Below are 121,896 nucleotides of genomic sequence, written 5' to 3'. Positions count from 1 at the left end.
GTCGCAAAAACTAAAACATATAAAACTTGGTTTACATTATCATGTTATATCTTATATCTATATACACATTAATAATGCAAATGTTAAATAGTATACACGTGTCATACGAAAAGTGTGAAATGAAAAGTATGTAATACCCCATACAGCACAAAATATTCGGAGAATATTCTAACAACATGATTTCCATATATTCGAAAAGAATATTCATAAACAGTTCCACGAATGTTCTAAATGTTATTGGTATGTTATTTGGTAAGTACTCCGAATATTCTAATGATATTTCAATGAATATTCTTATAATATTTCCCACAATATTCCTAGAATATCCTATACACTCTAAAAATGGCTTCATCGTAAGTGTTTGAATTATACACATTTAAGCAGAAATAATGTTTGACTTATCAAACGCGAGTGGAAAAACGTTTGAGTTTCAAACACTTTTGTATCAAACATTGCTATATATATATTAAAATTGTTTTGCTAAAATCAAACATGAGTCAAATTAAACAGATATATACCCTAACAGCACATGATATCATACGAATATTCTATACTCATACTATATGTACTGTGATCATACGGGATATACAGAATATACTGAGAATATTTGTATAACATCTTTGTGGTACGTTATTTAGCGTATATCCTCAGGATATGCTCAGTATATATTGAATCGACGAATATATATTGAAACCAAGTTTCAAAGACTGAAATGTACTGCAGAACATATTCGGAATATAGAAATTGAACTCTAGTGGCCACGTCTTAGAACATATACTAGTATATGTTCTAAGGGCCACGTACACCATACTGGATACGTAATTTTCGGTGTTATGTGATGACAGGCCTCTTGCCTCTTGACGACGTATGGGTCCTCGCTTGCGGACATGAATTTAATCCAAGGTAATCTTTAATGCTTTTCGTATATTAATTATAAAAATCAAGAAATACATTTCCTGAAGATATTTATGTATGTATATCTCATCATATTTCTTGTACATATTTCATAACTAACAAGAAAATTGTGTTTATAAAGTTGAGGTTATGTTGTCCTGATAGGGTTAATCAGTAAACGTGATTATGCTCTGTACACGGAAGCACTTCTATATCACCGATGTCGCCTAGTTTCCTAGAGCAGAGAGAGACCAGTTTATATTATATAAAAATAAATGTGATGCAATTGCCGGTAGGGTCAAAATAACCTCAACTTTATAAACACAATTTTCTTGTTAGTTCTTCTTTCTTGTTTCGTCTACCGACGATTGCATGTTCTTGTATTGTACATGTAACTTTAATAAGTGGACATAATTGAATATTGTTTTTCTTCTTATAGATTTATAAAGAGATATTTTGCGACGCATTCACAAATCAAGAGAATTTTAGTCTACGTAAGGATTGGTTAAGCGAAGCACTGTTTCTCAATTCAGGTAATTATTTTTTTCACGTAGAAGTAGAAATTAGTTATTGCATTTCTATAATATTATAAAAATTATAAAATACATTTTGTAAAGATTTCTTGCATATATTTTTCATAATATTTTGTGTACACATTTCGTAGTTAATAAGAAAATAGTTTGCAAATAATTGGAGATTACCTTTTTTCAATAAGTTAAAAATGATTAGTTAATGCCAGAACAGTAATAATAATAAAAAGCACTCTTTTGAAACAACTCAACTGGCAAGATTTTATATGAGTCAATGACAAGACGTTTCAATTATGTTTATGGTCCTTATCAAGTGCCAAAAATTTGTCAAAATTAAGTATGAAGTTAATTTCTAAAATAAGAAGAAAAAATGTCAACAAAACAAATCGAACATTAAAAAACAGGATAGTGATCATTCTGTGGTCAGCAAACATATACATTTTACAAAATACTTATGCATATAAAATTTTTATACTAATATTCAAAGTAATTGTATTTTACAACATTTGAGAGGACAACATTTTTCGACGTTATACTATCCCATATATATATATATATATATATATATATATATATATATATATTGTTACGTCCGGGCTGGCCACTCGGTGTAATACGAATCGGTCAGCTGCTGCCGATCAGCTGAGCGTCGATGGGTCGGCGTCGTGAATAGAAGACGCGAGTATCCACGCGACGCGGTCGCTAGGAAGAATAATAAACAGGAAAGAATGGAGAGTTGAAGTTCAGCTGCGATCCCAGCTGGACGTACCGCGAGCCGAATACAATTATTATTACGAATTCTCTGTCTAATACTAATAGAATAAAGCTTCTTGTCTTTTTTATAACGCGAGTGTTATTCTGCCGTGCGTGCGCGTAAAAGTGCGAGTGTGTGTATCGAGCGGAATACATCGCCCGGACGCAACAATATATATTATGCAAAATGTTTATAACAACTTTTTATACTAATTTTCAGATCAAACAACTGCGTCGTGTTACATGCAAAGATTTAAAGTCTTCATGTATACAATTAATGAGGAACATATTTTCGAACGTTGTGGCAGTTCAGTACAGCTGGTATGGAGCAAAGAAAAAAGGAAATTTTTTACAACTACAAATTTGTAAAGTAATTATGTGTAAGTAGAAGAAATTCAAATGTAATATTGTTTTCTTTTATTTCTAATTCTTTTATTTAATTAAGGAACAAGAAAGTATAGTAATCTGTGTTTGAGATTTTTAAATATTCCTTTTTATATACAGTGAAACTCACACAAATATACAAATGTTTCTTAATCTCTCTAAATTAAAAACTTTATATTAAAATGTATTAATACATTAGTAATAAATAAATTTAATTATTATGAAATTTTATTAACTTAAAATCAAATTAAACATTTGCCTTAAAAGTTGTTAATAAGTCTTGTTTGGAGATGTGCTGATCGCCCAGCGCTGAGCGCGAGATTTCGGGCTCTCGAGATTCTGAGTAATCTCGAGCGGGAGTGGACAGGAAAGCGAGAAAGAAAGCGAAAGCAAGGAATCACTCAGTTTCTTGGAAATAGCGTATATTTAGCTAGAGAAACTGGGTCACGGCCGAGAGCTGACGCAGTGTTGGTGTTTACGTCGCGTAATCGTGGCCTTCAAATTCTCTGCACTTGGACAGGCGGAAATCTTGCCGCGGAGTATCTCTGACTAGAGTCAGGCGGAAATCTTGACGCGGATCGCGTCGGTATGCTCTCGAACCGTTCGTTATTAACAATAAAAAAAATTGATTGTTGCGCACGTAAGCGATAGAAACGCCCGATGAGAAATCGAAGCGACTTGAGGACTCGCACGCGGAAACGGCTCAACGGCACTTGCGGTCGACCGAACGCGAGAACGAGCGTCTGAATTCAAACGATGATTTTCGGAGCGATTCTAAAGCACGACTTGACGACTTGACGACTTGACGACTGATCAGATTCTGACTCTATTCTCCCAATAATCGATCAAAATAGCCGCTGTTTGTCTCCGACGCGGACCGAACAAAGACATTCAAACGTCTCTCGATCGGCGAGATTTTCCATATATGGAATAGCGGAGACGTTTTCTAAACGATCTCGTCGAGAGGCGATGAAAATATTTGCTCGTTTCCGTGACAAACATGTTATCCGCGACTCGCTCTCACGAATTTCGATCGAGTGAAATCTTTCTCCGAAATATAATTCGATCAAATAAAATTTACGAAATTATTTTGTCGAGTCTCAACCAAGTCTAGTAATAAACTGTTATTATTATAATTACTAATAAATTATTAATAAATTTTAAGACAAACTTTCTAATCTCATTTAGAAGCATTAGAAAATGCTTATATATTTGCTTTTTACTGTATAATATACATTACTGTATATATTATGCAGTAAAAATCAAATATGCAAACATTTCTTATTTATAGTGTGTGATAAAAAGAAATGTTTAACAATCTCAATCGCATACACACACATTAGTATACCTTATTAATAAATAAATTTATTTATGGAAAAGTAAATAATTTCGAAAAATCTATTATTTTTTTAGGTGTAATCAGAAAACTACATCCAAATACGACAGATGAAAACATATCGGCTCCAATAAAAATATGGCTGGTGCATGCCAAAGAACGTATGGGGAGAGAAAAGGAGCAAAATAGCACAGCAGAGCTGGAATGAATGTTGTGTGAAAATATATATTTTGTTTTTTTGTTCTTGTTATTACGTTATGTTATTGTTATTATGTTGTTTTTCAAACGGTTTATGTAAAGAACTATATAGACTGGTCTACAGTTACTGTAGACCTATTACAACATGTTAGAGTATTATTACGTGCATGTACGTATAACATATATATTTAATGTTCATCTAAGAAATTTATATTTTTTATATATTTTATGCCTTTTTTCATGTAAAACACATACTTGTACGCATTTTAATATATTTTATGTTGTGTCAGGCATCTTTTTGCAATAACAAAACTATAATTCTAGAAGTTTATAAGAAAGTAATAATAAAAATATTTATTGTAAACATAAATAAAAATAGAGTACAAATTCATTTAACCTCAATATAACCTAATCTAATACGTATGCATGATATATCGGTGACATACTGGAAATATACCATTAACGTTCTACAGATATTCTTAGTATATATCATAGGATCTTCTCAGTATATACTAGGAACTAAAATAGTCGGACATTAGAGCATTCTTAGTACGTACTCAGTACATCATAGTACGTATCTCGAATGTTCTGAGAATATACGCAATATACTTTTGCGATATTCTACGAACATTCTCAGTATCTACATGTGCTGTTAGGGTACGTTCGATTTTTAAACGGGAACAAAATAAAACACAATTTGTGTTTGATTATTAGAAAGTCAAACAGATTTATATTAGATTTCAAACACTTTCTAATTACACACTTATGAAACAAACACTTACAAACTTAAGCACTGAATTCTTACAAAATTTCAACAAACCAGATGGAGCTCGCGGCGCAGTTTCTCGCGAGCAAGAGTTGCCTAACAAGGTATTTATTAAATCGCGATACACTGGGAATATCTGATAATCTGATAGTCGGACTAAGATGCAGTAATCTCTCGCTCTAGGAACCAATTCATCCACTACGCGCCAACAAATTCGTTAGACTTAAAACATATAAACATTTGATTTGCAGGAAATTTCAATTAAGTAGAAAATCAAACACCTTACGCGTGTAATATAATTAAACACCAACCACAAACCCAACACTTATAAATGTTTGAAATGTCAAACATTAATAAACATCTTGAAAACGGCGACAACGAAAGTGTTTGAAATTTCAAATACTTATTATTTAGAGTGTATATATAGAAACAGTCCATAAACATACGCAAATGTTCATAGAATATGCTACAGAATATTTATAGAACATTCAGAGAATGTGAGTTTTTGTCTACTTCAAATGTTCCATGGAAGGTGCACAGAAACTCTGAAGCATTATATGAGAATATTCTAAACATTCTCCGATATTATTCTATGAATGATCATAGAACGATCTTGTGCTGTATGGGACATGTATATGTATATATATCTATATAAATAATAGTAAGTTATTCTTACACATTTTTTATTATATGATGTATAATATACACATAATATAATATAATATAATATAATATTACATATTTTTGTGTATACATGCAAAATATATATGTCGCACAATATATAATTTATTGTACAGTTAACAACATATTGCACACATATCAGAAAACGCATACAATAGTACTTGTCCCAGACTATGAGAGAAACCAAAATCTTCTAAAATATGCGTAAGTTTGTAGATGAATATTATCGTTATCACATTATCGTCGACTTTTTACGAATAAAAGTGCATGAAGGACTAATGGCTAGAAAAAGTAAAACATTATATTTATAGCTGAAGGAATTACAATAACAATAGTTATATGACATTGAACATATTAAGAATTATCAGCATTCCTAATTATATATTTATGAAAATAAATAAATATAAATAAACATGTGTATAGTATATGACAAGACTATAGTTATGTATATAATAAGATTTTAGATTATGTATGGCTGTTGTTGCAGTAGTAGTTGTCTGGGAAACGCGCAGGATGAGAGACTTAGACTGTTTCTTTGTCTTATATGAAATTGAACTTTATTCCGTGAACAGAGAGTACAATATGCAAACGCTCGGAGCTCGTCGGAACAACTGACCGACCGGAGACGAGACGCGCGACCAAAAGAAATTTAGGAACACAATAATCCCTAAAAAACCTTTTTAAAAAAACCGTTTTTAGACCTAAATTTTAAAAACTTGGCGTATATATCTTTTCTTTTTTTTTAAATATATACGCCAAGTACATAAAAACTCCCAACTTGTCAAAACTCAAAACTAAATATGAAATCAATAATTAACTAGCCAAGTATCTAGAAGCAGTTTGAGTATTTTACCCAAACGTTTTCCATGCATACTCTCTTATCGCATAACGACATTGAAGTACTTGGCGTGCCCGAATCACATTAAAACGTCCTGTCCTACCTATAAGAGACACAAAATCATTTGCGAGTCATTATTGAAAATCATGAAGATACAAGATACAATACAAATCAAGATATTGTACAAATTTACAAGAATACATGACCACTGCGATCCGGGCACACCAAGTACTTCAATGTCGTCATGCGATAAGAAAGTACGCATGGAAAACGTTTGGGTAAAATACTCAAACTGCTTCTAGATACTTGGCTAGTTAATTATTGATTTCATATTTAGTTTTAAGTTTTGACAAGTTGGGAGTTTTTATGTACTTGGTATATATTTTTTCTTTTTTTAAAAAGGTTTTTTTAGGGATCTCACTCTTTTTTGTAAATTTTTAAAATTTGACTATATTTTAGTTTTACATTCTTTTGAACATATAATTAGTATAACATAATTTCTTTTTATATTTTATTATCAATTATTTTGCATGCTAACACGTACATCGTTCCGATGCAATTTGTAATAAGTTTTATAAGAATAATCTTTTGATTTTTATATAATGTAAATTATTTTAATATATTTTATACTTTTTTCTGTTTTGCTAACAAAATTTCTCTATGTGATTTACAATATTTTTTATTATAACTTTAACAATATAACTTTACATTCACATAAATCATTTTTACGAGTTTTATAATTTTATGCAATGAACGTGGTAGCGCTCGACGTTATGCAATGAAATTCGTGGTATTGGTGCAGTCAATCCCTTTCTCACTAACTAATATGACGTTGCACCACGTCGATGACGGCGACAACAACGACGACGACGTTTCACCACATCGACGATGACGACAACGACGACGACGACGATAATGTTGCTTACAATTACTTGCAATTTATGTCTTTATCGTGAAATAAAACATTTCCTATGTATCACGTTTTTTAATCATTTTTAATAATTTTTTAAATAATTTTTTAATAATTTTTTAAATAGTATTTGCGATTTATATTTTTATAGTAAAATAAAACATTTCCCATGTATTATTAAAATCATTTTTAATTCATAATAAATTAAATCATGCATGTGTGAACAGCAGCTTGAGGGACAAAATCGCTTTGCATGTGTATGTGCGACATACGTACGTGAGTCTGAACCAGAATACGGAAAACGGAACGTCACGATTCTAACGTACGATTATAATATCTCAGGATTGACTGCACCAATCTTATTCGAACTGGTCGCGATCGAAAGCTCGCATTCACATTTTATTATACAAGTGCCGTTAGATTTTTGATTACGGCCTTAATTCCTGAGATATTTTAATCATAAGTTGATATGACCTGTCAAATGGCATGAATTCCAGATAAGCTACTTGGTAGCGCGCGACGTTTATGCAATGAAATTGGTAACACTCGATATTATACAGTGACTCTCAATGTTCGAAACCTTATTTTTGATTATGTACTTGGCGTCGCGACGCTACCGCGTCGCTTGATAGGACTAAATGGTCGATTTAACGCGAGATGTCCTATACTGTACTCTTCTTGAAAATGTACTTGGCGAAGCGCGAAAACCAAAACTAACTACTCTAAAGGTGCCATTACATGATAGCGTCGAGCGTCGAGCGTCGAGCGTCGAGCGTCGAGCGTCTGCGCAGAAAACACGTTCTGAATCCTTTGCGCAGGATTCAGAACGTGCAGATTTTAGCTTCTTAACGCTGAAGTTTTGCATTTGTTTCTCGTCTTTGTGTGCATTCCTGAAGCATCTTCTTCTAACCTTTCTTGTTAGACAAAATGGTAAGTAATATATGAATCCAAATTATAAAAATATTATGTTCTAATATATAATACTATGCAAAATTTATATATATAGTATAATTTCATGTATACATTTGTTTTTATAGTACATTTAATGTAAATTTTATTACTAATAGTATATATATTGGAACATAACCAAACATTGACGAAGTATCATTGGCGTTCAGGAGACAAAGCAAATCAATGAACGCTCAGTGATTCTTTAATATAAGGTTTGTTCTTTATTGCTGAACTGCTGCACTAGTTCAGAGTTTATCCTTTTCCTTTCAATGTGTAGTAAAAAAGATAAACTCTGAACTAGTACAGCAGTTCAGCAATAAAGAACAGACCTATAATTGGTTCTTTCCTTCAGATCTTCACTGGATCCAAGTACAGAAACCAATAATATTAACTACTGAGCGCTCACTGATCTGTTCTGTTTCCAGAACGCAACCATTTTGTGACGCGACAGATAAGTGATGCGAGTAATTTATTGTCGCGTGCAGTCGCACTCGCGTTGATTACAAGGAGAAGACTCGTGCGCTCGTCAGTAGAAGCAACAAGGATGAGTAGTACGAAAGGGAAGCAGATAGAGACAGAAAACAAGAAGGAGAAAGAGAAACAATAATAATAAGATTGACTCGGTCGACAACAGTGGACTTAACACTATCACGTTTGGCTCTCGTGTCAAGAGCGACGATGGCGTCGAAACTAAGGCAGAAGAGTGTGCCGAACAATTTTAATGACACCGTATGCAACGATGTGTCTTTTACACGCCGTGAAGCGAGAACGCTTCTCGCGACCGCGTTGTGTCTTCTTCACGCGTGGTTTCGTGGCTTCAATTGGAAATAAAAGAAGCTTGCTACGTTTTCTTTATTTATTTTTCTTTTTTCGTTGGTACATTTGTCGCGAACAATGGACAAACGATAGACAATGGTGAATCGGAAGCAACACAGGCGAATGACGGCGAACGTAAATTTAGCGCGTCGAGATGGGAATACAACTCGTACTTTAGCCACATCTATTTACGTTAAAAACGTGCTACATTTCGTAAAATGCAGCTAAATTTATGTTCCTTCCTGTTTGAAGAGGGTCGCGAAGGGATCCCCAGTTTTACGGTAAGGATGAACGCCTTATGACACGAGAAATGCGATCGTATCGAGAATGATGTGCATGAGAGACAAGTGTTATTTGTTGCTTTTCTTTCTCTCTTCTTTAATCTTACACACAGTTGCACCAACGTTTGCTTGACTTTATGCTTAGCTTAACTCTCTCTCCTTTTCTTTCTAAGGACCACATTAGAAAAAGACGAAGAGAGAGTTAAGCTAAGATTAAAGTTAAGCAACTGTTGGCCTTAATATCATGATGCAAAAATCAGAATGCAAAAATAATTTGTATTACATTCTTTTGCAATGATTTTTTTGTAATTCTGTTTATAGGAATCAAACATGATTTGTGCAGTCTGCATGTCAGATGTTGAAGAAACGCAAATTTTTAATCATGTATGTGTGCAAAACTGGCATAGTGTAACCATTAAACCTGATTCAAGGACTTTTCATCCTACTAATCGTAATAATTACGAATTAAATTACAGAATAAAAATAATTTTTCATAGTTATATATTTTTTTTACAGAAACTAATAATAATATTAATATTTTTGTGCAATATTCCAGAAAAAGGAGAATATTTGGCGAGAATAATTTTAAATGGCACAGAACAACTTCTGTTAGTAAAAGATGTGTCTGATATCGCATCATCTTCTAAACAAGAAGTACGAATACAACAATTGGAAGTTAACAACAGTGAAGTTGTTGCTGAGTCAAGATCATTCAGTGATAAATGTAATTTGGAAAATGTTTCTCCAAACTCAACATCTAATTCGACAAAAGTGGATAGTGCTGCGTTAGAAGAAGTATTAATCGAGGAAGTTAGAAAAAGACCTCCTATATATGATTACACATTGCCTTTATCCGTTCGTGGCATGGCAAAAGATTGCAGATTTGTGGAAGGAAGTTTCTGAAGCTCTTGATGGTAACATTATTTTATACAAGTTTATCTAACATGAAAGTGTTAATGTCACATAAAATAGTTTAACAAATGTACAGGTCTTACGAGTCCTGAAGAGGCTAAACGAAGATGGAAGACGCTGAAAGATACTTTCTGTAAAGCCATTGCTGAAGAAAAGAAACCCAGTGGATCAGCTAGATCCTCTTCAAAAAAGCTGTGGAAGCATTATGAATTAATGTCATTTTTACGTTCTGTATCAACAAATAGAAAGTATGTATCAATTTTCCAACGTAGTTTTAAATATAAATTATAAAGCTTTAACTGACTAAGCATAATTTTAACAGTTCCATATCTAACATTACAACAAATTAATGCAACAGTAATTTCATGGAAGACTATTCCGACAATAGTTTATTGTTAGACACTTCTGACGACAACAGAAAAGAACATACTGGTAATGAATAAATTAATATTATTATATAAATTATGGCTTATAATATTATTTTATAAATTAATATTATAATTTTATATTATAATTATAAATTTATTTCAGTTATTATATAAATTTGATAATATTAATATTTAAACAATTTGTTTTCAGATAAATCTCTTGCTACACGTCGGAATAAAGGCAATGACGACAGTGTTGCCAGTAGTAGGACTCTAACAGTAGACGGTAGTATTGGTGGGGATGGAGTGGGGATGGTTTCGTGCGCGCCGCGATTTCAGGTAACGTCGGACAGTAGAAGAAGACAAGCATATCACTGTCTGTCTCACTCGCTCGCCTGCTCGCTCGCTCGCGAAGATCGCAACGACGAATTGGCATTATTGGCGATGCGCGGTACAAATCTGAATACAAACGTAATCTGTAATTCATCTCTTCATTGCTATATATATATATATATATGTATATATAAAAGCTACCTTCTGTTTGTTCATAACTATATAAGAGGAATATATTTGCAGTACGAAAACAATATATTGTGAAAATATACTGAATATATTTTTATGAGAAACAAGTTGGTGTTGCTGCGTGAAACAATAAACGTTATAATAAAAAACATTAAGCGCACGCGTGCATACACACGCAGACACTCCTGTAATATCTAATATTTATATCCTTATTAAACTATTTTCTGACAATATGACCAATTTATTATTACCTTTATGCATATCATGAGTATTAGTCATTACTATGACATTCATTCTTATTATAAGCTATATTCCTCACAACTGTATGATTATTGTACTATTTCTCTGTAATAGTTTATTGTATATTAACATATTTATATGAAAATTAACTTATATGTTTTTGTAATATATTTCTCCGTGTTATATTTACAGATGTACTTATTATTTTCTTATACTTCTCACGTATCCATAAGGAAACAAATGAAATGAATTCATATAATATTTGATAACACTTAAAATTATGATATATGGATATACGCATGCGTGCGTCCGTGCGTGTTTACATATGTGTGTGCCACACGGGAGATATTTGTTTTTCGGGATATATCGTGACTTTCAGACTTCTATCTTTTCTGTCTTTCGCTCGTGTTAGTGAGCTGAGTTTATTACTCTTCCCTGGCATTTCTATAGCAAGGTAAATAAATCAATATTTGCGCGTTTTAGTTTAGTATTATTTATTCATTTCTCTCTCTCTCTCTCTCTCTTTGCTTTTAATTGTTTATTTCTGTACTTCTTTCTTTTTATTTCATAGATTTCTTTCACTATGGAATCATATGCACAGTCTTGCAAAAAGTCTAAGTACCATTTCATGGAACATTGGCTTAGCGATAATCGATACAAAGATTAGATACGTAAAGTATCCAGTAATGAAAATCTATATCATTGCACAGTGTGTAATAAAAATTTTACGTGCAGTACAACACATGTTTCCAGACATGCTAATTCTGCGGGTCATCGAAATAGTTTGAAAAAACATACATTATGTTGTGATGATGATGATGATGACATTAATCCACGAAAGAAAAAATCAAAGGAAAGACAATTTAGAAATGAATGGCTAGATATAAGTAAGTTTAAATTATGGTTACGTGCAGTTCCAGATAACAAAAGTATATGTTCTTGTACAATTTGTAATAAACATTTCACTGCTCATTTGTCGTGTATTTATCGGCACGCAAAATCTCAAAGTCATTTAGATATATGTAAGACAAAAGGTATTCAAGCGAGCGAATTGAAAGACGATGTTAATACGCAAGACGATGAATTTCTTTTTTCATTTGATGGGCGTAAAAAATCAGCGGAAATAAGATTTGCTGCTTTCATTGTAGAGAAAAATGTACCCCATCATATTGCAAAAGAAATTCTGAACTTGTTTCAAGAAATAGGATAAGATCCTAATCCTAATGTGTTACAAACTATGCGAATGGGTCGCACTAAATGTAGGAATATAATTTCCAACATTTTATGTCCGGTTGAGACTGAACAAGTCGTTCATAAACTGCAAAGAACAAAATTCTCGGTGTTTATTGATGAAACATCTGACATTTGCAATACAAAATGGATGACATCTTTCGTTCGATATGTCGATCCCGAGACACTAAATATTCGTGCTCAATTAGTAAAATTGATAACTATTGACACGAAAGATTCCAGTGCTACAAAATTATTTAATGCATTTTGGAATGAACTATGGACATTTCAAATTCCGTTTAGAAATATTATTGCGTTATCGTGTGATAATGCGTCCCGTAATGATTGGAAAACATTTATCGTTCCAAAGACAATTAAATGAAATGTGCAAACATTTGCAAATATTTCCATGTCATTCCGCCGCATTAGCTGCACATGCTGCATGTATTAAGATACCATCATATTGCGAAGAATTTCTGAAACGAATATCTTCTTATATTAATACGAGCCCAAAACGCACTGCAATCTTTCAAGAATTTTCTGAGTGTTTTCTACACAATTCTCATAAAATTTTTAAATTAGCTGATACGCGATGGTTATCTTGTTATATGTGCATTAAAAGAGTTCTTGAATCATGGTATACAATAGAACATTATTTAGAAAAAATGGTTCGTAGTGATAAAACGGAAACCGGAAGAACTCTTTTATTCATGATGCATAATATAGAAATGAAAGCTTTGTTTTTCCTAAAATACATTAAAAAATTTTTTAACGAGTTTAATGTATTCTTCCAAGCTGTAGAAACGAGAATCCATATGTTACACATGAAATTGGCGAACTTTCTCCTGCAAATATGTCAAAATTTTATTAAACAAGAATATTTAAAAGATATTGCGACAAATATCAATTTTGCACAAAAAGAAATCCACAAAGATACAAATGATATTGTTGTCGGAGAATAATGTGAAGAATACCTTATTAACCCAGTCAGCCAAACCTGCGAAGAACAGACATTGGCAAAATCTGTTCGACAAAATGTGTGAGCAGAGAGGACACAGATTGGGTACAAAATCCACCCAGTAAGCACACTGTCAGCAGTATGCCGACAGATTGGCAGCATATCTGAAGCAGAATAATGCAACAGATCCGGTACCATCTGTGTCCGCATTAAGATTGTGTTCTGCCAGCAGATCCTGCTAACATGATCTGACAGCAGATTGGCGACAGAAACCAAGCAGAGCCTGCCGACATAATCTGGCGGCAGATTGGCGGCAGAAATAGAGCAGGATCTGCGCAGTGTAGTTGGCAGCAGATTGGCGACAGAAACCGAACAGAGCCTGCCGACATAACCTGGCGCCAGGTTGGCGGCAGAAACCGAACAGGATCTGCAGCTTTTGACACTATTCAAATTTACACGGCTAGGAATATGCATTTTCACTCCGCACCGCTATGTGGTGAACATGTTGAGTTCTTACTCGACGTTAAGATTTAGCCTGACAGTTATATAAGTTAATATACGCGTCTTGACATAATAATATTAATTTTTCTAAGAATTTTTGCACTTGCAGCACAGAGGTTCTCATGGACAACGTCCACACACGCCGCAAGCAATCTGAAGGCATTAAATTTGCCCATTTAATCAAATTAAGTATTGATTAAAAAAACAGATTACTTTACAATAGTGGACCAATATAAGAAATTAATTCATACCCCACATAAAAAATTAGATTTATATTGTTAACCAATATTGCTCCAATAAATTTGTACTACTACGGCACTTTCTCGCAGAGCCTGCTCGATTTCTGCTCCCAATCTGCTGCCAACTACACTGCGCAGATCCTGCTCTATTTCTGCCGCCAATCTGCCGCCAGATTATGTCGGCAGGCTCTGCTTGGTTTCTGTCGCCAATCTGCTGTCAGATCATGTTAGCAGGATCTGCTGGCAGAACACAATCTTAATGCGGACACAGATGGTACCGGATCTGTTGCATTATTCTGATTGAATCTGCTGCCAATCTGTCGACATACTGCTGACAGTTTGCTTACTGGGAGTGTAGTACTAGAAGTAGACACAATTACGAGCATTCGACAAAACTGTTTACAATTTTACCAAACTGCTGCAGAGGAAATACGAAAACGATTGCCAATTATGAATATTTTCTTGGAAAGGTTACAAGTTTTTGCACCATCTGCAGCGTTATTTGACAATAATAGAGAAACATTATTCCATCATGTTATTTTTGTTGCAAAAAAGCTTGGTGACTTCGATGAAGAATGCTTAAAAAAAGAGTGGCTTTCATTATCAACAGATTTTACTGCAAAAGAAAAAGAGAGTTTGTCACAATTAAATTTTGACAACATGTGGAAACACATCTTGCAGCGTCAATTATCTAATAACAGTTATAAGTATCCTAATTTGAGAAATCTTTTAAGTGCTGTTCGATCACTACCTAACTCTAATGCTGATGCGGAGAGAGTATTTTCGATTTTGACCGATTTAAAATAAAAAAAAACGGAACAAACTTTCTTCCACAACTGTCAATGCAACTTGTGTAAAAAAATCAGCATTAAAGACCAGAGGTGAAACAGCTGCGAACATGGAAATAAACCAGCAGCATGTAGCTCGCATGTTGACTGCAAACTTATACACTAGTTCTACAAAAAAACGTGGCTTAACTGTATATAATAAAGGCGAAATTACTGATATAGATTAATATGATATAGAAGTCGGAGAGACAAATACAAAATATAGTGTATGCTCATTCCATTACTCTTTTTTTAATAATTCTTTATCGAAGACATTCCATAAAGGACGCTATGTCTATTAAACATCACGCAATACAACTGAAGGGAATTGCGCAAATAAAATTGACATATTATATAATGCTTTCAAGGTAACCTGATACGATGCGGAGAAGCAAATTTCAATTATTTGTAAAAGCGCTCCAAATATTAGTAACAATAAGTATTCAAACTGTATTTCATATCATCTATTTTGTAAAGAAAACTGGTACTTCGATCTTTTTATTGTAATAGATGCATGTAACTACTATAATGGACTATTCTTTCCTATAGTTTTCCCGCAGTTGGCGTTACTTTTAGATATCACAACTGCTGTTGTTTTTATTATGTGCAGATACTGAATTAAAATATTTTATACTTTACAAAACCAACAGATGCGCGTGTATTTCTCTTTGCAACAAATGCGAAAATAACGAATAATTATAACGATATGGATACATATAAAGGATTTCTAAGTTAAAGAAAAAAACACCCAATTTCCTTATAATTACTTATATTAAAGTGGGCAGAAAAGTTTTATGCAACTCGATTGTATTATATTAATACACACACACACACACACACACACACACACACACACACACACACACACACACACACACACACATATACAGTGCTGGCAAAAAGTTCCGAAACGGTTAAAAATCTTGGAAAATAATGATTTAGTGGAAAAATGTTTCAAACAAAAAGTATAAGGCTTAAAAAATCTATTAGATGATATATATTTGACCTTGGTATGACCTTGTAAAGCCCGGTGCACGCGCGCGCGCGCACACACACACACTCATACACGCACACATACGCACAAAAGAGGTGTAAATCCGACCGTGCAACCTCCACGCGGTACACCTTGGGTAATTCTAATGCCGGCGGTACTGTGTAACCTTCAAGCCTTATAAGTCAAAAAGTACGTAAGAGAAAAAACATTTATTATAGCGTTTCGAAAAGCTCTCGAGCTAAGCTACAAGAATATGTAATAAAAAATAGGGGTTTCCATTTAAGATTTTTATGTTGACCATGACCGGGCTTTATAAGGTCATACCAAGGTCAAATATATATCATCTAATAGATTTTTTAAGCCCTATACTTTTTGTTTGAAACATTTTTCCACTAAATCATTATTTTCCAAGAGTTTTAACCGTTTCGGAACTTTTTGCCAGCACTATATATACAGGGTGTCTGAGACCACCCGTACATGCCGAATATTTTGATAACTGAGCGTGACAGATAAAAATGTTTTAATCAAAAGTTGTAGGGCTTTAACAATTACATGAAATGGTGATACATATTTGACCTTGACAGCAGTTATGCAGGAAGTCTCAAGGTCAACTTTAAAATCTTAAATGGAAACTCCCATTTTTTATTAAATCATCTTCTTCTACCAATTAATTGGAACAACTTTTGTCTGAAACATGTTTTCTGAAAATGCTTCCATTGACCTTGACATGTATTTGAAATAAAAACTACATTTTGAAATAAAAAAGTCTCGCTCTTAACATAATCCAGAACTAACGACGAGGACGTGGCGAGTTTCTAGTTCCATGTTTTTTCTTAATTTAAAAAATTGTAATGTTTTTAAAATGTTTTCAGTGGTACGGCCAAAAAAACGGAAAAATAATTAATAAACATAGTGATACCAAATACTATGTTACACAAACCAATTATGAATACGTAAAAGCATTTAAAAAAAACTGAAATAGCTGTCCCAAATACGGGACATTATGCACCAACGGGTTAACAACGTTTCTGAGTGAGTGAGTATGTTTGTTCAAGCAAAGTGTTCAAAGTGAGCACCGTTTTCTGCGATGCACATATCTACTCTGCGTTGGAAGGAATTAGTTGCTCGAAGAATCTCATCAGCACCTAAAGATCGAATTGCTTCACTTATCCTAAGGATCATATTGTCCCTTATAGTCGGACGTTCATGGTACACCAAATCTTTTATCCTTCCCCAAAAATAATAATCTAAAACGGTGAGGTCCGGTGATCGGGGCGGATAATTGATGGGACCATATTTGCCTATCCATTTGTTGGGAAACATAGCGTTTAGTATTGTACGAACAACTCTCGATGTATGCGACGGGCATCCATCTTGTTGAAACCACATGTCCAAGCGCAATTGCAGAGGAAAATTTTCTAGTAAGATGGGAAGATCTGTCTCTATCAAAGCTGAATATCTATCAGCGTTTAGATTTTCTTCAAAGAAAATAGGACCTACGATCTGACTTCCAATAATGCCACACCAAACATTAACTTTCCACACATGTTGATGATCTATTTCTCTCAACCAGTGAGGATTAACTTGTGACCAATAACGACAGTTCCAAGTATTATTAGATCCGTTACTTTTAAATGTACATTCGTCAGAAAATAAAATTTTAAGGTGAAAATCAGGTGGTTGCTGTCTTATCCAATTGCAAAATGCAAGTCTCTGTTGAAAATCATCATACTTCAACGCTTGGTGAACAGACATTCTGTAAGGGTGAAACTTGTTTGCTCTCATAATGCGCCAAATAATGTCACGACTAACGCCAGAATCTCTTTCTCGACGTCTCAAGGAATCATGAGGGTTCAACTCTACCAATGCAAGAATTTCCGCCGTTTTTTCATCCCTAATTGGACGGTGGATCTGTCTACTTTTGTTATGTTCAGGCTGAATGACACCTTTAGTTCTGATTCTCTTAGCCAAACGTGAAAAAACGTTCCGCGAGTGAGGAGTCCGATCAGGATAACGCTCTCGCCATAATCTTTCAGCTCCACTGAACGTACCTCGACACTCACCCAAAATTAACAGCATATCATATGCTTCTTCATTCGAATAGGACATGGTTAGATAGATCTTTACGAAATCTTTGCTAGAAACTTTTCGAATAATAATTACCGAACCGTTCATCAATTTCAAGAGTTTTTATATCATTTTATAGCACGCTTTGACGAAAGCAATCCTCCTATTTATGTGCTTAAAAGGACGATACTCGGCGATAAGACAGGAAGTGCTTACTTGAGTTGTAAACAAAACGGCTCGCTGGCGACGACTTGTTTACCCCAACGCAGCGACAGTATTGTATGTACTTTTCCGAAATAGCTTTCCGCCGAGTTTACGAACACATAAATAGGAGGATTGCTTTCGTCAAAGCGTGCTATAAAATGATATAAAAACTCTTGAAATTGATGAACGGTTCGGTAATTATTATTCGAAAAGTTTCTAGCAAAGATTTCGTAAAGATCTATCTAACCATGTCCTATTCGAATGAAGAAGCATATGATATGCTGTTAATTTTGGGTGAGTGTCGAGGTACGTTCAGTGGAGCTGAAAGATTATGGCGAGAGCGTTATCCTGATCGGACTCCTCACTCGCGGAACGTTTTTTCACGTTTGGCTAAGAGAATCAGAACTAAAGGTGTCATTCAGCCTGAACATAACAAAAGTAGACAGATCCACCGTCCAATTAGGGATGAAAAAACGGCGGAAATTCTTGCATTGGTAGAGTTGAACCCTCATGATTCCTTGAGACGTCGAGAAAGAGATTCTGGCGTTAGTCGTGACATTATTTGGCGCATTATGAGAGCAAACAAGTTTCACCCTTACAGAATGTCTGTTCACCAAGCGTTGAAGTATGATGATTTTCAACAGAGACTTGCATTTTGCAATTGGATAAGACAGCAACCACCTGATTTTCACCTTAAAATTTTATTTTCTGACGAATGTACATTTAAAAGTAACGGATCTAATAATACTTGGAACTGTCGTTATTGGTCACAAGTTAATCCTCACTGGTTGAGAGAAATAGATCATCAACATGTGTGGAAAGTTAATGTTTGGTGTGGCATTATTGGAAGTCAGATCGTAGGTCCTATTTTCTTTGAAGAAAATCTAAACGCTGATAGATATTCAGCTTTGATAGAGACAGATCTTCCCATCTTACTAGAAAATTTTCCTCTGCAATTGCGCTTGGACATGTGGTTTCAACAAGATGGATGCCCGTCGCATACATCGAGAGTTGTTCGTACAATACTAAACGCTATGTTTCCCAACAAATGGATAGGCAAATATGGTCCCATCAATTATCCGCCCCGATCACCGGACCTCACCGTTTTAGATTATTATTTTTGGGGAAGGATAAAAGATTTGGTGTACCATGAACGTCCGACTATAAGGGACAATATGATCCTTAGGATAAGTGAAGCAATTCGATCTTTAGGTGCTGATGAGATTCTTCGAGCAACTAATTCCTTCCAACGCAGAGTAGATATGTGCATCGCAGAAAACGGTGCTCACTTTGAACACTTTGCTTGAACAAACATACTCACTCACTCAGAAACGTTGTTAACCCGTTGGTGCATAATGTCCCGTATTTGGGACAGCTATTTCAGTTTTTTTTAAATGCTTTTACGTATTCATAATTGGTTTGTGTAACATAGTATTTGGTATCACTATGTTTATTAATTATTTTTCCGTTTTTTTGGCCGTACCACTGAAAACATTTTAAAAACATTACAATTTTTTAAATTAAGAAAAAACATGGAACTAGAAACTCGCCACGTCCTCGTCGTTAGTTCTGGATTATGTTAAGAGCGAGACTTTTTTATTTCAAAATGTAGTTTTTATTTCAAATACATGTCAAGGTCAATGGAAGCATTTTCAGAAAACATGTTTCAGACAAAAGTTGTTCCAATTAATTGGTAGAAGAAGATGATTTAATAAAAAATGGGAGTTTCCATTTAAGATTTTAAAGTTGACCTTGAGACTTCCTGCATAACTGCTGTCAAGGTCAAATATGTATCACCATTTCATGTAATTGTTAAAGCCCTACAACTTTTGATTAAAACATTTTTATCTGTCACGCTCAGTTATCAAAATATTCGGCATGTACGGGTGGTCTCAGACACCCTGTATATATAGCAATGAAGAGATGAATTACAGATTACGTTTGTATTCAGATTTGTACCGCGCATCGCCAATAATGCCAATTCGTCGTTGCGATCTTCGCGAGCGAGTGAGACAGACAGTGATATGCTTGTCTTCTTCTACTGTCCGACGTTACCTGAAATCGCGGCGCGCACGAAACTATCCCCACTCCATCCCCACCAATACTACCGTCTACTGTTAGAGTCCCACTACTGGCAACACTGAATGACGATGTAATTGTTACAATGAATCGTATTGCTGATGCACTGCATCGTGATACAGAGGCGCCTGTGATAAATTTGCCAAAGGCACAAGAAATTAATGCATTAGATGGCATGTTTTTATATATAAAGGAAAGATTGTTGACACTTAGTCAACACAAACAGAATACACTATTATTAAAATTTCTGGAAGATATTACAAAAGCAGAAGAAGAAAACACAAATAATTTTGTGCTCAATATTGACATTGTGCAATGTTTTGTACAATAACTGAAATTGGACCTGAAATTTTTTCCACTTTATTTCAAAATTAAAAATATAAAAACATGCTATCAAATGAAAAAATTTTATGTTACACCTGTGATACTTATAAAGTGTATTTTATTATTTTTAAAAAATTCTAGCAATATTGTTTTACATTTCACACACACACACACATATATATATATATATATATATAATTTTGCATCAAATTGAAATATGTAGAATTATTGAAAAATGTTTTGAAAATTAATAAATGTTATTTGATTGAGACCCACACAACACACTTTATCTAAGAGATATCCCATAGATATCATTTTGGGATATCGCAATAGCCATAAGATATCCCAAGATGATCTCAGTTATCCGTGGGATGTACAAAATATATGCACAAGTGTCCGCCTAAAATCTGCCTAGGGGATATCCTACAGATATCGCAGACGACATCCAGAGGATGTCCGAGTGATGTTATGAGATATCGCATACAGCACAAAAGTCCGAGAGACATCGAAGGGATGTCTAAAGGACATTTTATATCCTGTGGACATCCTTCGAACTTTTGTTTTGCTGTATGAGATGTAGCATTCAATATCGTATGTATAGATATTCCACATAGCACAGAGAGTTCAAAAAGAATTCATTTGTATGTCACAAATGCTAAGTTCATTTTCAGAAGCAAAAAAAATAGAAAAAATGTTATGGAGCGTAAAAGAATTCTTTTTGCATCTGAAAATTAACTCACAATTTGTGACAAACAAGTGAATTTTTTTAACTCTCTGTGCTATCTGGGATATCTATATATCTACGATATTGAATGCTACATAATAATACATTTCTGACATTTCATAAAATAAAGAAGGGGATGATGATATATGAAAGAAGTTTACATTGCAGAATAAATGTTTATTTATATAATCAGTCTTTCAATGTAAAAATCGGCTGTAGAAGTATATATTAATCTTATATAATAGTAACAAATCTCTTTAAAAAAACATAAAGTTTACAATAACATAACTTTTCATTTATAAAAAAAAACTTTATAAACTTTATGAACGTAACTCTTAACAGTACCTCTTAAAATTATCTCAAGTTTCTAAGTATTAAAAGTAAATACAAAATTCTTGTAAGTTCTTACAGCACAAAGAAAAAGCTTTAAACACATACCTCCGATATGACACGAAACATAAACATAATACGAAAAGTAATAAAAGTAATATTGTTTATGGTCTTGCTGCTTCCTCATTGTCATTGTTCGAATGTCCCAGATAGCAAACGTGCGGCTCACATCCCTCTCACCGCGTGATATTCACATCGTGAGCGCAAAAACGCATCATTCTCGCACTCACGCTGTGATGATCACACGTATGCATGCGTAAAAGATCACGTGTGCAATCACACCATGCCGCAAATATGCGACCAATGTGTGCACACAGCGTGACACGGTATATATATATATATCTACGTGCGAGAGTACAATTAGGCCGCAGTTCTACAGTACGTCGTAACCGTAAGTCGTAAGAGAATCGACCAATCACGGTCGATTATTCTTCGATCGTATTACGATTACGACGTATTGTGGCTTTATAGACATTGCCATTTTTGGATGCGGCGTAATGTTTCGTATGTCCCGCCATTACTCGCGCTGTTGACAGTGTTCAGTTTAGTGCATCAGTGTTGACCGCAGAGCCGCAGACCAGCTTCGCTCATCCAAAACTGAATTTAATCTAAGGTATAATCTTTCATTTTCATTTATATCATACAAAACGCAAAGCAACATAGCAGAATATATTTCAGTTAATCTAATAGATATTAAGTACTGAGCGATCATAGAGAAAACGGCATGCACAAATTATAAGGTTATGTTGACCGCGAATTTTGTTCTATACTCATACTCAGCAAATTTACACATATTTTATTAATAATAATCTTGAAATTTGCGTATTTCCACTAAGCCAGGATGCATGAGAAAGGATCATGTTCAAAATCGAAATGCAAAAAGTTTTGCGAAGTACAAAACAAAGGTTCCGCAACAGCTTGACAAAAACGAGTAAGTCAGATCGTGACACCGATGGTGACGATGTAGAACTCATGGAGGAAATGCAGCCATTGCAATTACTAGACAACGAGTTCGAAAATGAAGACGTCGAGGACATGATGGATGACTCGAATGACTCCGATGACTAGCAAGGAAAATAATTTTACTGATTTATTCTTTCTATTAACCATACAGTATTAATTTGCGTTTGATATAATAATTTCCCAGCAAACATTTTCTGCAATTACAAATGTGGCAACAAATTATGTTTGCCGGAAGGTCGCAAATGGAAAACATACTTTGTAAACATACTTTATTGCAATTCTGTTAGCACACTTCCGTCAATATGCAACATTTTCACCGTTCTATTGTCAGATCTGCTCTAATGTTGTCGTCAATTTGACTGTGGAATATGTTCGTCAGATTTGGTTCACAGTGGAGACCAACTGAGGACACAGTAGGCTCTGGCTTTGGCATTATAGTTCCGCTGACATTTGTTTCTCATTTGGCAACATCCCACAACCAAAATGTTTGCTGGGTTATATTCTAGAATTAATGCAAGTTATGTTTTGTGTTTGATAACATTTATATTCTAGAATTTATGCAAGCTTTATATTTGCGTTTAATATAATAATATATATTCTATAGAATATATATTATTCTATAGAATATATATTATTCCCCCATAGAAATATAATTTTACTGATTTATCTCTTTCTTTTAACCATACAGTATTAATTTGCGCTTGATATAATAATTTATATTCCAGAATTAATGCAAGTTATGTGACAAGATAAAAACGTGCAATATAAAAAACGTACATGTGTCACCGTTTCGCAATTTTATAGTATATTCTTTATTTTTCTATCGCTGTGCATGTTTTCTTGTCGAATATTATATGTATTTCATTAACATTATAATTATACAACTATACATGTTTAAAAATGTTATAATTGCAATAAAAATGTTGTATAAAACATTCCATTTTCTTTTATTTCACAAGGTGGGGAATACTAATAATATATTTTTATACAATCTGAAAATGTATTTACACAACGTGTGAGCGATATGCGTGCACGCATGCGCAATCATGCGTGCGAGCCATATGAGCCTTAATTGAGGACGCATCTGTCTGCTGCTATGAGCTCACTGTGCGTGCATTTTGTTATCTGGGTTTTTTTGGTAAACCCTGATCGTTTTTTTCAGTCTCATAATCGCATTGATAATAAGTGCCGCTCTAACTCTTTTTCGACACGTTTTCTGTTTTCTTTCTTCATCAATAATTTTCTGACATTGCATAAGTCATGCTTGATATTTATATTCACTGAACAGTATGTCACAAATCACTGTACTCACATTACTCAATAAAAAGCACTCTTTAATTACCGAAAAAAACTATTTGTTTCGTACTATTGAAGATGCACTTATTACACATCAAGTAAATAAAACGCTGACTTGATACCAAATTGATACTCAAACAAACGTTGCCGCTCGCATTTGACGCTATTTCTCCTTCCACTGATGGAGTCGGTCACGTGACTCACTTTGACGCTAAAACTTAGAGACCCTAAAAGTAAGAGACTGGCCAAGGTTCTAGTTGGATAGAAAATGGCAGAAAATGGTATTATATATAGCTACTCGCTACTGTCAGTTATCGCAAAAATACTTTATTTTTTGTAAACAAAAGTACCTTCCATTTTTTTATTAAAATGAATATTCTTTTTAAAAACTATTTGCCTTATGTTAAAAACGTAAGTTATGATATTGTTAATTTTTTCATGAACAAAATGGAAGATATTGAATGTGAGACTTTAACAAATTGTCACAACTTATCCACGAAAATCAAACTGCGTTTTATTAAATTTAAGTTGCGCAAATGTCAATCAGTACGATCAAATAAACCTGTTTTTGCTAGTAAAATTATGGCCATGCATACTATTGTTAAATAAAGAAACTTTAAACTTACATTTCGTAATTTATTTATTCATATAATGGAGTGAACATTGCATGTTTATACATACTTCACAAGCATTTTTATAATTATTTCATAACAATTGAATGTATTTTAACTCTTATTTTTCATATTTCTATTTTTCAATAGTATTCAAAACTATCATTACGTTTACACGAGCGATACTTCTGTAGTAAGCTTATATTTGCTCGTCATTGATTGGCTCCGCCATTATTATTCCGCCATTATGTATCCAGCCAATCAGAAATTGAAAACCTTGGCCAGTCTCTTACTTCTAGGGTCTCTACTAAAACTGAGCGTCGAGCGTCAGCATGAAATAGCACCTTTAGGGTTGGTAAGTGTTCGCAAAGCACTTAAACGGGGAGAGTGTTAAGGTGCCCTTACATAGGAGCATCGAGCGTCGAGCGTCAAAGCGTCAAATGATGTGCGCATGCGTTTGCGTACATCATTTGACGCAAGCGATTTGACTCTGAAATTTCAAAAACTACAACTTCAGGTCTAACTTTAGTTGTACAAAACATGCCAAATGTCAATAAATACTTCTTATAATGAGTGGTTATTACAATGCGTTACTATTATTGACAAAGAATTCGAAAAACAAAAAAAAAGAAATTAATAGCAGGTATCGCAATAATTGCAACTGTAATGAAGTTAAAAAAAAGGAAAAAAGAAATCTTCAAGAATTTGGATATCTGAAATGTTAAAAAAAAGGCAGCAATATGGATTTTACTATGCTATACTTCCTAGTGTCCGACTAGAAGATCTTCGGTTCCAAAATTACACAAGGATGACAATGATACAATTTGAAGAGTTATTATCGATAGTAGGAGCAGATTTAAAAAAGCAATATGTGCGTGAACCAATTGACGAAGAGCAACGTTTGATATTAACTATAAGGTACAAAAATATTTGATTTTAAATGACATATAATAAATGAAATTTGACTTTACACACCAAAGTGATTGTTACATTTCTTTTAATGCTTACAGATATCTTGCTTCAGGAGATAGTATGACATCTCTATCATATCAATTTAGTATCTTTGAGTAGCATTGTAAATATCATACGCGAAACATGTTTAACAATATGGAACCGTTTATGTCCTATAGTACTTCCGAAATGTGACATGGAAGATTGGAAAGAAATTGCAAATGACTTTGAAAACAAATGGAACTTCCCTCACTGCATAGGTGCTATAGATGGGAAACATGTTGTCATTCAAGTAATTTTCAAATTAAAAATCTATATAGTAATTCAATCTGACCTAATGTAAGCTATTTGACTTAATTTCTTTTCAGTGCCCTAACAACGCAGGATCTGAGTATTATAATTATAAAAATAGTCACAGTATTATTTTACTTGTAGTGTGTGATGCTAATTATATAATACGTGCTGTTGACATTGGTGCTCCTGGAAGGCAGGGTGATGCAGGTGTTTTTAAAAATAGCATGATAGGCCAGTTATTTGACAGAAAGGAATTCAATCTTCCATTGCCTGAACCATTATATGAAAATGGTCCAATCTTGCCCTATGTAATGGTAGGAGATGAAGCGTTTCCGACCGTCGTGTCCGAAGGTGATTGTTGGGCACCAAACTTTTTAATTCGTAACGTCGGGCAAAATCAGAAAGAAGTATTGATGCTCGATTTCCAACTCGCGCGTTGCGTTAGTCCCGTCTGTGATCTGTCGTTCCTGCTTTATTCTTGCACCCTCAAGTCATTCCGTGATCAGTATTTTGATAATATACTGAAGCTCTACCACTCCGAATTGAGCGACGCTATTAAATTACTCGGATCTGATCCGGAGAGACTTTATCCGTTGGATTTGTTCATGAAAGAGGTAAAACACTCACTTTCTCTGAAAAATTCCTTTTCAATAAAAACAAAGACAGACAATACGCCAGCATTAATATCAATTGCAGGTAAAGGATCACTTCATTTTTGGACTAGTATTTCCGTTAACCGATTACATGATGCAGCCATATACAGCCAAAAGCGGAATGACATTAGAAAAACGTATTTATAATTATCGTTTATCTCGAGTACGAAGAACGGTCGAGAATGTTTTTGGCATTATGGCTAGTCAATGGCGACTTTTAAGACGACCAATTTTAGCAAAAGTTACAACTGCAACAAAAATGGTTCAAGCAATCGTTTGCCTTCACAATTGGTTGAGAAAACATGAACAAGAAACTTATGTAACACAGGAGCTTGCAGATTGGCCTTTAGCAGACGGAAACATTCGAGATGGATCTTGGAGGAAAACTCTGAACGATAATTGTGCTTTCACAAACATTAAACCTACTCAACCAAGAGCGTACTCATTACGTGCAGCTAATATTCGTGAGGAATTCTGCATGTATTTTAATGAAGAGGGAGAAGTTGGTTGGCAAAATATTCAAATTTATAAGTGAACATTGTTACAGACGGACAAATATTGTGTGTATATGTATATTGTAGGCACGTGGTTGGTTCGCTCGGAGAAGAGAAGGAGGCAGTGAATATAATAATTTATTTTTTATTATTATATTCAGGATAAATAATTGATACAGTTGTCGTGACGTCTTCGCGTCTTGGTGAAAATTGTTGTAACGGCGGGCTGGGCCGTATCTTCGACGAGAGCTGAGCTGAAGTTGTCAGGAGCGTTGGCTGCTGCTGACTGACGTCGCTCGTCGTCGTGATGTCTCCTTTTATAGGAGGCAACGCCGGTGGCGGCGCTGATGTCGTGGAAGTTTAGTGGCCGCCTAAGCGGCTTGGAGAGGCGGTGGTGTAGCCTCTGTTGGACGGGTGTTAGTCCTGGCGGCGTTCCCTATAGGAGATGTAGGGCTCCGTAAGTGTGACGAGGATGGGACCCCACTTGTCCCGCGGTGGTGATGGAGACTCGTCACTGGAAGCGGCTACCCAGGAGATGTTTGTCTGGGTAGCGATGTTCTCTTTTCCGGTCGGTGATGGCCGGATTCCGGGTGATGGCGTTTCTGATCTCCTTGCTCGAGGACTCGTGAGGCGGCGAACTCTGATGTCCCACACGGCCAGGGTGTCTATGGGGCCGTGTCCGTCGTGATGGTGACAAACGGATCTCGCGTAACGCCCACGGTAAGAGGTCCTCACAGACCCTTGGCGGCGGCTCGTCCTCTGGAGTCGTGGAGTAACCACCGTGTGTCCCGGCTACCGGGGATACCGGTGTTGGCACTGGTGTTGGTGATGCCCTCGCTGTTGACGCCGGCGGTGTTCTTACTGTTCGCACCGGAGAGGTCTTCGCTGTTGGCGCCGGTGATGCCAAACCCTGTCGTCGCTGCAGAGGTAGCTGGGCTGCAGGAATTTGGACCGATGTGATGGCCCGGATGATCGCTTTTCGGCGACGAGGTGCGGCTACGACTGATGGCTCCGGTGGTGTAGTTGATACCGCTGCAATACTTCGTCCAAGCTACTGGTTGTCGGCAGGAATGGGTACTGCTACTACCGGTTGACTTAGCCTGCGGTGTACTATCGGCCTTTGTGGTCGTGTTGTGGTCGTGTTGGCTTACGTTCCGTTACCTGCTTGTGGCAGCGTTTCGACTCGTGCTCGTGGTGGAGAGCGAGTCGAAGAAGATGCTCGAGGTCTTGCCGCGCGGTCTTATATACCGCACCGACCGATTCTTGCGGGCGAGTAAGCGAGCTGGCGCTGCGACGCCTAGCGGCGCTCGCGGAACTACGCCGCGTGAGCGGTCTCGCGCTGCACGCCGGCTAGCGTGTATGTAGCGGCGGCTGCCGCTCTGCAGGCGCCCAGCCGCTACATATATATATATATGTATATATACATATAACTTATAACTAATATATCTATATAACTAATCTATCTAATTCTAATAATATCCATATAACTATGTCTATAACACTCCCCACACAGCACACTTTATCCTGAGGATATCCCAAATTGTCGCAGATTTACTAATATAATCCCAGAGATATCCAAGTAAGTAGCATCTAGGATATCCCAAAAGGATATCCTTACGATATCCTACTGAAATCTTCGTATCGCGTGATATCGACAGGATATCTGCAGGACATCCGCATGTCAGGATATCATCACGCACAAAAGTCTGAAGGACGTCGTAGGGATGTTCACAGGATATAAAATGTCCTTTAGACATTCCTTCGATGTCTCTCGGATATCATTTTGCAATGAATTATATATTATACATAAGAAAGTTGAGAATGTCATAGATATCAAATAAACGCGTAGCGCGAGACCGCACCGTGAATTTACGCAAGTCGGCGAGCTGCGAGTACCTGAAATTATCAGATCTCAATAACGGGTGAATTGATCAAGTTCTAAGTAGGCTCAATCGATAGCTTGGGTATGATTTGCATAAGAAAAATGATCTTATTTTTTCGCTATGTGCCCTACGAGCGGAGATATTACGATTCAAAGTCCAAAGAAACGTCGTCGTCAACGTCGATTGTTGTACAGTTGCACTTTCTGCCGCGAGAGAGCGCTAGCGATATATCTAGACCTTTGTAGGTTATGGTTATAGATCGAGTGAGCGAACAAGGGATTGACAGTCAGCGAGAGAGTAATCGAGTACAGGAGTGTCACTTTTCCAAGTGACTTCAGTAGTGTAATAAAAAAGAATGAATAAAAAAAAGCTTTTGTTCTAATCATTAAAGCAGAGAATATACGCGTGCCCGGTCACTCTGCGCTGTCCCTGTACACCGCCGGTATGACAGATTTCCTAACCCCGAAACTCATTTTTCAGTACGTTCTAACTTTGGTTCTACTTGAGAGCGACGATTTTCCTTCTCGCAATCTTTTTTTAGGACCAAAATATACATTTCTACAAAGTTAGAAGGAAATCGATGAGGAGGACCCGTCTCCTTCAGTTTTACCCAGGAGTGAATTATTTAAATGAGTAAGAGTGAATAAATATGTGATGTGCGTACGTGATGTGTGTGTGTGTGTGTGTGTATGAGAGAGAGAAAGCGAAATAAGTGAAGTGAATAATTGAATGATAACAATATTATACAATTCGCAGCGAGGTTAAGTTATAGGTGAGCTTTATCTTTAATCAATCATTAATTAATCATTTTCATTGTGCAGTAATGGTACGATAACGTATTTATCATTTCCACATGGTATTTTAAAAAATTTTCGTTTTACTTTAGACAATTAATAGCCACATTCTAGTTTGCGATAACGCTGATTCCGATTTCTGAAACGACATACGTGTCTAGTAAACTAGATGTGCAAGGAGTATTGTAAAAATATGTTTTTCGTACAAACTTCTTTCCTATTATCACAAAATCATTCAACTGCACATGTCGTACTATTTGTTGAACAATTATAACACTACCGTCTTCTAAACCGCAACAATTATCACCATTTCGCAAAATTGTAGAGTGTAAGGGTGCCTCCCCACGGAGCGTAACTTGTGTAAAGCGTAACTTGCGTATTTAGTAATTTTACTAGAATGTACTCAAAAAGCAATGGCAACTAAACGCAAATCGAAAACTCAAGTTCCCCATGGAGCGTACATTGCGCAAATCGCGCAACCTGCGTAACGAAACCAACCAATCAGCGATTAGATTTCTGTTGTATTCTCTAACAGAAATGTAAAACGAATTTGCGACTGGTTGTCGTAACTTACGCGTTACGCAAAGTACGCTCCATGGAGAAATCCAGCCTTGTGCGCAAGTGTGAGTAAGCGGAATGTTTGTGTGTATATGTGATCCTATATAATTATCACTCCGTAAGGTAAAATTACTTCATATTAATGCCACTTATATATATAATTAATATTTATCTGCATTAACATTGAACATTGATTTATTGCTTCTTAGGTCATAATATAGAATAGTACATATATAGTATCAGTGCTCCGATGTGGCAGACTGCTCATTACTTATCTCATAAGAGATATAATAAATAAATATTGTTGAAAAATAAGTTTTTTATTATATAAATATATTATATAAATGTATCTAAAATTACTTATATATATATATATATATATATGTATCCAAAATATGATAAGGAAAGGAAGTAGGAAAAAGATGCATTCAGATAACACGCAATATTGTTGCTGCATGTCCAGCTAATACCTTGGTTCCATATTTCGATTGTTACACAGTTCTTCTTTTTCAGCGAGCAATGTTAAAAATGTTATTTCTAGGCGAGCTCTCTCACAATACGGCAGTCTTCGCATCCCTTCTGCTAACCGACATACAAATCCATCTAGCGGATCAGTGATCTGTGTTGTTGGTTCTTTTAAAGCATTAATTAAGGCTCCTTGAAAAGCATCGCTCATTTCCTGCTTTTTTCCTGAAACATTATGTGTACTTTTAATACATTAACTGAGTTTCAAAGTCACTTGTTATTTTTTAACACATTAAATCGCGACTTACTTTTGCTTACAGGAGATTGCTTCCAGGATACATCTGCATCATAACTTGCAGTTTGGAAAGGTCCTGAGAACAGGATAGCAATATTGCAGGAATACATTATATTTAGATAATATGTAAAGTTATATAAAAGGAAACGAGAGATAAAAAAACCATAAAAAAAACTACCAACCTCTTGAATTTGTGGCTAGTATTTGTGAACTGACAGCTGGCGTCGTTGCGGAAGAGACTTTCTTGGATTGCGAAGTCCATGGAGTTGATGTGGGCATTCGTGTGGGCACACGAGACAACAATGATGGAGAAGTACGAATATTCGACAAACACTGGTGAAGAAAAGGAGGAAGAGCTTGAATTACAGCTGGCTTTTCTATATGTTATTCTCCTCCAGACTTACCTTTCTCACGACAGCTACCACTGATCGGTGTGAGCAACCCGCGATGCACACGTTTCTCGCGAGGAACTCCGCACACGCACAGAGCTGGGGAGAGAAAGCGGAATGAACCACTATGCAGTTGCGGATGCTGCGCATGAGATATTCCGCTGACTGTTGTTACCTGACGTCCGTCGCGATGCTGAACGATAGTTGTAGACGTGCCGATGATACCACACTGGGGAGTTTGTGGAAAAAAGTGTCATTCGTTCTATTCACCGCGCAAGCACTCACTATTATATATTCTACATAAAAATACTTGTTCACTTACCCTAATTTAATCCTTATTTACTTTTTACCGGTTCAGTGAAACGGTGGAGGAATTCTAGACCGCCACACAGGCCAACCGAACAAAGAACGAGACGGCACGTTAGGTTATAGTTCAATGGACGGCACGCACTAACCCACACATATCAGCGTATCTTCCGCCAGAAATTGAAATCGACGTAATGACAAAACGACGTAACGGCGTAAAATAACTAGGCGGAAGTTTTCTAGTAACTTCAGGTTACGCTTTACGCAAGTTACGCTCCGTGGGGAGGCACCCTAAGTTTAACATATAATTGAAAAAGATATACATCATCCAGTTTTTTTCAGTAAAGTATAAAACAATGATATTATTTTATTTTTCAGCAATTATAATATAGTTGAATAATGATGCAACACTACTGAGAATAAAAAAGTGTATTATAGACTGGCTAAGACATGCCAAAGAAAGATACATAAGACCCTAGATAACAAAATGCACGCACAGTGAGCTCATAGCAGCAGACAGATGCGTCCTCAATTAAGGCTCATATGGCTCGCACGTATGATTGCGCATGCGTGCACGCATATCGCTCACACGTTGTGTAAATACATTTTCAGGTTGTATAAAAATATATTATTAGTATTCCCCACCTTGTGAAATAAAAGAAAATGGAATGTTTTATACAACATTTTTATTGCAATTATAACATTTTTAAACATGTATAGTTGTATAATTATAATGTTAATGAAATACATATAATATTCGACAAGAAAACATGCACAGCGATAGAAAAATAAAGAATATACTATAAAATTGCGAAACGGTGACACATGTACGTTTTTTATATTGCACGTTTTTATCTTGTCACATAACTTGCATTAATTCTGGAATATAAATTATTATATCAAGCGCAAATTAATACTGTATGGTTAAAAGAAAGAGATAAATCAGTAAAATTATATTTCTATGGGGGAATAATATATATTCTATAGAATAATATATATTCTATAGAATATATATTATTATATTAAACGCAAATATAAAGCTTGCATAAATTCTAGAATATAAATGTTATCAAACACAAAACATAACTTGCATTAATTCTAGAATATAACCCAGCAAACATTTTGGTTGTGGGATGTTGCCAAATGAGAAACAAATGTCAGCGGAACTATAATGCCAAAGCCAGAGCCTACTGTGTCCTCAGTTGGTCTCCACTGTGAACCAAATCTGACGAACATATTCCACAGTCAAATTGACGACAACATTAGAGCAGATCTGACAATAGAACGGTGAAAATGTTGCATATTGACGGAAGTGTGCTAACAGAATTGCAATAAAGTATGTTTACAAAGTATGTTTTCCATTTGCGACCTTCCGGCAAACATAATTTGTTGCCACATTTGTAATTGCAGAAAATGTTTGCTGGGAAATTATTATATCAAACGCAAATTAATACTGTATGGTTAATAGAAAGAATAAATCAGTAAAATTATTTTCCTTGCTAGTCATCGGAGTCATTCGAGTCATCCATCATGTCCTCGACGTCTTCATTTTCGAACTCGTTGTCTAGTAATTGCAATGGCTGCATTTCCTCCATGAGTTCTACATCGTCACCATCGGTGTCACGATCTGACTTACTCGTTTTTGTCAAGCTGTTGCGGAACCTTTGTTTTGTACTTCGCAAAACTTTTTGCATTTCGATTTTGAACATGATCCTTTCTCATGCATCCTGGCTTAGTGGAAATACGCAAATTTCAAGATTATTATTAATAAAATATGTGTAAATTTGCTGAGTATGAGTATAGAACAAAATTCGCGGTCAACATAACCTTATAATTTGTGCATGCCGTTTTCTCTATGATCGCTCAGTACTTAATATCTATTAGATTAACTGAAATATATTCTGCTATGTTGCTTTGCGTTTTGTATGATATAAATGAAAATGAAAGATTATACCTTAGATTAAATTCAGTTTTGGATGAGCGAAGCTGGTCTGCGGCTCTGCGGTCAACACTGATGCACTAAACTGAACACTGTCAACAGCGCGAGTAATGGCGGGACATACGAAACATTACGCCGCATCCAAAAATGGCAATGTCTATAAAGCCACAATACGTCGTAATCGTAATACGATCGAAGAATAATCGACCGTGATTGGTCGATTCTCTTACGACTTACGGTTACGACGTACTGTAGAACTGCGGCCTAATTGTACTCTCGCACGTAGATATATATATATATACCGTGTCACGCTGTGTGCACACATTGGTCGCATATTTGCGGCATGGTGTGATTGCACACGTGATCTTTTACGCATGCATACGTGTGATCATCACAGCGTGAGTGCGAGAATGATGCGTTTTTGCGCTCACGACGTGAATATCACGCGGTGAGAGGGATGTGAGCCGCACGTTTGCTATCTGGGAAGCGTTTTTGGGTTCATCCATTATTTCAACTGCGACACATTCATGGATTTTATGAAGCCATATTTCCTACACTTTCCTTGCACGAAGACAAATTCCACAATTATTTCCGTATGACAATAAGTCAGTTTGAAGAACTGCTGTGTTACGTTGGTCCTCTTATTTCCAAGCAGAATGCAATAAGAGCGCCTATATCTGCCGCAGCACGTTTGGCTATGACATTAAGGTTAGTCTTTCAAAGCAAGTTTAATGTATTAATTTCGATTGTTTAAATCGTATAAAATAAATCTGCATGCAGATATTTAGTGACTGGTGACTGTATGATCTCCATTTCTTATCAATATCTTGTTGGCGTTACTACCCAGATAGCACACATAGTTCTATGAATATTCTTATGGAGTGCAAATGTTCTTAATTTCAGAATATTCGAATTGAATATTCTATAATGATACGTAGAATGTTACAATTAGATATCGTATATTCATAATAAAGAAGAATGTTTATAAAATATTCTTCGTGAATGTTTTTAGAATATTCGTTCAGAACGATTTTAGAATATTCATCGAGTTTATGTATTGCACATTGTGTATAACGTTACAATGTTTTATATATAATTATATATGGATCTGTATTTGTCTAATATATAATTTTATATAAGCCTTGCATCATGTATAAATATACATAAACACAAGTATGATTCAGATGCATTCATATATAATTGTATATGATTCTATATAAACTAGGAATATGTGTTTTCGCTCCGTACCGCTATGTGGTGCACGCGTCGAGTTCTTACTCGACGTTAAGATTTAGCCTGACAGTTATATAATAAAGTTAATATACACGCCTTGGCATATTAATTTTTTTGAGAATTTTTACGCCTGCGGCACAGAGACTCCCATGGATGTCCATATAGTTCACGCACGCAAGTAATTTGAAGTTCGAAAACTTCGGACTTCAAATTATAATAAATAATATATTTTATTACTTACATATCTTTAATAATATACAAATATATACATATCATATTCATTTATATATAAGCATATCTATTTATATATGGACAAAAATTATATATAATTTTATATAACCAGTTTTGTCTGATTATATATAAAAAATTTTTTACCGGAATGTTCCTAGAATATTTATTGAATATTCTATAAATATGCATAGTTATTATACAGAATATTCGATAGATTATTCTACTCACATTCAAAAGAAAATTTATAATAGTGCCATTCGAATGTCCTACGAACATAAGATAAATATATAAGAATGACTTATGGAATATTCCAAATATTTTTCAAGAATATTCTTAAAAAATTCATAGGAATATCTTGTGCTATCTGGGTATAGTGACTACCATCATTCAAGAAACCTGCAAAGCACTTAGGACTTGTCTCAGCAAGGAAGTATTGCCATATCCATTAAAAACGATAGATTGGATCAATATTGCCAAAGAATTTGAAAACAAATGGGATTTTAACCATTGCATAGGTGCTATTGACGGGAAACATGTCGTCATCCAGATATATACAAATATTATATTATTATAACTCTGGATGAGTATTAAATTGCATCGTTAAATAATGACATTTATTGCAGTGTCCTGATAATGCTGGTTCTGCATTTTTTAATTATAAACATACTCACAGCATCGTATTGCTAGGGATTTGTGACGCCAATTACCTGTTTACACTCGTCGACATTGGTGCCTATGGTCGACGTAGCGATGGTGGAATTTTCAAAGACTCACTAATGGGCCAGAAGTTTAATGAGAAAAAACTGAACGTACCAAAACCCAAATCACTGTCTGTTGATAGAATGCCTTTGCCATATGTTCTCGTAGGCGATGAAGCATTCCACTTGACTGATTATTTACTCCGACCTTATCCTGGAAAAAGAGGTCTTACCCCAGATCAAAACGTTTTCAACTACCTTCTCAGCCGTGCTCGAAGAACAGTAGAAAATGCTTTCGGAATTTTAGTTAGTGGAGAATTAAAAAAAAACCTATTGAAACTACTGTAGATAATACAATAAACATGGTCCACACCATCGTATGTCTCCATAACTGGCTTCGAAAACGTGATGATCGAAACCAATACATTTCACCAAACATGGTCGATCAATATGGTCCTAATGGTTTTATTCCCGGACTTTGGAGACAGGAAATGGAGAATTCGGCATTACAAGACATTAGTGTACGTGGTAATAATAATAATAATCGATATGCCGCAACTATTAGAGATGAATTTTGTGATTTTTTCACTGGGGAAGGAGCTGTTCCGTGACAGTATAATCGTGACTAAAATTAAATGATTATACGAATGATTATGTAATTCAAAAATTACAGACAAAACATCCCTTTTATTATAGGTAGAGATAACACAATAAGAATTAGAATGTAACACTTTATTGCACGCTTCAAAGTAACACTTGCTTTTTTGTATATAAAATATATACTTCGAAGAAACATAACAAATATAATATGAATTAAAGTGTTAAACTATGTTAAAGAAAAATAAAATATTTTTATGACGTATCCTGCATATTCTCTTCCATCAGTCGAGTGCAGTGAAGCCAATTCGGCCACGGGGCCCCCAGCAGCACCGAAGTAGTGGGGATGACACACACAAGCGAGAACGTACATACGTGTGCGCTCAGCGCTTCGGCTGCCTTCGAGTAGTAGACGAGAGGCAACATTTGCTATCTCCGTCTAATCCTACCGAACCGTGTGACGTCACGAGACTCGTGAGCGATACAGCCGAAATCGCGGTTATATTTAATCAATATGTATAGATTATATATAATCAGCCAAATATGATTATATAAAAATAAGATGATATCACGCCAAACGGCGGATATTATTATGTATAATCCTGTAAAATTACATATGTCATTAGATCTTTTCGGATCAATTTACAACTAGTTAAATTAATAGATCTCAATGCAACAGATTGTAGCGCAAAAAAATTATTTTCTGCATTTGCAATTGAAATGGAGAAATTCAGTATTCCGTTCGTAAATATTGTTGCTTTGTCTTGCGATAATGCAGCAGTCATGGTCGGGAAGCATATTTCTTTTAAAAAAAAATTAGAAGCAAAATGTAAATATGTGCAAACCTTTGCATGTCCCTGCCATGCTGTTGCATTAATTGCATATGCGGCATGCGCAAAAATACCCACATTTTGCGATGACTTTTTAAAAAAAATTGGTGTATTTATTAACAAAACACCAAAACGTTCCACAGTTTTTCAAGACTTTACAGAATCTTTCCAACAATCAAGCCATAAAATGTTAAAATTAGCTGGGACGAGATGGCTTTCTCGTCATTCTTGCATTTCAAGACTTCTAAAGTATTGGGATACTATACAACATTTTCTCAATGAAATAATTATAACAGAAAAGTCGAAATCTGGAGAATATCTGTTATCCATTATGCAAAATGTAGATACAAAAGCATATTTTCTTTTTCTACATTATATTTTAAATTTTTTCAATATAATGCTTATTTTCAAACTGAAGAAACACGAATTTATTTATTACAATCGAAATCTTTTAATTTACTGACTGACATGTCTCGAAATTTTTTAAAGCCAGGAATTTTAGAAAGTTTGCCAAATGTTACATTTTCTTTAGAAGAAAATAAAAAATTGCTTGATAATATTTCTTTAGGACAGGAATGCGAAGAATATCTTTCTTATTTAACACAAGAGGGTCATATCGATGTAGTTACGACTATTCGACGTAATTGTTTACAATTTTATATAACTGCTGCTAAAGAAATGTTACAACGATTACCGATTAAAAATAAATTTTTATATAAATTAAAAGTTTTTAGGTCATGTACATCATTATTTGATGATGATAGAGAAACATCATTTAATGATGTAAGTTTCATTGCTGAAACTCTTGGCGACTTTGACAAAACTGGTTTAAAGGAATTCTTATATTATATATTTTATTATATATATATATATATATATATATATATATATATATGTTTTTGGTATATTCCGAGGACATTTTTTGACACGCATGGTACATTTTGAGGACATTTTACACTTTCGAGGACCGTCCTCATTATTTTTTTCTATATGGTACATATATTCTAAGGACTGTCCTCAAAATTATAGATTTTTTAAATGGTAACATTCGAGAACATAAAATCTACCAAAGTGAAGTCCTCATAATAGACCAAATATATGTAAATACTGCTTTATACATGGTACAATTTGGAGACATCAAAGAAAATCAAAGTTTTTAACCCGAAAAGAATAGTAGGCACCGCATCATTATTCTCGTTTGTCTGTAGCAAATGATTCGCAGTGTTCGTAAGCCAACATCTATACCACGTTGAAAGTACCGGTTCTCGTCCGATTTGCAGTGTTCGTATTCTTTTCGCGTTAAAATCTTATTAAAACAAAGATATTGGAACTGGAACTTTTTGGAACTGACTCTACATTACTCAATTCTTTATATGTTTCAATATGTTTGTCCATATTATTATTATTTGTTGCTAAGGACTAACGCTGTTGAAACATATACAAAATTAGACATTCCATAGTCAGTTCCAAACGGCTACAATTGCAAAACTTTTGTTTTAACAAGTTTGTAACCCGAAAAGAATACGAAGGCACCGAATCTTTATTCTCGTTTGTCCGTAGCAATATCGCCATGTAGATATATTTGTTAATTATATTATATTTTCCATAATATTGGCAGGTTTCTATGTATGAGCAATTTCGGGAACTTTCAACGGAAATTGCGAGCTTCATTCTCAATATCTAAGTAGATTAAAGTTGTATTAATTAAACAATTAATGAATTGAATAAAATCTTGAAATTTTAGTGATGAATTGATTAATGTCTTGAAATCTTAGTGATTGTCAATACTTAAAGTCAAAAATAAGGAATTAATTATTTAAGCTTCAAATTTAATTTCAAAGTCTCCGAAAATACCCATACATAGAAATCTGTATATATTATGGAACATACAAGATGGTTACAAATATATCTATTTGTATTGCTAAGGACAAACGGTGGGTAAACATGTAAAGAACTGAATTGCGAATTCGAAAAACAAAAGTATTGCAACTGCAACGTTTTGGACCTGACGATAATCAGGTCCAAGAAAATCCAGTTTCAATACCTTTGTTGTGTTTTAATAAGTTTGTAACGCTAAAAAGATATGAAGACTGCGAATCATTAATTATTCTCGTTTGTCGGTAGCAATATCACTATACATATATATTTACTACGTATATTTTATTTTCTATAATATTAGCAGGTTTCTATGTATGGGTATTTTCGGGGCCTTTGAACTTAATTTTGACGCGTAAATGATTAAGTACATTTTGGAATTTAAGTGTTGGCATTCATTAAGGTTTCAAGACAGTAATTATTTGATTAGTGCAAATGTGATCTAGTCTGATGAGGCGGTATCTCTTACTACAATTTGAATGTCCTCGAAAAGACCCATACACAGAAACATCTTAATATTTTGGAAAATACGATATAGTTATCAAATATAGATACATGATGACATTGTTAAAGACAAACCGTGTTGAATTATATAAAAAATTGAATTTTATATATCCAAGTCCTCATAATTGTCCATATGTAAATCATCTATATGTTCTCATATTAACCCTTTGACTGTCAATGTATCAATGTCCTCGAAATAGACCATAGATACTAAATCGTTGATAGTTTTTAAAAAAACGATATAGTTTACTACTAAACCTAACTATATCTATTAAATAATCATTAATGCTTTTAACTATATGCATGTATATAGGTCTTTTAAAATGTCCTTGAAATGTACCAAAAACATATATATAATATACCCGAGAAAACATGGACATAATTTAGTCAGACGTAAGTATACATAATTAGATCCGAAAAGATCTAATGACATATGTAATTTTACAGGATTATACATAATAATATCCGCCGTTTGGCGTGATATCATCTTATTTTTATATAATCATATTTGGCTGATTATATATAATCTATACATATTGATTACATATAACCGCGATTTCGGCTGTATCGCTCGCGAGTCTCGTGACGTCACACGGTTCGGTAGGATTAGACGGAGATAGCAAATGTTGCCTCTCATCTACTACTCGAAGGCAGCCGAAGCGCTGAGCGCACACGTACGTACGTTCTCTCTTGTGTGTGTCATCCCCACTACTTCGGTGCTGCTGGGAGCCCCGTAGCCGAATTGGCTTCACTGGTCGAGTGTGAACCATTTGCACAATGTCTAAAAGTGTCTACATCCGTCTCTGATAAGGCATTCGGCGCAATTGCAATCCTGTTGCATGCAACATGGAATCGACCTCATCTGATGCTGGGAGAGGAGGTATGACGATATTTGGCTCTTCTGTACACATCGCATCCGCGATTCTGTTTATTGCACTTATAGTTTCTTCAGACTCTTTGGCTATATTTGTGCGCGATCTCTTCTTTCGTGTGTATATTGAAGCTGTAACATTATCGTAATCATAATCGTCATTGCAATCATCATTATCATTATTATTGTAGTGCTTTCCAATTGCTTGACACAAACGTACACGGGAAGACACAAAGGTATTTTATTGGCTATATATTATCTAAAATTTCTTCCAAGATAATATATAGTCAATAAAATACCTCTGTGCCTTGCCATGTACGTTTGTGTAAGCAATTGGAAAGCACTCATTATTTACATTAGAAAGTCGATGAATGTTCTATACCTGATGCCAGACTACAATCTTCATCAGCATCTCTGTCGACATCGTTTGACATATCTACATCGGAAATAATTTCGTCTTCTCGAGAACCCTCGTTGACAGAATCCCAAGTGACATTTGTTTGGGTTCTACAAACAAAATAGTAATAATTATGATTAACGAAACCAACACCTTATTAATATTTGAAAAAAGCAAGTTTTACGGTCGTATCAGGCAAGAATCGCGTAGAAAATTCATCACGTAATATTTCCATTTCTTGGGATCCTTGGGATCAATCCTTGCAGAACTACTTGCATGCTGCTGTCCTTGAATAATTTTTCTATACGTGTCTCGCAAGCTTTTAAATTTCTTTTTAACTTTTGCTACATTCAGTTTGCCTATAAAGGAAATACAAAAATCTTTAATAATTATTTCGAAAGTGGACCCCACCTCAGATTAAAATCTATCATTTTTTACGTCATTTAGAGTAACTTCCCAAACAGCACCAAGTCGACTGTTAGTTGACTGTCAGTCGGCAGAAGAAGTCTAAAGTCGACTTTAAAAAGTCGAAGTCAGACTGAATGTCAACTTATAGTCAGCTAATAGTCGACAAATGACTCGACTATAGTCGTCTATCAGTCAGTCAAAAGTGGACTTATAAGTTGACTTTATGGCAATTAGAAGTCGACTTTCGAAAATAGTCGACCTTAGGTCGATTTTCAGTCTATAATTAAAGTCGACAATAAACCATCCAACAAATAGTTGACTAAATCTCGACTTAAAAAGTTGACTTCCAGTTGACTGAAAAATGCCGACTATCAGCCAGCAAACAGTCATTTGTGCTGTGTGGGTTTGTATAATGCGTATATGTATAGTGCTATGCTATGTAAGCCTAAATCCTATTAGAGACTGAGAGCGTCATACAATAAAGAGCATTTTATATACTATTATTCACCATTCAACTCCCTCGAGACTTCATCCCAGAGACGCTGCACAGTTTCTCGACTTCTTTGTTCCAGGGGTAATGAAAAATCCCATAAAGGAGTTCTCTTTTGTACTTCTATAATGAGGATCTCCACCTCTAAATTGGTCAATTTGTTGCTTCTTACATTCCTTGCAGATACTTCAGTAGTTTTTTCTGTGGCTCTGACCGGCTTAGCTTCAAAATGATTAATAGCAAGGATTTATCAACAAGGATTCTCAAAAACGTTTAGTAAAATTAGAAGTTTCGTAATTGTTACGGTTTTAGCAGGTTATATACAATACAGGATACACAGTGGACTCCTGAGAGGTAAAATCAGCCGTGAGGAGATAATACACTTTATTGAATACTTGAACGTAAGATTATAATGAAAAGAAAAACTATGTGGCACGTTACTCAAAGCGTGAGAACTCGAGCGAAATCGTTCTTCTCTCTAAGAAGAAAACGCGCGAATCGTCGACAAAAGAAAAAACCGCGCATGCGTACAATTCACTAAATAAATACGCGCGACTCAAACACGAACTAAACAATATTATTCATATATCCTCAACAGTAATGTTTTGTTACTTACGTATATTCGGATTTACATTTTCCTCATTATCCAATACAATGTTCTCTGTATTGTCTGGCATCATACTCTGGCGAATAATTGTCTTCCTATCATCTGTAAAATGCATTTTTTTATTTGTATAATTAACTTCATAATAAAAATAATTATGCATTGCGTACCTAATGCAGGATAAAAATAATAATTCCTGTCGATGTACACATTGTTATAGCCTTCGAGACACTGATGGCCTTCAATCTTTTCGCAAATCTCTTCACACATCCCACAGGTGTATACAATACGAATTTGCTAAATATGTTGAAAAATATCATGTATCATTAATTATTCTATTTTTTTATGTTGTGTATGTGCAATTTGAATCATTTGAGTTTAGCGCCAGATAAATGGTTATTTTAGTTTTAGTATTAGGCTAGGGAAGAGAAAAGCTTTTATAGTTATTTTTGTGTTGTGCGCGCAGGAAGTAATCTTAGGTTTGTACATTGCGTCTTGTTCGCTTCGGATGCAAAGTTTCGCATCGCGCTTTACTGCTCGTGTAATACGTATCGTTTTTCGTTAATAATAAGTTATATCATTTGTTATTAAATACAGTCAGTTTTTAGTTTATTCACACGGTGCTCGAACGCATATATTACGAACATTAACAGGTTATGGGCCCAGTTCCGGTGCCGTGGAAAGTTTTTGACTGGAAATAGTGTATAACGGAAAAGAAGCAGTCATGGCGGACGAGAAATACAAGATTCCTTTGTTCGACGGAATAAATTTTAATAATTGGAAATTTCGCATGGAGACCCTGTTAGACGAATTGGACCTCATTGAACACACGGAATTATCGGTACAAGAAAAGATAGTGCAGGTTAACTCATCGGAAGGAACCCTGGTGGAAAGGGCGAAGAAGATTGACGATTACAAGAAAATGGATAACAAGTGCAAGTCACAGATTGTGCAAAGGATAGCCGATAGTCACTTGGAATGTGTGAAAGACAAGAAAACAGCATTCGACATCTGGAAAACGCTTCAAAATACTTTTGAACGGAAAGGTGTTGCAAGTCAACTATTGATCCGAAAAGCGCTTTTATCTATGAAGTTTGATCCTTCGAAGCACACCATGGATGCTCATTTTTTACGGTTTGATGGTTTAATACGAGATCTTCGTTCGACAGGGGCAACGCTCGAAGAAACGGATGTAGCATGCCATTTATTGTTAACCATGCCTAGTGATTACGATACGGTCGTAACTGCGATAGAAACTGTACACGCAGAAACCATAACCTTGAGTTTCGTTAAGAATCGTTTGCGTGATGAAGAATTAAAGAAACAGAGTATTAAACAGCCTAAAGGAGACCCAAATCGTCTGTTGCTTTTGCGGCTAGTCGTGGAAAGTTTAACAAAAACGCAAAGATTAATTTGGATAAAAGTAAATTAACCTGTCATAATTGCGGACAAGCTGGACATTTTCGAGCGGAGTGTCCAAAGAAAACTGCTCAACACCAAAGGACAAAGCTAATGACACGTCAGGCGAATGTAGCAGCAACTGTTAGTAAGAGCAAGGAAGACGATGAAGATAAGTACTGCTTTACAGCGCACGCTGATGATATAAGTAAAGAAATCGTCTGGTGCCTGGATTCAGCAGCTACGGAACATTTGGTGAGTGATGAAGATTATCTTCAAAATGTCAGGAAGTTACAGACACCTATTAACATTAAAATTGCCAAGTCTGGTGTGGTCTTAAATGCAGAAAAGGTTGGTGACATTTCTGTTAAATCTGTCACAGAAAATGGCACTGTTAATGTAACGATTAAAGAAGTTTTGTACGTGCCAGGTTTAGAATTGAATTTATTGTCAGTTCGTAAATTGGAACTTAATGGTTTCACAATCATCTTTAAAGATGGAAAAGGCACTGTTTTAAAAGGACATAAAGTAATAGCCGTGGCAGATAGGAAGCACAAACTGTACAAAGTAAATTTTTCGTTTACATCTGATTTAGCAGTTATGTGTGACACTGCGAAAAGTCTTGGAAAGTGGCATACCAGACTCGGACACATAAGTAAAACTGGTTTACGGAAGCTGAAAGACATCGTTGATGGTCTTGAAGGAAGTGACATAGAGGAATTGTCAAGTGTATTTTTTAACTTGTGTTGAAGGGAAACAGACAAGATTGCCTTTCAATAACGAACGGAAGCGAGCTACGAGACCTATGCAGTTGGTGTACAGTGATTTGTTCGAACCAGTGACACCAACGTCATATGACGGAAAACGCTATATTTTGACATTCATTGATGACTACACACATTTTACCGTGGCGTATGCACTTTCTGCGAAGTCTGAAGTGTTTCGATATTTTAAAATGTATCAAACGATGACGGAAGCATTATTTAATATGAAACTCAATCGTTTCAGATGCGACAACGGTCGTGAGTACATTTCTCACGAGATTAAAGATTATTTCGAAGAATGTGGCATTCAATTTGAGTTCACTATTCGGTACACACCTCAACAAAATGGTGTCGCGGAAAGGATGAATCGAACGATTGCTGAAAAGGCACGCTGTATGCTATTAGGATCTGGGACGCAGAAACAGCTCTGGACGGAAGCGGTGCTAACAGCGGTGTACTTGATCAATCGGAGTCCTACGGAAGCCTTGAAAAACAAAGTTCCGGCAGAGTTATGGTACGGCAGTCGACCAAACCTTAAGAAGCTGAAAAGTTTTGGATGTGCAGCATACCTTCATTTACCAAAGGCCTTGATTGGAGGAAAGTTTGACTCCAGGACCAATAGGTGCGTAATGATGGGCTATTGTGTAAACGGTTATCGTTTATGGTCACTCGAAGATAAGATTTTATTCGGAAGAGATGTTATTTTTGACGAGGACAAATTTCCGTTTTTAACCTCTAACGTTTTTGATGCGGATTGGTTTATGAACGAGACACGGAACTCGACTGACGAAGAAGTCAAGGACGATCAGCAGGATCAGGAGAACACTGAAACAGATGACGAAAATGTAGACTGGTTGGATGCAGAGGGAGGCAATCAAGAATCGTCTATGGAAGAGACAACATCAAAAACACCATTACGACGAAGTACTCGAGAGAGGAAGAAGCCTAGTTATTTCCAGGATTATAGTGTTTTGGCATTAAACGCGGAAGCCTATGTTGAAGATGTACCTGAGACTTATAATGACATTCAAGATAGAGATAATCAAAAGGAATGGTATCAAGCAGTAAAAGAAGAATTGGACGCGATAAAAAAGAATGATACTTGGACTTTAGTGAAATTACCTCCAGGTAAACGTGCCATTGCTTGCAAATGGATCTTCAAGATTAAACGAAATGAACTAGGAAACATAGATCGATACAAGGCACGTCTAGTTGTTAAAGGATGTGCACAACGAAGAGGATTTGACTACAACGAAGTTTACGTTCCGGTCGCAAGACTTACTACAGTCAGGTCTTTACTAGCCATTATAAATGCAGAAGATTTATATACTGGCCAAATGGATGTGAAGAATGCATTCCTTCACGGCCAGCTAGAAGAAGAAATATACATGTCACAGCCACCAGGTTTGCAGGCGGATCCTTCGCTTGTTTGTAAGTTAAATAAAACTTTATATGGTTTGAAAGCCCCGCGAGCTTGGAATGCACGCATTGATAAATTTTTTAAGAGACTCGGTTTTAAAGCCTCGGAAAATGACAAATGTCTTTACGTAAGGTTGAAGAACGGTTCCAAAACGTTATTATTATTGTATGTGGATGATGTCATCATCGCTAGCAATAACAAGAAGGAACTTGAAATAGTAAAAGCTTCATTGGCAAGAGAGTTTTGTATGATAGATCTTGAAGAAATATCATATTTCCTTGGAATCAAGATTGACAGGAAGGAAGATGGAATTATTTTATCAGAGTCTTGTTATTTATTAAATTTACTTAAACGTTTTAATATGGAAGATTGTAAAGGAAAGTCAACACCAATGGAAGTCAAACCTGCAATGATAGATCCGGATCCAGACAAGTCTATCACGGAAACAAAACCTTACCGCGAACTTATAGGATGCTTGATGTACGTGATGCTCAACACAAGACGGATTTAAGTATTTCTGTAAATTATTACAGTCGTTTTCAAAACAATGCAACTGAAGAGCATTGGAACGGACTCAAGCGTATTTTACGCTATATCAAGGAAACGATAAACCTTGGTCTACATTATTGGAAAGATAAAGCTTCAACTTTAGTGGGGTTTGCAGACTCGGATTGGGCAAATTCTCATGATAGAAAGTCCACTTCTGGCTTTCTGTTCGAGGTGTTTGGAGCAGTAGTTTGCTGGACAACAAAAAGGCAAACAACGGTGGCCATGTCATCAACTGAAGCGAAATACATCGCACTCGCCACCGCTGTAGCTGAACTCATCTGGTTGAAGAATCTGTTCGAGGACTTTGGCTATAAATGTCAGGAACCGATCACCGTTTATGAGGACAATCAATCTTGTATACGGTTATTAGATAAGTGGCAACACAGTCGTTTAAAGCACGTAGATGTTAAGTATAATTTTGTTAAGGATTTTGTAAGTAAGCATATAATTGATGTTAAATATGTATCTACGGAATTTCAAAAGGCAGACATTTTAACCAAAGGTATAACTAGAGACAGATTTATTAAGTTAAGAGAATATTTGGGATTGTTGTAATTTTAAGTATTTAGTGATGTAAAATTGAGAGGGAGTGTTGTGTATGTGCAATTTGAATCATTTGAGTTTAGCGCCAGATAAATGGTTATTTTAGTTTTAGTATTAGGTTAGGGAAGAGAAAAGCTTTTATAGTTATTTTTGTGTTGCGCGCGCAGGAAGTAATCTTAGGTTTGTACATTGCGTCTTGTTCGCTTCGGATGCAAAGTTTCGCATCGCGCTTTACTGCTCGTGTAATACGTATCGTTTTTCGTTAATAATAAGTTATATCATTTGTTATTAAATACAGTCAGTTTTTAGTTTATTCACACGGTGCTCGAACGCATATATTACGAACATTAACATTTTACAAACACTATATTTGGAGGTTAGATTAATACCAATGTAATTACAGATTTTTACCTCTTGAGAATCCAGTTCGCTTTCTACGAACACCAGAATCAATGTCAAGTTTCATGTAAATACACGTTCAAATACGTGTAATTATATTTTACCAATACTTACACACTTATTTAGTCAGAACGATTCACAGGGCATTGCAACTTTGGCTTGACAACTGAATTGACTGAAACGAGCGTCGAGCATCAAAGCTAAACATAGTTGAGCTTTTGCCATTTGACGCTGGAAAAACCACGTGACCTACTTTGACGCCTGAATCGAGCGTCGGGCGTCAGCATGAAAAAGCACCTTAATTGTGATACCAGAGCTTTAAAACGCTCTTTTGGTAGTGGTTTTGTAAAAATATCCGCTCGTTGAAGGGTAGTTGGAATATAATTGACATGAATTTCAGAGTTTTGAACTCTTTCTCGAACGTAGTGATATCGAATGCCAATGTGCTTGGTCCGTTGGTGAAATTCAGAATTCTTTGCCAAACGAATGGCACTTTGATTGTCCACGAATAACGTAGTGGCGCCCTGACACTGACATTCGAGATCGCTTAACAATCTACGAAGTCATACGGCTTCTTTCGCGGTAGCTGCAGCAGCGACGTACTCCGCTTCCGTCGTGCTGAGCGTAATTAACTTTCTGACGGTGAGATGTCCAAGTTACAGGCCCGTTGGCCAAAATGAAAGTAAATCCAGTAGTCGATTTTCTAGTCGCAGGATCGCCAGCGTAGTCCGCGTCGGAATACCCCTTGAGTTGTGACTCACTTTCGTCACCTACATACACAATACCTAAGTCGGGCGTTCCTTGCAAATATCTTAAAATCCTTTTGATGGCCTGCCAATGACTATTATTATAACAATTTAGATATCGACTAACTGCATTCACCGCGAATGTAATATCGGGACGCGAAACTGTGGCTAGGAACATGAGTGATCCGACCGCCTCGCGAAAAGGCACTTTAATACTAGGAGAATCATCTTCCTCGGCTGGAGTTAACAATTCATGCGGATCGGCAGGTACGCTAACGCTCCTGGCCTTAGTCATTGAGAATTTATCAAGTAAATGCTTGACGTATGCCTCCTAATGGATAGATTCGTCTATCCATCAGTCAACAGCTCTAGCTTCTTGTGTGCTGGAGAAGTCTTGTAGGAATATCATGTATAGGGAATAAAGCATCTATAATGATGAGAAAGTCTTTGCAAAACTCTCGTACGAAAAGATTTATAGACATGCATGTTTAGACTTGCACATACTTTTTAATCATTGTATTTATTTATACCAGCCATGTACTTTCCAGGATGGAATAAGTCTGAGAATACATTATGCGTTTTATGTTACTGATGAAATGATTGATCGAGACTATTCCAAAAATTATTATAAATTGAATTTCAAGATATTACGTATTCTAACACATTCATGTGGTTTACTACGCCATGATGATCACCGATGACATGCAATAAATGTGTTAAAACGTGTGCATAACATTATACATCTGCAGTTATATACAGTAAACATAATACATTCTTGTCGTATAAACATAGTACGATCTTGCCTGTTTCGCTCGATTTGCAGTCCAATAAAAACGCTTACGTCCCCTGGTGTAATCTCGAAAACTTCGCGTAATGAACGGATTATCATGTCAAGCACGCTTCGAGATTTCGCTGCTATCAGCCCATCATCGACGTATAATGCCAGGTAGACTGCAACTCCCTTAACATGGCCGAAGAAAATACACTGGTCGGCAGTACTTTCTCTCAGGTTGAACTTCTTCAGGAAACTCGAAAACTTCTGGTTCCAGCATCTGGAAGATTGTTTAAGACCATATAGTGACTTCTTTAATTTACAAACCTGTTTTTCGGTGTTACCGACGGTCAGGCCTTCTGGTATTTCCATAAACAATTCTTCGGTGAGTTCTCCGTAAAGAAAAGCTGTCTTCACGTCAAACTGTATAAGTTCAAGGTCCTTCTCCGCGACAATAGCCAGCAGGACGCGCACAGAGTCATACCGCACGACGGGCGAGAAAGTCTCTGTGTAGTCCAGTCCTTCTTTCTGTTTACATCCTCGCGCACACAAACGCGCTTTGAAGCGTTGGACGCTTCCTGACGTTGTCCGTTGAATTTTAAAGACCCACTTAGAGTCGATGGGTCGTTGATCTTGAGTTCTTGGCACTATGATCCAGGTACCATTATCCCTGTGAGCATGTAGTTCGTCTTCGATCGCCTTTTCCCACATCGATGCATCCGAGCCTGTTATAGCTTCTTGATATGTCGCAGGTGCATTGGCCTCGGTAATATTAATCTCGAATCTCAATGGCGGTTTAATGCTTGACCGATCTCTAAGTTGGCGCTGGGCTAAAGGCAGCGGATGTTCTTCATCCATGGGTCCGTGATCGGCGGGAATCTCATCCACCAAACCTCCTTCATCCGCTGGCCTTATTGCCCTGGCGTCGTTCTCCTCAACTCGTTTCTCTTGATCCTTCGGCAAGACAGGTTCGAACACTTCGAATTCTTCTCGTGAAGGTGTTGTGCACACTGTTTTCTCGTTGAACGTAACATTTCTCGTTACTGATACACGTCTGGTACTTGGATTATAAAGGCGGTAGTTGGTAGTTCCCTCCTGGTATCCTACGAGGATGACCTTCCTCGCCTTTGACTCCAACTTCGTCCTAAGTTGCTTGGGTACATGAGCGTATGCATCTGATCCAAAAATCTTTAAATGAGACAGGTTTGGCTTCTTACCTGTCCACATTTCGTATAGCGTTGTTCCTGGGGTTTGGGTGCATGGAGTCCTGTTTAAGACATAGACCGCCGTATTTACAGCTTCCACCCACAGCGTTCGGGGAAGATTCTTCGAACAGAGCATTATCCGAGCGCTCTCGACGACTGTCCGGTTGTCGCGCTCGGCCTTTCCATTCTGTTCCGGTGTGAATGGAGCTGTGCATTCCTGTTGGATACCTCGCTTCGTTAGATACTGCTTGAATTCTCTGGAGCAGTATTCGCGGCCATTGTCCGTGCGAAGCCTTTTTATTGTCCGTCCGAACTGATTTCTTATAAGGCTGTCGAGTTCGCGAAGTATCTTGCACCACCGATGGATTCCACGGACATTGGGCCACAGACGTCGGAATGGAACAACTCTCCGGGTCGCAACGACTTGTCGGGCTCTCGCTGGCAAAATGGAAGTCTATGCGATTTCCCAGTCTGGCATGCTTCGCAGAAGAAGTCATTGGCATGTGACAATTTAATTCCACTGACGAGTCCTTTTGCAGCCATCTCTTTCAGTGTCCGTCTGTTAACGTGCCCAAGTCGCTCGTGCCAAGTCTGTAAAGTTACTGATGATACGTTGGCCTCCTCCTTGAAAACGACTTTAAAAAACATTCTATAGATTTCATTATTTTGCTTGACACTTTGTGCCATTATCTCTCCATTCTTGAGGAACGAGACCTGTTTGTTTCGGAAATACACGTCGAAGCCCTTTGTCATGCACACGCCTACAGAAAACAAATTTTTCTTTATTTGCGGTACATAGAGGACATCCTCAATGCGTCCATTGTGCCAGGTACCATCGATTAATCTCTCAATAAAAATTGTTCCTGAACCTAAAGCGTGATAGACACCGTTATCACCGAGTGAGACTGAGACATTGTCTACTGAACGAAAATCATTGAGCCAGTCTCGTCTATGAGTAATATGTCTAGATGCTCCGCTATCGGTGATCCAGATTTCTGCGGTATCGCTTTCCAATAGCTTTCTTACCTGCTCACCGGTTGGTTCTATGTATCGACTGGTATGCGGTTGATCACTCTCAAAACATGTGATGAACGCACCTTCCTGTACACCGGTCTTGCTTTGTCCTGAGTTTCTATCCTGCTTCTTCTTTCGGCAGTTTCGCTCGAAATGTCCTTTCTTACGACAATAGAAGCACTCGAAGTCCTTGTCTTTCTTCTTGCCCTTCTGCCCCTTGTTTACATTGGACTCCGATGACTTGCGTTTATAATCCTTGCCTGTAACAGCTAGCGCACTGGCGTGATCTTCCTTGATCGTGAGCCGACTTTCTTCCTTGATCAATCTCTCTTGCAGGTTGTCAATCGTTTGATTATTTGCGGCGACACTATCCCATGCGGTTTGCAAGGCATGATATTTCGGAGACAAGCTCCCGAGAATCTTGGCCATTGCTGAGATTTCGGAGACGTTCTCTCCAAGGTCACGCAAAGCACTGGCTATGTTCCTTACTTTAGCGATGTGTTGCACGACGGAATCAGTGGTGGACATACGGTACTCATGGAAACGTTGGGTGAGGACGAGCTTATTCGAGGCCATTTTCTGCTCGTGGATAGCGCTGAGCTGATCCCACATCTGCTTCGCGCCCGCACAGGTTAGCAAGCACTCGAGTTGCGATTCTTCGATGGACGTGGATATCAAAACCATTGCCTTTGCGTTGTCCTTTACCCATAGCTTGCGTGCGTTTTGATTAGCCGCTTCCTCCCCTGGCATAGGTCTCTCTTCCGAAATAATATCGTACACGCCGTTTGCCACAAGCAGGGCAGCAACTTGAAACTTCCAGGTCTGATAGTTGCTCCCGGTGAGCTTTGTGATGTTCTTCGTCGTGAGTTCTTCGGTCATCGTGAAGCCTGGATGGCATGCACGGCACACACACACAAGATAAGTCACGAAGGCGAACGCAATCGACTTGCCACGTGGCAGAACACCGCACACTTCGACTTCTCGGAGTTTTCGCGGAACTATCTCAATCTCTCCTTCAGACAATTTACACAGTGCAACGTGGCCCTGGGCCTATAACCTGTTGCAGTAATAGTTGTCTGGGAAACGCGCAGGATGAGAGACTTAGACTGTTTCTTTGTCTTATATGAAATTGAACTTTATTCCGTGAACAGAGAGTACAATATGCGAACGCTCGGAGCTCGTCGGAACGACTGACCGACCGGAGACGAGACGCGCGACCAAAAGAAATTTAGGAAAACAATAATAGGACTAAATGGTCAATTTAACGCGAGATGTCCTATGCTGTACTCTTCTTGAAAATGTACTTGTCGAAGCGCGAAAACCAAAACTAACTACTCTAACAGCTGTGTTTGTTTTTATAAAAAATTTACCTTAATCAAGTTTATACAGGTTGCATATTTTTTTCTTAGCTTCTATTCATTTAAATCAATTAACTTCTTCTTCATCTTCTTCTTTATTTCTTTTATGTCCAAAGTTTACAGTAAATTCCTGTCTTAGTTCAAATATTCCTTGTCGAATATAATTTTCGCACCTGAAAAAAGAAATAAAATAAAAATTATTTTTATATGTACATTCAATCTCCTAATGTCATACAAATAAGAATAAGTGATTTTCTTATAAAAGATGAAGGAAAAACAAAATTATTATACAATTGTATAATAATATTATATAATACAAGTATCGTTATATCGTTTTATTGAGGGTGGAATTATCGCGCGTTTTCTAGTAGGCGAATTTGAGAATTACATGTCTCATGCTCGCGCCAATACGATAGCGACACAACGCGAATGTCACTCATATCTCTCTAATACATATGTGTATAAGTATATCGCTCTCATGCGAATGTATGTAGAAGTTTTCAAATATACAGTCAGTCATTGTCCTTTGCCAGAGTCAGACGTGTTTTGATCTAGTAATTCCAATCAATCGCCGTTACAATCCTCACAGTGTGAGACGACTCCTTTATTACTTTTCGGAGTAAAGTACAAATCGCGGAATTCGGACCTCTCCGGTATCAACACGTTTGATATGATATCGTTTCATAAGGCATGAAAACGAAAACTATTTTATAAGCTGAAAAGACTCGTACTGCCGATACAGAAAATCTACGAGGAAATCAATTTGTCCAGTCATTACACACATGGCAGCACGATAAATATGCTAGTACTAAAGTAGAATCTTCACATGAAAGTATATGATCTCATCACTATTGTTCCCTGCTTCCGCAAAAATTCAACGCCTAGCATCCTTGCATACTGATTTAGTGGTGAACTAATTTTAGTTACTTAAATTTCATTTAAGTATTTCTTTATTTAAACATTTGGTTTAATTTTACCATTACTTACGCATGTACATACTTATATACAATACCCAGCAACAAAATGCGAGCAATATGTTAGCAGATTGGCAACAGATTTCCACAAAAGTTGCTAGCAGATTGGCATCCGTTATGTCCGCATACGGCTTATAATATGTTAGCAGATCCTGCTTACAGAATCTGAGAGCAGATCAGCGGCAGAAACCGAGCAGACTCTGCTAACAAGACTCGAAGTCAGATTGTCGACAGAAACCGGGCAAGATCTGTGCGCGCGAAATCTGACGGCAGATTGACAGCAGAAACCGAACAGAATCTGCAGCTTTTGGCCATTCATATTTACGATATGTTAAAGTATGTGTTTACTTTTAATACACTATAAATTGGCATTTTATATTACCATGTGTGTTAAATTAAAATACATTTGGCTTGATGTGTCTTTCTGACAGTTCATTGCATAATCTCTCTCTTATTGTTAATTTATTCTAATCTGAAGTCCGAATTTTGCTTTCAAACTTCAGATTGCTTGCGGCGTGCGTGAACTACATGGACGTTGTCCATGGGAGCCTCTGTGCCGCAAGTGCAAAAATTTTCAGAAAAATTAACATTATCATGCCAAGGCGCGTATATTAACTTATATAACTGTTAGACTAAATCTTCGAGTAAGAACTCGACGTGTGCACCGCATAGCGGTGCGGAGCGAAAACGCATATTCCTAGCCGTGTAAATTTGAATAGTGTCAAAAGCTGCAGATCCTGTTCGGTTTCTGCTGCCAATCTGCTGTTAGATTCCGCGCGCACAGATCTTGCTCGGTTTCTGCTGCCAATCTGCCGTTAGATTCCGCAATTAGAGTGCGCAAATCTTACTCGGTTTCTGTCGACAATCTGACTTCAAGCCATGTTTGCAGATTCTGCTCGGTTTCTGCCGCCAATCTGTTCTTAGATTTTGTGAGCAAGCTCTGTTACATTTCTGGCACCAATTTGTCGAATTAATTGTTAATAACAACTTCTGTATCAAATTTGTTGTTTTTTGGCTGGCAATAGTTGATAGCAGATAGTTGGCATCATCTGCTTTCGGCAGACTTGGCTATCTAGGTAGGTACAAATTTACATTCTCATCAAGAGACACGGTAGTGTCTCGCGCCAAGTATACCCAGTAAGCAAATTGATCGCAGACTGCGCGCAGATTGGTAGCAAATTTGATCAAAAACCCATACCAAAACCGTAGCCACCTGTGTCCGCATTCAGCTTGTGTTTTGGCGACAGAGTCTGCTGTCAGGCAATAGCAGCAGATTTGCAGCAAAAACCGCGCAGAGTCTGCGCTCATAACTTGGCAGCAGATTGGCGCCAGAAACCGAGCAGGATCTGCGCGCAAAATTTTCCAGATAACATTAAAAGACGTCTTATATTCCTGTAACCCGGTAAAAAATTTTTTATATATAATCAGACAAAACTGGTTATACAAAATTATATATCATTTTTGTCCATATATAAATAGATATGCTTATATATAAATGGATATGATATATAATTTGTATATTATTAAAGATATGTAAGTAGTAAAATATACTATTTATTGTAATCTGAAGTCTGAATTTTTCGAACTTCAAATTGCTTGCGTGCGTAAACTACATGGACGTCCATGGGAGTCTCTGTGCCGCAAGCGCAACAATTCTCAAAAAAATTAATATGCCAAGGCGTGTATATTAACTTTATTATATAACTGTCAGGCTAAATCTTAACGTCGAATAAGAACTCGACGTGTGCACCACATAGCGGTGCGGAGCGAAAACACATATTCCTAGTTTATATAGAATCATATACAATTATATATGAATGCATCTGAATCATACTTGTGTTTATGTATATTTATACATGATGCATAAGACTTATATATGATTATATATTAGACAAATACTGATCCATGTATAATTATATATAAAACATTGTAACGTTATATATATAAGTATGCAAAGTGCGCATCTTATATGTAGCAGTTATTGCATTTATATATAAATATATATAACGTTCTATACTTTTCATTTATAATTATATATTTTCTGCACAGATTATGTATAATCTTGTACAAGTATATTCAATTCTGCATGGATATACATGCAACATTTTTTACCGGTAAGACGTCTTCTAAAACTATCAGATTGAGAGCAGATTGATTTTAATCTTATATAAATTGTATAAATAACATTAATATTATTTAATTAATAAAATTAAATTAATGAAATATAAATTTTATCGAATTATGTAATTTTTTTTCCACATTCCTTCTTCAGAATAAAGAAAACTATTAATATAGCAATATACAATAATAGATCATATATAAAAGCCATTTAAACAGCTGATTGGGTGCAACGTCTGCTCAGTGTTTGCTATCAATCTGCTCTCAAGTTTTGCGCGCAGACCCTGCTCGGTTTCTGGCGCCAATCTGTTGCCAGGTATGAGCGCAGGCTTTGCGCGGTTTTTGCTGTAAATCTGCTCGTGTTGCTTGACAGCAGGCTCTGTCACACTTCTGGCAGCAATTTGACAACATAATTCCAGAAAACAGATCTTGCTTCAAATTTGTTGCCTTTCTGGTATCAAAAGTTTGTAGCAAGCACTGCTCGAAATTTGGTTGCTCAGATTTTGCTATCTGGGTATACGCGCAGCGAGACCGCACCGTAACACTTTTACGCGAAGCAACGCTTTCGCAGACACTCAGATTATTAGATCTCAATAACCGCTGAACGGATCAAGTTCAGAGAGGCTCAGTGGATAGCTTGGGGTCGAATTATGTAATAAAAGTGTTTTCATTTTTCTTCTACGTGCCCTACGAGCGAAGATATGACGATGCAAAGTCTGAAATTGGCAAATTTCACTTAAGAAACGTCATCAACGTCGTTTGTACAGTTCGATCTTTTCAATGAGATGGCAGCAGCTCCGTTTCCTCGCGTGCACCAGATAGCATGTACATATACCGACCGGCGGAGATGCTGTTGGTATATCCGTGTGACTCACACATAACGATCATATGTAGAGGCTCTACATTAGAAAACTCTAACTTATCGACCCGACCGTCATGTTAAGTCACACGGATATACGGACAGCATCTCCGCCGGTCGGTGTACAAGTGTACGACGCGATGTAGTGTAAGAAGTTGGAGTGAAAAAAGATATATTAGGTTGGTGCAAATGAAATGGCCGTTTTTCTTATTTTAAACTTCTCACCTTTGTAGTTCACCTTTCTTCCGCGCCGACAGTTGTATGTATACTATATCAAAAGTACATTTCCCGCGCGTGAATTTGTATACATAATCTGACTTTTTTTAGTAGGATAGTGGTTGTTGAAATTCATGTTTATGTCAAGATGGAAAATAAGGAAATTCGAATAATTTCTTTGTACGTGTTGGTGTGATAAATTCAAATATGTTTAGTTTAAGTTTGACGCCTAGAAGGTTTTACGTTATTGGTGGATCGTATTTTATGCGGTTGCGAATTGTGTGCGTTTTTGTTTTTTTTTCGGTTTCCGCGCGGTTTCGTCAAATTTCGTCTATGGCGGCTAAGCGAAGCACGCGAAGTGAAAGCATTGTATCATTATTAAAATAATCTGCCCAACAGGTTATGGGCCCAGTGCATCAGAGTTGCAAATACGAAATATGCAGTGCATTAGACGAAATATTTGATATATTTGTTAACAAGAGGTCCTTTTACGAACGTTCTCCGGCGAACAAAGGAAAGTTAACCTAACGTACGCACGCGGCAACCGGCACAAAGACATCCAACGACAATGGAAACAACGAGTATAAATCACATCGAGAAACTCGCGGGACGTGATAACTACACAACGTGGAAATTTGTCATGCGAGCATATCTCCAAAGCGAAGACTTATGGGTTTGTGTGGAAGGACGATCTGAATACACCCAGGACAGCAAACGGATGACAAAGGCACGGGCAAAAATTATTTTAAGTGTTGAGAAGCAGAATTATAGCCATCTCCAGAACACAGTTACGCCGAAGGAAGCTTGGGATAAATTAAGAGACACCTTCGAAGACAGTGGATTGACCAGGAAGGTAGGTCTGCTCAGAATATTAACCTCAACAAAGCTGCAGGATTGCGGTTCAGTGAAAGCCTACGTCAATCAGATTATGACGACCGCATACAAGCTCAAGGAGCTCAACTTCGAAGTGAAGGATGAAATGGTTGCTGCACTAATGCTCGCGGGCTTGCCAGAGAAATATAAACCGATGTTTATGGGGTTGGAAGGATCAGGTGTAGCGATTACCGCCGACTCTGTGAAAATCAAACTTTTACAGGACGTGCAATCACCCACAGGTACCGAACGTGCGGGACAAGAAGCTGCGTTCTATTCAAAGTCAAACGCAAAGCACGGCAAAAATCAAGCCAAGATAAAGAAGTGTTTCGTGTGTAACAAGCCCGGTCATTTCGCTGTAAAATGCAGATTCAAGAATCGAAAGAAGGAATCTGATAAGGACAATACAAGTGAAAGTGCATTTTTAGTAGTCAAATCGAGTTCAAACAATACAGGATGGTTCCTGAATTCTTGCGCATCGACGCACATGACGGCAAATCAAGATTGGTTACAAAATGAGCAAAAGATGGACTCGACAGTAACTACCGTGGGTAGTAAAAACTTATCAGCCATATCCAGAGGCACAGTGACACTTAACGTACGTCTTGGAAGCAAGCAGAGGCCAACAAATGCCAAAGAAGTGTTGTATGTACCGGACTTAGCGGCAAACTTACTATCAGTCAGCAAAATTGTGGAAAAAGGACACAAAGTGATATTTAACAAAGGAGGCTGCAAGGTTATAAACTCACGAGGACGCATATTCGCACGAGCTAAGCTTCAGGACGGTGTATATCGTTTGGAAACGGCGAACGAGTTGGCGTATGCAGTTACCGAAGCATCAAAGCAGGACAACCTTTGGCACAAACGGCTTGGACATCTCAACCGCAGAGCGATGGATCTTTTAAAGAAGAAACTGGCAGACGGATTAAAAGACTGCGTGATAAGTACTCAAAAATGCAAACTTTGCGTGGAAGGTAAAAGTAAGAGGTTACCGTTTAAGACTGTAGGTAAGCCAGCTAAAAAATTATTGCATATTGTGCATTCCGATATATGCGGACCAATGTCAACGCGATCGTTTGGCGGGGCGAGGTATATGTTGATATTTATCGATGATTTTAGTAGAAAAAAGTTTGTATACTTTTTAAAGGAAAACAGTGAAGCAGTTAACGTGTTTAAAAGATTTAAGGCGCGCGTAGAAAATCAAACGGGTTGTAGAATAAAAATATTAAATACTGATAATGGTAAAGAATACATTAATAATCATTTTAGACAAGTGCTGGAGAAGTCTGGCGTGGTGCATCGAACTACCGTACCATACACACCCGAACAGAATGGTGTTGCGGAGAGGGCAAACCGCACAATAATAGAAATGGCAAGAACAATGCTCTTGGACGCTGTTCCGTACTTTTTTATATATCGCTTTTTTTTATTATGATTTCGTTTGGGTATTTCGCGGCGTCGTACGTCACTGGGCTATTGTCGCCGTTTCGTTGTTTTTCCCGAGTCGCGCGACGCGATCGCGAGCTCGTAGAATCAGAACGAGTCCGTACGGGCATGCGAACAGAAGCAGAAGCAGCCCAAGTATATTTCTATATAGTGCGATTAGTGGACTGTAAAAAGTAAAATCGTTTGTGCTCTAAATATAATAAGTAAAACGAAGCTCAAAATATTTTCTCGCCCCACCTGGAAATACGTGGAGACGAGGGCGTCATTACAGACGCGGCGGATCGACACGACACAGGGTCGTGGCTCGATTGCATCAAAAGGTGCGACACCGCGCACGAGGCACGGAAGCTTCACAAAACATATTGGTCCTTCGAGCCGGTTCTAGTCCGGGAAACACATTAAGATACTCGAGGCAAACGATTTGGCGCACAATCAACGGCTCGTTCTGCAAAAGACATTCGCATAGTAACGGCATAGCAACGGCTGTTGCGAAGCATCGCAACCAGCTATGATTTACGCATTACGACCGGCATAGGGCTGATCACCATTTGTCAATCCAGAGGTACCACGGGGGTGCCGCAACAAGGCGATATCAGGCGATATCGAGAGTCAACGACAGTGGTTTCTGCGACGCAACGCAGCAAGCCACAGTTCACGCATCACGGCCGGCACGAGGCTGGTTACGTGTTATCAACAATCCAAGGGTGCCACAAGGGCGCAGCAACAAGGCGATATCGAGTTTCAGACGCCACACCAGGAGGTTATCATCAGCGAGCGAGTCCGCGCAGTGCAGCGGGGCGGCTTCCAGGAACTTCCAACGGTCACATCGATACACGGCGGCGATCAACGAGAATCGCGCTTTCATCACAACACGAGGTCAGGTAAACTGAATACGCTTGTGCCAATCATTATTGTTGTATTGTAATTTACGCATTTTGGTGAGCATGTCTCAAGATCGCGATTCGCAACCGTCCGAGGCGGGAAATTTTTCCGCGCTTAAGAAAAAGCGAGCTACAATAAAGGGTTCGTGTACACGTATACAAATGTTCATGAATAATATTAGTCAGATTACATCAGATGTGATAGCACATATTGAAGAACGCAGGGAGCGGTTAGATGCATATTGGTGCGATTACGATAATGTACAAACGGAAATCGAGACTTTAGATGATAAAGAAGTGGAAGATAGAATTGCGTTTGAAGATGCGTTTTATTTATTGCGCGCGCAAATGCGGCGTTTGTTGGCGAACACATCCGGAAGGTACACATCAAGCAGTGTGTCACATACCACGGCATCTCAATCAGAATCTAAAGTAGATTCATCCGCGAGTGTTCGATTACCAAAGATAAGCTTACCTTCTTTTTCGGGTAAATATGAGGAATGGTTACCGTTCCACGATATGTTTATTGCTATTGTACACGATAATAAGGCATTAAATAATATTCAGCGATTTCAATATTTACGTGCGTCTTTGTCTGGTGATGCGGCCAGTCTCATTGCGACTTTAGAAATATCGGACAGCAATTACGCGGTTGCGTGGGATATTTTAAGACAGAGATACGATAATAAGCGCGTTATCATTCAAACTCATATTAGAGGCATCATGGATTTGCCCGCAATGGTCAAAGAAAATTCAAAGGAATTAAGACAAATTTCAGATGGTGCATGTAGACACATATACTTGCATTAAAGGCATTAAAAAGACCAGTTGATTACTGGGACGATTTGCTTGTTTACATTCTTAGTTCAAAATTAGATTCCGTAACAGCAAAGGAATGGCAATCTTCATTAAAAAACGGGGAGATTCCCACTTTTAAGCAGTTTACAGAGTTTGTTTCGCATCGCGGTCAAGTTTTGGAAACAACCACTAGAGTTAACACAGTTGTTAATAAAGGGTACAATACTCGTTATCATGCACAAGGTAATACTAAGCAACAATTATCACATTTAGTTACTTACAATGGTAAGTGTTCATTTTGCAATGATGAACATGCTGTTTATTCGTGCAAGGAATTTTTGGCATTACCTATTGCTCGGCGTGTAGCCGAAATACGTAAAAAGGGTTTATGTCTCAATTGTTTACGTTCCACAGGACACATTGCGGCAAATTGTAATGCCGGAGCTTGTAAAATATGTCGATCAAGGCACAATACATTATTACATCGTCAAGACAAAAATGAGGATAAGCCAAAGGAGGAATCAAAGAATTCCTCGTCACCCAAGGAAGCAACCGAAATGTCAAGTCAAGGACAATCTTCGATTGCAGCACACAGTTCTCTCGCATGTAATCAGGTATTGCTGTTTACCGCAGTGGTATACATAATTGACAAGGGAGGAGCACGTCAGTCGTGTCGCGCTCTTCTTGACTGCGGTTCACAGGCAAATTTTGTTACACGTAAGTTTTTTGAATCATTAGGATTAAAGGCCCGATCAATAAATGCTTGTGTGACCGGAATTAACAATGCATCTACGATGTTTAATCAAATTGTTGGTGTTACTCTTCAATCACGAGTAAATTCTTTTTCCACGAGTTTTGAATGCATAATTACGGACCAGATAACTGGAAAGATTCCTCCGGTTTCCGTGAAACGTCATTTGATTGGATTGCCAGGTAATATTGAACTTGCAGATCCGCAATTCAATTCATCGGCGGATGTTGATTTGTTAATAGGTGTAGATTTGTTTTGGCAATTGTTGTGTGTTGGCCAATTCAAGGAGTTTAAGGGAAGTTTAACATTACAAAAAACGCGTCTTGGTTGGATCATCGCTGGGCGTGTATTTAATTCGTTGGCTTTACCACAAAAAATACGTTCGTTAACAGCGTTAATAAGTAACACGGAATTACATGATCAGTTGTGTAAGTTTTGGCAATTAGAAGAGGTTTCTCGCGGTTTTGAAAATCGTACGGTTGAAGAACGAGCTTGCGAAGCTCACTTCAAAATTTATACATCAATTAACGAACAAGGTCGTTACATTGTAAAGTTACCGGTAAAGGATGATGTATTACGAAAGATCGGTGATTCAAAGGAAATCGCGTTGAAACGGTTTATACAACTTGAAAGACGATTTGAACGTGATCCAGAGTTTAAAAAACATTATGTTAATTTTATAAAGGAATACATTAATTTAGATCATATGAGAAAGGTCTCGTCGGTTGATGAGGATAATAGCACATCATTTTACTTGCCGCACCACGGGGTGTGGAAGCAAACCGATCAGTTTGTAAAACTACGCGTGGTATTTGACGCCTCGTGCAAAACCACTACGGGAGTATCTTTGAACGATGCTTTGATGGTCGGACCGGTGATACAGCAAGAATTATTTTTGATTCTTTTGAGATTTCGCACACATGCAGTTGTATTCACGGCGGATATAGTAAAAATGTATCGCCAAGTATTGATACATGAATCGCAAAGAAGTTTGCAACGCATATTTTGGAGGGACGACACGAGTGTTCCTATCGAGATATTTAAATTGATTACCGTAACGCATGGTACGGGTTCCGCGTCATTTTTAGTTACAGAATGCGTTCAAGATTTAGCTGCGAAACATGCAGCAGAATTTCCGCAAGGTTCAGAGTGTGCGCTTCGAGATTTTTATGTCGATGACTTACTTACTGGGGCAGATTCGATTGATGAAGCTAAGCGTATACGTGATCAAATTGAAGCATTATTGAGACGAGGTTATTTTGAGTTGAGTAAATGGCATTCGAACCACACAGAATTAGCACCGGCTCATAAGGGAGCCGTTGATGAAACAGTAGTGTTACATGGCGATGACACGCCAAAGGTGTTGGGAGTGCAATGGCATCCGCCAACAGATCAGTTTACGTTTAAATGTAACGTTTCGTCCGATGTTAGGCGTATTACAAAGCGCACGGTATTGTTCGACGCTTCAAAATTATTCGATCCACTGGGGCTATTAGGGCCGATCATAGTTGTAGCAAAGTTAATTATTCAAGACGCTTGGCAATCCAATATAGAATGGGACGAATCCTTACCGCAAGATCTCCATGCGAGATGGTTGAGTTTTCGACAACAATTATTTTATATTAGTGAAGTGAAATTGCCTCGCCAAGTCAAATATAGTACAAGAGCAACCTACATTCAATTACATGGTTTTTGCGACGCAAGTCAACGTGCTTACGGGGCTTGCATTTACATAAGAAGTTGTATTGATTTAAATGAGTATCGAACAGAGTTGTTATGCTCTAAATCACGCGTGGCTCCCATTAGGGCGATAACTCTCCCCAGGTTAGAATTATGCGCAGCCGTTCTTTTGGCTCAATTATTAGAGAAAGTTCGATCTGCAATTGATTTATCCGAAATACAAATTGTTTTATGGTCAGATTCCACAATTACATTACAATGGATATCTTCATCTTCACGCAAGTGGCCAACCTTTATCGCGAATCGAGTCGGCGAAGTTCAGCGACTCACTAAAGCACATCAATGGAGACACATATCTTCACACGATAATCCCGCTGATATCATTTCTCGTGGAGCCACTCTTCACGACTTGATGAACAATCGTATTTGGTGGAATGGTCCTTCTTTTTTCGCTGTAGAAGAGCATCATTGGCCTCCGAGCAATTTTTCAAGTACATTAGACGCTCATTCGGAACAGGAATGTATAATAAGCGCAGTTTCCAAGGTCACTGTTTTTATCATTAATGATTTATTAATTAAGTATTCAAATTTACACAAGATATTGCGAATCATCGCACGTTGTTTAAGATTCCTTCCTGAACATCGGCGTAAATTCAATGGAGAGTTTATATCGCATCAGGAAATAGCAGCAGCTTTAATTGTTGTTTGCAGAAGCATTCAAAGAGAAGCGTTTCCAGAGGAGTACGCTCAGTTATCCAAAAATAAGCCTATCAGCAATTCGAGCAATTTGTTATCTTTATCTCCATTTTTTGACGCAAATGGTTTGATTAGAGTAGGAGGAAGATTAAAAAATTCTGATATGGCCTATGAAGCATGCCATCCAATATTGTTACCGAAACATAAATTTACTGAGCTCATGATTCAACGTGAACATATTCGAAACCTTCATTCGGGATTGCAGGCGACCATAGCAGTTGTCAGGTCGAGATTTTGGCCATTGTCGGTACGTTCTATCACCCGAAAGGTTATTCGCGAATGCATCATTTGTTTTAAGCATAAGCCAGTTATTCCGCAAGCAATAATGGGCAATTTGCCTGAAAATAGAGTAACTGTTTCAAGACCATTTAGTCATACCGGGGTAGACTATGCAGGTCCGATGTTTCTAAAGGAATCCAAGCGGCGCAACGCGAAAATTATTAAATCATATGTAGCATTATTTGTTTGTTTCGCGACAAAGGCAGTTCATATAGAGGTAGTAAGCGATTTGACATCTCAAGCATTTTTAGGTGCGTTTAAGCGTTTTATTTCACGTCGTGGAAAACCGAATTGCATGTACTCCGATAACGGAACAGCATTTGTAGGAGCGAAAAGGCAGATGAAAGAGTTTAGTGAATTCATCAATAGCGATCAGACGAGCAACGAGCTCAGAAATTTTTTACGCGATAATGAAACCGCGTGGCAATTTATCCCATCACATGCGCCTCATTTTGGTGGATTATGGGAGTCTGCCATAAAATCGATTAAGACACACTTACATCGAATTTTAGGTAATGCGAACCTCACGTTTGAGGAATTACAAACTGTATTATGCGAGATCGAAGCGATGTTGAATTCGCGTCCGTTGACACCGCTTAGTACAGATCCTAATGATTTACATTGTATTACTCCAAGGCATTTTTTGATTGGCACAGCGTTAAACAGTTTTCCAGTCCCTGACCTTGTAGAGGTTCCAGCCAATCGACTGCTACGCTGGGAAAGAGTGGAGCAACTCCGACAGCATTTTTGGAAGCGGTGGAGCTCGGAGTATTTACATACGCTCATCGAAAGATCGAAATGGAAAATCAACAAGGGATCGCCGCTGAAGGTTGACCAATTGGTACTTATTCAGCAGCCTAATTTAGGACCCACTCAATGGGTGCTCGGCAGGGTGCAAAATATACATCCTGACGATGATGGCGTTGTTCGAGCCGTAACAGTGAAGACTGTAAAGGGACTTATTACCAGGCCACTGGCGAAATTGGCCATACTTCCGTTAGATTAAGTATAGTTGTTGTTGCGTTTGCGTTTTATTTAGTATTAGGTAGCATTTATACGTTGTGCGTTTTGTTTAGTGTTAGACATTATTTATATCGTTTTGAAAGTTAGTACTTTCAAGGGGGGCGGGATATGTTCCGTACTTTTTTATATATCGCTTTTTTTATTATGATTTCGTTTGGGTATTTCGCGGCGTCGTACGTCACTGGGCTATTGTCGCCGTTTCGTTGTTTTTCCCGAGTCGCGCGACGCGATCGCGAGCTCGTAGAATCAGAACGAGTCCGTACGGGCATGCGAACAGAAGCAGAAGCAGCCCAAGTATATTTCTATATAGTGCGATTAGTGGACTGTAAAAAGTAAAATCGTTTGTGCTCTAAATATAATAAGTAAAACGAAGCTCAAAATATTTTCTCGCCCCACCTGGAAATACGTGGAGACGAGGGCGTCATTACAGACGCGGCGGATCGACACGACACAGGGTCGTGGCTCGATTGCATCGAAAGGTGCGACACCGCGCACGAGGCACGGAAGCTTCACAAAACAGACGCGAAACTACCTAAGCAGTATTGGGCAGAAGCAGTTTCTACTACAGTGTACATTTTAAACCGAAGCCCAACGAAGATAGTTCATGGAAAAACACCGGAGGAAGTGTGGTCCGATCAGAAACCCGATTTAAGTCATCTGAAGGTGTTCGGATGCGAAGCAATGGTCCATATACCCAAACAGAAGCGCAACAAATGGGACCCTAAGGCAAAAAGGTTACTGTTCGTAGGTTATGCAGAAGACAGTAAAGGATACAGATTGATGGACCCTAAAACACATGAGATAACGATTGGACGAGATGTTGTATTTTTTGAGACAGACGAGCCAGGTACAACGACTGATAAAAAGGAAAACTCGAGCGTCGAATATTATCAAGAGGAGCAAGAGTTCAAAGAAGAGGACGACAAACATTTATCGGACGAAGAAACGTTTGAAAGTGCCACATCAAATAGCGAGAATAATGACGACGAGAATCCTGTACAAGTAAGCAATGACAAAACGTGTGCATCTCAACCTATACAGTTACGCAGATCAGAGCGAACTAAGAAGCCAGTGAAACGCGATGAATATGTTTCATATTACACGATGCAAGATCATGATGACAATCCCGAGACGGTGGAACAGGCTTTAACCCAAAAGGGACCCGAAAGGGACAAGTGGTTGCAGGCGATCAGAAAGGAACTTGCAGCATTAAAAGGAAACGATACCTGGGAATACAGTGTATTACCGCAAGGAAAGAAATTGCTGGATACCAAATGGGTTTTCAGGAAGAAACCGACTAAAACAGATGATCACGAACATAAAGCCAGATTAGTAGTACGGGGCTGTGCACAAAAGCATGGTATCGATTATCAAGAGACGTTTTCGCCGGTAGTAAAATATAGTAGCATTCGATATTTATTGTTATTAGCAGCAAGCGAGGGATTAAAAATCACACATATGGACGTCACAATGGCATATTTAAACGGCACATTGGAAGACGAAATTTACGTGAAACCACCCGAAGAAATCGGAATAAGCCACAAACGAGAAAGCGTTTGGAAATTAAAGAAGTCGATGTACGGCTTGAAGCAAAGCGGACGGATTTGGAACGAAGAGCTGGATGACACATTAAAAGAATTCGGCTTAGAAAAATCGAAAGCAGACCCTTGTGTTTATTATCGCAGATCAGGTAGAAAAAGACTGATAGTGGCCATATACGTTGACGATTTTTTAATTCTTTCAAATGGAGACGAAGAAGAAAAACGATTGAAAAATTGTTTGCAACGGACATTTAAAATGAAAGATTTAAGCGAGGCACGGAAATTTCTAGGCATAAACATTGAACGAAAGGAAAAACGAGGAGACTTACAGATCCATCAAATTGATTATATCGAGAAAATGCTTGAAAAATTTCATATGCAAGATTGCAATCCAGTGAACACACCGTCGAATATGAATGCAAAGTTAATTTTTGGATCGAATTCACAACAAGAAGAAGTCAAGATGCTATATCAAGAAGCGGTCGTTTACTGTACCTCAGCCAGATTTCACAGCCAGATATTTCATTTGAGGTAAACCAAGTAAGTAGTTTCAATGCAAATCCAAATAAACGAAATTGGCGCGCAGTAAAACGCATTTTTAGGTACCTAAAAGGTATATTGCATTATAAATTACGATATTTAAGTAACGATGATGAGGAAATTGTAGGTTACAGCGACGCGGATTGGGCCAACGACCCAGAATGTCGGAAGTCTATTTCAGGTTCAGTTTTTGTAAGAAACGGAGGAGCAATATCGTGGATGAGCAAGCAACAGCGCACGGTGGCTTTGTCCACAGTAGAAGCCGAATATATAGCGTTGGCGACTACATGCCAGGAGGCGTTATGGTTGCGTGAATTGCGTTCCGAAATTGAACCGACAAAAGCGACAAAACCGATGCGAATATTAGCAGATAATAATGGAGCAATCAGCTTGAGTAAAAATGCAAGCATAAGTCAGAGGTCGAAGCATATCGACGTACGTTACCATTTTCTTAGGGAAAATGTGAAATGTAAAAATATTGAAGTTAGTCATATAAGCAGCCATATAAAGTATATAAGCAAAGGATGACAGCGGATATTTTTACGAAATCCTTACTGAAGGATAAGATAGAGTTACATGTCAAAAATATGGGTTTATTTGGTTAATTTTCGGTTTTGTGAAGTAGAATTAAGATAGTTATTTTAATTTAAGCAGGCGTATTGGTGTGATAAATTCAAATATGTTTAGTTTAAGTTTGGCGCCTAGAAGGTTTTACGTTATTGGTGGATCGTATTTTATGCGGTTGCGAATATTGTGTGCGTTTTTGTTTTTTTTTCGGTTTCCGCGCGGTTTCGTCAGATTTCGTCTATGACGGCTAAGCGAAGTACGCAAAGTAAAAGCATTGCATCATTATTAAAGTAATCTGCCCAACAGTACGAGTTCAAAATCAGTCATAGTGCGGCCCTGGCAACGCGAAATATTAATACGGCTTTCGGCAAAGGTTCCGCTAATGAAAGAACAACGAAGCGTTGGTTTGAAAAGTTTCGATCTGGAGACACAAACCTTGACAATTTGCCTCGTGGACATGCACCTTTCGTCATTGATGACACTATTTTAAAGGACATGATCGAAGTGGATCTGACATTAAGGGGGGAGGGTCAAGTAAATGACCTAAACTTTGCGATTTTTTTTTCGAAGAGAATAATAAATCGATTGTTTTGAAAATTAGTGCATGTTTTTATATAGTATTTAAACTGCACACAGGAATTTTTTTATGTAAAAATAATGAAAATTCATTGAGCAGTAGCTGATTGAAGTTGCCTCCTCCGCGAACGCGCCGTGGATCGCAGCTCAGTGAATTTTCAAACAATCGATATGTCCTTGTAGATACATATACTTTAACATCTTCTCTTCAGCATATAACGAAACTAATATATTTTATACATAGGACGCATCTGTTCTGTTCACTTTGATGCAACAGAATACAAAGACCCCTCATGGATGCAACCACTGTTAGGTTATACAACACCGAAGAAGAGTAAATTGAAATCTCATGCAGTCCCCACGCAGAATTTAGATTCAACTAGTGAAGATGTACAAGTAGCATCTTCATCAGTCAAGAGTGAATATTATTATATACTGTTTTATTTCAAATATAAATTTCCAATTAAGCTTATACAATATATTAATTACTTGTTCATCCTTTCAGGATTTCATGAATCTAAGGTAATACCAAGTGTAACACCTGCTACAATACAACCTGAAGACCAAATGGAGGCTTCGACTTCAAGACATTCACCACATTTTGGTACTAATTTAATTTACAAATATGATTACACATTTGTATTTTGTTTACGCTTTCATAACATGTCGTTTTACATTATCGAGCAATGTAAATCTAATATATTTTATAATTATTTTATAAATCATCTTTAATATTATATAATCTAGTTTTGATACGTTTATTAATATCGAATACGTTTGTTACATTGCAGATAAAGCTGATAGAATGTCTGTGAAATCAGAATCCTATCACGAAATAAAAGAATTAAAAAGAAAATGTACAAAGTCGGAGTTACTCATTAGGACGTTACAGCACCACGGTTCTGCTATTTGTAAGGAGCCATGGATTCTTAAAACATTAGCGTCAGAAATTATGCAATTACAAGACAAAAATTGCCTAGTAATACCAAACAAGGTATTATTATGTTTAATTCGCACAAGAACATACATATATCCGTGTTCGAGAATTAAATAAACAATTAAAAAATGATGCGTATACAAGAAAAAAAGAAAAAAATGAGAAAAATTACTAATACTAAAAAATGAATGTGTTTATTTATTATATAATTCTGTTGCATATGTATATCTACATGCGTTATAAATATTAATATATTTTTCAAAACTTATTTAGTCTCCAACATTTTTCTTTCCTCTCAGTGTTGAATATACATAAACCTATATTTACTATGCATAAACATGAAAACAAAATCAATTTTTATTGTACAATTTTTATTGTACAATAATGATATAACCTCGAATTCAACTTACCGCGACAAGATGGCGGTATCTGGCTTCAATGTCTCATTGGCTGTTACAAAAAGATGCGTATGAGCACACCTGGTATTCTTCCACCATGGTATTGATACACTTCTATCACGTTGGAACAAATGCATTGAACTGGATGGAGACTATTTTGATTAATATAGTAAGTGTTAAGTTTGTCAAATAAAGCTTTAAAGTTTAAATTCAAAAACAGCCATTTCATTTGCATCAACCTAATATTTGCGAGAGAACGAGTGAGTGAGAGAGCGAGAGAGCGAGTGAATGAGAGAGCGAGAGGGCAAGTGAGTGAGAGAGCGAGAGGGCGAGAGAGAGAGAGAGAATGAATGAGAGAGCGGGAGAGCGAGAGAGCGGGAGAGCGAGAGAGCGAGAGGGCAAGAGAGCGAGTGAATGAGAGAGCGAGAGGGCGTGAGTGAGAGGACCACGTCGACGATGACAACGACGATGACAACGATGTTGCACCACATCGACGACAACGACGACGACAACGACGACGACGTTGCACCACGTCGACGACGACGACATTGCACCACGTCGACGACGACGACGACGTTGCTCCACGTCGTCGACGACGACGACGATAACGACGACGTTGCACCACGTCGACGACGACGACATTGCACCACGTCGACGACGACGACGACGTCGTTGCACCACGTCGACGACGACGACATTGCACCACGTCGACGACGACGTCGTTGCACTACGTCGACGACGATGACGACGACGTTGCACCACTTCGACAACGACGTTGCACCATTTCGACAACGACGTTGCACCACTTCGACAACGACGTTGCACCACTTCGACGACGACGTTACACCACGTCGACAACGACGGCGACGACGTTGCACCACGTCCATGACGACATTACACCACGTCCACGAACGACGACGGTGACGACGGCGACAACGTTGCACCACGTCGACAACGACGACGACGACGATGACGTTATACCATGTTGACGACGACGATGTTGCACCACGTCGACGACGAAGACGACGAGGACGATAGAGAGTGAGAGAGCGAGAGAGCGGGAGGGCAAGAGAGCGAGTGAATGAGAAAGCGAGAGGGCGAGAGAGCGAGTGAATGAGAGATCGAGAGAGTTAGTGAATGAGAAACCGAGAGGGCGTGAGTGAGAGGACCACGTCGTCGTCGACGACGACGACGATGACGATGACGACGAGGAGCTCAAAACAATACCAGCTTCAGCGTTTGAAAAGTGTTTTGAGGACTTAAGCGTTGACACATATATATTGCATCCGATGGGGCCTATTTTGAAGGTGACAAAATCAATATTGATGAATAAACAAGTAATTTGTGTTTTATTAACTAATTCCGGATACTTTTTTTGCAGAATGTATATTTCTATTTATTTATTAAATGAAATAAAAAACGACAGGGGTAAATTCTTTTTTTCTTGCATATATTGACTTCTGTGCATAAATATACGTAATATAATTTTATATTTTATAAACATGTAAGTTAATACTTTTAACACAAAAATCAAAACCGAGCTCAAACAATATATAAACACAATGAACTGCTATGAGCGAAGCTGGATGTAAGTGCTTGAAAATTCTTCTTTAGGTGGCAGACCACCACTCCGCGGGGATCCCCCCTCTACATGAGACAGATTTTGATCACGTGGTACACGGCACGGATCTCAATGGGGGAGGGGCGAAGCCAGGTTAGGTAAAGCAGAGAATAATTTGTACTTATATTAAAAGAAACTATTCTATATATTAACGATTCACTGCTTTAAATGACTTTCCTTCCTTCGTTCATATATATACATATTCGTCGTTTATGTCTTTGAATATTCAAAATAACTACTACATTTTCGAAACTTCTTTTGTTAATAACTTTTTAATTTGAACTCTGTACGGTGAAATCTGTTACACTAGCTCCGGCGGGGGGGGGGAGGGGCGAAGCCCCTGCCCCCCGCCTTTCCGCGAAGCGGGCTGTGAACGAGCGTAGATAGCTGAAAATTTGTGCAAAATTATTAAACTTTTTTGGTTATTAATTTTTTAATAAACAATGACCGCCGGCTAAAACCTTCTGAAGGTCACTCAGGAGGGTGACCTCTATAACATATGTCAAGGTCAAGGTCATCAGGGCTGGCTCCCCTATACTGCATAATTACCCATCAATATGGTTCCATGGATCAATGTCATATATTCGCAAATGTAACCCTGTCAAAGTTATTTCTTTTATAAACATACAATAACAATATCAATAAATCAACAAATGTTTTTATACTCACAGGTCGTCATCTAATTACATCAGTCAATTATCACAAATTATAATCCACAAAACTGTCAAATTATAAGGGTCTCCCATTTTAAAGTTTCCCCTAAAATATTTCAGAAACACTGCGTTAAATCGAAAAATGTTTCAAACAAAAGTTTTGTGACTTCGAGGGGAACATAAGACGGTACTATTGGTTTGACCTTGGGTGGCGTTGTCAAGGTCATATGGAATGCAACTTTGTTTTTTTAAACGGAACCCCATACTTTTTATTTCAGATTCTGATTCTTCGTCGAAAAGTAAGTAACTTTTGTTCAAAACATTGTTTTTAAAAATGCCCTCCTTATCCCGAAAACTCAGGTTCAACCTTTAGCGGACCTATGATAATACTCGCTTTATAACAGACACTGAAGTTTTTTTTAGTATTTTACTGTTTACCATCAGCATGTGCGTGCGTGCGTATGCGTGTGTTCTACATCCAGCCAACTAAGGCAAGATCGATCACAGATCCGGCCAGTTAAGGCAAGATCGATCACAGATACGGCCAGTTAAGGCAAGATCGATTACAGATCCGGCCAGTTAAGGCAAGATCGTGTTTTGATCCAGCCAGTTAAGGCAAGATTGATCACAGATCCGGCCAGTTAACCCATTAACGCCTGAAAGTCCAAAATTTTCTGCTTACTTTCGATTCTCTTGAATGCCTATCAAATCATGAGCAATTTGACCGTTCACGGAAAAGCGCGATTAATTCCCGGCATTGCGAGGAACGGGAACTTTCCAGAAGATTCTGGAAAGCTGTTGCGGGCGAGTCGGCTGTTTGCTTGTCTCCGCTACCTTGCCAGAAAAAGCGAGGTCGCGAAGACAAACATCGTAAGAAACAGCGTAGCCCGGTCGGAGACACGTGTAGGCTCCGGTCGATCAGCTGCTTGGTTGCGATATCAAAACAGCTGATCGCCGGAGACAAGGAACCTTTGTCTAGGGCTGCCCAGAGACAAAGGAGGCGACGACAGTGGGGGGTGGTATAAAACCCCAAACCTCGCGCTCCGAGCTCGCTAGTGGAGAAGCTAATCGCGCGCAATTCATCGACTCATTTTCGGAAAACGATCAAGCGCTCAACCCGATCTTGATACCGTGTTTCGCATAGCCTGTACTAAAGTGTAAAGTTGTAAGTATAATCGTGTGTCATTGTCAGCAATCTTGTCTCATTTGTGGTCGTCCGTCCTTGCCACAGTCTTCCCGACGCGCAATCATCTCGGCTCATCGCGGCGCGAACAACCAACAATGTATATCCTACTATTTTTGGGTATACTCTTTCCGAATCCGTCGTTATATTTGAGTTTTGTCGACGTGAAAAAAAATATGGCTGTCTTAATAAAAAGAAATACGAAAAAAACAGTATTTTCGAGAAAAAATCTCTGTTTTGGAATGGGATGGGAATAGAAATGAAGTTAAGACCTCGTCCATCGATGGATAAAATAGTTGTACCTTAAAGATGCACATAAACAGAGGGTCGAAAACATCATGGAGGTGTCAAAATGACGGCAAAATCGAGGAAATTTGTCAAATACAGCATTTTTTCGATACAATTCAACGATAATCGAGATTTTTACATCTAATTCATGATTCTAAATGATAAATTCGATAAGTCTACTTGATATTAGTTGATATTTTCACTCTTAAAAATAGCAAACTCTATATGGCAGCCAATCAACTCGCGAAAACATTGAAAATATGGAATTTTTTCACTTTTCTCAGTTATCCTCGTCTATTTATTCTCGATCTAGTGTATCATCCTCTATAAATACATAAATTGGTAATAATAAGAGCGCATTACATTCTAAGCCATCATGAAAAGTTCATAATCATCCCCGTCCCTCAGCCGTTAGTCTCTAACGTTGCCCGACTGTTACCACTAGGAGGTGGACGGAGAGAAGAGTTGTTTTTTTTTGTATTCTTATCATTATTTTATTTTTTTTGCATTTTTGTCATTTTATCCTTTTTTTATTCGAGTAATTATATTTTTATATTATATATTATTTTTCTCATTTGTCCACATGTCCAAATCTCTATGTTTTCTCAAATATTTATGACCATTTTGTATTTATTGAAATTTATAGTATATCTATCAAAATTATTGATAATATTTTGTGAAACAGGGCTTGCAAAAATATCGATTACAGTCGTCGCAAAACTTATTTGTTCTGATATTGCATGACTCGCTAGAACACGTTCTTTTCAAATCCTTATGAGACGCATCATGTGTATTTTGTGACTGCTTCACAAAATATCATCAATAATTGCAATCGCAAGATCGTGCTCTGATCCAGCCAGTTAAGGCAAGATCATGCCGTTATGTAGTCAATTAAGGCCAAGTAAAGTAGTCGCCAAGTACATAAAAATAAGGTTCCGAGCAATGAGCATCACTGCATATACGTCGAGCGTTGCCAAATTCATTGCATAAACATCGAGCGCTACCGTAAAGCTTATCTGGAATTCATGTCATTTGACAGGTCACATAAACTTACGATTAAAATATTTCAGGAACTAAAACCGATATCAAAAATCTAACGGCACTTTTATTATATAATATGAATGCAAGCTTTCGATTGCGACCAATTTGAATAAGATTGATGCAGTCAATCCTTAGTCTATTGTAATCATATATTATAACTGCGAAGTTCCGTTTTCCATTTCCAGACTCACGTACATATGTTCGCACATACACATGCAAAGCGATTTTGTCCCTCAAGCTTGCGTTCACACATGCGTTCATACATGCACGATTTAATTTATTCGTAATTAAAAATACATGGAAAAAATGTTTTTTCTTACGACAAAGATATAAATTGCATAAGATATAAAAAATTTTAAATTTACTTGTTTTAAATGAAATCATCGTGATAGCGTCGCAGTGATAATTAGATAATTCTTCTAATTGTGAAATATAAATTATGAAAATTTAAGATATTGTAACGATGCGCCCTTTTGAGGGCGATCGTTCCGACAACCGGCCGACCATCCGCCGGACAATCGCCTCGCCGACAACCATCCGTCGGATTCCGCCCGCCGTCATCGGGGCGAGGGCATGAGCGCTTGCACTCCAAAAACATATTGTCATACGCGCGAGTTGTTTGTCGCGCCGGCAACGGGGTAAGCGCAAACACCACGCTGGTCCCGTTCCGAGCCGCACTATTTAACCGGCGCTGGTGTGCGCAGGCGCGATCTCCCAAGCAGAGCAAACACCCACCGTATAAAAGAGCGCGGAACAGCGTAACCAGGGCAGTCGAGCCATCGAACATTCGTTCGTACGTTCGTATCCGATCTCCGCTAAACTCTGATTTCCAGACACCGCTCCGAGCGAAAGCTTGGAATCCTGATCCGCTCCGCCGTTCTACGACGAAGCGATCTCCTGAGCCAGCTTCCGGTTTACGATCCGAAGCGCATACAGTCCGAGGGCAGTGGCATCGTCTCGAGGTGGAGTATTCTCTGTCTCTGCCGAATTTGTCTCGACGACGATCGCAACTGACACTCGGAACTAGCCGCAAGTGCACCGACGGGTACGGGGGTGGAGTATTTTCCGTCTCCGCCGAGACTCCTCTCGGCCCCGCACGCACGTGGACAGAACCGCACTAGCCAACCGGTGCAATCTCAGACAGAGGTGAGGTGTTCCTCGTCTCCGCCGAGCCTTTTCGGATAAGAGAGCGCACCGGGAACCGAGCAGTCACCTAGCCCCGCGACGACACGGACCGGAGGTGGAGGATTTTCCGTCTCCGTCGAGGTTTCTCGAGCCTGTCACCGCGGAATCCGCTCCTCAGTTCCGACCCGCGTGCATAGAGGTGAAGTGTTCTTCGCCGCTGCCGAGGCGACTCGGCCGCACGGGGACGGTCATCAATACGGGGATCTAAGGGCCGCTCCTAGATCTCGATCGACCCGCCTGCCGATACGTATCACGGCTGAGCTGAAGCAGCACCGCGCGCTCGTTCCCGCCCGAGGGGGGGGGGTGGATATTCACGCGTACTGCGCCCGCAGTACTTTGTATATTTACGCGACACCGCGTGCCCCGGTCGAACCGCGAACCCGCAACACGCCCATCGTAAGCGTACCGCGCGCAAAACAAATGTATATAGTGTATCTGGTCCGTAATATTATATAATAAAAGTTATTGTTGTTACTTATCCATGCGCATAGTTGCTCATTGTCACGGACCTATCCTCAAACCCGTCCCGGCGAGCTAGTCCGCATTCGAGAACCCGATAGGTCGTTTCAATATATTTTGGAACATTTACTCATAGAACAAAACCGAGAAAGAAAGAGGGAGGCAGAGAAAGAGGAAATTTTAAATTGTCACAATTTATATTCGACAATTAGAAAAATTAGGAAGATTTGTACGATTAGATAAATCTTCATTATTTAACATTTTTATGGAAAATACGAAAGAATAGTTGGCTCCGAAATGCTAAAAATGCATATTTTTTGTGTGAGAGAGGAAGAGAGGAAGAGAGAGAGAGAGAGAGTGTGTGTGTGTGTGTGTGTGTGAGAGAGAGAGAGAGAGAGAGTGTGTGTGTGTGTGTGTGAGAGAGAGAGAGAGAGAATTACAAAAAGGAGTGAGATCCCTAAAAAACCTTTTTAAAAAAAGAAAAAAATATATACGCCAAATACATAAAACTTCTCAACTTGTCAAAACTTAAAACTAAATATGAAATCAATAATTAACTAGCCAAGTATCTAGAAGCAGTTTGAGTATTTTACCCAAACGTTTTCCATGCATACTCTCTTATTACATGACGAGTCGCCTCGGCAGCGGCGAAGAACACTTTACCTCTATGCACGCGGGTCGGAACTGAGGAGCGGATTCCGCGGTGACAGGCTCGAGAAACCTTATTACACTATAAGTAGTCCCATTTTATTATTCTCTGCACATTTATTTAATGTGCTTTTCATCATATCAGTACATTCTCAAAATATTCTAATATTCTCAATAAATATTTATAGATCTTCACAGAATAGGTTTGTGCTATCTGGGAGTGTTGCCATTTGCTCAAAAATGACAATTAAAATGCTTAATATAAAAATTTAGCAAGTTGTACGCACAAAATTGCACCCATGCCCTCTCGGAATAAAATAAAGGAATATAATGAAGCTTTTCAAAGTGACTTTAGAAGCGTAATAAAAAAGAAAGGTTTAATTTTCTTGATTCTGTAAAGAAGATTAAACCTTTCTTTTTTATTACGCTTCTAAAGTCACTTCGAAAAGCTTCATTATATTCCTTTATTTTATTCCGAGAGGGTATGGGTGCAATTTTGTGCGTACAAATTGCCAAATTTTTGTAAAAAGCATTTTATTGTGCAAATGGCAGCACCATCGCGAAGAAATTCCCTGGTCACTCCAGCATCGCCTTAATCATCGGAATAAATAAAGTTTAATTTGTCATGTCAAATTTTTCTAGAATCACAAATACTAGAATGCGCACTGCTCTCTTAAGCGGAGCCGTCAGCCGTGCCGGCACTGCCGTAAACGCCGCCTAGTGGTGAAAAGGTGAACTGTACGTTTTCCGTGACCAAGACGACGATAAGAGAGTTTCTTAATAAAATATTTCACGATGTGGACTTTGCATCGTAATATCTCCCTTCACCGGGCATGTAGGAGAAAAATAAAAACACTTTCATTATATAATTCGAGTACGCAGAATCGATTGAGCCTATTCTTAACTCGATCGATCCACGCGTTATTAAGATCCGAAAATCTCGGCTAGTCTCAACTAGTCGTCTCACGTAAAGATACACGGTCCGTCTCTCGCTGCCGTTGCGCGTGAACTTGACGCGAGACACTACCGTGTTTCTTGATTTATTCGTATGTTACGTCGCGGTAAAACCTCGACCCTATGCCTGCAGGGTTTCCACCGATTTCATACCCAAATATCACATAATTGAGACAAGCGATAATGAACGACGCTGGCATGCGCCTAGGCCTAGCGCGCGCCGTGACCACATGGCCATCATAAAATAGTTACGAAGGGCTAAGCGTCGCTTAGCACTGCACAAAGAGTCTATTCAATCTCATGGAAATTCCTGTAGCGTATTTTTCTATATATATAGATATATAATTAATAAATTCTAGATATATAAGAACCACCTTTTTTTTATAATAAGCACGCGATGCCGCGAAGAACGACTCTCTCAATAAAAATAGTGTAAAAAGTCATTTCGCAATAACATATTATTTTATCTCTGGATTGCAAAGGGATAGAATAACCATTCAAAAACGCAATAAACATTTCTCACGCTACAAAGTTCACGGCGCAACTGAAAATATATTATTTACATCGTAAGTTACATATTTAGCAAATTAACAATTTAGGGCAGGTTCTATGGGTCTGGGGTAGTGTTTACGCGGAACCTCCCCACTACAGAACCGTGATAACACCAAACGAAGGCGTGGGTCCCAAAGTTCGAGACACTTTAAAAATCTATTGGTCAAAGTTAACCCCCACACGCGTAATTTTTTAGCGCCCACCCCTTCGTCTAAGGTATAAAAAGAGCTGTCGATGCTCGGAGCGTTGATTTTTTACTTACAATTAGAGTTTTCCAGAGTGTTTTCAGAGTTTTCCAGAGTTCTTTTGGTGTCTTAATTTAGTTAATTCGATTCCGAGCATCTAGCATTTAGTTAGAGTCAGTGTGTAAGAACCTGCTACAATCCGAGAAATCAAGCGCAACCCAACCAAGGGTCAGAGAGAGAGAGTCTGCGGCCGTTCACATCTTAGGAGCAAGGTAGGAATTACAATTCCTACGGTTACGAGTTCGATTGTCAGTTAACATTCTTAAGACCATTTTTAATTTAACTTTTATTTTTAATAAAAAAGTTTAAATACAAAATCGAGAAATCTTTGGTGAAGCTTCCTCTCCATTTTTTATCATTTTTCTTCCGTTCACATTGTTTAATTCTAAGTTGTTGAAAGATTTTCGACTGACGCTGCCGAAAAGCGTGGCCCTGGTCGCTCAAGTTGGCGCTGCCAAGGAGTATGGCTCTACCTTGTGATCGTAATTTCTCAATAACCCGAGAATCAGATAAATTAATATTACATTTATGCCTACCAAGAAGGGGCATAGATTTCAAGAGAAGAAGCTTCGCTATCAGGTACGACTCGCTTTTTCTAACAACCAGGACCCGTTTCCTTTTTTACAAAAACTATCAATACTCGAAGCTAATAAAACCTTGAGCAAAACTCACCCTTATATTCTCCGAGAAGTAACCATAAGCAACAATTATCCAGACTACCGTGCGATTCGAAAGGGTGATCCGCGACGCGTGGTCTACCGATTACAAGCGCTGCTTGGGTTAGACAGAAAGGAAATAGAAATCCCGAACTCGTATCCGATACTTCCACCCGTTTCAGGACCACAATTTAATATTTTGTTGCAACCTGTACTCTCCGTCCCAGGGTAAATTACTTGAATGTATTGACCCGAAAAGGAGCCTTTCAAGACTATCATTGGACGTAGTAAATTTTTCTTGATTAAGCAATCACTCAATATAAATAAATCGGGTAATGTGCCGCGGAATAAGACAATCAGTTAACCCTTCTCGAAGTACCAACTCAGTACTCGAATATCAACAGCGAGCCTCCGCGATTTCATGCATGAAATACAAGGCGTACCTTCAGTCTACTACCCGTACCCTGTTTTGTCCGAACTGTTTTGTTAACGAACTTTCTTTGTCAGAGAAATACTCTTGCATATATTTATTAAAACACGATTTAATTGTGGGATTCAGACGGTACGTTCCCACGTGTCAAAATTGCAATCTCGCCGTGTATTCGCCGTTTTACAGTTGTGAGTCATGTTCGGACGGATATTTTGAGTTGTGTGAAGAATTAGAATCCACCGGTGAAGATATTCTCGATCTTGCGGATCCGACCATGATTCGTTTACGGGGCAATATGATAGGAAGACTTTCGCTCGCCTCCGAAGAAAATTAGTTCCGTGTTATTACCCAAACAACGTTATAGTCTGTGCCATTCGTACAAATATTTCCGGGTTAACAGCCCGACCGGTCAGGACGTAACATGTATAAAAATATCTGCTTAATATTATTATGTCCTTTATTTTTTAATACCAAAGGCTAGTATTCATAGTCCGTTATTATGTCCAGACGATCTGAAGTAATGTCTTAAGATGCTAATACGACTGTGTGATTGGTTTCAAATATCTTATGATTGTACTTAAGATGATCTTAAATCAGAATCAACAATGAATATCGGCCAAAGAGTAATAATAAAGTAATAGATTTTCTGGTTTGCATAAATACCCATTGTAATTGGCGCAATTTGTTCATATTCATTCATTAGTTTTGTAGAGTTCTTTTTTGAAAGAACTTCAAGCGCGTATACTTGGCGCTTTTTTGTACCTTTTTTTAAAAGGTAAGTTTGTTGTAATATATATATTTATCAGTGTACGATTATAAATATTGTAGTATAGAGACTCACCAAAAGTACAAGTATGCAACAGCCACACATACTCCTACTACTCCTACTACAGAGAACTATAAGAGCTTATTGTTTCTATAAGGTAATCCATATGTGTCATCGATCTTTATTGTGCTGTCATTTATATCATTAGTTTAATTGTTCTGTAGCATACTAATGTTCGTTGATAAGAATGTCACAGTTCTTGTTACTGCGATTATACATTCTGTTGTTAAAAAAATAATTATTTACAATCACATCGAAAAAGATATGGATATAAGTCAGTAAAAACTAAAGATATTAGCACTACATTAATAAAATACAAGAAAATATAACAAAAAGACCAAGAAAATATATATTTATAAAATATATTTATAAAATGTAAAAATGAAGACAATATTAAAATAGTTAAATCTGTGTTATTAGATAATTGTTATCCACTCGACTTTATTAACCCTTGTGTCAATACCCAAAAGTTGCACGCTACGTCAATACCCGGGTACCCACTATGGAATTTTCTATGCTGCAGGTAGAAAACCGGTCTTTTTGTTCCCTAATCCTGAGGACCTTTTCCCCACTACCTCTAGAAAGATCTTGGGAAATAACCGTCCCTCCCCCCCACTTCCGTTGTTACCTGCACAGACTTGTTTCGTACCGCGCCCAGTCTTGAAGCGTCTCTTCGATCGTGTGGTCGGTTTTTAAGCAGCTTCTAGTAATTTTTTTTAGTATACTTAGTTTTTTTATTATGTGTGCATTTTTATTATAATAGTAATAATTCGTAGTTAAACATGGATTTAATTAAAAAAAAAGAATGGAAGAATTATTTTCAAGGAAGCAGTACGCAAGGTAAGAACAATTATGAAATATGTATAAAAGATTGTAAATTAGTATTGCGTGATAGACTGTTGTATTTTTCTTATAGCTTGAGCAGAAAAGAAAAAGAAAATTACTTAAAAACAATAGAAGAAGGGAACTCAGATTCGAGTAATTTATCAGATAGCGAAAATGAAGATTGGATGCCGCAAGTAGGAACATCATCGGAGGAGGTTTCCGATCATGATAATAATGGTATGTTTAGAAATTCTGTTATAGACGAAGCAGCTTTGGCTTCCACCTCCGCTACTACACCACGAGACCAAACTGGGAGAAAGAAAATAACCGGGATTTGCTATATATGTAACAGCGCACACATCAGAAAGCGCAGGAAAACAAGAAAATCTTGCGCAAATTGCGATAAACCTATATGCGACGAACATTCGTCTACTTTTGTAAAATGTAAGCCGTGTGCTACAAAGCCATGTTAAAAAAAGCCGTTATAAGAAATTAAAATATTTGTTTACTTTTTTAATTTTTTAAATAAATATATATTATTTTTAACATATTTATAAACTTATTTATTCCTTTTAATATTAAATATATCAAAATAAATCATCCTTTCCCATCTTTCCTATACAAAACGTATGTGGGTACCCGGGTACCCGGGTATTGAATCGGCGCATGTTATGTTTAATGATCGAAAAGTCAAACATTTTTTCCGAAATATTTTTAAGTAAACAGATGAATTTACGTGAAATTGTTCAAATAACGAGGATCTGGAGCCGTTTGGCGATATTCGCATTAAAACTAGCAAAATTTTTAAAATAAAGTCGAAATGGGTACCCGGGTGCCCGGGTATTGACATAAGGGTTAACAACATGTAAATAATAGACTGAACACAATCAGACTAGGGATTGTTTCAAGAATGACAACACAGCGGAACGTAGCAATGGTGATAATTTAACTTTGAATAACAATGACTCTGAAAGGACTGACAATAATCATAACAAAAGTTTCGTTAGCATTCCATACATTCAAGGTATCAACGAGACTATCTTTAATATCCTTAAAAGCTTTCAAGTTAATACAGTCTACACAGTATATAAAAAGCTTGATTCACTTATTAAGTTAGGTAAAGACAAGCTTCCCAAAGGGGAAAAAACAGAGGTCGTATACCAAATTGAAGGTATGGATTGCGATGCTTGCTACATAGGCCAGACCAAGCGGCATTTAAACACTAGAATCAGAGAACATCAATTAGACATACGTGAGAAAGAAAGTTCTTGGTCTGTTGTCAGCAAGCACAGAACGCATAACGATCACAACTTCGATTGGACTAATGTTAACATTTTACATTGTGAACATAAGCGAAGAAGGAGGGAGATCGCTAAAATGATTTTCATTAAAAGACACAATAATGCGATCAACCTTTAGACGGACATTGAAAACCTGCCTTGTATTTATGATACCGTTCTGGCAAATATGTAACTTATTTTGTACCTAGTGTCACTCGTTTGTGACTTTCCACATATCACGGATGTGGTCTCTACAAGTCCTCCGTGTCTTTCACCTCGTCTTTTGAATCTCTTTTTGGCAGTAAGTTGTTTAATTGTAATTTTTATTTCAAGTTTACTACCGTTATATTATGTGTTTTTGTTGTAGAAAGAGATTTTACATTGTACTTTGCACTTGATAAGGATCGAAATTGCGATCGAAACGTTATGCGATTTTCACCAATAAACTGCCAGTTTGGTCGTGATAATTCTTGATTTGTTTTTCCTGGCGTTACATCGAGTTTTTTATCTTTTTTTCTTTTCTTGCTCCCTATTATTATTCAAAAATTGATTTTCTACAAAAATAACATCACGACTATTAGTTATTTTGTATGTACTCGGATCCATGAGCCTATATCCTTTAACATCCTCATTATATCCTATAAAAAGTAAGTGCTTAGATCTCGCGTCCCATTTATCCCTCTTTTCTTTCGGTATATGCGACAACGCACCCAAATACTCTCAAATGTTTTAATTTAGGTTGACTTCCGCTCCATACTGCTTCAGGAGATTTTCCATTCAACGGTGTACTAGGGGATCTATTTATTAAATATACAGAAGTAGACGTTGCTTCCGCCCAATATTTTTTATCCAATCTAGCTTCAAGTAACATCGTTCGTGCTTTTTCTACTATTGTCCTGTTCATTCTTTCCGCTAATCCGTTTTGTTGCGGATTATATGCTATCGTTGTCTGATGTCTAATACCTTCGGATTTCATGAAGTTCGCAAATACTTGGTTTACATATTCTTTACCATTATCGGTTCGCAACGCTTTGATTTCACACCCTGATTGTTTCTCTACTAAAGCTTTGAATATTTAAAAATGTTTCAATACTTCGTTTTTATTTTTAAGAAAATAAACATATATCTTTCGCGAATGGTCATCTATAAAAGTAAGAAAATATCTAGCGCCACCAATCGAATTTACCGACATTGGACCACACAAGTCTGAATGCACTAAATTTAACATGTTTTTCTCATGCTTATGTTTAAATGTAAAAGGTTGTTTGCTATACTTACCTAATACGCATGTCTTATAGGATTGCTCGCTTACCGACATTTTGGCTAAACCAGTTTCGCTATTTGATTTGAGAATACACATGCCTTTACGATTGAGGTGTCCCAGCCTACGATGCCACAAGTTGATCTTCCGTAGCGACCATTGCTTTTTCATCGAATGTCTGGATCTGGTAACTCCTTCCCGCAATCCTCTAGCTACCACCTTATTCGCTGCGTCCTGGATGATACAGGTTTCCTTGTCGAATTGTACCTTATAACCTCTGAGTCATTTTGCTGACTGATAGGAGATTAGCTGCTAGCTTCGGAACATACAATACGTCTTCCACCTTTATCACTTCAGTGTCCGTCCCATTCTTGATTGCAATGCTACCTTTGCCAAGTACTTCTACTTTCTCGTTATTTGCAGTTAAAACTGATGCTTCATAGGTTTCTTTGTTACTCATCCAATCGCTTCTCTGGGACATGTGCGAGGTTGCATATGAATCGAGATACCACCCACCCAGATAGCACAAAAGTACCAGAAATGTTCTAAGAACGTCCTACGAACGTTTGAACATTCTTTGAACGTTCTTAGATTGTCTCTGGAACTTTTGTGTTATCTGGGCAGTATCTTGTAATTGTTTGCCAGTCGCAAATGTCATAAACGTCTTCGATTGTGCGCTCTTCTCCTTATCTTGTTTTTGATTAGTTGTCTTTTATTCTGCATTTTGCAGCAAAATGACCAGGTTTGCCGCAAGAAAATGTAACATTGACCTTATTCCGATTCTCAAATTGTTTAGCTTTGGAATACATTGCAGTTTTTTCAGCTTCTTCTTTAATTTCGTTGACCATTTTTACCTCTTGCAACAGTTTAATTTTCAGTGTATCTTCTGTGATGGCCAATCCAGAGTTTTCCAAGCCCATGATCTTGGGTTTGTATTCAGGCAGTCCGGATAAAAGAAGAGCTCCTACCATTTCCTCGCTTATATCGATTCCGATTTCACGTAACTGATGTGAAGCATTAATGATTTTGTGAATATATTCTTCAACGTTTTTACACTCGTTTAGTTTAGCCGAGGTTAATGATTTTAATAATCCTACCTTCCGTGTCAGTCTGGTATCTTCAAACGTTTCTATTAACCGTTTTTATTAACTTGTCCCACGCTTGCTTTGAGTTAGTGGTGTCTTGCACGTGTCCGTAATGCGTTTAGCCAACGAAAGGATGATCTTTGCTTTGGTCTTATTCATTTTCTTCGAATCAGCAATATAGTCAGGCTTTTCTTCGATACATCCCATAGGTCCTCACTCTCCAGTAACGTTTGCATGGCAAACTTCCAAGAAGCGAAATTTTCTCTTCCTTCCAGTTTCTCGTGCAATCCGCTCGTGTTCGCCATCTTGATCTCGTACCACGTTCCAGGATCGCACAGAATCGCAGTTCTATTACACGATCCTTTCCAGTTTCTTATGTCTTTATTTCAGCACACTTGCACCACTGGGTCCATAACCTGTTGAGGCCGATGTTGAGGATATGTCCGGAACGTAATTATGTTTAACGCAATCTTTTATAAGAAGAATAACTTTATTCACATGTGTACTCAAGGACTCTCTCTTACGGAATAGAGCGATCGCGCGCGAAGAGAAAAAGGAATAAAGGACAACAAAAGAACTGCGGTATCGATCGATATCGATTAACCAATCACATAGCATATTAATATCTTGCAATACCATAAACGCGCTCCATATTCGAACATAAAATAAGTGATCTATTTTTCATATTCTAACAGAAATTAATAAATAAACTTATATTGCAACAATTGCAGAAAGTAAAACACTCAAAATTGGCAGAAGATGTAAATACAGCTATCACAAATACGAACTATGTAACTGGCGTAGGTATTACGCAAGTGAATATGTGTTACCCTGCAATTATATGTACAAAGTGGTGGAAACTATTCTCTTAAATTCAGTGCTGTCAGCTACAACAATACTACTCTTTACTCTGGAGTTATTGTCTGTTCATTGGGGGCTCGTTACAAATCCTATTGTTCAAACATAGTGAGAACTCTTTTGGTTAATCCTATTAATTCATCTCACGGCGCTAGAGTCCGAGGTGGACCTGGGCCCGTTGTCCGTCGTGTGTCCGTTTCCTATTGTGTCCGATTCCACACGCAGTGTGTCCGTTTCTTATTGTGTCCAATTGGGACCGTGTCCGATTCACTAAACCTGCTGTGTCCGATTTATTCTGTGCGCAACTGGGATCATCCCTTCTCATAACATGTACCTGGTGCGCATATAGATCGTACACGGGTACAAGGGACAGTTTAATGCCAAACGGCTAAGATAGAGAGAATTCCGTGGCAAAGATACTCCTGATGATTTGCCTTCGCATTCAGAGACATTTATTATACAGGGTGAACTATTTTAATCAATCCACGCGAATATCTCGAAAAGGAGTTTTCAAAAAAATGTTTCAGACAAAAGTTTCATGGCTTTGAGAGGGAAAGATGAAAATATTATCAATATAATTTTAAATGGCGCCACTTTAGAGATTTCATTATGGCGGCCATTTTTTTAAATGGAAGTCGATTTTTCTCACTATTTAAAAATTGTCGCTGACAACGAGATGAATACAACGGTTTTTTGTTTTTTGAAATTGGATAATTTTTCATTGAATCACAATGTTTTAAAGTTTATAATTAAGTAAAAAGCTTCCACGCCCATAAGTACAATGTGTGCATTTTCTGACTCCAAACAGCCCTCCACCTCTTTGTGTTGCGTACGTGCGTGCGTGCATTTCTATTCATTATCTAGACTTATTATGTTTATTATGTTTGACGGTCCACCAATTCCAAGACCGATTAAGACGCGTTTCCCCGTGCTTAGCATTACCCAGGATGAACGACGTGGACGTGGCGGGGCTTTCATCCCTTTGAGGTGCTTGATTTACGTGAGTCCCCTTGCATCTCACGATTCGGGGTACTTGATTTACGTGAGTCCCCTTGGGATCGCGACGAGTCATGTGAGCAGTTGATGCCAGAGACGAAGTCTTTCAGCATGTGGCTATGTCGCCTACGTTGCATATAGCCGTCGCGATCCCCTCCACTGCGTTGGCTATATGGCAACGTCTCGACAGTAGCATCAATACAAGAGACAACGCGACGCTGAAATACGTGACTCTCGCTGTTTAGAAGAGTTAGCTTTACGCGTCCTGATACAATAAATATTATAATTTTATAATAACCTCTATATTTCCCAAATTATACACTGCTATACATAAAAATTTCAAAATGATATAAATTACTATTTGTAATGTTTTGAAGCAGTTACGGATAAAAATGTCTGAATATCCTAAAGTAGATTCTCCTTTAATTCGAGAAGAAATCGAAATTGCTGATGTTTTATACGAATTTCTCCTTGAAGCTGCAAATGCAGTAGAAAACTTGATAGAGATTACTCTTGATGCTGAAGATGGTTCTGCTCCAGAAGACAACGAACAGAGCTCTTTAAATATTACCGAAGATGTAATATCACAATGTTATGAGTCTAATAAAGTAAGTTATGAGTTATGACATAGATGACTTGCTACAATCCCGAAAATTCGAGCTCCCCGATGATATACCATCAAAACGAGCTATGTTTTATGTAGATTACGAAAAAAAAGTTAAAGCGGTTAATTATTGGCGAGGAAGAAACGAGAGTTCACCTTTAAAAAGAAAGAAATGTCGCACCTTCGAACAAGTGCAAAATACATTTAAATTGTCCCACATCGAAGTACTTTATATAGATGGGAAACTCAAATACAAGAAAATGGTTCGAAAATAGATAAATTAAGAAACCTTTGGATTTTGTTCGTGAAAAGTTTGAGGAAAGCAGAGATGCAAAAAAGATTATCCACGATATAGAGTTAAGAAGATAGGCTATGCAAAAGGCAAAAGAATTGGATTTTTTTTACATTTTCAGCGTCTGATAGTTGGATCTTGAAATTTAAAAATGCAGAACATATCGTAAGTCACAAACTATTGCATTTTGTTACGTCTAGTTTCGCCATTAATGAGCATAACATTATACGAGAAGGTTCGGATTTTGTAACAAAGACTATTTTATCAATAGCGAATCAGGGAATTCCTGATGATTTTGTATTTAATGCAGATCAAACTGGCATACAAAAAGAAATGCATGCTGGCAGATCTCTTTCTTACAAAGGAGAGAAATTAAGCTCTGTGAAGTTAGCACCCCCAATTGCGAATTTTTATAAAATGTTGATAACGTTCGTTTGTCCACGATTGTCCACATTTGTCCAACAAAAAATTTCGTTTGTCCACCTCGCAAAACAGAGTTATGACAAAAACAATTTTGTGAAAAAATTTTATCACTAGCACCCCCAATAGCGAAATTTTATAAAATGTTGATAGCGTTCGTTTGTCCACGGTTTGTTCACATTTGTCCAACAAAAAATTTCGTTTGTCCACCTCCCAAAACAGAGTTATGACAAAAACAGTTTTTGAAAAAATTTTATCACTAGCACCCCCCATGTAAAGATTTCTTTACGTTCAAAGCACCAAACGATTGTCCATGATTAGTCTATGTTTGTCCACTAACAAGTTGCGTTTGTCCACCTTCCAAAAAAAAGTTACAACAAAAAAAGTTTGAAAAAATTATATTTAGCAGCACTTCCATAAAAAGATTTCTTTGTTTTCCAAGCATTTCTAACAGCATTTTCTGCAAGTTGAGCACTGTAATCGTTTGTCCACACGTTGTTTTCGTTTGTCCATGGATACCTTTCGTTTGTTCACCCACGGAAATATAGTTATAAACAATTAAAACGAAGTAATTAACAATATCCGCTCTGTGGGTATCTACCAGCATTTTCTGCAAGTTGAGCACTGCAATCGTTTGTCCACACGGTGTTTTTGTTTGTCCATGATACCTTTCGTTTGTCCACCCAAGGAAATATAGTTATAAACAATTACAACGAAGTAATTAACAATATCCGCTCTGTGGGCATCTACCAGCATTTTCTGCAAGTTGAGCACTGCAATCGTTTGTCCACACGGTGTTTTCGTTTGTCCATGGATACCTTTCGTTTGTCCACCCAAGGAAATATAGTTATAAACAATTACAACGAAGTAATTAACATAATCCGCTCTGTGGGCATCTAACAGCATTTCTGCAAGTTGAGCTCTGCAATCGTTTGTCCACACGGTGTTTTTGTTTGTCCATGGATACCTTCGTTTGTCCACCCAAGGAAATATAGTTATAAACAATTACAACGAAGTAATTAACAATATCCGCTCTGTGGGCATCTAACAGCATTCTGCAAGTTGAGCACTGCAATCGTTTGTCCACACGGTGTTTTCGTTGTCCATGGATACCTTTCTTACGATTGAGGTGTCCCAGCCTACGATCCACAAGTTGATTCTTCCGTAGCGACCATTGCTTTTTCATCGAATGTCGGATCTGGTAACTCCTTCCCGAATCCTCTAGCTCCACCTTATTGCTGCTGTCCTGGATGATACAGGTTTCCTTGTCGAATGTGTACCTTATAACCTCTGAGTCATTTTGCTGACTGTGGAGATTGCTGCTAGCTTCGGAACATACAATACGTCTTCCACTTTATCACTTCAGTGTCCGTCCCATTCTTGAGTGCAATGCTACCTTTGCAAGTACTTCTACTTTCTCGTTATTTGCAGTTAAAACTGATGCTTCATAGGTTTTCTTTGTTATCAATCAATCGCTTCTCTGGGACATGTGCGAGGTGGCATATGAATCGAGATACCACCACCAGATAGCACAAAGTACGCAGAAATGTTCTAAGAACGTCCTACGAACGTTTGAACATTCTTTGACGTTCTTAGATGTCTCTGGAACTTTTGTGTTATCTGGGCAGTAACTCTTGTATTGTTTGCCAGTCCAAATGTCATAAACGTCTTCGATTGTGCGCTCTTCTCCTTATCTGTGTTTTGATTAGTTGTCTTTTATTCTGCATTTTGCAGCAAAATGACCAGGTTTGCCGCAAGAAATGTAACAGTTGACCTTATTCCGATTCTCAAATGGTTTGGCTTTGGAATACATTCAGTTTTTCAGCTTCTTCTTTAAATTTCGTTGACCATTTTACCTCTTGCAACAGTTTAATTTTTCAGTGTATCTTCTGTGATGGCCAATCCAGAGTTTCAAGCCCATGATCTTGGTTGATTCAGGCAGTCCGGAAAAAGAGACTCCTACCTTTTCCTCGCTTTATCGATTCCATTTCACGTAACTGATGTGAAGCATTAAATATTTTGAATATCTCTTCAACGTTTTTACATCGTTTAGTTTAGCCGAGGTTATGATTTTAATAATCCTACCTTCCGTGTCAGTCTGGTATCTTCAAATTTTAAACCGTTTTTATTACTTGTCCACGCTTGCTTTGAGTTGTGGTGTCTTGCACGTGTCCTAATGCGTTTATGCAACAAAGGATGATTTTGCTTGGTCTATTCATTTTCTTCGAATCAGCAATATAGTCAGGCTTTTCTTCGATTACATCCCCATAGGTCCTCATCTCCAGTAACGTTGCATGGACTTCAAAAGCAAATTTTCTCTTCCTTCCAGTTTCTCGTGCAATCCGCTGCGTGTTCGCCATCTTGATCTCGTACCACGTTCCAGGGATCCACAGAATCGCAGTTCTATTTCACGATCCTTCCAGTTTCTTATATCTTATTTCAGCACACTTGCACCACTGGGTCCATAACTGTTGAGGCCGATGTTGAGGATATGTCGGAACGTAATTATGTTACCAATCTTTTATAAGAAGAATAACTTTATTCACATGTGTACTCAAGGACTCTCTCTTACCGGAATAAGCGATCGCGGCGAGAGAAAAGGAATAAAGGACAACAAAAAGACTGCGGTATCGATCGATATCGTTAACCATCACATAGCATATTAATAATCACTTGCAATACCATAAACGCGCTCCATATTCGAACATAAAATAAGTGATCTATTTTTCATATTCTAACAGAAATTAATAAATAAACTTATATTTGAATTGCAGAAAGTAAAAACTCAAAATTGGCAGAAGATGTAATTCAGCTTATCACAAATACGAACTATGTAACTGGCGTAGGTATTACGCAAGTGAATATGTTTACCTGCAATTATATGTACAAAAGTGTGGAAACTATTCTCTTAAATTCAGTGTTCTGTCAGACAACATCTACTCTTTACTCTGGAGTTATTGTCGTTCATTGGGGGCTTCGTTAAAATCCTATTGTTCAAACTAGTGAGAACTCTTTTTAGTTCCTATAATTCATCTCACGGCGCTAGAGGTCGAGGTGGACCTGGGCCCGTTGTCCGTCGTGTGTCCGTTTCCTATTGTGTCGATTCCACACGCAGTGTGTCCGTTTCTTATTGTGTCCAATTGGGACCGTGTCCGATTCACTAAACCTGCTGTGTCCGATTTATTCTGTGCGCAACTGGGATCATCCCTTCTCATAACATGTATCCTGGTGCATATAGATCGTACACGGTACAAGGGACAGGTTTAATTGCAACGGCTAAGATAGAGAGAATTCGTGGCAAAATACTCCTGATGATTTGCCTTCGCATTCAGAGACATTTATTTACAGGGTGACTATTTAATCACATCCACGCGAATATCTCAAAAGGAGTTTTTCAAAAAAATGTTTCAGACAAAGTTTCATGGCTTTGAGAGGGAAGATGAAAATATTATCAATATAATTTTAAATGGCGCCACTTAGAGATTTCATTATGGCGATTTTTAATGAAGTCGATTTTTTCACTATTAAAATTGTCGCTGACAACGAATGAATACAACGTTTTTGTTTTTGAAATTGGATAATTGTTTCATTGAATCACAAAGTTTTAAGTTTACTAATTTAGTAAAAAGCTTCCCCGCCTAAGTACAATGTGTGCATTTCTGACTCCAAACAGCGCCTCCACCTCTTTTGTGTGCGTCGTGCGTGCGTGCATTTCTATTCATTATCTAGATTCTTTGTTTATTATGTTTGCGGTCAATTTTAATTCGAGTAATTTATCAGATAGCGAAAAATGAAGATTGGATGCCGCAAGTAGGAACATCATCGGAGGAGGTTTCCGATCATGATAATAATGGTATGTTTAGAAATTCTGTTATAGACGAAGCAGCTTTGGCTTCCACCTCCGCTACTACACACGAGACCAAACTGGGAGAAAGAAAATAACCGGATTGCTATATATGTAACAGCGCACACATCAGAAAGCGAGGAAAACAAGAAAATCTTGCGCAAATTGCGATAAACCTATATGCGACGAACATTCGTCTACTTTTGTAAAATGTAAGCCGTGTGCTACAAGCCATGTTAAAAAAGCCGTTATAAGAAATTAAAATATTTGTTTACTTTTTAATTTTTTAAATAAATATATATTATTTTTAACATATTTATAAACTTATTTATTCCTTTTAATATTAAATATATCAAATAAATCATCCTTTCCCATCTTTCCTATACAAAACGTATGTGGGTACCCGGGTACCCGGGTATTGAATCGGCGCATGTTATGTTTAATGATCGAAAAGTCAAACATTTTTCCGAAATATTTTTAAGTAAACAGATGAATTTACGTGAAATTGTTCAAATAACGAGGATCTGGAGCCGTTTGGCGATATTCGCATTAAAACTAGCAAAATTTTTAAAATAAAGTCGAAATGGGTACCCGGGTGCCCGGGTATTGACATAAGGGTTAACAACATGTAAATAATAGACTGAACACAATCAGACTAGGGATTGTTTCAAGAATGACAACACAGCGGAACGTAGCAATGGTGATAATTTAACTTTGAATAACAATGACTCTGAAAGGACTGACAATAATCATAACAAAAGTTTCGTTAGCATTCCATACATTCAAGGTATCAACGAGACTATCTTTAATATCCTTAAAAGCTTTCAAGTTAATACAGTCTACACAGTATATAAAAGCTTGATTCACTTATTAAGTTAGGTAAAGACAAGCTTCCCAAAGGGGAAAAAACAGAGGTCGTATACCAAATTGAAGGTATGGATTGCGATGCTTGCTACATAGGCCAGACCAAGCGGCATTTAAACACTAGAATCAGAGAACATCAATTAGACATACGTGAGAAAGAAAGTTCTTGGTCTGTTGTCAGCAAGCACAGAACGCATAACGATCACAACTTCGATTGGACTAATGTTAACATTTTACATTGTGAACATAAGCGAAGAAGGAGGGAGATCGCTAAAATGATTTTCATTAAAAGACACAATAATGCGATCAACCTTTAGACGGACATTGAAAACCTGCCTTGTATTTATGATACCGTTCTGGCAAATATGTAACTTATTTTGTACCTAGTGTCACTCGTTTGTGACTTTCCACATATCACGGATGTGGTCTCTACAAGTCCTCCGTGTCTTTCACCTCGTCTTTTGAATCTCTTTTTGGCAGTAAGTTGTTTAATTGTAATTTTTATTTCAAGTTTACTACCGTTATATTATGTGTTTTTGTTGTAGAAAGAGATTTTACATTGTACTTTGCACTTGATAAGGATCGAAATTGCGATCGAAACGTTATGCGATTTTCACCAATAAACTGCCAGTTTGGTCGTGATAATTCTTGATTTGTTTTTCCTGGCGTTACATCGAGTTTTTTATCTTTTTTTCTTTTCTTGCTCCCTATTATTATTCAAAAATTGATTTTCTACAAAAATAACATCACGACTATTAGTTATTTTGTATGTACTCGGATCCATGAGCCTATATCCTTTAACATCCTCATTATATCCTATAAAAAGTAAGTGCTTAGATCTCGCGTCCCATTTATCCCTCTTTTCTTTCGGTATATGCGACAACGCACCCAAATACTCTCAAATGTTTTAATTTAGGTTGACTTCCGCTCCATACTGCTTCAGGAGATTTTCCATTCAACGGTGTACTAGGGGATCTATTTATTAAATATACAGAAGTAGACGTTGCTTCCGCCCAATATTTTTTATCCAATCTAGCTTCAAGTAACATCGTTCGTGCTTTTTCTACTATTGTCCTGTTCATTCTTTCCGCTAATCCGTTTTGTTGCGGATTATATGCTATCGTTGTCTGATGTCTAATACCTTCGGATTTCATGAAGTTCGCAAATACTTGGTTTACATATTCTTTACCATTATCGGTTCGCAACGCTTTGATTTCACACCCTGATTGTTTCTCTACTAAAGCTTTGAATATTTAAAAATGTTTCAATACTTCGTTTTTATTTTTAAGAAAATAAACATATATCTTTCGCGAATGGTCATCTATAAAAGTAAGAAAATATCTAGCGCCACCAATCGAATTTACCGACATTGGACCACACAAGTCTGAATGCACTAAATTTAACATGTTTTTCTCATGCTTATGTTTAAATGTAAAAGGTTGTTTGCTATACTTACCTAATACGCATGTCTTATAGGATTGCTCGCTTACCGACATTTTGGCTAAACCAGTTTCGCTATTTGATTTGAGAATACACATGCCTTTACGATTGAGGTGTCCCAGCCTACGATGCCACAAGTTGATCTTCCGTAGCGACCATTGCTTTTTCATCGAATGTCTGGATCTGGTAACTCCTTCCCGCAATCCTCTAGCTACCACCTTATTCGCTGCGTCCTGGATGATACAGGTTTCCTTGTCGAATTGTACCTTATAACCTCTGAGTCATTTTGCTGACTGATAGGAGATTAGCTGCTAGCTTCGGAACATACAATACGTCTTCCACCTTTATCACTTCAGTGTCCGTCCCATTCTTGATTGCAATGCTACCTTTGCCAAGTACTTCTACTTTCTCGTTATTTGCAGTTAAAACTGATGCTTCATAGGTTTCTTTGTTACTCATCCAATCGCTTCTCTGGGACATGTGCGAGGTTGCATATGAATCGAGATACCACCCACCCAGATAGCACAAAAGTACCAGAAATGTTCTAAGAACGTCCTACGAACGTTTGAACATTCTTTGAACGTTCTTAGATTGTCTCTGGAACTTTTGTGTTATCTGGGCAGTATCTTGTAATTGTTTGCCAGTCGCAAATGTCATAAACGTCTTCGATTGTGCGCTCTTCTCCTTATCTTGTTTTTGATTAGTTGTCTTTTATTCTGCATTTTGCAGCAAAATGACCAGGTTTGCCGCAAGAAAATGTAACATTGACCTTATTCCGATTCTCAAATTGTTTAGCTTTGGAATACATTGCAGTTTTTTCAGCTTCTTCTTTAATTTCGTTGACCATTTTTACCTCTTGCAACAGTTTAATTTTCAGTGTATCTTCTGTGATGGCCAATCCAGAGTTTTCCAAGCCCATGATCTTGGGTTTGTATTCAGGCAGTCCGGATAAAAGAAGAGCTCCTACCATTTCCTCGCTTATATCGATTCCGATTTCACGTAACTGATGTGAAGCATTAATGATTTTGTGAATATATTCTTCAACGTTTTTACACTCGTTTAGTTTAGCCGAGGTTAATGATTTTAATAATCCTACCTTCCGTGTCAGTCTGGTATCTTCAAACGTTTCTATTAACCGTTTTTATTAACTTGTCCCACGCTTGCTTTGAGTTAGTGGTGTCTTGCACGTGTCCGTAATGCGTTTAGCCAACGAAAGGATGATCTTTGCTTTGGTCTTATTCATTTTCTTCGAATCAGCAATATAGTCAGGCTTTTCTTCGATACATCCCCATAGGTCCTCACTCTCCAGTAACGTTTGCATGGCAAACTTCCAAGAAGCGAAATTTTCTCTTCCTTCCAGTTTCTCGTGCAATCCGCTCGTGTTCGCCATCTTGATCTCGTACCACGTTCCAGGATCGCACAGAATCGCAGTTCTATTACACGATCCTTTCCAGTTTCTTATGTCTTTATTTCAGCACACTTGCACCACTGGGTCCATAACCTGTTGAGGCCGATGTTGAGGATATGTCCGGAACGTAATTATGTTTAACGCAATCTTTTATAAGAAGAATAACTTTATTCACATGTGTACTCAAGGACTCTCTCTTACGGAATAGAGCGATCGCGCGCGAAGAGAAAAAGGAATAAAGGACAACAAAAGAACTGCGGTATCGATCGATATCGATTAACCAATCACATAGCATATTAATATCTTGCAATACCATAAACGCGCTCCATATTCGAACATAAAATAAGTGATCTATTTTTCATATTCTAACAGAAATTAATAAATAAACTTATATTGCAACAATTGCAGAAAGTAAAACACTCAAAATTGGCAGAAGATGTAAATACAGCTATCACAAATACGAACTATGTAACTGGCGTAGGTATTACGCAAGTGAATATGTGTTACCCTGCAATTATATGTACAAAGTGGTGGAAACTATTCTCTTAAATTCAGTGCTGTCAGCTACAACAATACTACTCTTTACTCTGGAGTTATTGTCTGTTCATTGGGGGCTCGTTACAAATCCTATTGTTCAAACATAGTGAGAACTCTTTTGGTTAATCCTATTAATTCATCTCACGGCGCTAGAGTCCGAGGTGGACCTGGGCCCGTTGTCCGTCGTGTGTCCGTTTCCTATTGTGTCCGATTCCACACGCAGTGTGTCCGTTTCTTATTGTGTCCAATTGGGACCGTGTCCGATTCACTAAACCTGCTGTGTCCGATTTATTCTGTGCGCAACTGGGATCATCCCTTCTCATAACATGTACCTGGTGCGCATATAGATCGTACACGGGTACAAGGGACAGTTTAATGCCAAACGGCTAAGATAGAGAGAATTCCGTGGCAAAGATACTCCTGATGATTTGCCTTCGCATTCAGAGACATTTATTATACAGGGTGAACTATTTTAATCAATCCACGCGAATATCTCGAAAAGGAGTTTTTCAAAAAAATGTTTCAGACAAAAGTTTCATGGCTTTGAGAGGGGAAAGATGAAAATATTATCAATATAATTTTAAATGGCGCCACTTTAGAGATTTCATTATGGCGGCCATTTTTTTAAATGGAAGTCGATTTTTCTCACTATTTAAAAATTGTCGCTGACAACGAGATGAATACAACGGTTTTTTGTTTTTTGAAATTGGATAATTTTTCATTGAATCACAATGTTTTAAAGTTTATAATTTAAGTAAAAAGCTTCCACGCCCATAAGTACAATGTGTGCATTTTCTGACTCCAAACAGCCCTCCACCTCTTTGTGTTGCGTACGTGCGTGCGTGCATTTCTATTCATTATCTAGACTTATTATGTTTATTATGTTTGACGGTCCACCAATTCCAAGACCGATTAAGACGCGTTTCCCCGTGCTTAGCATTACCCAGGATGAACGACGTGGACGTGGCGGGGCTTTCATCCCTTTGAGGTGCTTGATTTACGTGAGTCCCCTTGCATCTCACGATTCGGGGTACTTGATTTACGTGAGTCCCCTTGGGATCGCGACGAGTCATGTGAGCAGTTGATGCCAGAGACGAAGTCTTTCAGCATGTGGCTATGTCGCCTACGTTGCATATAGCCGTCGCGATCCCCTCCACTGCGTTGGCTATATGGCAACGTCTCGACAGTAGCATCAATACAAGAGACAACGCGACACTGAAATACGTGACTCTCGCTGTTTAGAAGAGTTAGCTTTACGCGTCCTGATACAATAAATATTATAATTTTATAATAACCTCTATATTTCCCAAATTATACACTGCTATACATAAAAATTTCAAAATGATATAAATTACTATTTGTAATGTTTTGAAGCAGTTACGGATAAAAATGTCTGAATATCCTAAAGTAGATTCTCCTTTAATTCGAGAAGAAATCGAAATTGCTGATGTTTTATACGAATTTCTCCTTGAAGCTGCAAATGCAGTAGAAAACTTGATAGAGATTACTCTTGATGCTGAAGATGGTTCTGCTCCAGAAGACAACGAACAGAGCTCTTTAAATATTACCGAAGATGTAATATCACAATGTTATGAGTCTAATAAAGTAAGTTATGAGTTATGACATAGATGACTTGCTACAATCCCGAAAATTCGAGCTCCCCGATGATATACCATCAAAACGAGCTATGTTTTATGTAGATTACGAAAAAAAAGTTAAAGCGGTTAATTATTGGCGAGGAAGAAACGAGAGTTCACCTTTAAAAAGAAAGAAATGTCGCACCTTCGAACAAGTGCAAAATACATTTAAATTGTCCCACATCGAAGTACTTTATATAGATGGGAAACTCAAATACAAGAAAATGGTTCGAAAATAGATAAATTAAGAAACCTTTGGGATTTTGTTCGTGAAAAGTTTGAGGAAAGCAGAGATGCAAAAAAGATTATCCACGATATAGAGTTAAGAAGATAGGCTATGCAAAAGGCAAAAGAATTGGATTTTTTTTACATTTTCAGCGTCTGATAGTTGGATCTTGAAATTTAAAAATGCAGAACATATCGTAAGTCACAAACTATTGCATTTTGTTACGTCTAGTTTCGCCATTAATGAGCATAACATTATACGAGAAGGTTCGGATTTTGTAACAAAGACTATTTTATCAATAGCGAATCAGGGAATTCCTGATGATTTTGTATTTAATGCAGATCAAACTGGCATACAAAAAGAAATGCATGCTGGCAGATCTCTTTCTTACAAAGGAGAGAAATTAAGCTCTGTGAAGTTAGCACCCCCAATTGCGAATTTTTATAAAATGTTGATAACGTTCGTTTGTCCACGATTTGTCCACATTTGTCCAACAAAAAATTTCGTTTGTCCACCTCGCAAAACAGAGTTATGACAAAAACAATTTTGTGAAAAAATTTTATCACTAGCACCCCCAATAGCGAAATTTTATAAAATGTTGATAGCGTTCGTTTGTCCACGGTTTGTTCACATTTGTCCAACAAAAAATTTCGTTTGTCCACCTCCCAAAACAGAGTTATGACAAAAACAGTTTTTGAAAAAATTTTATCACTAGCACCCCCCATGTAAAGATTTCTTTACGTTCAAAGCACCAAACGATTGTCCATGATTAGTCTATGTTTGTCCACTAACAAGTTGCGTTTGTCCACCTTCCAAAAAAAAGTTACAACAAAAAAAGTTTGAAAAAATTATATTAGCAGCACTTCCATAAAAAGATTTCTTTGTTTTCCAAGCATTTCTAACAGCATTTTCTGCAAGTTGAGCACTGTAATCGTTTGTCCACACGTTGTTTTCGTTTGTCCATGGATACCTTTCGTTTGTTCACCCACGGAAATATAGTTATAAACAATTAAAACGAAGTAATTAACAATATCCGCTCTGTGGGTATCTACCAGCATTTTCTGCAAGTTGAGCACTGCAATCGTTTGTCCACACGGTGTTTTTGTTTGTCCATGGATACCTTTCGTTTGTCCACCCAAGGAAATATAGTTATAAACAATTACAACGAAGTAATTAACAATATCCGCTCTGTGGCATCTACCAGCATTTTCTGCAAGTTGAGCACTGCAATCGTTTGTCCACACGGTGTTTTCGTTTGTCCATGGATACCTTTCGTTTGTCCACCCAAGGAAATATAGTTATAAACAATTACAACGAAGTAATTAACAATATCCGCTCTGTGGGCATCTAACAGCATTTCTGCAAGTTGAGCTCTGCAATCGTTTGTCCACACGGTGTTTTTGTTTGTCCATGGATACCTTTCGTTTGTCCACCCAAGGAAATATAGTTATAAACAATTACAACGAAGTAATTAACAATATCCGCTCTGTGGGCATCTAACAGCATTTCTGCAAGTTGAGCACTGCAATCGTTTGTCCACACGGTGTTTTCGTTTGTCCATGGATACCTTTCGTTTGTCCACCCAACGAAATATAGTTATAAACAATTACAACGAAGTAATTAACAATATCCGCTCTGTGGGTATCTACCAGCATTTTCTGCAAGTTGAGCACTGCAATCGTTTGTCCACACGGTGTTTTCGTTTGTCCATGGATACCTTTTGTTTGTCCACCCAAGGAAATATAGTTATAAACAATTACAACGAAGTAATTAACAATATCCGCTCTGTGGGCATCTAACAGCATTTCTGCAAGTTGAGCTCTGCAATCGTTTGTCTACACGTTGTTTTCGTTTGTCCACGTGCGGATAAACGAGTGCAGTGCTCAACTTGCAGAAAATGCTGTTAGATGCCCACAGAGCGGATATTGTTAATTACTTCGTTGTAATTGTTTATAACTATATTTCGTTGGGTGGACAAACGAAAGGTATCCATGGACAAACGAAAACACCGTGTGGACAAACGATTGCAGTGCTCAACTTGCAGAAATGCTGTTAGATGCCCACAGAGCGGATATTGTTAATTACTTCGTTGTAATTGTTTATAACTATATTTCCTTGGGTGGACAAACGAAAGGTATCCATGGACAAACAAAAACACCGTGTGGACAAACGATTGCAGAGCTCAACTTGCAGAAATGCTGTTAGATGCCCACAGAGCGGATATTGTTAATTACTTCGTTGTAATTGTTTATAACTATATTTCCTTGGGTGGACAAACGAAAGGTATCCATGGACAAACGAAAACACCGTGTGGACAAACGATTGCAGTGCTCAACTTGCAGAAAATGCTGGTAGATGCCCACAGAGCGGATATTGTTAATTACTTCGTTGTAATTGTTTATAACTATATTTCCTTGGGTGGACAAACGAAAGGTATCCATGGACAAACAAAAACACCGTGTGGACAAACGATTGCAGTGCTCAACTTGCAGAAAATGCTGGTAGATACCCACAGAGCGGATATTGTTAATTACTTCGTTTTAATTGTTTATAACTATATTTCCGTGGGTGAACAAACGAAAGGTATCCATGGACAAACGAAAACAACGTGTGGACAAACGATTACAGTGCTCAACTTGCAGAAAATGCTGTTAGAAATGCTTGGAAAACAAAGAAATCTTTTTATGGAGTGCTGCTAATATAATTTTTTCAAACTTTTTTTGTTGTAACTTTTTTTTGGAAGGTGGACAAACGCAACTTGTTAGTGGACAAACATAGACTAATCATGGACAATCGTTTGGTGCTTTGAACGTAAAGAAATCTTTACATGGGGGGTGCTAGTGATAAAATTTTTTCAAAAACTGTTTTTGTCATAACTCTGTTTTGCGAGGTGGACAAACGAAATTTTTTGTTGGACAAATGTGAACAAACCGTGGACAAACGAACGCTATCAACATTTTATAAAATTTCGCAATTGGGGGTGCTAACTTCACAGAGCTGAGAAATTAGTAGATGCTATAGGACTTCCGTTTCCGGTGCTAAGGTGATAAACACAGGTTTTGGCAGAAGAATACTCGCGGTGGTGGAGAGGAGAGTGTGAGTGGAGTTCACAGGTGAGAGTGAGTGAGTGAGAAGCGGAGGGGAGGGAGAGTGAGAGAAAGTGGAGGAGAGTGAATTGGTTGAGAGAGAAGAGAGTAAGTGAATGAGATAGAGTAAGAGGCTGAGCGAGTTTAGAATCTGGGCAAAGAGTAAGACGAGGATAGAGAGGGGACGTGTAGAGAGAAGGCGGACAGGCATAGAGTAGTGAAGGGAAAGAGAGGAGAGTGGTTGAGGACAGAGGGCGGTAGTGTAGTGAGCTAGCAAGTGATAAAAATAAGTGATAGGGGAAATGGAGAAAAAGACAGGGGCGATAGTGAAAGTAAGCAAAGGGGAGAGAGACAGATGCAGGAGTAAAGGAAATATAGCAGATATGTTGAAAAGGAAGAGAGAATTGTTGAAAGAGGGAAGTGGAGGAGAGGAAGATGAGGTGTTTAAGGAAAGAAAGAAAACACCGAGGTCACCAGGAGATAGGAAAGAGGGTGGAGAGAACATAGGAGAACAAATAAGGGAGGTAATAAGAGAGGAGTTCAAATTTTTGTTGGAAAAAGCTAATGATAGGATTGTAGAGCAGGTAAAAAGATTGACTGAAGAAGTAGAGAGCATGAGAGAGGAAATAAAGGAGCAAGAGAGAAAGGGGAGAGAAGAGAGGATGGAGCTGAGAGCTAGAGTGGAAGGGTTAAAGAGGAAGATGGAGGAGATGGAGCTGGGAATTAGAAAGGGGAGAGAGAAAGAAGAATTTGCAGTGGGGGTTAAGAGAGGCTGGGAAAAGAAAATGGGGGAATTAGAGCGTAGAATTGAGTGGAAGGATAGAGAAGAAAGGAGAAAGAATGTAATAATAAGAGGTATAGAGGTGAAAGAAGGGAGGAGAAAAGAGGCGGTAGAGAAAATAATAGGTTAGATAGGAGCAAAGGTAGAGATTCTTGATTTAAAAAGAATTGGTGGGTAGGAGAGAAAGGGGAGGAATCAATTTTGGTGAAACTTAAAAACGAAGAACAAAAGAGAGAGATGAGAAAGAAAAAAGAGTTAAAGGGAAGAAAGGTGAGAGTAATGGAGGACTGGACGTGGATGGAGAGGAAAATGAGATGGAGGTTGGAAGAGATAGCTAGAGAAGAGGAAAGAAAAGGGAAGAGAGTGTGGATAGGCTATGGGAGGATTAGAATAAAAGAACAATGGTGGAAATGGGATGAAAGTGAGGAAGTGTTAAAAGATGAGAAGGGAAGGAGTAGAGAGAAGATGCATGGAGAAGAGAGGGGGGAGAGAAGAGAAGAGGGAAACTAGAGAGGGAAGAGTGGATGAGAATGAGGCGGGCGAAGGAGGAGAGGGGTAAGGATTGGAGAGTAGCTTTTTGGAATGTGGCGGGACTACATAATAAGGATGAATGTTTTTGGAAGAGTCTAAAAGAGTGAGATGTTATGGTATTGTCAGAAACGTGGGTGGAGGGGAGAGGATGGCAGAAGTTAAAGAGTAAATTACCGAAGGGTTATGTATGGGCGATGCAAGAAGTGAAGAGGAAGAGTAAAAAGGAAGAGCGATGGGAGGTATGGTAATGGGTATAAGGAAAGGGATGATGGATAAAAGGAAAAAAGTGGAAGTTGGTAAGGAAGGTTTAATGGTGGGAAAGATAAGGTGTGGAAGAGAGAGATGGAGAGTAGTAGGGGTTTATGTGAACGGAGACATTGAAGAGAAATTAAAGAGGCTTGAAGAGTGGGTGGAAGGAAAGGAGGAGGGGGTTAAAACGATAATAGGAAGAGATTTTAATGCGAGAACGGGAGGTGAAGGAAGGATAATGATGGGAGAAGAAGAGAAAGAAGGGGGAGGTAGGAAATCGAGAGACGGGAAAGTAAACAGGGAGGGGAGAATTTTGTTAAACTTTTTGGAGGAGAAGGGATGGGTTTTTTTAACGGGAATACGAAGGGGGATAAAAGAGGAGAATTTACGTTCACGGGAGGGAAGGGATGCACGGTCATTGATTACATAATAGGTGATAGAGAGATAAGGGAAAGTGTAATCGAGATGAGAGTGCAGACAAAATAGACTCTGATCATCAACCAGTGGAGGTGAGGATAAAGGGTGTGAGTAGAGAGAATGTATAGAAGGGGGGTGTAGACGAGGGAGAGGAGTTTGGAACGAGGAGAGGAGGAAAGTATTCAGAGAGAGGTTGGGGAAAGTTGCGTTAGCAGATGGAGAAATTGGAGAAGAATGGGAAGGGTTAGAGGGGAGGTTGAGAGATGCAATGGAGGAGTCGGGGAAAGTAATAGGGGATAAAGAAAGAAAATATAGGGGATGGTGGGATGATGAATGTAGGAGAGAAAAGAGATAGGTAAGGAAGGAATTGAGGAGGTGGAGAGGAGGGAGGGGCTCGGGGGAGATATATAGGAAAAGGAAAAGAGAATATAAACAATTATGCGAAAATAAGAAGAAGGAAATGAACGAGAGATGGGAGAGAGAAGCAGAGAATGTGAGGAGGGAGGGGGAGGTATGGGAAATAATAAATAGAGATAGAAGAAAGATGAAAAGATTTAATAAGGGAGAGATGGAAGAATGGAAAGAGCATTTTATGAGGCTATTAGGAGGAGTAGAGGGTAGAGTGGTTAGGGGAGAAAGGAGGGGAGAGAGGGGAGAGATGAAGAGGAGATAAGCAGGACAGAAATAAGAGAAATAATTGGAAAATTGAAGGATGGAAAGGCAGTGGGAGGGGATAGAATACCGAATGAAGTGTGGAAGTATGGAGGAGAGGAAATAGAGGAATGGATATGGGGTTTTTGTAATAAGGTGTGGAAGGGAGAGGGATGGCCGGAAGGGTGGAAAGAGGGTTTGATAGTGCCGATCGTAAAGAAAGGAGAAGGAAATGTGGCGGAAGAGTATAGAGGAGTGACGCTAATATCCAACGTTATACAAGGTCTACGTGATAATCCTGGCAGAGAGATTGAAGGTAGAGATAGAAGAGAAAGGATGTCTTAAAAAGAATCAGACAGGATTCAGGAAGGGGCTGGGGACAATAGATAATATTTATGTGTTGAACTATTTGGTGAACAGGCAGATAGGGAGAAGGAAAGGGAAGTTAATTGCGTTATTCGTAGATTTGAAGACAGCTTTCGATTCAGTGGACAGAGGTGTATTAATAGAGGCATTAAGAGAAAAGAAGATTAGGGAGGGGCTGGTGTGTAGAATAGAGGAAATAGTGAGAGAGACAAAGAGTAAGGTGAGAGTAGGAGAAGAGGGAGAAAGTTTTTGGACGACAAGAGGGGTGAGGCAGGGATGTCCGCTAAGCTCTATTTTATTTAATATGGTGCTGGCGGATTTGAAGGAAGAGATGGGGAAGGTGAAGTGGGGAGGAGTGAAGTTAGGAGGGGAAAGGGTTTATTCATTGTCGTATGCGGATGATGTTGTGTTGATGTCAGAGGATGAAGAAGGAATGAAGAGTATAATGGTGAGGCTGGAAAAATATCTAGAGGAAAAGAAGTTGGAATTAAATAGTGACAAGACGAAGGTAGTGAGATTTAGAAAAGGAAGAGGAAGGATGGATAAAAGGACATGGAGGTGGAAAGGGAAGAAAATAGAAGAGGTCAAAGAGATTAAATATCTAGGGTATGTGTTTCAAAGAAATAGGAAACAAGAAGCGCATGTGAGGGATAGAGTAAGAAGGGCTGCTGCGGTAATGGGACAGATTTGGAGTATAGGGAAAAAGAGGTTCGGTAAAGATATGGGTAGAAGATTATGGTTATTTGATAAATTAGTATGGACGGTGTTAGCTTATGGAGTAGAGATTTGGGGGTGGGAAGAAAGAGAGGGGATGGAGAAATTGGAAGAAAGGTTTTTGAGATGGTGTCTAGGTGTAGACGGAAAAACTCCGAACTATTTGGTAAGAGAAGAATTACAAAGGGATAAATTGAGGGGAAGGGCGGTGAAGAGGGCATGGGGGTTTGAGAAAAGGTTAGAGGAGGGAAGGGGAGGGATATTGACGAGAAGATGTTGAGAGGAAGTGAAGAAGAGGGCAAAGAGAGGTAAAGTGGAAGAGGGATGGGAAGAGGAGAGGAAAAGACATTTTAAGGATAATGGATGGAAGGTAGAGGAAATGGAGAGAATGAGAGAGGAGGGAAGGTTTTGGTACGGAGAAATAGAGAAAATGAATAAGGAGAAGCAGAAGGAAGAGAGGTGGGAGAGGATAAGGGAGTCGAAATATAACAGATGGTATAAGGAGGTGAAGGGAAGAGGATTGCCGGGATATCTGAAGAAGGGATGGGGGAAAGCAGATGGAGAAGAGTAGCAAGGTTTAGGCTGGGTAATGAAATGGGGGATGGTAGGTACTGGGAGAGTGATGAAAAAAAGAGTATGTAGGTTATGTAGAAAGGAAAGGGAGACGTGGGAACATGTATGGGAGGAATGTAGAGAATGGAAGAATGGAGGAGGAAGTTGGCAGGATGCGGTAGGGTGGGTTATAAGGGAGGAAGGGGAGGGTGAATGGTAGATGAGGGAATTAGAGGAAGAATGAAGAGGGTGGGAAGGAGGGAGAAGTGAGGAAGAGAATGGAAGGGAAGGTGAGGAAGAGGAGTGGTTCGAGAGAGAGTGAGAGTGAGGTTAAGGGGTGGAAGAGAGAGAATTGTGGAGGGAGAGTGAATGAGAGGAGGTATGAAAGGTGTGGGAGGGGAAAGGGAAAGAAAAGAAATGAAATAGAAGAAAGAGCTTAAAATGGAAAAGAAAGGAAAGAAGGAAATTATTGACAGGGGAGGAAGAGGAAACGGAAGTCCGAGGGGGGAGGTGTGTGTGTGTGTGTGGAGGGAGAGGAGGGAAGGTTGGCTTCCCTCGTCTCTACTCGCACGAGTAGAATAAGTAGGTTAAGTTAGTGTAAGATAGTTGTAAGTAGGCTAAGATTAGGTTAAGTGTTGATGTACAGATTGTAACCCTGAGGGGAACAATAAATCATACATACATACATAGTAGATGCTATAGTTCAATCACCTTACTCGATGACACATTCATTTACGCTGATGCCTATTATTAATAAAAAGGGAGTGATACAGAAACCGATTCTATTTGTTTTACAGGAAGCAAAATGGCCCTTAAACAGTCGCCTTCAAGAACAGTTATATAAGCCAGAAATGTTATTTGTTACTGCAACAACATCGGGCAAAATGTGTAAAAAGGAACTAACACCCTTTTTAAAAAATTGTTTTTATCCTAATATTCCAAGAGACAATAAAGGTGCCCTTAATAGTTGATTCTTGGTTGTGCTATAATAATACTGCAAGTATACAAGAAAGTACTCCAGAAGATGAAAATGCAATGATATATAAAATACCTCCCAAGTGCACTGGTACTTATTAACCATTAGATGTGTATTTTTTTCGACCATTTAAAAATTATATTTGTAAGATTGAAGATAGGATTATAACAGATAATCTAGATTTCGATATATTTAATCGAAATAATATAATAAAATTAATGGATGTCTTATGTAATCAAGTAGCCTCTCCTCGATTTAAAAACCTAATTCTTTACGCATGGTACAAAGCTAAATGATCGAATGATAAACCAGGAAATTTCGAGACATTTGTTCACTTTTGTTTAACTTTTAATTTAACTGATTGCGAACTATCTTCTTGCAACATGACAGCATTTAACTGTTGTAGTTGGTGCAAATTGCTCTTATGTGCCAATCATTTTTCAATTAAAGATGTTCATATATGTAATAATTATATCGAATAAGGATACGCGATAGTTTTAAGAATATTTTTTTATTTTATATTTTTTTACCTGTTCATTCTTATAATGATTGATTTAAAAGTTAGAATAATAGTGAAACTTTTCTTTTTTCATGTTTAAAATTCTGCTTGAATGCACACATGCACATACACGTACTTACGTACATACATTTGATTTTGAGAGTGACTGGTGAGATAAGTGGTATAATAGGACTCCAGGTGAAGGACCACTTTAAAAAAACCTAACGCGCCGTAAGCGAAACCTCCAAGGTGGTGAAGAAGTTCGCTATTAGATATTTTCCTTCTTATCCTTTTATATTTAAAGATACATTTACTTATATGTATTTGTTTATTTATATACTTCGTTTAATACAAAAGTATGAGACAAATTAATTGCTATATTATAAAATTTTACGATTTTATTGAAATAGATTTGAAGTGACCTTGTCGTGAGCTTGGAAGAAACTCCCAAGGTCAAGTAAAGGTCACCGCCTTACATGTCCTTTGAAATCAAACAACTTTTGTTTCAAAAGTCTTTTTCTAAAATGTCTTGCTTGCGAGATATTTTGTTATACCACCTTTCAAATTGAAAACCTTGTATAACTGGTCCAAACAATATTAAGCTAATGTTTTTTGCATAAATTATCATCTTTTGGGTTCCTCAATCAGATCTCAAAAGATAAAGAAAATTGGCGTGTAACACTTGGTAAGGTTTACTTGTTAGTCAACACGATATGCAATTGCGTGTACATTTTTGTCATTGGGCAGAACAGATGATCAGAGCTGACCCGAATTTCTTCTATTATGTTATGTTCTCTGATGAATCAACATTCAAAAATAATGATGAATTGAATAGACATAATTGTCACTATTGGTCGAATGTTAACCCTATTTGGCATAGACAAGTAGATAATCAGCATCGATGGAGTATAAATGTTTGGTGTGCGATTATAAATGGTTACTTGATTGGTCCTTATTTCTTTAATGGAAATGTCACTAGAGAAAATTTTCTGGAACTTCTCAGAGATCATTTACCACAACTACTTGAAGATTTTGATTTGAATACACGACAGAGAATGTGGATACAACTGGATGGGGCGTCACCTTATTATGAGATAATAGTAAGAGATTATCTAGATCAGGAGTATAATGATAGATGGATTGGACGACGTGGACCCGTCGCATGGCCCCCACGATTTCCTGATATGACTCCACCCGACTTCTTTTTATGGGGGTATATAAAAAATGTCGTCTATGAGTATGCGCCTACAATCAGAGAAAATATGATAGAAAGAATTCGAGGAGCTTGCAGCAACATACCGCGCGCTGTCTTACTCAAAACGGTCAGACATTTCCAAGATAGGTTGGCGTTATGTATTCGAGCCAACGGAGATAATTTCGAACAGTTCCTTCGATAGAAAGGTAAATTTGTGAAAGGGGATGTGACTTTCGTTAATGAAGCACCCCGAATCGTGAGAGGCAAGAGGACTCACGCAAATCAAGCACCCCGAATCCTGAGAGGCAAGGAGACTCACGTATATCAAGCACCCTGAATCGTAAGAGGCAAGGGGACTCACGTAAATGAAGCATCCCGAATCGTTAGAGGCAAGGGGATTCACGTACATCAAGCACCCCGAATCGTAAGAGACAAGGGGACTCACGTAAATCAAGCATCCCGAATCGTGAGAGGCAAGGGGACTCACGTAAATCAAGCACCTTAAAGAGATGAAAGTCCCGCCATGTCCACGTCGTTCATCCTGGGTAATGCTAAGCACGGAGAAACGCGTCTTAATCGGTCTGGAATTGGTGGATCGTCAAACATAATAAGTCTAGATAATGGATAGAAACGCACGTACGCACGCACACAAAGAGGTGGAGGACGGTTTGGAGTCAGAAAATGCGCACAATGTACTTATGGGCGTGGAAGCTTTTTACTTAAATTATAAATTTTAAAACACTGTAACTCAATGAAAAATTATCCAATTTCAAAAAACAGAAAACCGTTGTATTCATCTCATTGTCAGCTACAATTTTTGAATAGTGAGAAAAAGCAACTTCCATTAAAAAAATGGCCATCATGATGAAATCTCTAAAGTGGCGCCATCTAATATTAAATTGATATCTTCATCTTTCCCCCTCGAAGCCATAAAACTTCTGTCTGAAACATTGTTTTGAAAAACTTCTCCTTTTCGAGATATTCGCGTGGATTGATTAAAATGGTCCACCCTGTATACAGGGTGTCCCATTTTAAAGTTTCCCCTAAAATATTTCAGAAACAATACGTTAAATCGAAAAATGTTTCAAACACAAGTTTTGTGACTTCGAGAGGGACATAAGACGGTACTATTGGTTTGACCTTGGGTGGCGTTGTCAAGGTCATATGGAATGCAACTTTGTTTTTTTAAACGGAACCCCATACTTTTTATTTCAGATTCTAATTCTTCGTCGAAAAGTAAGTAACTTTTGTTCGAAAAATTTTTTCAAAAACGCCCTTCTTATCCTGAAAACTCAGGTTCAACCTTTAGCAGATCAATGATAATACTCGCTTTATAACAGACACTGAAGTTTTTTTTAGTATTTTACTGTTTACCATCAGCATGTGCGTGCGTGCGTATGCGTGTGTTCTACATCCAGCCAACTAAGGCAAGATCGATCACAGATCCGGCCAGTTAAGACAAGATCGATCACAGATACGGCCAGTTAAGGCAAGATCGATTACAGATCCGGCCAGTTAAGGCAAGATCGTGCTCTGATCCAGCCAGTTAAGACGGTACTACTAAAACGCATACTAAAAAAAACTTCAGTGTCTGTTATAAAGCGAGTATTATCATTGGTCCGCTAAAGGTTAAACCTGAGTTTTCGGGATAAGGAGGGCGTGTTTAAAAATTATATTTCGAACAAAAGTTACTTACTTTTCGACGAAGAATCAGAATCTGCAATAAAAAGTATGGGGTTCCGTTTAAAAAAACAAAGTTGAACTCCATATGACCTTGACAACGCCACCCAAGGTCAAACCAATAGTATCGTTTTATGTCCCCCTCGAAGTCACAAAACTTTTGTTTGAAACATTTTTCGATTTAACGCAGTGTTTCTGAAATATTTTAGGGGAAACTTTAAAATGGGACACCCTGCATATCAAATAAGGTATTGGCGAAGAACTATCCAGGAGATTTCCAATATTTAATTAATATAATAAACTCCAAGTAACTTCGCCAATGTCTTAATATCATAAAAGCACTTTATTAACCTTAACTGGCAATAATGAAAATAAATGTACTACGTTACGATCATAATTCTGTTCCTCATCAAGTGCGAAATTACATCAACACGCTACTTCCTACAATTGAACAACATTAATCAATGTCAATATTAATTCCATATAACTGCTAATAAACGCAGTGTAATACTTACTGCCAGGAAATAGCGAATAATGTAACAATTAACAATAAATCAAGAGACACGGTAGTGTCTCGCGCCAAGTATATGCGCAGCGAGACCGACCGTGTACTGTTACGCGAAGCGACGCTTTCGCAGACACTCAGATAATTAGATCTCAATAACCGCTGAACGGATCAAGTTCAGAGTAGGCTCAATGGTTAGCTTGGGGTCGAATTATGTAATAAAAGTGTTTTTATTTTTCTTCTACGTGCCCTAAGAGCGGAGATATTGCAATGCAAAGTTGGAAATGACGATTTTACGATTAAGATACTCCGTTTTCTCCGTCATCGTCAAGTGTGGGCAAGGGGGGTTGCGGAAGGGGAGAAGAAATGTGCTACAGAACGTTCTTCATTGGCTAAAGACTTGACCAATCAAGAGGCACGATAATGTCTCGCGCCATGTGTGAATATTAGTGTTTACGACGTGTGAAGTGCAAGAAGTAGTTTGAGTGAGTTCAAGTGCAATAGTCCAGCACTGCAGCTATAAAGAACACATGTCAAGGAAGATGTGAGACCGGGCGGAGAATCCGAACGCAGCCAAGGAAGACATGTGCGGCTGTAAGTACTTTTTGGTTGTGTTGATTAGCTGTCAATAATTTTATATCTACATTCTTCATGCCAGTGTTACCAGACTGTTCGCAACCTGCTAATAATTGCATTTCTGTTCTTTATCAATGATTAATTTTATTTATTACATTTCTGTTCTTTAATCGATAATTAATTTTATAAACGTTCTATCTATGTTCTTCATGGTAACTGTTCGCAACCTGCTAATAATTTATTGCATTTCTGTTCTTCTATTGATGATTACTTTTATACATTTTATATCTTTGTTCTTCATGGTATTGTTAAATGTTTATTGCATGTGTGTTCTTTTAGTTTATTGCACTTCTGTCCTTTTATCGATGATGAGGATGAGAGCCGAAGAGTGATGTGAAAGTTGGATGGATGTGGAGAAACATTTAGAGATAAAGAGTCACGCATGAGTTCCTTTACGATGGTGAGGTTGATGCCGGAAGAGTAATGTGAAGTTATTATCATTACAATTACAATCATTACATTCGTGTATATTCGTTCCGATATTTCGCATCATCGTTCACCGAATTTCCTTCGCTTCCTTTTCGTTATGACAGTTACATGTAGGCAGAGATATATACTATTGTTAATATGTGTTGTAATTGTGTAGTTTATTTACGAAAATAGTTACGAAGAAAATCGTTTTGTTAGAAAGAAACTCGTTTTGTTAGAAGTAAGATGATTTTATAAGATGATGTTGAAACAGTATAATTGTCTAATGGCAAGATTGGCTGTGTATTCTGTAATTCTTTCAAACCCGAAATTCTTTCAAAAAGAACTCTACAAAACTGATATCTTTCAAACTCGAAGTTCTTTCAAAAAAGAACTCTACAAAACTAATGATATTAACAAATCATTTTGCTGATAATAAATGTTATTAATGCCGTTAATAAAAAGAAAAGAATAACATACTTCACACTACAAAATGTGTGAAATCACGACAAAATTACCTTTTTAAAAAAAGGTATAAAAAATGCGCCAAGTATAAGCGCCCGAAGTTCTTTCAAACCCGAAATTCTTTCAAAAAAGAACTCTACAAAACTAATGATATCTTTCAAACCCGAAGTTCTTTCAAAAAAGAACTCTACAAAACTAATGATATTAACAAATTGCGCCAACTACAATGGGTATTTATGCAAACCAGAAAATCTATTACTTTTTATTATTACTCTTTGGCCGATATTCATTGTTGATTCTTATTTAAGACCATCTTAAGTACATTCATAAGATATTTGAATTGATACGAATAAATATTTTAATACATATACATATATAAATATGTCAATACAAATGTGTTTTTTGAAAATACTTGGCGCTGCTAAACCGAATAAAAAATTCTTAGTATTTAAATAATCTAAACATTACAATAATTTGCTTAGACTCTAATGTACACAATAACTTGCCGAAATACATAAAATATATGTACAAATGTAGTTAATTACACTTATTCTATACTTGACTCTAATGTCTCACATACACACACGTGCGCGCGCGCGCACGAGAGAGAGAGAGAGACACACACACCTAACTTACATAACACAATCGTCGAAATACACACACACACACACACACACACACACACACACACACACACACACACACACACACACACACACACACACACACACACACACACACACACACACACACACACACACACACACAAGAGAGGAAGAAAGAGAATAAGGCAATTAACATATTGGTTTTGTTTAGATTTGTTTAGAATTTTTTATTCGGTTTAGCAGCGTCAAGTATTTTCAAAAAACACATTTGTATTGACATATTTATATATGTATATGTATTAAAATATTTATTCGTATCAATTCAAATATCTTATGAATGTACTTAAGATGGTCTTAAATAAGAATCAACAATGAATATCGGCCAAAGAGTAATAATAAAAAGTAATAGATTTTCTGGTTTGCATAAATACCCATTGTAGTTGGCGCAATTTGTTAATATATATAATAACTGCAGCCAACACCGAACTCTTCCATCGTTGACGCGAGATGACAAGGAACTGTGATATCAGAAGAAATCCGAATCATCGTTACAAACAAGTTCTATATATTTCTCAAAATGTGATCGTAAACACTAGATAAGTTCTCAGTATCCCTCTGTACATTTATGAAATTATCATGTCGTTTTATGTACACCGTCTCAGCAATTTCTCTTTTGTTAGTATGCAATTCCTGATGCACAACCCTAGCATTGACCGAGTCAAAATTATAATTATTAGATAGCCTGTGTTTACTGATCTAGAGACCTATAATAAGAGATGCGCCAATGCCGAGCATCTCCATGATTGGTCACTGTGAGTCGCGTGGTTTATCCGCCATTGTGTACTCGTGTCAGCTGACTGTGTTGTGTACTGTGTTGGGTTAGGTGAATGTGATTGTCGGATCAGAAATTATGAGGTAAGATCTTGTTTTATGTAATCTGTAGAGTCCTATAATAATTATTATAGGACTCTACACTAACCTGTAATATTATAAGATCTCATAATATAGGGTTAGTTTGTGTATCTATGTCTTATTTTATCTCATAATGTGTAATCAAGAGACACGGTAGTGTCTCGCGTCAAGTGCAACGCGCGAAGCGAGATTTTGTTTCTTGAAATAGGTTTTGAACATATATTTAAGACGATCTTAAATATAAGAATTGACAATAAGCCTTAATGTGCACTGGTGCGCAATGCGCACTAGTGCAAGCGAACTAAATTCGCTATTATTCATAATCAAAACGATATGTTGATATCACAACTTTGTTAGTTAAAACAATGCAATATTGTATTTATTACATAAAACCAACCTGCGCGCATGCACTTGGCGTCGTTTTTGTACAGTTTTTGGAAAAGGTAAGTTTTGTACGGATATTATAATCGTTACAGTTTCAATGTAAAGTTTGCCTCTGCGTTATCATTACTTTACGTTTATATACTTTTGTTATTTACATTAGAATGTTATAAGACGCTAATTCATATGAATATTACACATCATATTATTCTTTTTTTACATGCAGCTGAAATGGTCCGTATATGTAAGGTAATGGGCTGCAATGTCCGAGAGGGACAGGGAAAGCAGCTCTTTCTCTTTCCGAAAGATGAGAGGCGTTCTATTTGGGTGTCGCGGACTGGACGAAGATTCTGGCAACCTGGAATCTCTAGCTGCATTTGTGAGGTGAAATATTTTTATTACCTCTCGTGTATGTATCATATATACGATGAAGAAACTTTATTTAATATTTAATATTTGTAGTTTGTATAATTTTTCTATTTTTGCATGTATAGTAAATATATGTAATGATGAAACGTGGAAATGTATGTAGACATGAAAAAACTTATATTATTGATATCGATTCTGATGGATATGTTAATGTGAAATTAATGCATTGAATGTAATGCACCTTATTTTGTTACAGTTCCAGGACCATTTTGATGCATCACAATGGGAAACAGTACGGGTAGATGGGTCCAGAATGCTACGGCATCGTGCAATACCGTTGCTTCCAGAAAATAATGAAAACGTTTCCCTCACAATGCACAATCATGGGTATGCTGTCAGTACAAGTCGGCGTCACCCCTTTCGAGATATCACTACACAAGTGAACTGCTTAGCTCATGACAACAACTATGCCTCAGTTCTGTCTGAATCTTCAACTTCCACCCAAGCTGCGAAAAGCCAAGTGATACCCAGAACGAGCGACATTGCAGTGGAAAGTGTGCCACATCAGAATGTAAGCCAAGATCTTTCCTCTACTTCTTGTTCTTCACATGACCTCTCTGTTGTGGACTCTGCAAAGGAAAATGAACGCTCTTCTGCATCTTACGTTCTAAACTGTAGTAGTAATGATCACGACCCACTATCTATTTTGGCCAACATCTGTGCTTCCTCTGAACCGGTTCATATATCTTTATCTACTGCAAGTTCAGTATCAGCAATGCGAGAATTACAAGTTCAGCTAAAAAAAAAAAGAACAAATAGAAGTCTTACAACATGAGAATAAGCGTTTAAAGGCCATAGTACGAAATACAAAAAAGAAATTCTTTGCTTAAGTCTACTTATGCCAAATGTAGGTATAGACTGTATCGCTTAGAGCAAAGCAAAGCAAAAGCCACTCTCGCCTTAGCGTCAAGACTACATGCTAACCAGGTTGCGTCTCTGAGTAGGCGGTCCAATCATGGCCTCAAGTGGAATCCAGAAACTATCAAGGATGCTCTTGTATTCAAGATGAAATGGAGTTCCGCGGTTTTTTCTGATTTTCTGAAATATCTACCCATTTTTCCATCAATAAGGACTTTGCAAAGAGTGGTTCAGCATATTACGTTTGAAAGTGGCATTTTAGATAATGTCTTCGACATGTTTCGTTATGCAGTAGAAAATATGTCTGAAAATGAAAAAGACTGTATGATTGTAGCAGATGAGATGGCAATTAAAACCGGATTAGTGTTTGACTTTCAACTAAAAGAATGATAGGGAAATGTACTTTTCCTATTCATGTCGGGCCAGCTAAGAAAGTTCTTGTCATCATGTATGGAGGAATTAATAGAAGGTGGAAAGTTGTCGTAGCTTATTTTCTTACTGGGAAAGAAGACCCCAAAATAAAAAATAAAAAGTCTAATGAGAGTGGCATTGCCTTTAAGGATGTGATATTGAAAGTCATTGACAAGTGTGAAGCAATAGGATTGAAAGTCCACTCACTTACAACTGACATGGGATCTGAAAATAGAGCCATGTGGAATGCATTTGGTGTTGGTTGTACACGTGAATCAGATGCTGTAATCAGTATACAGCATCCAGTTAGGCCAGACGATAAGTTTTACTTTCTACCAGATCCAGTACATTTCTTTAAAAACATCCTAAGTATGCTTGAAAGCAACAAAATTATATATTTTCCCCAAAACTTTCTCGTCTCTGAGAAACTAACGCATCCAGTAGTTGATATCCAACATATAGATGATGTGTTAAACTTTGAATTGCAATTTGAAATGAAGATAGCTTATAGACTGAAAAAGGCTAAGCTTCACTGTAACAATTCTTATGAAAAGATGAAAGTTGAAACAGTCCGATCAGTCTTCAATCGACGAACTGAGATTGCCCTAAAAAAATTTGCTCAGCGTACTAATCAAGACGCTTATAGAACCACTGCTGCTTTTGTTAGATTAGTGAGCCATTTATTTGATCTAATATCAAACTGATCTTCGAAGTTAGCTCTTTGCCTATTGAATAGGGAAGCATATGAGAAAGCGATTAACCACATTAAGAAAACTGCCTATGTGTTTCGTTTCATGGCAGTTGGCATTGAAAAGCATTGGAAGCCTTGTCAAACAGGCGTCACCATGGCATGCACAAGCATTATTAACTTACAGGACTATTTTTTATGCAAGCGTAGATACAAGTTTCTGCTTACTGGCCGCTTTTCTCAATGTTGTCTTGAAAACCTGTTTTCTGCCTTAAGAATAAGACAACCCATCCCAAACCCTCTCCAAGTTAAACAAAATCTGAGGGTTTTGGTGTTGAGTCAAATCTGTACGAACGTAAAAAATAGCAGCTACGATAGTGACACCTATGATGAAGATATTGAGGATGTAAGAATTAATTTTATCAAATTTGCTACAGATCTGGCTGTATCACGACGTGTAGAAAATGATATTGAAGAACTGATGGAATCGTTTGCTTTAGTATTGCCTCGGTTGAAAGACTGTTACATAAGTTTGTTAGATTCTTGGGAGTTGCACATCATATACGATATGGCAGGGTCAGTTCTTCATAGTATAAAAGTAAGTAGCATGACAATTTGTGATACTGTACTGTTGACAACATATGTCAAGGTCAAGGTCAAGGTCATCGGAGCTGACTCCCCTATAATGCATAATTACCAAAGATATTTAAACTGTCATTTATTTTTGTTTGAGCTAATATGTTAGTTTATATTTTTGTTACACATGTATAGGCTCAATGCGTCAAGCATCACTTTGTTATTCTTATTGTTTGTTGTTGGTTATGCAATAACACACAGATTTAGCTTATATTACTTTTAATATATATTGAAATACAAACTGCTGTATTCGAAAAGCTATAACTGTAACTGTGACTATGACTGTGACTGTGTAACTAAAAAAAAAACAACTCTCTGCCATTTTACTTATTCATACGTTCGTGAAAACAACTACAGATGGCAGTATCAAACCTAAAATATAATGTTTTAATAAATACAACCAAAACAATATTTTACACTAATACTTCCTCCAAAACATTGTATTTTATGAAACTGTATTAAAACAAACTCCGATTTTCTTACATAACATTTCATATCGATTTCGTTCAATCGCCTTGGTAAGTAAATCAGCTACCCGATTTACTCCTTCAATATGCTTAATATTGATATCACCGTTCAATACTCTTTCTCTTACATCAAAATGTCGAACTTCTATATGTTTGCTTCGTTTATGGAACTCTGGATTTTTTGCTAGTTTGACTGCACTGGCGTTATCAACATATAATGTTGGAGAAAGTTCATTTGATCCCAGTAAATCCGATAACAAACGCTTAAGCCATATTAACTGCGCTTGGCGCCTTCACTTGCAGCAACGATCTCAGCTTCGATTGTAGATAGTGTTACAGATTTCTGTAACTGGCTTGTCCATGATATGGCACCTTGAGGAAGTATTGTTAGCATACCAGTAGTTGAACGTCTCGTTAATGTATCTCCGGCAAAATCGGCATCAGTAAACACTTTCAATTGTTCGGAGTCCTTTCTGTATATAATTCCGTAGTTGCTTGTCCCACGAAGATATTTGAAGATCCGTTTAACTTCGATCCAATTTTCCTTCGTTGGCTTATCCATGACACGTGCAACTTTTCCAAGAGCAAATGCAATGTCAGGCCGTGTTGCTGTCATTAAATGCATTAAGCTTCCAATTGCTTCGCGATAAGGAACTTTCTTTCTTAGTTCTTCCTTGTAATTGAAAACTTCTCGAGTGGCAGGTGTAGACACAGCATTACATTCGTCCATGTGATATTGTTTCAATTTTTTGTTTATATAATTTTCTTGATTTATGAAGATAGATCCATCCTTATTACATTGTATCTTCATTCCTAGAAAATTATTTAACGAACCCAGTGTTATCTTGAATTCTTCTTTTAATTGTCTCAAAAATTCTTCAATATCCTTCTCACTACTTCCTATAACCAGTCCATCATCCACGTAGAGAACGACATACAATGAATTTTTACCACGATGTCAGTAAAATAAACATGGATCCGCAGTGCTTACTTTCAAACCAATCTTCTTGATAAATTGCGTGAAACGTTTGTTCCAGCAGCGGGGAGACTGCTTCAATCCATATAAGCTCTTCTTCAGTTGATATACACGATCACTACCGTTGCTACAACCTTCCAGCTGTTCCAAATATATTTCCTCCTGAAGTATGTATGGTGACCGCACTGAACGCGCGGTTCGCCACCTATCGGCAGATGGATGCCTTACGCGTGTCACGTAGAAGAGTGTAAAAAACAGAGTCAGAATAATAAAAAGTTCAGTTCGCGTAATATTAGCTTTATATATTTTCCTTGCACGCCGGTTCAATAGAGCACCGCGTATCGAATATATCGTAGTAACGCGAGGTTACAACAGTATGCCATACAAAAAGGCAGTATTTATATCGAATTGCTTCAATTTCATTTGCTTTGAAGCAGCAATCGCAAGTAGTGCTCGAACAGTATCATGTCGTGCTACGGGACTGTAAGTTTCTTCATAATCGATTCCTGGTTTTTGTACATATCCTTTTGCGACTAACCGAGCTTTAAAACGAAGACTTCCATCATCCAACGTCTTAACTCAAAAAACCCATCGATTTTGTATCCCTTGTGCATTCTTTGGTCGTGCTACTAATTTCCATGTATCATTTTCTTCTAATGATGATAATTCTTCATGTATTGCACTAACAAGTAACACTACCCAACTGTCAGAAACCGATTCGCCTGAAACTGTGCAGACAGTCAGTGTTGGCCAAAACATGCAATTTATGACTGTTTATAGTGGCCCAAATTCATTTGAACAATTATTTATAACAATTAATAAATAATTACATAGCCATGTGAGACTTTGGCTTTTTCGCATTTGGAGTGAGCGCAGTTGTCAGGGTAATTTTGCTCGCTGAAACCAAATTTTATCTCAAAATTCACATTGCATGTCAGAATTCCTAGATATCCTAACCTCAAAATGCTAGAAACTGTATTATTGCCTCTGCTAAAGGTTGTGCAATAAGGTGATCTTATAAGACCATAAATCGTAAATCATAGAAGAACGCAGATAGCTATAGCGCTCGAGAAAGAAACAGCAGATTACATGTCTGCGTTCTTCTACTGTTCGAAGGCAGCCGGACAGTCGAGCACTCACGTACACGGCTGCTCGCTTGTGTGCGTATCCCCTCCACATGCTGTAGCATGCTGTAAGCGGTTCGAAACTGGCATCCCTGCTCATTATTTATGGGTGTATGGTACATGGGTCCAAGGTTTATGGGTCCATAGGCTTAGGGTTCGTTAGTTGAGTTTGTGGGTTAATAGGTTCATGGTTTATAGCTCTATGATTCATGATTTATGGTCTTATAAGATCACCTTATTGCACAACCTTTAGCAGAGGCAATAATACGGTTTCTAGTATTTTGAGGTTAGGATATCTAGGAATTCTAACATGCAATGTGAATTTTGAGATAAAATTTGGTTTCAGCGAGCAAAATTACCCTAACAACTGCGCTCACTCCAAATGCAAAAAAGCCAAAGTCTCACATGGCTATGTAATTATTTATTAATTGTTATAAATAATTGTTCAAATGAATTTGGGCCGCTATAAACAGTCATAAGTTGCATGTTTTGGCCAACACTGACTCTCTGCACAGTTTCAGGCGAATCAGTTTCTGACAGTTGGGTAGTGTTACCCATTGTTTGCATTACTGTGATTTTATTGCTTTATTATACGTATTTGGAATTTGATGATCGATTGTGTCCGCTTCAGCCAACCATACGTACTCACCAGTTATCCAAGTATGTAATTTTCTATTACGTGTACTTCTGCGAACTGCAATTTTATCGCCTTCAGTTTCATCATTACACTAATTAAATTGATCCGTTTGCTCTTCAGCTTCTTCATCAGCTACAACATCTTCTATTACATTTTCTTCTTCTAAACTTTTAAAAGAGTCATCTTTCGTTTCATCTCTTGTGTCTTCATCTGATTTGTCTGCATGTTCTTCCTTTTGAGTTTCTTCTTCTTCAATATCGCTGCGTATATTACATATAACTTCTGATTTAAATGCAACATCATGACTGCAAACTATCTTCCTTTTTGACGGAACCCATACTCGATATCCATCCTTGTCATTGACGTATCCGACCAAATATTCTGGTGTTGATTTGCTGTTGAACTTTGATCGGAATTGTTTGTGTATATAAACGTAACATGAAGTTCCAAATATCTTTAAATGATCAAGGTTTCCAACGTTTTTATTATACCACAGTTCATATGGTACCTTATCAATTACTGTTGACTTTCCTGTACGATTTAATAAGTAAGCTGCCGTATTACATGCTTCGGCCCACATTGACTTTGGTAGTTTACACGATTGTAGCATTGAACGTGCTGCTTCCACTATGGTGCGATTTTCGCGTTCAGCTGCTCCATTTTGTTGAGGCGTATGGGGAGGGGTAATTAATTGTTCAATACCTCGTTTTGCAAGTATTTCAGCGACATCCTTATTATCAAATTCTTTGCCTCCATCACAGCGAAATTGCTTTACAATGTCCATTGGTTTTTGCTGAGGCAAAAAACATTTTAACACTTTACAAACTTCATTTTTATGTTTTAAAAAGAAAACTCTTCGGAATTTACTATAATCATCTTTAAAACATACGTAATAATGTGCTCCTCCCAAAGACACTGTGCTCATAGGTCCATTTACATCGGCATGAATTAGTTCTCCTACTCCTTTCGGACGGTCCTTTCGTTGCTTGAATGGTAACCTATGCATTTTCCCGAGTGCACATTCATCACAAAAATTTTCTTCCGCACTGGATACATCAATATTCATACGTTTTAATATTTGCTTTACGTGTCGTTTATGCTGATGTGCGAAACGTTCGTGATATACTTGTAACATGTCCTTTGTAGAAGCTATATTGACTTGTACATTTTCAGTTGACTTAACAACTTGCATGTTCATAATATAAAGTTCATGTTTCAAATAACCTGTTGCTGCCAACTTGCTATTTCTCTTATTTCGAATTGTAACACCTTTATCGTTCATTGTTATAATGAAACCGCTTCGTGCAGCTGCTTTTACTGAAAAAAGATAAGTACTTGCATCTGGTACGCACCAAACTTCCTTCAATTGTGCATTTTGCCATTTTCCATGACAATACATTTGAATGTTGACGACGCCTTTTCCAAACGCTTGCATTGTTATATTTCGTCTTCCTAGCGATATGGTTTCAGGAACAGCAAACTTTTTATACGATGCAAAATACTGCTTACTTGGCGTAATATGGCGAGAAGCGCCACTATCACAACACCAGTTATCTGCATTGACACTTGTACCAGTCAACGCACCTAGACTGTATGTTAAAAAGGCGTTTGTTTTATTCTTGGACGTATCGTTGTCATTCGAAGACTTATTTTGAGAACATTCAGCAATCCAATGACCGAGCTGTTTGCATTTTTTTACAAGGAAATTTCTTCTTAGCGTTTTCATATTTCTCATTATTTTGTTTTCCTGGATTGTGATACTTCTTCTTACCGTAATTTTTATGTGCTACAAACGCTACATTATTTTCCGACATTG

At 37.6% G+C, this 121,896-nt stretch overlaps 8 protein-coding genes, 1 long non-coding RNA gene, 2 other non-coding genes and 1 pseudogene across 17 annotated transcripts; 8 read left to right on the top strand and 4 right to left on the bottom strand.

Moving 5' to 3' along the window:
- The first annotated feature begins 746 nt into the window (after positions 1-746).
- LOC113561971 lies at positions 747-4,471 on the top strand. The gene is made up of 4 exons (XR_003406539.1): positions 747-903; positions 1,334-1,427; positions 2,398-2,557; positions 3,975-4,471. It is a non-coding gene; the product is annotated as an uncharacterized LOC113561971 (long non-coding RNA).
- A 5,648-nt stretch (positions 4,472-10,119) lies between these two features.
- LOC105283780 lies at positions 10,120-11,371 on the top strand. 2 transcript variants are annotated; one of them, XM_026969751.1, is made up of 4 exons: positions 10,120-10,252; positions 10,327-10,498; positions 10,573-10,682; positions 10,830-11,371. In XM_026969751.1, the coding sequence occupies exons 1-3, from the start codon at positions 10,171-10,173 to the stop codon at positions 10,598-10,600; spliced, it is 282 nt and encodes a 93-aa protein (XP_026825552.1). In that variant the 5' UTR covers positions 10,120-10,170; the 3' UTR covers positions 10,601-10,682; positions 10,830-11,371. The 2 variants fall into 2 exon arrangements, with proteins under 2 accessions (XP_026825552.1, XP_026825551.1); XM_026969750.1 differs by lacking the exons at positions 10,120-10,252; positions 10,327-10,498 and having other exon boundaries at positions 10,592-10,682.
- A 5,666-nt stretch (positions 11,372-17,037) lies between these two features.
- LOC113561920 lies at positions 17,038-18,378 on the bottom strand. The gene has a single exon (XM_026969552.1). It carries the CDS (start codon positions 18,302-18,304, stop codon positions 17,180-17,182), a length of 1,125 nt encoding a protein of 374 aa, XP_026825353.1. The 5' UTR covers positions 18,305-18,378; the 3' UTR covers positions 17,038-17,179.
- A 131-nt stretch (positions 18,379-18,509) lies between these two features.
- On the top strand, positions 18,510-19,850 carry LOC113562003. Its single transcript, XM_026969853.1, has one exon. It carries the CDS (start codon positions 18,583-18,585, stop codon positions 19,705-19,707), a length of 1,125 nt encoding a protein of 374 aa, XP_026825654.1. The 5' UTR covers positions 18,510-18,582; the 3' UTR covers positions 19,708-19,850.
- A 5,799-nt stretch (positions 19,851-25,649) lies between these two features.
- On the top strand, positions 25,650-27,220 carry LOC105283786. Its single transcript, XR_003406562.1, has 3 exons — positions 25,650-26,030; positions 26,107-26,646; positions 26,729-27,220. It is a non-coding gene; the product is annotated as an uncharacterized LOC105283786 (transcript).
- Positions 27,221-30,591: 3,371 nt separating this feature from the next.
- LOC105283785 lies at positions 30,592-34,038 on the bottom strand. Of its 5 annotated transcripts, none has more exons than XM_020033116.2 (6): positions 31,886-34,008; positions 31,739-31,792; positions 31,579-31,662; positions 31,357-31,507; positions 31,188-31,250; positions 30,592-31,104 (listed from the first exon to the last, which is right to left on the bottom strand). In XM_020033116.2, the coding sequence occupies exons 4-6, from the start codon at positions 31,451-31,453 to the stop codon at positions 30,878-30,880; spliced, it is 387 nt and encodes a 128-aa protein (XP_019888675.1). In that variant the 5' UTR covers positions 31,454-31,507; positions 31,579-31,662; positions 31,739-31,792; positions 31,886-34,008; the 3' UTR covers positions 30,592-30,877. The 5 variants fall into 5 exon arrangements, with proteins under 5 accessions (XP_019888675.1, XP_019888674.1, XP_026825462.1 ...); XM_020033115.2 differs by having other exon boundaries at positions 31,579-31,792; positions 31,886-32,160; positions 32,367-34,008; XM_026969661.1 differs by having other exon boundaries at positions 31,579-31,792; positions 31,886-33,600; positions 33,824-34,008.
- On the top strand, positions 33,663-35,890 carry LOC113561419. Its single transcript, XM_011346821.3, has 3 exons — positions 33,663-33,666; positions 34,273-34,516; positions 35,621-35,890. The coding sequence occupies exons 1-3, from the start codon at positions 33,663-33,665 to the stop codon at positions 35,844-35,846; spliced, it is 474 nt and encodes a 157-aa protein (XP_011345123.2). The 3' UTR covers positions 35,847-35,890.
- On the top strand, positions 35,887-36,599 carry LOC105283783 (the record flags this gene model as incomplete). Its single annotated transcript, XR_003406561.1, has 1 exon — positions 35,887-36,599. It is a non-coding gene; the product is annotated as an uncharacterized LOC105283783 (transcript).
- A 3,920-nt stretch (positions 36,600-40,519) lies between these two features.
- On the bottom strand, positions 40,520-42,816 carry LOC105283782. The gene is made up of 6 exons (XM_011346820.2): positions 42,717-42,816; positions 42,559-42,651; positions 41,961-42,164; positions 41,229-41,403; positions 41,030-41,154; positions 40,520-40,779 (listed from the first exon to the last, which is right to left on the bottom strand). The coding sequence occupies exons 1-6, from the start codon at positions 42,814-42,816 to the stop codon at positions 40,568-40,570; spliced, it is 909 nt and encodes a 302-aa protein (XP_011345122.2). The 3' UTR covers positions 40,520-40,567.
- Positions 42,817-67,404: 24,588 nt separating this feature from the next.
- Positions 67,405-69,692, top strand: LOC113561956. 2 transcript variants are annotated; one of them, XM_026969633.1, is made up of 3 exons: positions 67,405-69,010; positions 69,098-69,196; positions 69,384-69,692. In XM_026969633.1, exons 1-3 carry the CDS (start codon positions 68,890-68,892, stop codon positions 69,644-69,646), a joined length of 483 nt encoding a protein of 160 aa, XP_026825434.1. In that variant the 5' UTR covers positions 67,405-68,889; the 3' UTR covers positions 69,647-69,692. The 2 variants fall into 2 exon arrangements, with proteins under 2 accessions (XP_026825434.1, XP_026825433.1); XM_026969632.1 differs by having other exon boundaries at positions 67,405-69,196.
- Positions 69,693-83,446: 13,754 nt separating this feature from the next.
- LOC113562008 lies at positions 83,447-85,424 on the bottom strand. Its single transcript, XM_026969892.1, has 5 exons — positions 85,320-85,424; positions 84,805-85,038; positions 84,369-84,590; positions 84,052-84,268; positions 83,447-83,838 (listed from the first exon to the last, which is right to left on the bottom strand). The coding sequence occupies exons 1-5, from the start codon at positions 85,422-85,424 to the stop codon at positions 83,447-83,449; spliced, it is 1,170 nt and encodes a 389-aa protein (XP_026825693.1).
- Positions 85,425-112,972: 27,548 nt separating this feature from the next.
- LOC105279382 lies at positions 112,973-116,256 on the top strand (annotated as a pseudogene).
- The last annotated feature ends 5,640 nt before the right edge of the window (positions 116,257-121,896 follow it).

Source organism: Ooceraea biroi, chromosome 5 (genome assembly GCF_003672135.1).
Source record: "Ooceraea biroi isolate clonal line C1 chromosome 5, Obir_v5.4, whole genome shotgun sequence".
NCBI classification, from domain to species: Eukaryota; Metazoa; Arthropoda; class Insecta; order Hymenoptera; family Formicidae; genus Ooceraea; species Ooceraea biroi.
The sequence above is the reverse complement of the archived record's forward strand: the minus strand, read 5'-3'. Positions and strand labels throughout refer to the sequence as shown.

What these genes read in the sequence shown, in the direction of transcription:
- LOC113562003 (XM_026969853.1), top strand. Translation starts at nt 18,583, where the DNA reads ATGAACGGTTCGGTAATTATTATTCGAAAAGTTTCTAGCAAAGATTTC.
- LOC113562008 (XM_026969892.1), bottom strand. Translation starts at nt 85,424, where the DNA reads ATGGCGAACACGAGCGGATTGCACGAGAAACTGGAAGGAAGAGAAAAT. An exon ending in AGAGTGAGGACCTATGGGAT is followed by an intron (nt 85,039 to 85,319) that starts GTATCGAAGAAA and finishes GCTTCACATCAG; the next exon opens with TTACGTGAAATCGGAATCGA. An exon ending in AATTTGAGAATCGGAATAAG is followed by an intron (nt 84,591 to 84,804) that starts GTCAATGTTACA and finishes AAACGTTCGTAG; the next exon opens with GACGTTCTTAGAACATTTCT.
- LOC105283782 (XM_011346820.2), bottom strand. Translation starts at nt 42,816, where the DNA reads ATGTGTGAAGAGATTTGCGAAAAGATTGAAGGCCATCAGTGTCTCGAA. An exon ending in TTATTTTTATCCTGCATTAG is followed by an intron (nt 42,652 to 42,716) that starts GTACGCAATGCA and finishes TGCATTTTACAG; the next exon opens with ATGATAGGAAGACAATTATT. An exon ending in GATTCTTGCCTGATACGACC is followed by an intron (nt 41,155 to 41,228) that starts GTAAAACTTGCT and finishes TTTTGTTTGTAG; the next exon opens with AACCCAAACAAATGTCACTT.
- LOC105283785 (XM_020033115.2), bottom strand. Translation starts at nt 31,713, where the DNA reads ATGCGCAGCATCCGCAACTGCATAGTGGTTCATTCCGCTTTCTCTCCC. An exon ending in TGGTAGCTGTCGTGAGAAAG is followed by an intron (nt 31,508 to 31,578) that starts GTAAGTCTGGAG and finishes TTTCTTCACCAG; the next exon opens with TGTTTGTCGAATATTCGTAC. An exon ending in ACTAGCCACAAATTCAAGAG is followed by an intron (nt 31,251 to 31,356) that starts GTTGGTAGTTTT and finishes TCCTGTTCTCAG; the next exon opens with GACCTTTCCAAACTGCAAGT.
- LOC113561419 (XM_011346821.3), top strand. An exon ending in CGTTTGGCTATGACATTAAG is followed by an intron (nt 34,517 to 35,620) that starts GTTAGTCTTTCA and finishes AAAAATTCATAG; the next exon opens with GAATATCTTGTGCTATCTGG.
- LOC113561956 (XM_026969632.1), top strand. Translation starts at nt 68,890, where the DNA reads ATGCAACCACTGTTAGGTTATACAACACCGAAGAAGAGTAAATTGAAA. An exon ending in AAGACATTCACCACATTTTG is followed by an intron (nt 69,197 to 69,383) that starts GTACTAATTTAA and finishes GTTACATTGCAG; the next exon opens with ATAAAGCTGATAGAATGTCT.
- LOC105283780 (XM_026969750.1), top strand. Translation starts at nt 10,616, where the DNA reads ATGGAAGACTATTCCGACAATAGTTTATTGTTAGACACTTCTGACGAC. An exon ending in CAACAGAAAAGAACATACTG is followed by an intron (nt 10,683 to 10,829) that starts GTAATGAATAAA and finishes ATTTGTTTTCAG; the next exon opens with ATAAATCTCTTGCTACACGT.
- LOC113561920 (XM_026969552.1), bottom strand. Translation starts at nt 18,304, where the DNA reads ATGAACGGTTCGGTAATTATTATTCGAAAAGTTTCTAGCAAAGATTTC.